The sequence below is a fragment of the Haplochromis burtoni genome, unplaced genomic scaffold (genome assembly GCF_018398535.1).
Source record: "Haplochromis burtoni strain Fernald_Lab_line unplaced genomic scaffold, NCSU_Asbu1 Contig_5, whole genome shotgun sequence".
NCBI lineage: Eukaryota > Metazoa > Chordata > Actinopteri > Cichliformes > Cichlidae > Haplochromis > Haplochromis burtoni.
The window spans coordinates 3,980,762-4,100,691 of record NW_024582366.1 but is presented as its reverse complement, the minus strand read 5'-3'; the positions used below and the strand labels follow the sequence as shown (position 1 = coordinate 4,100,691).

General features: G+C 42.7%; 1 protein-coding gene across 8 annotated transcripts; it reads right to left on the bottom strand.

The window, feature by feature from the left end:
* Window positions 1–20,149: 20,149 nt before the first annotated feature.
* LOC102290173 (ephrin type-B receptor 3) lies at window positions 20,150–77,834 on the bottom strand. 8 transcript variants are annotated; one of them, XM_014333182.2, is made up of 16 exons: window positions 77,095–77,834; window positions 49,391–49,455; window positions 44,198–44,870; window positions 40,860–41,015; window positions 39,604–39,939; window positions 36,674–36,798; window positions 36,022–36,184; window positions 35,543–35,651; window positions 33,940–33,992; window positions 33,578–33,784; window positions 31,143–31,390; window positions 30,342–30,557; window positions 29,194–29,379; window positions 28,691–28,890; window positions 25,586–25,741; window positions 20,150–23,252 (listed from the first exon to the last, which is right to left on the bottom strand). In XM_014333182.2, the coding sequence occupies exons 1-16, from the start codon at window positions 77,156–77,158 to the stop codon at window positions 23,144–23,146; spliced, it is 3,066 nt and encodes a 1,021-aa protein (XP_014188668.1). In that variant the 5' UTR covers window positions 77,159–77,834; the 3' UTR covers window positions 20,150–23,143. The 8 variants fall into 8 exon arrangements, with proteins under 8 accessions (XP_014188668.1, XP_014188667.1, XP_014188669.1 ...); XM_014333181.2 differs by having other exon boundaries at window positions 33,578–33,796; window positions 77,095–77,833; XM_014333183.2 differs by having other exon boundaries at window positions 29,194–29,343; window positions 33,578–33,796; window positions 77,095–77,833.
* Window positions 77,835–119,930: the final 42,096 nt, after the last annotated feature.

Here is a 119,930-nt window from a genome sequence, read left to right as displayed (position 1 = left end):
GAGGGGGAGTGGAGGGGAGGGGAGCATAAAAGCAAAAGAGAGGGTGGGAAGACCTTGGAATGTTCTGGGTTTCTTTCAAGGCTAGTTCATGCCCCAGCTAATTAACAATTATTCTCCATAGTTCTTGCATTCACTAATATGTAGGGATGATGGATATGGTGCTGACATTTGCAGCCTCCTCATGCTACTCCCAGAGCCTCCACCCTCTCCCTTTCCTCACATCATCTGTCACTCCAAGTTGACTGTGTCAATCTGGGGCCCAGTCTGCCTGATAGACACTCCAGAATTCCTTTCCCTATATGTGGTGGGAGGTGTCCGAGTGTGAAGAGCTGAACGTAAAAGTCTGCCAGACACACACTGGCTGCCTGTAACCTCTGCCGGTGCAGGAATGTCACAAAGCAGCCCAGCTAGGATCAGTGCATTGGGCCTGTGTGCTCACTCTGCCCTCTCTGCTAGTCTTTTTCACTTTTGTTTCCACACATATCAAAGCATTTTTCAGTTCTTTTTCTCAGCTTGCTAATATGACACACTGCCGTTTATACTGATTTGAATAAGTGGATAAGGGGCCCAAAGTCCCACAGAGAATAGGGAATGACTTGAAGCTCTTTCATCGCCCGCTGAAAAGGACATTGTTACTGTCCGAGCTCACCGCCGAGTTCCAGAGGCATTTCAACAGCGAGCAGAGATTACAGGCGATGAAGGAATCCACTTAACATGTTTTGTTTTGTATTTCTATCTTTTCTTCCCCTCCTATTTGCTCAGCGGTGGGGATATGAAAAGGAGGAATTATATACAAATGGGATTGCTTTCTATCTGTTGCACCTAGGCATTGGCACGCTATGACTTCAAAGGCGACTGGAGTGCTTTGAAGTGTAGCTTGAAGAGAGACACATGCTTCTTTCTTGTCGTAATAATTGCTCAGTACATGATACTTAACACCACACCGAATGACAAGCTTGGATTCTAAGAACATGACAACTGAGCTGGGTCACTGTCTCCTTTGACGCCCAGTGTTCTGACAGAATCAGGGTCGCAGGGCGTAGCATGAAGATTTTAAAGGTGCTTTTGCAGTTACTTGGCTCCGTTTGAGCTCAGAGTTCGCTACATTTGTCAAAGCGAAAGATACAGTATTCGTATGCATTTGGAAGAGGCTTATTGTAATTTTTTCCCAATCAGGCGTACTTGGGTATTCTACACATGGTGTGTACAGTATATGCTAAGCTGACCCGAGATGCGGAAATGTTCCAGTGATTAGTACAGGACATCGGCATCAAAAGTTGTTCTCTGTAGCCGTAGTCTACACACAAAGAATTTGACCTTTGTGTCCCTTTCTGTTGACTACAACTGAGTTTGCAAGCACGCAAAATTGTGCCAAATGTTGTCCTTGCCTGTACCCCTAAAGCAGAGCAACACCAGCTAATTACTGATGCATGTAGGCAGCATATTAGTTGTATTTGGCAGCTACATTTTTACTGTGTTACTAGCGCTGGATAGATTAAAATGTAGTTGAGGTCTGATGGCAATCCCAGTGGTTACGTTCTGTTATCAGGTACTACATTCCCTAAAAACCTTTAAAGGAGTTCAGGTAATTTGGGGAAAAAAACCTATCCAGAGCTAAGTTTATTGTTAAAGGGAATCTTTAGACCTTGGGCAAGACAGCCCCTTTTTGTCGTCTCTCTCCTCTCAATTGAAAGTGTCACATTCCTTCTACCGTCACATCGCTTCATCTTATCATACGCTGAATGCTTCATGCAGCAAATAGTTCACTATGTTTCAAACTTTTTAAACAAATTATTTATTTTTTTAAACTACAAAACCTAGATTTGTGACAACATTTTCCCATAAAATAGATAATCTATGAAATCGACCTTGGACGCTGTAACTCTGTAAAGTTTCTTTTTTTTCATGGCAAATGGGCAAAGCCAGCTTATTCTTGCTTTCACAGCCTGCAGATGAAAAGCAGAATTGCATACAATTGGTGTTTTGGTCACTCGATGTATTAATTTGAGAAGCATTCATTCCTGGTAGAATAAAAAATGTTTTTTGTGTCTATTTAGTCATCTTTTGCTTGTGTTGCTGCCATGTTAGGATTATCCCAAACATTTTCTCTTAAGGAGGATAACAACAATTAGTGTGTTAAATGAAAATAAAGAATAAGTGACAATGGATTAAATTCTCCTGAATATTTTGCTGTTCATTGTTCCTGCTAGAAGCAGAAACTTGGAATTATGTTGCTGCGCACAAGGCTGAAGGTTAAGAAGTCCATGTTCTTGCATTCAAGTAGTCACATCAATCACCCATCCTCACCTCTGTGATACATTTTCTTTAGCATTTATTCAGCTCAGACGGGGTACACCCTGAACCGATCGCCAGCACTGTGGCATGATACTTCAGTCTAAATATATTCCTAGTTCCCCACAATACAGTATGTATACATTTTATATTTTAAACAGTTTTTGTTGTTTATCATGAGACCAATCTGTCAAATCTCAGGTATCCCATGCTGAGACTGAAAAAGAAAAAAAAGAAAGAAAGAAAGACTGGCAGACCAGCAGCATCAGCAGTGTGATTCAACAATGTGGTTTCCATGCTGAGCAATGGGGAGCCTCCAGCACAAAGAGAAGTTCTGTTCCCCCTCTGATGAGCCAGCACAAACTGCCAGCCTCCTCACTGAATCACTCCCCTAGTAAATGTCCTTCACCATCAGCTTTTATGCAGCGCAGCTCTCTCACCCAGACTTCAGGCACTGTAAACGGCAAGCAGGGTCAGAGTAATTGAAATCATTAATCGTGTTTTATTCCACTTTGGGGCAAAGTAAGCTTGAATTGGAAAGAGGTTGGTAATGGCTTTGGATAATGTGCCAGTCTTTGAGGGGAAGCGAATGGAACAATATTGAGTTGCACATGGAATTGAGGTTTAAAGGTAGAATATTTGTAGATTATGTATTACGCTGTCGTTATGAAAATCATTGATTTATTCTTTTGAATTACTTTTGCATTGTATTGATTTATCACCTTAAATTGCAACCACAAAAGCATAAAAAGGAACAAACCCTCTCAGATTATCAAATAAACCTGTTCACATGTGAGAAACTAACTGAGATGAGGCCTTTGTGGCTTTGATATTTAACCTCGGGTCATTTCTTGGAGTAATGCAGTAAAGTACTATTATCTGGACCAGATAGGGCTACAGTTCCACATAGCAGAACACCCAAGGGTGAAAGGGCATAACCTGTCCCCCATTCAGTGCTGACTTCTAGCAGTATGTGAATTGCCTATGACGTTGGGATTTCACCACCACTACCCCCAGCCCTCACTGGTTCTGTCAAGACAACAATCTGAGATAGGATAATTATTATCCTATCTCATAATTTCTCACCTGCCACAACCTTGCAGGCACACTGGGTGAGGATTTCTAAATATGGTAGCCTGCTCCATCTAATATTGGGATTCAGCAGTTTAAAATGTTATCCATCACATCTGTAATCATCCATCCATCCATTTTCTACTGCTTATTGAGGGCAGCAGTCTAAGGAGAGAATTCTAGACTTCCTTCTCCTCTGCCTCCTTCTCCAGCTCTTTTGAAGGCCTTCCCAAGATAGTCGAAAGATGTAACTCTCCAACATATCCTGGGTCTTCCCTGGGGGCCTTCTCAGGGAAATACCTCAGCCAGGACGCATCCTAGTCAGATGCTCCAGCCAACTTAGCTGGCTACTTCCATTGTGGAGGAGTGTTGACTCTACTTAGTCCCTCTTAAATGGCCCAGCATCTCACCTTATCACTAAGGCAAAGCCCAGCAATTCTTTGAAAGAAGCTAATTTCAAACACTTGTATTCTTGATCTAATTCTTTCAGGTAAATGTCCCGCTTTGTTCATCTTTCACTCATGAACAACAAGACCATCTCTTCCTCTACATGTGTTCTGTTGACTTGGAGACAAACTTTGACTGCATCCCTCTGGGGATCTGGTGAAGGGTGCTTTGGGAACACCCTGTTTGTCTGTATTCCTGGTAATAAGTCTCACTCGGCTGTTAATGACTGTTATTTCTACATCTAAAGCGAAGCTGGTCAGCCTCCTTTTTTAAATTTTTTTTATGCACGGTGGCACGGTGGTTAGCACTGTTGCCGCACAGCAAGAAGGTCCTGAGTTCAATTCCACCATCAGGCCAGGGTCTTTCTGTGTGGAGTTTGCATGTTCTCCCCGTGTTTGCGTGGGTTCCCTCCGGGTACTCCGGCTTCCTCCCACCGTCCAAAGACATGCAGCTTGTGGGGATAGGTTAATTGGATAATACAAATTGTCACTAGGAGTGAATGTGAGTGCGAATGGTTGTCTGTCCCTGTGTGTTGGCCCTGCGACAGACTGGCGACCTGTCCAGGGTGTACCCCGCCTTTCGCCCTATGACAGCTGGGATAGGCTCCAGCGCCCCCCGCGACCCTGAAAAGGATAAGCGGAAGCGAATGGATGGATGGATGGATGGACAATACTAAATAATATTTACATCTTTTACATTAATTTATAATCTGTAATCACACAATGACTATGTATTTTAATATTTAATGCAATAAGGCTTTAAACAACTTGTGCTAAGTTTCACGCCACTACAGTCACTGACAGGAATTCAGGAGTACATAGAAAGCTTTTTTTTAACCTTTTCTTTTCTAATCACAAGTAGAAAGCACTACATTAACATTGCTGTACATCGTTATATCATATCCATGTAATGCCTGTAAACGCAAATTTTCAAACTTTAAGAAAAGCTTTAAATTTCTACGAAATGATAAAGTGTTAAGTAATACAGAAATCCTTTTGTCTAAGGGCAGGAAAAAGCATATCACAGTGCTGACTCTGTGTAGTATAGTTGGGCATGCATTAAGTGCTGGCTGCAGAAGGAGTGGGATTGCTTCCCTTGCAGTCCACCAGCAAGCATACCTGTCCTTGTCAGGATAACCGGCTTTGGACTGGTTTAACAGTGCTTCTTCCATAGCATGAAATGGACACTTACAGCAATAGCAAGAGCGTGACAGTGAATTCTGCCGTTTAGTTCCTCTTATCAAATCATGTGTTTGCTTTGATTTTTTTCGGTTTGTTTATTCTTGTATATTTTGGACTTTCTGGCTGTTTGACCGAATTAAATCAGCATCATACACATGAGTGACAATGTGGTGCAAGACCAAGAAAACACAAACACATTCTTGTCTATCTGGTTCACGTTGATCCAAACATAACTATGACCACATAGCTTTGTTTATATGCAAAAGACACTCAGAGACATCAGGAAACCTGACAGCTATTACAAGGGATGGGAATCGAGACTCAGGCTCCCAATTGGAGTTGTTAGCCTGCTTGTCAATTGATCCCAATTATTAGTTCCACTTGCACTTGCATTACAATCTGCTAATTTCAGTTTGTTTGCAGGAGGAAGTTGTGCAGTCTACAGCATGGATATGGACATAAATTTCATTTTTATAGGACAAAAAGATGAGAGATAGCAAAGCGGAAACTGCATCCAGGACAGAAACAGCTGCATTATTCTGCTAACACAACTCCAGCTCTTAGCAAGCATCTACATGCTAATGCTAAGCTAGCCAAGAACCTAGAGTGACTAAAGCTGAGTGAATGCTGACCCAGACGCCGACCCAGACCATGAACTTCATCAGGTAACAAACTGATAAGCAGTCAGGCTGCAGCCTCTGCTTCTACCTGTTCATATTTCTAAAGTACAATCACCGTGGCGATCACTTTGAAATCTCTTTGTGCTGGTTTTCATCTTTGCTTTGTGCTGTTGGCGAGTGACATACTGCAATACTTTTAAGGAAAACATTTTGTGTAATATGTGTTATAATTACTTTTTGAGTAACGACCCCAACACTGATCACAACAAAGAGTGGAAATACCTTCAACCATTTGACCCACAGCTTGCAAATAATTTGCATCAATTTAATGTCTTTGATATGTTGCTTAGCAATGCCAGTCACTTTCGGAGTCAATGAAAACCCAATAAGAACCGATAAGAGAATCAAACCACTAAGTGATGTCTGCGTGGCTTGTTACCAGAAATCACAATCGCTAAATTCTTATCCCTATCTTATTCTCACAGTTCCCATCCCTAGCTGTTACAGATGTGTAACCTGCTACACACGTTTTTAACTCGAGCAAAATGAAAATGATGAAAAGCTATAAGTTGTGTCACAGAGATACTTTGGAGATCTGTTGCTGTTACCTTCCTTTTTGTGGTACTTGGACATTATAGAGTGCAGTCACCCATAACAGTAAAAGATACAAATGACTGGTATGTGATTTAAAGCTAGTAAAACCATCAATGCATAATGTACCAGTAAACCACTAACGTTGATATCTTTCTAAACTGCTGCTTATTTAATCCACTGTTGTCTGGCTAGAAAATAACAATCAAGAGTAAATGCAGTGTGATGTAATAAAATAAATGCTGATATAACTGCTTGTGGGGATAGGTTAATTGATTAATCTAAATTGTCACTAGGTATGAATGTGCGAGTGAATGTGAGTGTGAATGGTTGTCTGTCCCTATGTGTTAGCCCTGCGACAGACTGGCGACCTGTCCAGGGTGTACCCTGCCTTTCGCCCTTCAGCTGGACTCCACCCCGGACTGAAAGGATAGGAGCAAGAGAGGTATACTCAGTCGACCACTTTTAAATTCTACAGATTGATGGCATTTCACCAAAGTGCTCATTCACCTCAACAACTTTCAAACACAAATGAAATTTAACTTTCATCTCAGGTGAATACAAATTACCTCAAAGACATATTTCAAGTGCCATTCCATCTCATCAGTTTGTAATGAATTTTACAATCCAAATACCCTTTCTTCTGAACAAGCCCTATCTGACTAAACTCTTTTCAACAGGTGTGCGAACCCATTTTTTTGTCTGATTGAAAGCCATACATCACAGCTGGCAGTCTCTTCACTGCCAGTGTGATATATATATATATATATATACATATACATATATATATATATATATATATATATACATATACATATATATATACATATACATATACATATATGTGTGTGTGTGTGTATGTGTGCCTCATCTCAGCCCTTCAAAAAAATATCCATGTAATACAGATACAGTAGTTGTATGCCTGTACTCACTACCTTAAGGATAATGTAAGGTCTTTTAGCTGGTATTTTCTTTGGTCGTTGGTCATTTATTGTTCACTGCAACTCAGATGGCAGACCTCATTGAACATATTTGATTAGGTATGTTAGATGGACTATGTTGAAATAACCTTCTGTTTTGTGCTTCAGCAAACCATCTAAACGCAAAGAGGGACATACAGGATATTACTTGGTAAATGTAGGAATCATGCTGTCATACTGCATTGAAGCGGTGGGTGGAACAAGAAGCACAGACAGCAGCGGGAGTAACGTGGCCAATGTGCTTCCCACGGGCTGAACTGTTCGCTCACATTGTATTAAACCTACAGTAGGTTCATACTTTCTCACTAGAACTGAACCTGATTTCATGAACATGACCTCTCTTTGACACTCGGAGCAGGCGGGCAGATGGTGACGAGGATTAAAAAGGAGCGCATCAGATGGATGATGGGAGCGAAGGCGTAGGAGATCAAAGACGACGCAACAAAAGGGAACAGTAGAGAGAAATTAACACCCCTCTTACAGTCTAGCTGTATTGTTTTTTCTTTCTTTCTTCTTTTCAGTATGCCATAACAAAGACATATAACCATAATCGCAGTTACTCCACCATCATCAAATTCGATTCATTTCTCCTCCAGTGTTCTCCAGGTGCTCTGGGAGAAACCTCAGTATTTGTGTTTAAGGTGAAGCGATGTGTAGAGTGAAGCTTGACCTGATGCATGTAACATTTGTCTGTGTGTGTGTGTGTGTGTGTGTGTGTGTGTGTGTGTGTGTGTGTGGGTGGGTGAGAGAGAGAGAGAGAGAGAGAGGAAGGAGAATATGGACAGTGCTTGTGTGTGTATGTGTGTATAGAGAGAAATGTTCTCTGGCAGAGGAAATTAAGTCTGGCAATAATCACTAGTCCAGTGAGAGCGTGTATGTCCGGAGGAAAAATCGTCTCAGTCAGTAACTACAGCCACATTATCTCAACCACACATGGCAGCAAGTTAACAGCGGGAGCTTTTGACCAGAGCTGGCAGTTCAAACCAATTTAGAAACTGTAACAAGAAGGTGTGCAACATGTCGTTTTGCCTCTAAAAGTCTGAATCGAGTTAGCATTTCATTACATTATCGTTACAGTAGCACAAAAATGGGGTTATCTTTCATCAGTTAATGGATTACAGATAAAATGACATCAGTGACCCAGGACCTCAGTCAGACTGGTCAATAACCTCCTGGCAGCTGTATTTTAGCTAGCAATGTTGTACTATCAGTGTCCATGCATTTTCTTTGGTCCCTAGCAGGTTGCCATAATTGCCAGTAGTGTGCTTGCAAGATGTTGACTGGTCTGTAAAAACCCGGCATCTACTCGCCAAGCAGTCGTGAAAGTGTGAGAAAAGCGACGCAAGCCAGAAACAAAGTAAAAGTTGCTTCGTTTGAAATTTGTCAGCTGCAGCCAGCAGGGCACAAATTGTACTTTCCAGTTTGCATCACGCATTTTCAAGTTTCACTACTTTGAAGGCGGATATTTACCAGGAGTCTACATATAAGTCATCATCTTCCATGCAAACTACAGGTGACTGTGACAATCTGCTGCTGACCAAAGCAGCCACAGGAGGTCTTTGCTACAGAACCTTCTTTGTGACAGATTTCACTCACAGACAGACAGCAATCTGCAGCAAACACACCAAACTGTAGGGGACTACACATTTTTCCCTAGCGACAGGAGGATGGCAGGGGTCATTGACCATTCTCAAGGCCTGTGTTTTGGAGTAAAAAAAGGTACTGTTGACACTTATGTTGATAATGTAGTGACAGGATTGTGTCTATGAGGTGGGAGTTCATTTTTCAAGTCGTAAAATACAGTAAAGAGAATATTTAGATCAAATTTTATTTTCTACCCATGTCTATGTGGGTTCTCTTTGGGTACTCCAGCTCCAAAGATGTGCGGTTAGTGGGTTTAGATTAATTTGTGATTCTAAATTGCCCATAGGTGTGAATGTGAGTGTGAATGGTTATGTTAGCACTGGGACAGACTGTTAACCTGTCCAGGGTCGACTTTGCCTGTCGCCCTATGGTAGCTAAGATAAGCATAAGAAAAGATGGCGTGCAAACATTAACATTAACATTTGCAACATGCAAAACAAGTCTTATTTTTTGCAATTGAAATTAACCAATTGCACCTGTTTTTAGAAAACAGCACAGCTTTTTAAAAAACTAACGACACCTTGGAGCGCTCACACACTATTCTGGCCCGTTTAGAAAATCTACCCTTTAACATCAAGAGAATTTTGTTATCAACTGATTTTCAATGCCCAAGAACAGAAAAACTGAGCCACTGATTCACTATCTAAAGTGGCACACTAAGAATATACAACAGTTTAAAAAAAGGAAACGGGTGCTACATGTAAGTAATGTTAGTGTGTAGAGTGGATGTTTATTTTTACGCACGGTACTACAAAGACAACTCTGTAAATATGATACAGTCAAATGTTGCATGTGAGTGTAAGGCAGAAAATCAAATCAAAGTAAGTCATTTAATGTTACACTTTCTTAGCCGCCTTCCTTGGAAATAAAACAGATCGAATAATGTGTCACGTTAAATTTGTGTTTGTCGCGTTGAAGCCATTTTGTAAGGTGCAGGTGCGGCCTCGTCTCAACTCAGTGGTGCATAGTGCGCCGAGACAAGTGATATCTATTGGATTGTGCTGTGTCTGTGCATGTCTCCCAACTGTCTGCCATGCCTCTCAGCCTATGTGATGGTTTTTATCACATCACACGGGACTAGTGGAGCATGTGTGGTAGGAGGTATGCTTGTATTGTTGTTGTCAAGCATGTCTAGATTTTTTTTTTTTAAACCTGCTGCTAATCCTTTTTTCTGCTCCCGTCAGGCAGGGATGGCGTTCATATGTCAACAACATAGCAAAGCCGCACATAGTCTTTCAGCTCAGTATGAAAACATGAAAGCAGTAATGAACAGCAGGCAACGGCGCTCAGTTTCAGTCACAGATTGATATGTACAGTAGTCACGAGTCAAGCACAGGTAGAACCATGTGAAAATACTCACATTACAGCTGATAGACTTCAGCTAAAATGCTCACAGAAGGAACCAATCATTTTCAAAATGCCAAATTTAACATTTACAGTAACAGTTTACCAACTGAACCCATTTATGCTATCACATGACGCCGCTGCGAAAGCTGTAAATCACTAGCTTTGTACTTAAAGCATGCTCTGTAATTGTACACCGATATATTGAGAGAATCGAGCGTAGGATTAAGGGGAGAAGGATTAAGGGTAGAACAGATGTGCAGAACAAACAGGATGTCACTGCTGTTAAAAGTGCATCTGAAAAATTCTTCCCCTTCTCAAACACTTGCAACACAGTGCTCTAAAATGCAGCTTCACAAATCAGTTCATTTTAATCTTATTATGGAAGCTGAGTTTATGGGATGTCTTTGATGTGTGGTGTATAGCTTTTATTTCACATTTTCCATGTGTTTAATATGACGGCTCTAATGATCTAGAATGTAATGAGAGGTAATTGCCAACGCTAACTACGCCGCTATCGAAAGCCTTTATTGTTCTTTATTGGGCACCATTTGCACCCTGATAGTGCACTCTGCTAAATTAGGCTTGATGCAAATCTTGGTTAATGAGCGATATGTGAGTACTGTGTGTTTAGGCTTGTCTCAATACGGCTATTAAACACAGCGCTCGCTGGTGTGGCACGACAGCAACAACTATCCTCAGAGCATTAATGTCTGATTAGTTTATTTAAATCTGTGTCTAGTTTAACAGAATGACGGCCTCTCTGTTTGCCAGCTGTCCTACATTTTTACTTCCACAACTGCTCCTCCTCCTTCGTGGAAAAAGAGGGCACGCTTTTACCCAACATGCATCACGATCTGGCCTTTCCGTGACCCCCCGTCCACCGCGGTGACAGCGTCTGGCTGCGGGCGGAATCGCATAACGTTCGTTTTTGACCAATCGGAATTCTCTGCTGCGACTGACTGGTGTGTGGAGCGGTGTCACCAAGCAACACCAATAAATATAGCAGGAAAAAAGCAGCAAGTCTCTTAATCTGTGAAATCTGTCAGTGTTTCACTTTTCGCAAGTCATATTATTTTACCGAACAGAGAAAACTTCGTCCCGCTGCGCTTGCCTTACATTTTCTAAACCCTCGCCTTTGTTCCGTGACAACTCATTGTAACTCGTACTGTTTACAGGTCACTGGCAGGCCAGAAAGATGAATCCAGGTTCCTAATGAGTTGACACTTTGTTCCTCATAGAAACAACTCGCAGCTGCGAGAATTATCCAACACCCCCCATTGGCTCACCTTTGTGTCCCTGCCACCTGACATTAGACTGGTTCACGCCGGCCTTGTTAGAGGTCATTAGTGAGGTCAAGGAGTAGGACCGGACACCTGATGGCAGACACAGTTTGTGTGTGAACGAGAAATTAATTTTATTCTGCATGTTTGTAGTTTATTCTACCAGGGACTTTTTTGACTGCTAAAATGCTTTATTTGAAAAAAAGCATTTCTGTCTTTTACCTTGCGCTGTCCCTTTATGTTGAAGCCACATGTTGCATGGGAGGACTCTTCTTCCATCCTCCTGTGATGCATCTGTTTGCCTCTGTCTCGGGTGAAATCTTTCCCCTAAAATTGCCAATTTGGTGACCTCCCCAGTACCCTTAATGTACATACACATGTATAAAATATGGTTTTTACATCATTAGATTAATTTCTGGGATTTTCCAAGGGTAGCTGCATGCGCAACCAGCCATTTTGTTCTATAAGCAGGCCTGAAACAAGACAGAAAGCAGGTGTTCAAGGGGTTAAAAAACACATGTGTGACCCGACAAAGTTATATATCTTGAATGAATAAAAAAGGATTACGTGAATTATAAAAGGCAGTGTCAACCCGAGGTTTTCAATTCACTCTGTTCTCTTATTTAATCATTTTCTGATTTATTAGTATTGCTGTTTTCAGGTAAGAACATTTTCCCAGCTCCACATCGGAAATCAGGATTAAATATTGGTTGTTTCTGCGCTCAAGTTTCATTTGAAAATGCGAGTGGATTCTATAGATAACGCAAGCCATGAAAAACAAAAAGGAAATATCACATACAAAATAAATGATCTGATGGGCAAAATGGTTGTTAAAGTTATTCTGAAAATACCTGTAAAAGATGGGCATGGTTATGTATTCAGCACACTGTGAGATGTGAAATCTTGGCTGTTCTATAAATCGTGGTTATTTATGTTGCAGACGCGCAAACAACAGGTTTTTTCCCCCCCGTGAAATTTTAAGAAAGAAAAACAAATAGTCTGTCATGGCTGCCAAGCCTGGATACTGATATATTCCATCTTGCGCGGTGTATTTGCAAATAGAAGCGATAAGGCAGGAGGTGGGAAATATGCTCTTTTTTTTCAACTGCATCTTCTCTTGACGTAGTCCTTTCAGACTTCCTCGACCATGCCGGGCTGTTTTTTCCCTCCATAAATCAAGGACAGTGGGGAGGACGAGGTGTGATTGCTTTCACACCCAGGAAGTAATCACACTGGACCTGCCACAGCTCTGATTAAGACTGATAAATATCCACGAGCAGTTAATGAGATGTCAGGCAGGAACAAGGCCCTTTCCTTCATGCCTATGGAGACACCAATGGAGAGGAAAAATGACCTCGACTTTGCAATGTCACGACCGTCTTTCATAAAAGCAGCGCAACGTATTAGTTGGTGCCAGATCATCAATAAAGCGGCTGCACTGTTTTGATTGTAAGAAGCGGCCGGCAGTTGTCGCATTTCTTGACTTTGTCAGCTAAAAAGATAACAATTAATATAATTTGTTTTTTTCAAAGGAGTAATTTTTTTTTAGATAATAAGTAGAGAGAGACAACAAAAGGCTCATTCAGGCAGGTTGCAATTAGCTGATGAAAAGGACGTCTTAAATGTTTGTCGCCGGCGCCCCGTCATAAAAGTTGACTCCAGTAACCGAGCATACAGTTCTTTACTTTAAAATTCAAATCAATAAAAACTGTTTTGAGGGTTTTGTAAACACTGCACACTGGAATCACTGGAATTAAGCTCCTCCAAAGGCACACGAGTGCAATGCTGCCTGATAAAACTGTGATGATGACACAATGTTAGCTGGATTCTAGTGTCCAGTCATCTCTCAGTCTAAGCTTGCACTGCGTGGGGCTAGTATCATGATCTGTTTACAGTAAATTCAGGCTTTGCAGCCATGAGGACATCTTATCTCCATGCAACGGCCTTTTCATGCGATTGCTCAGTGGCGCTGGTGTACCTGAAGGCTGCCTTACCTCTCACATGTGACACATTCCCACAACCGTCCAGTCCTGTGACTGTGAACTTCAGGTCACCCCCTGGTCCCTGGGCGCAGTCCTGTTGAATATTGTTTCCCTGGCAGACATACTCATCCCATCAGACAGAAAGCCCATGCAGCTGCACCCAAACACCCAACAATAGGATGCTTGTTCTAGGGGAGAAGAGGATGGGTCCCCCCTTTTTCTTTCTTTTGGGGAAGGGGGCGATGTGAACGGGTGGTCAGATATTTCAGGGGTTTTGCAATGGGATAATCCTTTGTGATGTCTCTTTGAAAGGAAGCAATGGTCTGAAGGTTTTGGGAGCATTAAATAAAGTGAGAAGCTTACGGTTTTCTTTGTACAGTCGAAACGATGCATTCCTACTTTTTATGCAAAACAGCATGACACAATTTTTCAGAAAATGATCTGTTTTTTCTTCCCCTTTTGTTTATGCACGGTAATATATCGATTCACTGTCAGGACACATGAAAGGAACAAAAATCTTACAATTCTGCATTTATTAAAATATCAGACTGGGTTAGCAGAAAACATGGAAGTGAGTGCTTTTGTTGGAATGTTAAGATGAACTGACCTAATCTAACCAAACAGCAACGCATGTAATTAGCACTGTCATAACAGACAACAAGATAATACAGCAGCAACAAGGCATGTAATGTATGACAAAACATAAGTGACACTTTAAGGATAATCGCTGCATGACTCTTCAGTGACGCATCATGCATACTGCTTTTTAGTTTTTTTGTGCAGTTGAGTTCTTTCTCATTTTATTCTGTTTCAAAGGCTCTTAATTCAAGAGAGGAAATGCCGGCTGCAGACAAACGCGTGCACAGAGGCATACACATATTCTTTTGTTGGGAGTATTTGCCAATTAGCAAGTTGTGGGACTGGAGTGGTAATTGGGCTTTCCAGTCGGCTGGTGTCTGTGTACAGCTTAGTTGAGACAGGTCTGAAGCTAAACGCCTCGCTATTTGTCCAGCAATTATGTCAGGTCCCCATGTCATAGTACAGACGTGACCAATTAGCTGTGCCAAGCTGAAGTGAAAGAGAAGGATTATGGGAGAGGATGAAAAAAGTAGACAGAGAATGGGCTGTGCGGGTGTTAGTGGGGAGCCCATGAGGGGGGGTGGGGGGTGATGGGAGGTAGTCTGCAGGGACTACGCAAGAATAAAGGGACAGACAGACTCTGAGGGGAAGAGGGAGCGGATTTCTCCTTTTTTCCCTGCCGCTGTATGATCCATGTTTTCCATTGATTCTCTTCCTGACCGACATGTGCCTAAGACATGTTAATGCATAGCAATATTTATGCTAATGCTGCCTTACTGACCGAGCTGGGATAAGAAATTAATCTTTATTGACGTCTTAATAATTCTCCCCTGCAAAATGTGTCCCCCGTGACACGTTTTGATGAAACTAGACTGCCGACAATCGATATTCTCCAGCTTGGAGTAACGTGACACAATGTCAATAGGCGTAGGAAAGTATACAGTGCTCTAGTTCATCTTGGCATTTGTCCATATTTACTTCAGACTGACAGATTATACTACAGATCGAGTACTGATAGAGCACTAGCTTCGAGGGCTAGCTCATAATCTATGCTAGCAGCTAGTCAGGTTTTTAGAGTTCTCTGCTAAGGTGGTTAAGTGTGTTAAGAAAACAAATAAAAAGGAGCAATAGAATGATATGTGTCTGATTAAAAATATCAAGAATTGTCCTGTGAATCTTTTACTTTATTTACAATAACTGAAATCAATCTGTAAAAAGGCTAAAAACATAATTTCGCTTCAAATATTTCAAATATTTCTATGTTCAAACTTCTCTGAGCACATCTACTACAGGTGGAGCATTTGGAAAATATCTGATTTACCCAGACACCGAGGAGGACTGATCCAAGGCTCTGCGTTTAATTGGAAGAGGAAACGAAGGAGAGGGGAGCCAAGGGACGAGGCGAGGGGCAAATGAGGTAGAATCTATGATCTGAGCGTCTTCGCCTTTCTGCTGGAAAACAAAATTGTTGCTCAGTGCCTGCAGAGAGGAGTTGAGCTCATATTAATTAGTGAGCTTGAAAGAAAATATGGGGAGCTTTAAAGTTGTCGGTTATTGACATAACTTTTTGATTTGATTGTGACCAAGCTTATTATGGTTCGTTACAACCGATCTAAAAGCTGAAACTGAAAAAAAAGAAATACCAACCCATCCTCTAAAAAGAAAACTTACATAAACAAAATAGTTTTTTTATACACCAGGGGCCTATTCTTCGTACCGCGCTAAGTGAGTTAGCTGGATTAGATTGTTGACGATTTCGCGTGATCCTGGATCGTTCGGTTCCCCGAAGCCCATCCGGGACTTGCTGTCATAGCAACAGAGCCGTAAGCGTAAACCTGCTGGGGAGCAGGTTTACTTCATGTAAACAGGATTAGATCGCGGCCACGCAGGTATGCCCGCGTCATTTATACGAAAACAACAGCGATATTCCACCACTGTTTCACCATAAATAAATAACATCAATGTAACTAAAGATAATGCAGCACCTGATCCATTTATTGATTTCACACAGATACATACAGGTCATTTCCTAAAAAAGGGAAATGTACTATTAACATACTATTACATGTATGTGATTATTACAGATGTAATTGATATTTCAGAGTAGCAATTGCAAATTACTTCGTGTAATCAAGATGAGAGACCACGGCTATAAAAGCGAAGGTGGATTTGGGAAGCCTGTCGCAGCCATGTCCTGCGGAAGGTGCAAGATTGATAAGGAGAGTTTTCAGAATTCAGCGTATATTGCGGGACAGACAGGATCCTTTAGCTCAGCGCGACAGTGTGCTCATAGAGAGATATCGATTTTCCCGTGAGGGTATTATTTACTTAACCAACTTGTTGACGAGGGGGTGCAGGACCACCACCTGTCTTTTTTTGCTCTGCCCTTTTCTTGGTTGCTGTTATAAACAAACAGATTATTTCAGGGTCTCTTTCCAAGAGACTAAAAGCAATATAAGTGATAAATATTACCATTCTGTAGAATATTCCTTATATTTCACTTTTACCTGTTCCCATGTTCTAGTGGGTCCTGTTGTGGCTCTAATGTGAAAGGGGATATAATATAACATATTATAATATAATGTAATATAATATTGGATAATATAGTGTAATATAATAAATCTACCCTACCGCCTACTGGTGTTGGCCAGAGGGGCCGATGGCGCGATATGGCAGCCTGGCTTCTGCGTTTTGATTAAACTCTGAAACTCCTGAAATCCCTCACTCAAGAGTTCTTGCTCTGCTGCCGAAAAATACCGAGCCGAGCGCGCTCCGTCGACATTTTCGCCGACCAATCAGAGGGTTGCCGATCAATGTTTCTACTATCGATGCGTAGCCCCTTTTACGACACCCAGTGATGTCACATTACTGCGTCCAGCTGTACTAATCGTCAACAGCAGGTGTGTTCGGGGAACCGGATTAGCGCGCTCACGGTTAGCGCGATGGTTTGGTCTTGGATGTTTCATTTGATCTTGGATGTAGTGAGCGACGTACGAAGCACAGGGCCCAGAAATGTCATTATTTTGTATATTTGGATAATCTATGCATTTGTAGAATTTTAAAAGAAAAGAAAAAATATCTTTAGAGGATATTTTACGGCTTACATCCAGTTATATGTTAGGTAAATAAAATCTAGATAAAAACATAACATCCTGTACACCCATGTTTTATAGAAAGGATTTTAAAATTGATCTAATAAGGATTCTAGCTGCTCAACAGTCCCAGGTCTCTGCTATATTTTTCTGTTCATGCACGGTCAGATGTTTTCAGTTGGTGAAAGGTCTGGACTCCAGGCAGACCAGTTTAACCGCCCTTCTACTGTGAAGCCATGCTACTGTAATAGATGCAGGATGTGGTTTAGCATTGTCTTGTTTAAATATGCAAGGCCCTCCCTGAGAAACACCGTCTAGATGGGAGCATATGTTGCTCCAAAACCTGCATTTACCTTTCAGTGTCTTTCCAGATGTGCAAGCTGCCAGTTCAACAGGTGCTGATGCACTCTCACACCATCAGCCCTCAGCTGAAACGTAGACTTTGAACTGAGGGCTGATAACAAGCCGGATGGTCTCTCTTCTCTTTAATCTGGTGGAAATGGCGTCCATGTTTTTGACAAAGAATTTCAAATTTCAACTCCGCTGACCACAGAACAGTTTTCCAATTTGTCTCAGTCCATTTTAAATGAGCTTTGGCCCTGAAAAGACAGCAGCATTTCTCGATCATGTTCACATATGGCTGCTTTGCATGATTGAGCTTTCAGCAAGCATTGTGGATAGCACAGTGAACTGTGTTCCCAGACAGTGATTTCTATGACAGAATCATTTGATTTGCTTTGATGCAGCTGTGTCTGAGGGAGTCGAGATTAAGGGCATTCAGTATTGATTTCCTGTGCACAGAGGTTTCTCCAGATTCTGTATTTTTAGAAACAATTTTATGAACTGTAGATGAGGAGATATTCCTTTTATTCATTGGGTAGGTGCAGTTTTTTGCAAGACTGGTGAACCTCTGCCCATCTTTATTTCTGGAATCTCTGCCTCTCTAAGATGTTCCTTTTTTATACTCAGGCACGTTACGGACCAACTGGCTTTGTAAATGCCATCATGGAACTACAGGTGCAGCAGAAACAGATGAACTCCAGGTAACGTCTTCCATAGATCAGTTTCTATTTATTAGTGTCTTAAAGATTTTGTTATCTTCAGGTTTGGTTTGTTTTTTTTTTCTGTGGGAAGAGCAGTAATGCAGCTTAAGCCTGTCTGAAACATTCTTAAGCCTTATTGCTTCAGTTGGAGTTAAGAAGGCAGCACGCGGTATGATGAGTTACCTTGTTGCCACACAGCGTGAAGGTCTTGAGTTCAATTCCACCACTTGGCCGAGGACTTTCTGTGCACGGTTTGCATACTCTCCTCATGTTTGCATGGGTTCTCTCTGAGCACTCTGGCTTGTCCCGCAGTCCCAAGACATGGAATTAGTGGGGTTAAGTTAACTGGTTATTCTAAATTGCCCACAGAGTGGGATCTTAGCTCAGGGGCAGCTCCAGGCCTCGAGTGCCAGTGTCCTGCAGGTTTTAGATATCACCCTGGGTCAGCACACCTGAATCAAATGATTAGTTCACTCCCAGGCCTTTGGAGAACCTCATGACATGTTGAGGAGGGAATTTAGCCATCTGAATCAGCTGCAAGGATCAAGGGCACATCTAAAACCTGCAGGACACCAGCACTCGAGGCCTGGAGTTGCCTACCCCTGGTTTAGCTAAACTTGATTTGTCTTTTATTTTTGTAATTTTTATTTATTAATATGTTTTTCTTTCTGTCCTGATGAAGGCTTTGATGTTGCTTTACCCAAGAAGACATGCTATTGTCATTACTTTAAAGCCCTGGGTTTGTCACAGTAACATTAAATGTTTGTAACGGGCAATAATTTGACTGCAAAACATGTGAGTGATTACGAACTGGCATGGCATAAAATAAGAACATGATACACGTCCAAGTCCACAGGCATAAATTATCAATTCAAAACACAACACAAAGGCTTCATTTCTTAAATAATTTAATGCAAAAGGGTCTTTTAAAAATATTTCTACAAGAATGCATCATCACCTTTTAGTAATTTCTTGTTTATGTCTGCATCATTAAATACATCTCAATCCTTTTCAAAGAGGAATCAACAATTGAGTCTATCAGTTCTTCATTCACCCCCACCTACCCCCATTTCACTAAACATGTACAGTACTCTCTGAAACATGTCGCTTACTTTTACGAGGGTGTTTAAAAGTGGCGAGAAGACATATGCGTAGTGAGAAGAGAAGACAGAAGAAAAGACAGTACTGTATATATTTATTTAAAACACAACTGAAGAAAAAAAAGCTAAAGATATATAAGTGAGGGGCGGGGGTAGGGGCGGGGTTGGGAGAGGGCAGGTGAATGTGCTGTGGTGGATGATGGAAAATGTAAAGAAAGGCAGGAATGTCTGGATAGTTTAAATCCATGTGGCACACAAGGAGATAGCGGACAAAGCCCGATCTCTGATGATGAAAACGGCAATACTTTTCTAACATATGGTCTCACACACAAACACACACACACATGCTCACACAGACTAAAAGTACCAGTTTATCTCAATTTCAGCATCATAAAGTCTGATAAATGAACAAAGAACACAGGAGAGAAAGCTATTTCCTCTCAGCGATGTTAAATACGAAACACTCTCCCAAATGTGTGAAAAATACACTTAAAGATTAATTGTTTGCGTTGATGTGGTGACGGTTTAATCTTTTAAATATGTGCAACGCTGCCATTTGAGCTCATCACTCATGGCCGGTTAACTTTGGTGAACCCAGCTCCAGGGTCCGGAACACCATGTGCACCTCATCAAGAGTTCATGCGAGCTCCAAAACTGTCATTTTTCATGATTAGGCATGTCTGCCTTCTGATTTCGTTGAGCCCCTTTATTCCCTGTTTTCCAGCTTTTTTTGCCCGTCAGCTGTGTCTCGTTTGGCACCGGATCCAAGTTGATAACAGTGGGGTTAAGCTGAGTGACTGAGCCCAGTGAAGGAAGTGTATGGTAAGAAACTTTGACAAATGAAAAAAGGGAGACTACGAGTCTGTTATTTCTGCTTCTGTCATATCTCAATGTCTATCGCTCTTTTCCAACAAAACAGTGTTTTGCATCATAAGAGGAAACAATATACTTGTGGAAAAAAATTAAAGCCTGCCAACAGATTCTACTCATGTTAGCAAATGTTGTCGCCGGGACTGACACGCCTGGTTGTGAGCCATCATGTCAAATATGCCTTGGCGACCTCAATGAAGTCTGACTTAACTGCAGAATTCCTATTTGAGTTTCTCCTACAACTGTTACATGTTAGTAAGCCCTTAATAGAGTGTACTAGCAGTAGTGACAACACATGTATGTGGAATGAGAACACGCAAAGGTGGGAACGCATTGTGTGCTTTGCATAACGTCCTCTTCATTTGAAAGAACTTATGAGGGTTTGGCACGCTCCACGGTCACTAACATCATGCTGTCCTTACATATCTACGGAATAATATTGTCATAATGTGCTGATCACCTCTGGAAGGTGACACCGGTGATGTACCTTGCGGATCCCTATTCAGCTAACTTGAAATCCCTCTCTGTGAGGAGTCCAGATGGTGCAGACTCAGAATTGTGGCTTTCAGTTACGATGAAAGGAGCTGCAGATTTTGACTGCGTGTCTGGGCTGTTGATCCTGCACTGTACTAATCGTGCACTAGCGGCATGAGCTGAAACAGGATGATTACAGGCCACAGAGGGAATGAAGAGCTCTAATGATGGGTCATCTTGCCCTGGATGTCTGTGTCAGCCGCATGCTTATATCCTTGTGAGACCTGATGGGCCACCTGCATTATTTTAACCAACAGTGACCAGCAGGGTTCTCCTCTGATGTCTCTCACGTGAGTATCGTTTTGTAGGAAAGTGCAGGTCACATGATGGAGTTCCACCTCTTGGGGTGGAAATGACTAGTCTGACACAACAATGCCTCTGGACCTGCTCCCTAATAATAACAGTCCTTGGTAAGATGTGTTGGTCTGCATTTAAGTGACTTTCAGGAGTGAAAATAATGTGCCTGGAAGACGATTAAGTACAGCTTCACAAACGCTCTTCATGTTGCGAATGAGAATGGATTCAGGGAAGCTTAATATCGAGTTTAAATGGCACACAAAAACTTTAACACACCTACAGTGAGTTGACCATTCAGAGGAAACCCAGACAAATGGTGTTCAACTCTTCTACCCTACTTCCTGACTTTCCCTCTTCTTCCTTTGTCCTTTTCTTCGCTCAAAATCAAACATTTCACAACAGCACGTCCGTTTTGTCAAAACACCATTTTTTTCTCTTGTTATTTATCTTATTTTTCGTTACAAAACATGTACAGGCTGTTTAGAACAACAACAAAAATACAATATCCAATTATTATGCAATTTCTCTTGTTTTAATAATCATCAATTCAATAGGTGAATCCTCTTGGGAGTTTCTCTTCCTTCTGATTGTTCCAAGTCCCCAAACGGCCTAAAGTCCTTCTGGGTGTTGGGGAGGGGTGTGTGGGTTGGTGGGTGAGGTACAAATAAATACATAGGGCAGGACGCCAAGAAATTAAAACAAGGATTCTGATTATTTCTAAAACCCACACAATAGAAAGTAGAAATTAAAGTGTCCATCATGGTTTGTCTTCAGTTTCTGCATGATGCATATATATATATATATATATATAATTTCATATATATATATGTTTACGTCCAAAGTCCATTTTTTTGGATTCAATAAAAAAAAGAATGTTTTTAACAGTTGTCCACAGAATATAGCATAAGTGTTTCAGATATATTTGCTCCTTATCACAGTTCAGTTCATGCGTAAATTCTCCATGGTGGCAAATAGCGGAAGCCGTATTGTACAGTATATTTGTGTGCAACTCGCCACACCCGCACATCCAGTCGCACTTGATCACACATACAAACCCACATGCACGCACGCTCACATACAAAAATGCACACAAAAGGCCAAAAGGGTCTTTCTATTTTGTTGCCACAGTCCTCGTCTCCCCCCCAGTCGTCACCGCGTATCCAGCGGGGGTACTTCAGTCTGACCAGTCGTTTTGAAACCACAAATCTCCCAAAATATGATCAAGAAAGAAAAACATTAAAATAAAAAAATCTGACAAACAGAAAATATGGTGCAGACAAAGGAAAGTAGAAAAGCAAAATACCAGGTGTAAAATGCAGTTGATGAGCAGGTGTTCCCACACTGGGAAACTATCCTGAGTCACTTCAGGTCAGAGTGAAGAGGTCGTCTCTGAGCTACCGAGGATCCAGCAACCAAAACAGGTGTCCAGAAATATGGCCGCCTCCCTTTGACCTTTATTGACCTCCGTCACTTCTTCGACCTTTAGACCGCAGCCCATCGTATTGCCATCCTCCACCACCCCACCCTTTTCCAGCAAGTGCCCTTTTAGATAACACACCTTCAATATGAAGATGGAGAACAACACACGTGCACAATAAAACAACTTCTAGCAAGGAAAAAACAAAACAAGGAAACTGTCCTCTCGCTCTCTCGTGGTCTGAAACACTTTTTTTTTTTGCGTTGATTTTTGTTATATGTAAAAACGTTTTCACTTTTTTTTTATACAAGGGTCTTCCTTCTTTCCTACATAGATCATCCAGCAGAGCTGGGAACAGGAATCAAGGGGAGGGGCTCTTGTGTGAGGATAAGAGTGTGACATTTAAGTGACAGGACTAAGGCCAACTCCACTACAATGCACATGCATGCAAACATCAACTCACTCCAGAGCTGGTGAGGCACGCGTAAGGATATACGGGGGTTTACTATTTCTCCTCTTTCAAAAAGCACAAGCTCCGATTGGATGGGGGGAGAAAAAACAGAAAACTAACAAAAAATGCAGAAACAGGAAATGTAAGTGGTAATGAAATAAAGAAAGAAAAAATATTCAGAGGCACTGCAAGCCAGTTTCGTAGTGTCTAATTGGCAGAGATGGGTCAGGCAGCTAGGGTTTTCCAGTGGCAATCTCTGGCACAGTTTCTCCCCCTTTTTCCGTCTGGCTGTCCTTCGACTGCATCGGTTTGCGTGTCTTCTCACTCACACCTGGACAGGAAGTGTTTGGTTCATCTGTAGTCTCATGTCCTGAATGCTACCAAGAATTTTCTTCTGATGGCCAGCCAATGTAACCCCTATCCGCAGCAGGTCCCTGTGAGCGAAGAACAAAAAGGAAACAAAAAAAAAAAAGGAAAAATGAGAACAGGTGGCTCAGTCGTGAAAAGAAAAGAAAAGAAAAGAAAAGAAATAAAAGAAGGAAAACATCACATGAAGCTGAAGTGCAAATTTCACTGTTCACCACAAGTGAACACATACTCGACCAGGTGGGAACGCAACATAGGCCTCACCTTGGCGATGGACCATAAAATGGATTCTGAGAGTGAGGTAACAAAATGGGAGCACTCATCTGAGTGTTAGTTTTAATGCATGATACCTTTGTTACCCAGCAGGTGGGCATGAGGATGTGAGTCGAGCAGCAGTAATGACAGTTAATGATTAAAGTGCAAACTTCGCTACTGTCTGGCAGGTGGCAGACTTCACAGAGTCTATACCCGTCTGTCACTTGGCGAGAAAAAAAACACGGGAACACGGAAGCAAAAGGTTTTCTTCATCAACAACAGCCTTTCTCTGTATAACTACATGCTACTTTCAGCAGGTAGGTCCATCTTTCAACCACCCAATCACGTGGCAGCAACTCAATGCATTTAGACGTGTGCATATGGTCGAGTCAACCTGCTGCAGTTCAAACAGAGCGTCTCCATTGCAAAGCTTGGTTGTCAAGTGACTTTGAACGTGGCAAAGTCAGACGGGCTGGAAACTGCTGATCTGCTGAGATTTTCCCCGTACAGCCATCTTTAGGGTTTACAGAGGATGGTTTAAAAAAGAGAATTTTTCCAGCGAGTAGCTGTTCTCTGAGTTAAAAATGCCTCCTGCGAGTGCATCGAGCTGATGGGAAGGCATCAGTTACTCAAATACCTACTTGTTACAACAAAGGTATGCAGAAGAGCATCTCAAAATGCACAACAAGTTGAACCTTGAAACAGAAGACCACACTGGGTGTCACCCCTAAGAACAGGAAACAGGGGCTACAGTACGCAGAGGTTAAGTAAAACTGGACCATAGCAGGTGCCTGGGTAATGAGTGTCAGTTTCTGCTGCGACATTTCGAAGGGTCAGAACTTAAAACAACATGAAAACATGGATCCATCTGGCCTTATGTCGATGATTCAGACTGGTTGTGGTGTAATGGTGTGAAGGATATTTTCTTGTCAGGCTTTGGGCCTCGAGCATAATTTAAACACAGTCTGCCTGAGTATAGCTGACTGATCACAGTGGGATGGACTACTTCATGCATAAGGTAATCATGTCACAAACCTCAAGTCATCTCAAACTAGTTTCTTGAACATGATGTGTTTACTGCTCTCAAATATCCTCTCAAATCTGCATCAGCTGTGTGATGCTATCATTTCAATGTCAGTAATTTCATACTAGTATAAATATGTCTATACATACACTTGCTTGACTTCTCCAGATAATAGCTGAGGAGAGAGCAGACCATCAGCTGACCAGCTGACCACGAGTGCTCTGCCTCTGTACGCGTCCTGTCCCTTCTGATCTAATATAACCTACAGACAACATGCTTTCTCACTTTATGAGTTTCTCTGCTTCAAAAACAAAGGTATACAGTGAAGTCTATCACTTAACCAGATATGTACATAATCGCAGGTACACAATTTCGCAGCGCACATCTGTCCTCTCGTCACATTCGAGTCGCCACAACTTCACACAAACAAATTCTCCCCCACCCCCCATATTTTGCCAACCCCATCAGCACAGTGACGGAGGATGAAATGATAATAAATGGGCACCATTAGAGGAATTACTGGCCATTAAGGGCAACAGAGAGCCACAGTACACCACACCTGTCAGCCTAGCCAAATTGAAACAAATTACTCCCACCTCCACTGTCTATTATGCACCTAATGAGAATGATTTATTTATCATTATAATCCTAATTCATTTATTTAATCATCACTGGCCTGCAATTTCCATGGTTTCCATTGCATCATTTCCTGTTTGTAAACATGATCAAAGCTGAACCAAATTGCAGTAAAGGAAACAGCCGCAGGAGTTAGCTTAAAAATTGTAGGCTGCGGTGCTGTGCAATCGTGTAACGGTGATTTGTTTGCTTCTAAAACGGGCGACAAAGTATCAGTTTCTGAGCAAGCAACTTCTGATCAACCAAATATAATCACTTTGTTATCTCTGACATCTTCAATTATTAAACTAGTGTTCAGCATATATCAAAGTATGTGAGCATACCTACTGGAAAACAAGTATAAATGTATTCTTTTTCTTATTCTGTGATATCTGAGTTGGTTCAGAGACCTGTTTTCCGCATCTCATCATCATATTTAAGTGTTTTTAATTTGACTCTGAATCTCAGTCCCGCTCAGGCGTTGTAGACCTGAGTAGCTCCACTCACTCTGCTGTCATCTGGGCCACCAGGTCAAAGGAAGCAAATCCTGCGTTGACAAAGTTGTCACGGTAGCGGCTCATCTTGATGGCATCCAGCCAGTCCCCCACAGTGGTGAAAGTGGTATAGTCTGGCACACAGCGGTCAAGCAAGGGCTGAGAAACCCTACATTAGGGGACAGGGGGGAAGGGAGGGAGGAGAGAGAAAGAGAAACAGAGAGAGAGAGAGAGAGAGGGTTAAGGTCGTCACTCTGTGTGCCTCTACCGGCCAACCTCACCCCCAAACGCCCCCCGCTGAGTGCCACCTCTCCATTTCTCTCCTCCTCTGTTCTCCCCCCCCCCTCCTCCTCTCCTCTCCTCTGTACTGAGTTGTGTGCAGGGGCGAGTGGAGGGGCGGGGCGAGGACCCAGGGAATGTACAGGGTGGGTGAGGAGCAAGTTGTGACTGTGGAGAGACTGGCTGGAGGCTTGGGTGGTGGATGTTGGCGCAACAGCTGGTGAGGGGAGGTCACGTGTATTCACACACAGAGCTTCAAATCTAGCTTAAACCAGCAACAAGTGTTAAAGAAACCAAGTGGAGATCGTTTTAGTCAGGAATGCATCTGCCTGGCAGCATCGGTGATGGTGATAATGTTAATAACAATGCAGAAAAGTGCCTTCTTTATGAAAACCTCAAGAAATGAAAACCTGGAAATATCTGAAAAGCTCTGTCTTTGTGTTTTGCGTCTCGTTCTTTTTGTTGCAAAGAGATGTCGGGTGTATTGTTTGGGGACTGATGAAAGGAGGAAAAAAACAAAAGATCAACAACAACTTGAAATTCAATCTGTGTGGTTGTACTGAGTCGCACTATTAAACCATCTACAAACGTGCTTTAAATCTGATCTGGAAAGATTGGACTCTTTGCGGTTTTGCAGGTCAGTTCAAATCAAATTTCGTCCGGCTGTGAGAACACGAGCTTAAACGACGGGCTGGGAGCCATATGCCTTTCAGTGCATAATTACCAATGCATAAAATGATACACTGTGTGCAACACGAGTCCGCAAAGGTGGAAATATTTTTTAAAAATTGCTTTCAGGAAAAGAGGAAAAAACACTGAAATGTAAACACAGATGTCACTCACATGTGTGCGCGGTTTCGCATTAGCGCCGACTTGCAATGTTGGGGACTCTGGAAGAAATGACTCACAAACTCATAGTTCATGTGTGTTTGACAGCGCATGAATGTGATTAGTTGCGCAACGCTTCCCTCAAACGTCTTGAAAACGTGTCGGAGGGCGCTCTGCGTGTTGCTGCGCACCTGTTGACAGCCCCAAAAGGGCTTTTTAGGGGGAAAAAAAGAACCTAACCTCCTGCGCTGATCAACGCTGCAGATAGAGAGGCCACCTTGGGAGTTTTAATAAAACGGCGCAACAACTCAGAGCGAAGCGCAGCAGATGAACGACAGAGGAGGTGGAGGTGGAGAGAATGTCCTGGGATGTGAAGGGAAAAAACAAGAAAGAGCACCACTGTCTCCACTCCTTTCTGCTCCGTTGATCCCTGTCATCCTTTTTGATGGCATTAGATTCATTAACAATTAAAAGGAATGGAGAGAGAACGAGAGGGGAAGGAGAAAGCACACGGAGGAGGAGGAGGGGAGTTAATAACAGTGATACAGAGGCTCCATTGAGTGGTGTAGATGGAGTGATTTTTAATAAGGCCTGTGCTTGGGCATCCAAGCCCTCGGGCTGTCGTTAACGCACGACTCTGGCTTCTCTTAATGGAGTATTGTTGGTCCTCCCATAAAATTGGCTTCAAAAGGGATCCAGACTTATGCTGGCCACATGTTAGCCACAAGCACAACGCAGCAGGAAGGCTGGATAATGCTGTGAGCTAGCTAGTGAGTCCACTACGAGCCGAACTTCATGTCATAAAAAAATGGCTGCTGCATTAGTCAGTGGTTTGGCCTTTTATGCAGTCATTGTTTTAAAAAGTTTGATGTTTCTTTCTTTGCTTGTTCTGACCGATTCAGCTGCAGCAAAGGATAGAAATCACCGAAGCTCACGCGGGCAAATATTCAGTCAGGTCAGGCATGTGCAACTCCCGCAGTCAAAGTCTTTAATGTCAGACAGCGTTAGCTAACCTCCAGCCACCCTTCAGTGCCGACCAGGACGACTGTAACATCTTTTACTCCTCCCTTGTTAGGTCTATCGGCAGGAGGCCACCTCTCTGCTGGCCCATTTAAAATCTCGTTAGTGGCTAATTAAAAGGCACTCTCATCTCTTTTTTGCATCGCCTTAATCGGGCTAATTAACCGCAAGCTTAATCTTCTAAGAGCGTCGCTCCTGTGGCCAACCGAGACCCTGGTTTCCCCCTTGAGCACAACCCAGGATTGTCTCTGTCCCTCCCTCAAGACAGAAAGACCCCGATGCAGAGACAGATAGGTAGGTCAGCCCCATCAGCTTTGCGCCAACTCGTTCCTCCAAATTCTTTCCAAGAAACCAATTGGACGGAAAGATAGTTCAGCTAAATGTAGATGTGACACGTCGAGCTCCCAGCTGGCGATAAAGCTGCTTTAAGGCTCGAATTGAGCAATGGTAATTTGGATTTGTATAACAGCTTACCCTGAGCTTGTGCAAACTAAAGAGTTGAATGAGATGATATCGGAACAATAAAAAAGAAGCCTGTTGCAGATGATTCAGGAACATTCATATCCACTATTTAAACTTAGCAATACTTGCAGAGTTCTCTTCCCTTGGTGCTAATGAAATTGCCTGACCAGCTCTCTCTTTACTGACTGAGTTTCTTAAATCAATAAACTTAACTGACTGAAGGTTCTTGTTATTATATTACACCGCAAAAGCCAAGCAAGCCTAATCCGCCATATGACTCAGGAAAGGTAGTCATTACTAATATCCATTTATGCTATGACCATAATTATGCATTATTAATACACAGAGCATTACACTTAACAAGAGCCCTCAGGGGCATTTAGAAAAACACCCTCACATTTAAAGTCCCCTTCTATGATAACACGTTCCTCAGCATAAACAAGCATTTACTGCAAATCTCCACTTGACATGGCCTTCATACTAATTTTGACTTTAACGTGACCAATGTGCTTTTTATATTAAGGCTTACCCCGAGGACTGTGTGCTGTTGGTGACTACTTTGAGACTGGCAGCATTGCGAATAAGCTTATCCAACGTGGCCACGATCTGGGTGAATTTAGGTCGTAGGTTCCTTTCTTTCACCCAGCAGTCCAACATGAGCTGGTGCAGAGCCGTCGGGCAGTCCATGGGTGGGGGCAGTCGATAGTCCTGCTCCACGGCATTTATCACCTGGGGAAGGACAACAGAGAAATCCCAATCACTTCTAATCACAGAGTGTAGCGCAGAGGGAGGGTGGACAATGCAAGAGAGGCGGTCGATGGAAAACAGCACGGCAGAAGAGAGTGAATGGTGGGAATTATAAAAACCGGGGATAAAGAAGGAAAAAATGGCTTTGGTTATTCACAGAAACAAGGGCAAGCAAAAGTTGGAGCTGTGGGTGGATGTGTGGTGAGAAAAAGAATGGCTCTTCCACATAAATGGAAGAAGAAGGTGGTTTCTTATATATAAGCATAAATTCTCTTGTGATCTTACATCTTGATTGCTCATGTCCCAGTACGGCCGCTCGCCATACGACATAACTTCCCACATGACGATGCCGTAGCTCCAGACGTCGCTGGCAGAGGTGAACTTCCTGTAGGCGATTGCCTCTGGAGCGGTCCAGCGAATGGGGATCTTCCCTCCCTGTGGATATGCGAATGAGTAGGTGAGCATGAAATACTGGAGAGATGGAGCGCAAACACAGAGTCACACACATACAAGAGGGAAAGAGAGGGTGAGAAAAAAACTATCCAAGGGAAACGTTGATGCACAACAGATGGGTGCATGCCATAGAACCCAAACACCGCATTCACACAAGGTTAGTCAGACGTTTACAGACAAATGACACGTGCAGAGAGGTGAAACTTTAAGGATATGAAATGTGCAGCACAGTGCATTTTTCAGTGTCATTGTTAATCCTTTTCATTCAACTATGTACCCGATAGACAGTTGCTGACTCATACTAGGAGTGTCTCTTGGAGTAAAGAGCACAAAAATGAACACAACTGCTTCCTGCCATAAGGAGAATTGACCTTCTGCACGCCTCCTGACATTGTTCTGTGCTTTTTCTCCTTCTTTGCTTTACTATACATGGATGTAAAAAAATGGTCAGCGTCTTTCATATCGGGCCGAATCAGAGCTGAGAAGAAAAAAACAAAGCTGTCTTTATACCATCGTTCATATTCATAAGTCTATTATCCTCAGTATACCCTTTCAGACATAAATCCCAAACTGCTTTGCCAGTTGAAGAATATTAGAGACTCCAGCAATTTGTCAGCAACCGATTTTGTAACGTTTCTGGGAATCTAAAACAAATCATGTGTAACACCTGCGTGCGATTGGAGGTACTCTTGTGATCTTTAAATTTCACGTATTCATTAATGTCATTAACTGGATCATTCCACACCCTTTAATATAGACTTCTATACCCTTAACTGTTCTTAATTTGTCCACGTGTCTGTGCCACAGTGACAAGAAAAACCTCTGATCTTGTGGGAACAGACCGGGCATTTATTGGACACGATGATTAAAAGAAAACAACAATAATGGGTTGATGTTGGAACAACATATGTAGCCTTTTTAAACACAGGAATACAGACAAACACAAAAAGCAGTCAAGTGTAATATATCCACTAACTCACCAGTGAGCTGGTGTAGGTTGGATCTGTGGGGTCATCCTCAAGGAAACGAGACAGGCCGAAGTCAGATACCTTACACACCAGATTACTGTTAACCAAGATGTTACGGGCAGCCAAGTCTCTGTGCACGTAGTTCATGTCTGACAGGTACTTCATGCCTGCTGCGATCCCACGGAGCATGCCTACCAGCTGGATCACTGTGAACTGCCCATCATTGAGCTAGCAAAGGAGGAGAGAGTGACACGTATGAACTGCATTGCAGATCAAGGATCCATTTTCAAAGGAGAAAACAGCCTGTGTGCCTCTTCTTTCATGGTTTAGCTCATGGTTATTTCATGGTTTAGCTCTCTATATTCAGTGTCTTCTACACTTTTTTATGTCCTCTTACCTATATCTTTAATCTCTCATCATCTCACGCTGTAATGTCCTTCTCTTTTCTACCTGCCCATTCTATATTCTTCCATTCTCCATTATCTCTGTATCAGCCCCCCCTCTTTTCTCTGGCAGACAGTGTATGATGTGACTTTGAGGCAGAGATTCATTGGAGACTGAGCTCTGTAAATGTCACCAACTGCCAGAATACAGGATTTGTAAGATATCCATAGTGAGCTCTGCAGCTGCACTTAAGAAGACCTTTTAAGGTTGCAAAGACAGTGAGATAACTGCAAACAAAAATCCAGCGGCTTTGGATGGGCTTATTTACCCAGTAGTGTTGCATCACTCATAAAATCACATTTTATACAGAGTAACTAATTTTAAGGCTATTCTGGTGTGTGCTTGTTTTTTTAATTAGTTTTTTCTCACCCTCAGAAAAGAGTCCAGTGCTCCATTCTCCATAAACTCGGTCACAATCATCACCGGACGACTTTTGGTGACCACACCTTCCAGGCGGATAATGTTGGGGTGGTCGAACTGGCCCATGATGGAAGCTTCAGATAGGAAGTCTCGCCTCTGCCTGTCGGTGTAGCCCACCTTGAGAGTCTTGATGGCTACGATGATCTCCCGGCGCCCGGGCAGCTTTAGGCGACCGCGACACACCTCCCCAAACTCTCCTGCGAGAGCCCAGGTGAAACAGCCAGAAAAACAGCAAAAGAGGAGAGATGGAAAGACAGACAGAGAGAGAGAGAGGGAGGGAAGAGAGGCATGACGGAAGAGTGGAGGAGAGTGGGGGGAAAGAGGGAAGAGGGGACAGTTAACTGGTTAGAACCAAGGAGCCAGGGAAGGGTAGCTGGGGGCAGAGTGGGACAAGGGGGGTGTGGGACTGCAAGAGAAGCCAAGACTCTAGGCCAGTCTTAAGGGATTGTGATATAAGGGGAGGCATACAGTGACTTTATACTGTTAACTTACATACTAAAAGAAAAACAAATGGTGAGTGAAAGGCATAATGGCACAATGTGAAATGACACAGGACTGGGAAAAAAAAAGCATAACATTTTTAGGGTAAAGTTGGGTGACATTATAGGCCAGACTTAGGGTGATTACGGGGAAAAGGGGGTCAAGGGTTTGTGGGGGGTGGGGGGGTGCTAAGCTTCAGAGGGGCCGGAGAAGTGAGCACAGGAGGAAGAGATGGGTGGAGACAGAAGCTTGGGGGTTGTGGACGCTTTATGTTTACACTCTACACCAAGCGTGTGCAAGAAGCCAAGAAAAATCAGGTGATGAAAGTGATGCGTGTCAACACAGGTGCAAAGGTAACAAAGTGGGGGAGGTCAGGGAAGGCGGGGGCAACAGGTTGAGGGGCATGGAGGGATGGATTGAGGAAGGGGGAGAGGAGAGGAAGGGGACAGGGAAGACAGGGGTTGAGGGTTTGTCACTTTAAAGGCGAATGCTGGGGAGCGAGGGTTTCAAGAAGTTGCCTCAGCAGTAGAAGAGCTGTCGTAGTAGTAGTAGTAGTAGTAGTAGTAGTAGTAATGGTAGTAGCAGAAGCAGTGGCAAGCGATTCCCATCTCTGCCATCACAACGTCTTCCTTTTTTGGCTCAGAAACATATGCTAAAATATCTGAACCTCACATGGCACAGTCCTGTAGCTTTTAGGCAGAGATATAACTGTCAAATATATCAAAGACATAAAATATTTCACTGTCTACAACATCATGTGAGGGAGGGTTTCTAAAACAAGGGGGTTACAACCACATAGTGGATAGGGTGTGAGTACCAGGGAAAAAAAGGTCAAACATAACGATCCAGTAAAAATCCTCTTTTTAATTAAGAGGTTCTCCGGATATAAAAAAGTGGGCAGGGTTACAGGCAGCCAATCCTGGACTTGGAGCAATTTAATATATTTTACACCCCAACCAGACAGATTTAAACCTCTAAAAGAGTACAACAGATAAATATTAGCCATGGCTCTTAGAGACAGGAATTCCCCAAGCTTACACACACAAAACCAGACACAGAGCCAAAGAGCTGGACTTTAAGTCCTCTAAAGTACATATCCATTACAATCACGCCCTCGCAGGTTCACACAGTGCTCATTAAGGCAATCGCTGGCCAGTAAATCTCTCGATATTTCACAACATACACAAGTTTGTGAGCTACAGCAACTACAGCACATTTTCACATTACCTTCAGTCTTCCTTCTTTTAAAATTTCAATTTCCTTTGCATCAGTTTTGAAGTGCAGAGTAGTGCAATGAGGTATGAAAGAAGTAGAAAACAAGCCCACTTTAAGAGGTAGATAAGGTATCCTACAGCATTCCTGCCAGTAGCCAGATATAATTACCACTAGAATTACAACATCCTGCATTATTTCAATGATGGCAGCTGCTGAAACTCAAAACCTTAACGCTCAGTGTTTATCTGTGCACACGAAAGTTCAATAAGTGTGCAAAAAAACAGGTTTGTAGCTTATACTGGAAAATACATGCAATCAGATGGGATTAAACTCTCCCCTAGAGAAATAAATCCTGTCTGTATGGGGTTGTGCTTTTACAAAAATTTAATCAGTTATCAATAACTCTTGTGCCATATTTATTGCATTGCTCCCATTGCAGGATTGGGGTAATTTTTGCCTTTTAGGACATGGGTGAAATAATAATCTACCATACAATGGGTATTAAAACTAGTTTAAACGCACACGGCGTGGTAAACGTGGGGGGTGCTAGAACTGTGAGGCACACTAACACAGTGCTGGACATCTGGAAGGCTAAAAAAACAAAAAACACAAAAACGTTCCTAAGAGGTGACGGTATGCGGTAGGGAGGCGAGCAAGAAGAGGGCTAGCGATGAATTGAGTGAAAGTACCGCTTGGTGTGAAGTCCTCTAATGGTATGGCCTGGAGGTGACTAGCAGTCTTCCCCCTGTAGCTCAGGAGCTTTGGTGGGTTACCTGCGCCAATGACCTCCTCGATCTTCACGCAGGACACATCGATCTCCTTGGCAAACTCGCGCACTGCCTCATTGGGGTCCTCGTAGGTGAAGGGGTCAATGTAGACCTTCATTCCCGGCGTTACTATTGGGGATTCAGTGGCAAGAACAGGAAAGTGAATCTCCGTTGCCAAGCAATAAATATTCAATGTGATATCTGTCTGATCACTTCTGACGACAGCGAGAAGCACAGACATGCTGCCGTTGGAACAGGCAAGCGAGCTTAGCGGAGAGACTTACTGTACTGCTGCAGTTTCTCTGTGTACTCTGACTCTGAACCGTTTCTCTGCTTTCTGTTGAGAAAGATGAAAACACAAACTGAGTCACGTGGTCCCTGCACAGTGGGACACAAACACTGCTGAGGAACAAAGGCACGGGGAGAAAACAGATCCCTAATAACGCCTAGTTGTAGCGTGAGATGCAGTCGCACTGTGATGTGGCATGGTAAATATGTGTAGTCTTTTTGTGCGCTGGAAGCAAGGGATACGCTGATAAAGATTGTATCAATGCCTAGTGGTAAAAATGATTCATACTCGGGGACTGTAGCGCAAGTGTAAACAAAAGGATATCATACTATTGTCTGAAACGGCAAGTGAAAGCCATTCACTCTCGGTACCCCCGCCCCCCCCCCCCCCCCCCCAACCCCTCCAAAAATGAGCAGCCGTGACAAAAGCGGACTCAAACAGCAAGCTCAGCTGTCTCGCTTTCCTCGCCCCGCAGACATCACACTGCACATTTCAATTCAATCTCAATCATATTTTTCTCCTCATGGATCTTGCTCTCTGGTTGTCAGTCTCCCTTTTCTGTTTTTATGAATTTATTTACTCTTGTCCTCTTATAGCCACTCAGTTCCTCCAGCTTCACCTCCATGCATCTGTCCCTTTCGCACCCAGCGGGGATGGGGTGTGGGCTCGGATACGGAGCTGGGTTGTTGAAATCACATGTTAATGTGCTTCCTTTGTTGTCTAACCAGTAACCGGGGCAAAAAATACCCGATGGTAATTTGCATTTTATTTTAAATTCTAATTTTCTTCTGGTATATGCCGAAGCTGTGTATTTTGTATCATTTCTATTTTTCTCCCTTCTTCTGTAGCAGTCAGAGCAGTGGCTAAGCCAAGACCCTGAGAGAGAGAGAGACACAATGTAGCGGTGTGAAAATTAGGGAGAGCGAAGAGGCAGGAGGGAGAAAGAAAAGGAGGGGGATCCAGGGAGATTATTATTCAGTCTAGCATGACCGATGCCCACGCTTGTCAGCAGCTGCCTGAACTGGCTTGCAGAGAGAACCCAAGTGGGCACCAGTCAGCAGTGGGTGCCAGCCTCTTGCACATATAGACACCCTCGCACGGCATTTTCTGCTTGACAAATGAATGGTATAAAGGATAAACGAGTGCGGTTAGACCCAGCTGATGTAGTGTCAGACTTTCTGAAAGGTAAGAGCAGCCACTTGCAGCTTCCCAGTCAATTGAGCTCAGCAGACAGGGGCGCATCTGGGTTCTTTGTGGTCGGGCAAACGCACAGTTGATTCTGAGTGCTGGGCCGTGAGGGCAGGCCTATCAGGCCCAACAGCTGCTCCACCATGCTGTTTCCACTGAGCAAAGTAGCATTTTGGCCAAAGCTGTTTACTATTCACAGATTCAGAAGGCTAATCTGGCATTCAGTGGGCTCACAGGTGGCAAAGCAATCCGCTGAGACTGTTCCGGGGCAGTTTGGAGGACAAGCAAACAAAGCTGACATTTGAAGCTATCTCGGTGTTTTGTTTTGTTTTTTTCAAATTGACGGGAAAAACAACAGTTTGGCACCAATGCTTCTGTAAGCCTTGCTGTTTTAATAGCGGGATTCTCACCTCAGGCAGACAATAGCGATGACCACAACTGCAATGATGAAGACTAAGGTGGCGGTGGCTGATCCAACGATGAGCGGCAGCTGTTCCTGCAGCGACTTTGGGGGGTCAGCTTTACAAGATTAAAGAGAGAAGGTGATCAGTTAGTTAGTCAGTTGCCGCAAGCATCGACCAAACTAGCTGCAATCCAGCTCACTACAAAAGTACAAGGTTTATTAATCTGTATGCAGAAGAATCTGCACATCCTTTATAAAGTAGAGGAAGGGTATGGCTGATACACAGACTGGCTGACCATAGGTACATTTTCATCAAATCATAAGTCCGTTACAAGAATTTCAGTTTTTTTCGTTTCTCGCATATTGGCTTCTTACACTATAAACGCTTGAAAAAATCCAACACATCTATAAGCTTTGCATTGCACTATTTGTACAGACATATCCCAGTACATCCCCGGGTAGTAACGCAGGCGGGGTGTAACGTACTTTGGAGGTTGGTGCTGAAGTCGGCTGGGCTGCTGTAGCGACCGTAACCAGCGACTGTTCGGGCGCGGACCTGCACCACGTAAGGCGTACCAGCCTTAAGACCTTCAATGCGGGCGTTGCTCCGTTGGGCAGTCATGGTATGGGCAATGGCCTCACCCTGATCCTGCACATACAAATACAGGGATTAAACAACGCACCCCTGCTCCTCATTGTTCCTTCTCTAAAAGTTTTGATGTAGGTTGACAAAAAATATATAAAAAAGACAAGACCAAGAGAGAGAGAGAGAGAAAAGGAGTGCCATATCATAGCTGGTATGTTAATCTGACAGCAGAAGACAGCATATAGTGAGTGACTGCGCTCTTTCCCCAAGGAAAACTCTAAACTTTCTGGGGTTTTAGAAACTTTTTAAGGCATGGATTGACAGAGGATGGGAGGGAAAAGAAGAAAAGGGAAGAGTACAACAGGGAAGGGATTGGAAGGATAGAAAGAGATGGAAAGAGTGGAATAAGAAGAAAAGGAAGCCTCACGGCCAACATGTGTTTATCAGCAGAGCCATTGTTTTCCACATTTACAGAAACACAGATGATACAGAAACCATGCGAGTCACTGAAATTGGATTGAATTACAGGCGTTCTCTAACATCGGCGCTTACCTTCTCATGGTACTTAATCTCATAATCCAGAATGATTCCGTTGGGCTTCTCTGGAGGCAGCCAGGACAGGCTCATGGTGCTCGCTGTGGCCGCCATCAGGTGAACTGTGGGCACTGCAGAGGGAGCTTCACAGGGGGAAAATAAATAAAGGGAAATCCGCTTTATTTATTGTTTTTCGTGTTATGTCTTTTGAAGTTCTGTGCCCTTTGTCTGTCCACAGAAGCCCAAATACAAAGTCTTAGCTGTGAGCTTTGTGAAAAGCTTTGGCCACTAGTTAGTATGCAGAGCCATTCCCGACTAATGCTCAAATTCTCCCTCCCAGAGTCCTAGGGGAACGAGAGGTTATGTCTAATTCTCCTGTAGCAAGAGAATCAAACTTTAGAAACTGATGGATAAGGCCCATGCAGTTCCCTCTGTCATATATTAACGGCGGGCGAGCTAAGTAACAGCCGCACATACAGAGTTTTGCACGTATGTGTCTGTGCACTTGCTTCACTGCTGCTGAGCTGTTACTCCGCAATCTCGTTGAAATGTTTGAGAGGAGCTGTGCTTTCCTTTTTTTTCTCGGCTGTAGAAAAAGATCTTGTTCTTTAAGTGCTGTGCATGAATATAATATACAAATACAAAAATGTGCACACACCATACAATCTAATTATTTTATGAAACATGTAATCACTGGAGTTTCCCATGCTTAGTTTACACGTGCCGCATTAACAGTAAGCCCATGCCGCTCTTTCCTTTACTCCCTCCTCGGTCTACCCTTTTAACTTTACTTCATACCTTCCACTGTCTACCTTTACTTGAATATAAATAATACACTTCCTGCTTTTTCAGTGGACTTTTCAACTCTTTTGCTTGTCTTTCACTGCTACAGCCCTCCATCCACTCCCCCTTCCTCCAGAGTTTTATGACTTCTTCACAAGATGTCCCGTCTAACCAAGACAGATGTGCTGATAATCACTTTTGGTCAATAAGGAAAGTGAAGTGAAGGAAGTCAAGTGTTGCACAATAATATTATTCGATACTGTACCGCACTCATTTTAGGAAAATCCCTGGATCAGTGTTTCTCATTCCCCCATACCACACACCAGTTTTCGCTGGCTTTGTTAAAAACTTTTACATCCCATTTTTACATTCTTTCATCGTCCCCATTCCATTTCCTTTCTAACCTCCCTGCTTGTCTTGGAGACCAGACAACCTTCTGTTGCTCTGTCTTTCTTTCTGGTGTCTGCACCTCCCCTTTCCTGAGTTTTCCCCTTCCTTGTAAGTCCCATCTATTCCATTTCTCCTTGTCTCTCTTATTCCCCCTGAAGACAATGCTTCCTAGGCAGATCCCCTGGTTACTCTAGCCAAGGGATTAGGGGCCCTCCTCCAGGAGGAGACGTTGGGAGTAACCATGGAGGTGGCCCCAGGGGCTTATCACCAACCCAGTATTTATTTTGATTCTTAAAAGGTGACTGCACATGCAGGGATGGTCTTGGGACTACACAAATGGATAATCTGATCACAGATGATGCACTCTTGCCCTGTTCTTTCTCTTCACTGCTCCCTCCGCACCCACCTGACCCCAAGCACCCAAGGGTGGACACTTGTCCCTGTCAGCCCAGCACCAAACCTCCCCATGAAACAATGAGGCCCTCATGTGGGGCTGGTGGGGCCTTTGGGTTCCAGACCCACAAAAAGAAGGCATTCCTAAAGAATCTTTTAGGAGTAGGCACACAAGGTCAAAGGTGAGGAGGACAAGGCCATGGAGAGAAGGAAAAAGGGTGGGGGAGGAGGAGCCAAGGAATAATCCTTGGTGTTTACTAGGCTAGCCGAAAGAGCAAACTTAACACAGCAGCAAAGAGTTCAATTTACAAGTAAAAAGAAAAACTGGGGTGAGTAAAAGTACATCAGTGAGAATAGTGAGATTTCCTAGGTAACTGAAAAAATGATCATAATAGTCCCCCAGCTGTAGTGTCAAACAAGGCTCAGTGGCCAAAGACTCCAATCTAAGGAGGGCGTACATTCTGGACTTTAAATGTATTTGGAGTTTTTCCTTCTGATAAAGACCGTTCATATTGCACCAAAGTAGTTAAGTGATAGACAAACCATTTAAAAAAAGAAGAGTTCTTGTTTTTTACAGTATGTCCACAAAAAATGTCAATTAATGGAAACTTTCTAAACCTTTCGGATTTTTTTCTGTGATTTAAAACATTTATTTCTTATCATTTTAGCCCAAAGAATAATGCTGAAAGCTTTCTTTCATTTACTACAGCAGCTTTTCTTTATCATGTGGAAAAACTGAGACATACTGTTGAAACTGCACTTCTTTTTCTTATATTAAGGTATCTTAGGATACTTATCCTTTTTCACTGACAGGTGGAGTGTTACTGGTTCAATGCACGATATACAATTATTCTGACGTCCCTGGTCTACAGTCTCCCTCCATTTATTGATTTATTTTCATCACTTGGCTTATCAATAGCGGGTTCTATTACTCTGTATCTATATATACCAGATGGGTTTAAAAAAAATCATCTCAGCTTTGATTGCTACATTGGCCTAGTTACTGTTTTTGCTGAGAGCTGAAGGATCGGTGGGTTGGAACCAGTGGGCAGCCAGAATACTAAAGGTTCCACACTTTGAATATACACTGCCTCGCTATTGCTATTTGCAGTGGTGTTAGCACAGAGCATGCTGTGGGCGTGTGAAAAAAAGGTCGCTTTCTAAGCTCATTCAGAAGAATGTCTTCCTTCTCAATCCCTGTTCAAAGGAAAAATATGTAGCACACTCCTACATACATACAAGAAATTGATCTCTGCTTTTTAGGCGCAGAGCGTATTCTCTGACATCCTTTTGTGTCTTTTCCCAGCCTTTGAAAGTTGGCATCGCCCGAAACATCAATGCTGATCTTTGCCAGGTAGCCACAGTGCTGAAGCTGCACCTACCGGCCTGATTTGTGGTGATGTTCACGGCGGAGAACTGGGGCGTATAGGGGCTCTTGTTGGAAACGCCGTTGACCGCCTGGATCTCGAAGCTGTACTGTGTGTGGGCTTGCAGGTTCCGGACCGCCACACGCCGCTGGGTCAATCCCAGGTGGCGCGGTGAGATGTCCACGTTGTCGTCGCAGCGCGAACACATTCCCCGGTCGGGGAGGCACTTCTTACAGATGACATTGTAGAGGACATCATCACGGCCGCCCAGGTCACGAGGCTCGCTCCACTCCAGCACGAGCGAGGTTTCGTTGACGCTGGAGATGACGCTGCGTGGGGCAGACGGAACGGCTGCAAAAGGAAGGATGGGATGAAGAAAATAGGTCGCAATGAGAATGCATTCAATCTCCGTGCACAATGGGTGTAAAGAAATTTGTCCTGGTGACAGCACAGAGACATCAGGACAATAGACAAAAGATTTATACTGGAAAGCACATTTTATATATCATTACACACACATGCATTCATTATTCCATAACTGCGCCGCGGTATTAGTACATTTCTTATGCATTAACTAGACCATTTTCTTTTCTTTCACTGTAACAAGAGACTGTTCCAGCAGTTCTTCATTAAAAAAAAGAAAAAAAGAGGACAGGAGTTCAAATTTGAATTGCATGCTTATTTCCACTGTGTGTCTGTGTGTACAGAGTGCTTGGGGGCAACGAGCAAGACAAACTATTGGCAGAGTCTTGGCAATTCTTATCCAATTACCGGAGCCTTATCTCTCACTGCACTGTGGGAGAATCAGCCCCACACCCCAGCAACAGAAAAAAGGATCTTCTTTCTTCACTTCTGAATAAATTCACCCCTCTGTGTCTGTTTGCTTTTAATAGAGCCAACAGTAAAAAAAAAAAAAAAAAAAGATAAAGCTCACAAAAAAACAAGTGGGTTTCACTTTCCGGCCGTAGTGGGGCAGAGACGTTGTGAGTGCAGGTTGGTGGGAAGGGGAGGGGTTGGATGATAAAGTTGAGGATAACGCTGGGAAAGCAAGCAGACTTGTTTGCTGTCTGTGTGGCGTGGCAGGAGCATTGTGCTAGGAGCTTTTATCAGCAGTTGATGGAAATATCCAAAGACGTTTAATACACAATAACTTTAACTTTATGATTACAACACATTTGGCCCAGTTCTGATGGGAAAAATAGACTAGATGTAAGGTTGTCAGCATTAAAACATACTGAGTTATACAGATGGCTGAAGGAAGCATTACTTACTAGTGCAGGGGGAGTCGGGAGAATCTGTGTCTGCGCGGTAATAACCGTTTCGACAGGAGCAAACACTGGCTGCTCCCGAGCTGGCACGGCTGTTGGCTGGGCAGGGCAAGCACAAACTGTCCCCCTGTTTGGACTTGAAGGTGCCAGGGCTGCAAGCTGATGGCAAAAGAGGGAATGATGAAGAAAGCATGACCAACAGCTTAAAAAACAACAACAAACAAACTGATTTTACCACTATCATATTAGAAATTGTCTTACTCTGGAATGAAAACACAAAATTTACTTTTGCCAATCCATGCCAATAGCCTGTAATTCTACTCATTTTTAGTGGAAAAGTAGTATTTGTAGTAGTCTCGGATCAATACTAGCACAATAGGATTGATACTTTGTTTCTAATTTCAGTATGTAGCCCACTGAATTGTGTTACATAAATTATGTTTTTGGAAGTGAAGAAAAAACTATACATCAAACATGTCGGTTTGTGTTGACTGCCATGTTCATTTTATTTATAGCCTACAGCACACTTAAACAACAGAAGCAACAGAAGTGCTTTAGAGGTAACATTGGCATCCCAGGTCTCCTAAAAACGCAGTGTCAAAAACATGAAAATCTGACTAGTGTGCTTATGTTATATTGATTAATTATTTTTGAATGTACAAATAACATTTACTTAGTGGACGATGTATTCAGAATTTGCAAAGTGAGGGAATCAGGAAATGCAAACGTGCAAACATAAATCTTTGTATACAGACAGAGACCATGTCAAAGTTTCTTTTTTTAAAAAATTGTTTTTTCTCTGTATTTCTACTGAGACTACTTCTATACAGGAAACTACTTTCAGCATGACTTTACCTAAACTGGTTCTTGAAGGCAAGTCAGTCACATGAAAACACTGCTAGGATTTGAAAATGCCATATCTCCATTTATAGCTGCTGTTTGGACGTTTATAACTCGTGTGATAAGTTACAGACGTGCAGGGAAACTGTAACGGCAACATTGTGATTCAGGACGCTTGGGTAGGCTCCATATCTTTCATAAACTGTCTTGTTAAAAGATGAATGAGTTTGCCGCCATGCCTAATAAAAAAAGAGAGGCAGGAGCAGGTAAGAGAGGCAAAGTTTACAAGGGCCAGTTGATTAGCTGACCCACTAGCGCATTAGCTCGTCAACGTCAAGGACAAACTGCAATGTTTGTCCCCCCCGAATGATAATTATCGTCACAGATTCCATGTTGGATTTATGCTCCCCTTTGAAAACGACTGAGGTCAGAGGTCAAATTTACAGCAGACCACTTACTGCTCCTGCTGTTTTCCTGCTTCTGAAAGTTCAATATTAGCTCAAAACCACCAGCTGGCTTCACCGTGTACATTAGCACTGAGTATATTTGTTCTCCCACCAATTTGTCAGAGTTATCCACACTGCTGGCTAACAGGAAGTATGGTTTGATAAACAGATAAAGAACTGACCTTGAATTTAGGTGTCAGAACAGTTTCTTTAAACAAATTTGTTCATATTTTTTCACCTAACACAGAACAAATTGCAAGCTAATTCTGAGCTCACAGGGCAAGAAAAAAAATATTTTTAACTGTTAGCAAAGATGTTGAAGAAGCATTCCCGTTAAAGGAAGCCTCTTTTTTTACACCAAAAGGTTGAAAGTGCTGATCAATCACTTCCAGCGAGTAAAGGGGTCATCCTGTTCCTTTTATCTATTTTCCCTTAGAGGAACCATTAAAGAATGAGGAAGAAAGACAGACAAGGGGGTAGAGCGAAAAGGGAGGGAGAGGTGGAAGAGGTGGAGGCATAGAAAATGCTAATCCTGTAGGACCCCCACCTCCCCTCTTCCTCGCTCCCCTGTGTCTTATCCTCTCATGCAGAACATAGAGCTTAAGGAACTGATTAAAATGTATGCTGAAATTGGAAAGTCTGAGGCATGAAAAAGTAAAGAATATTGGGGGTAAAAAATGTGCAGCTAATGAGTGGGAAGGCAAAAAAGGCTCATCGATTAATATTAATACTGACATCCTTACTGTAACTCTAGTGGCTTATTAATGAGCACAACGGCCTTCAGATTAGGAAGGAATTGGAGAAGTAAAGACTGGCGCAGAGAGAAATGAAGAGCTGCAAGAGATACTGTATGCTAGGAGGACAGAAAAAGCACGGAAAAAGGGTGATGAGAAATGAGCATGGAATAATATAGAAGGAGAGGAAGGAAAAGGAGAGAGGACCTAACGAGAACAAGAAAGCGAGATTTATCCCTTGTGGTTTCTAGTGATTAGAGAGCATTTTATCAGCGGCCAGTCACCAGAGCTTCAACCTTGAGGTGCCAGAAACAAACAAATGAGTTTTTAACCACGTTCACTTTAGATATACTACACTCTCCCCTTTGTCTCGTGCAAACACTCTCCTTCTAAAGGTGAGCGCATATTCAGTATCCACCCACTCCTGGAGTGGAGTGGATACAAAATATAAGGCCTGTGCAGCGTCATCGCTTTCTTCTATTATAGGAAGAAGGACCCAGACAAGCAGGGATCACCCCCGAAGTCAAAGCCCAGCGAACACGCACGGGGCACCTTGCATTCACGTGATCAATAACCTCACCAGATCGCTCTTTCACTCTTCACACACTTTCTGCACGCCCAGGCCTAATTTTACGCCCACGTACACACAAGCACAAATTTTTCCATTTATCCTTCATTATTCTCATGCTGTCACCTGCACTCCATTTCAGTCGGGACCTTGCTGTTTAAATTTACCTTTCTCTTTCACCTCTGTGAACCTGTCATGTTTTCCATCAGACCTGAAGCCATTAGCCACTCGCTTTCATAAAGAGACAACACACTGCGCATTCATTTTGCAACCAACCTCAAGGCAAAGCTGAGGTCACGGGAGTGCGTAGCCCTGCTAGTCTGTATTATTATAGCTTGTAATCACTGGATTAACATGTCAAAAGAAAACAAGATAAAATAAATTATTCATTACGATGTGTTGAGTGAACAATCCAGCATAAAACAGTGTATCCTGTAGCCAAAATAATGTCCAATTAATCTCTCTGTATGCAATCAGTGTGTTTTTTTCCACAGCAGTCAAGTCTTTGTGAAGACTAGGACCACTAGTCTAATACCATTCCATGTTCCCAAAATGTAAACGTAAACGTCTTCTCATATGATCTTCGTAAGAAGGCTCCATCCTGAAATCTGAGGACTGTAACATAAGATGAAGTAGCACACTATTCTGTTGTGGGTTTGAACCTTGAGCAACCTGTTGAAGAATGTCTAATCCACTTAATCCGCCACAACACGTCATAAACTGACCTAAATTATATATTGTGAAAACACTCACCTTGACACTGGGTGTCCTTCATGGCCGGTTCAAAACCAGCCATGCAGGTACAGGCTCCTACAGGAACCATCCACTCCCCATCTCCGTTGCAATAAAGCTTCAGCGGCACAGACACCTCCAAGGCATTGGGGACACAAGTTCCTGGGGCTATCACCAGCGATGTCGCTTCAGCCCCCGTTGCCGTTTCGGGAAATACGGCAAAGTTGGCGATTGTGGTGGAGCACTTCTTATAAAACACTCTGACTGAGATGAGCGACATGCAAGCACCGAGATCCTGGAAGGCCAAGTAGAAGCCAGCTTTGGACAGCGGGCCAAAACTTCTGACTTTCGTGTTTACCCGTCCAGACTCGAGCATGGAAAAACTCTCATCTGGGGCGATGGTGTCAACCTTCACATAAGGGTTCTCCATCCAGAAAGGGCTGGTAGCCGTAGCTGAATCCGAGTCAGACTCATAGTAGAAGAGGTTAAATGTTTCTTTGCAGGAACCAGGGATGTTGGGAATGCTGTTGCAGTCACGCACTGTGAATTTCATCTCCACATATACGCGCAGTACATCTTTTCGCGGGATGAAGTCGCTACGTAGCCAGTTATTTTGGTTGAGCTCACGTACATTGCAGACTTGATACGTCCGGATGGGGTTCATAGCATCGTCGTATCCACTGACCTCTTCCCACTGAAAAGAAATCAGATGAAGAACATGAAAAATTAGCAGCTGTAAATGTCTGATAGATATTGAGTTGCTGCGGGGCATCTTCCATCGAACCTAGATGAGCTACATTAAATCAAGTGGCATAAAAAGCAAGTGATTAAAGTACCAGGACACAAGTCATGAGGGAGCGAGAATTGGACTTTTTCAGTTTAGCTGTATTTCTTTTACTTCCATTCCCTTGCTTTTGCCATGATGCACCTTTCATTCCTGATTAGTGTGGCGAAAAGCCAGGCACAAGGACTGCAAATTCATCACAATTACAGGAACCTGTCACCTCCTCGCCACAGAGCCACCAAAGCATGTTTACCTCATATCTGTTTGGAAGAACCAGCCACACTGCTTCACAACCAATTACGCTTCAATTACCGAGCAATGACTGCAACGTCCTCTAATAAAAGCGGGGAAAAGGCGGCAGTTAACCTTCATGCTTTTCTGTTTTTACACTCTACATCTTTCAATGCTACTACAGTACCCAGGGGGTGAATTACTCGGGATAAAATGGGATTAAATTTTCTAAACTTTGATTACCAGCTTCATTAAATGAGTGCAAGCAAACCAGACTGTAAAAGCTTTGCTGTGAGACGCGTTAATGTTATGTCTTTTTTTCTTCTTCTTCTTTTTTTCAATCTCGAATGAGGACACCGCGATTAAATCATTTCACTTCAAACAGCAATTCCTGTGTGTATAATATATCTAAGTGTGTGCGTGTGTGTTTGCGTGCGTGTGTGCGCACGCTGAGGGATCTGCTCCCCTTTCTTTTATCAGACAAACATTTGAGTCAAAGTATTTTTAGACACGTTTAAATACAACAGTAGTTAACAGTGCTATGCAAAAGACGTGCCAGTGCTTTAGAGCATTAAATGTAGAGGGAACAGGGGAGGAAAATAATACTAGAGAAGGGAATAATGGGTGGCTGTAGCTTACAAGGTAGAGCGGGTCACCTACTAATCAGAAGGTTGGTGGTTTGATTGCCGGCTGCACCAGTCTGCATACCAAAGTATCCTTGGGCAAGATCCTGAATCCTAAGTTGCTCTGATGCATTCACTGGAGTGTGAATGTGTGAGAATGTGAGACATTGAAAAAAGTGATGTATAGATGGGGCAAGTTCTATAAAGTGCTTTGAGTGACTATATATAAACGAGTCCATTTACCAATAAGGCACAGGGCAGTCAAAAGCTAGCACACCACTTTGCATTTAGGTATTGATCATTATTAATCTCTGCTTCTACCAGACGTTTTTTCCTGCCAAAAGCTAGTTTTTCCTTCCTACTGTTGCCAAGTGCTTGCTCAGAATTTGTTTGATTTTGGGGGTTTTCTCTGTATTACTGTAGGGTCGTTACCTTGCAATATCCTCAAGCGCCTTGAGATGAGTGCTAAAACTATACACCAAATGCATAGTGCATATTTAGCGTAACTGGTGAACTCGCTACCTGAACCTGTGACATTGCTATGAGATATCTATAGTAAAATTAAATCTCTACAGTTATGTTCTTGGGGCTGGATTGTTCCTCAAAGCATTTGCCTTCCTCAACACTCGGGTAAATAGATACCGCTTTTCCTCTTCCTTCTGAGCTTGAAGCATCTTAATTAAGGCTGTGATATGGATGTGGTGGAGACAAGGCTATTCATCCAAGACCGTGGAGGCCATAAGGGACACAGGGGGAAGAATGGGTGTAGTTTGGCTGTGGCATTAAAATGATGGCCCCACAAGAGCGGGAGAGAAGGAGGAAGCGACCAGAGGGAATCGATAATCACCAGCCAGGTCAATGGAATGGCTAAAAGCATGAAGTGTCAATGGGTATTTAGTTTAGTGTAATAAATCACCCTGCGCAAAAGAGCAATGCGGCCAAGTGTTTTGTGGCTGTGCGTTTGTATAAATTTGCTCATGCGAGCTTGTCTGGCCAAGTTTGTGCTCACTCTGTGTGTTTGTTTGAGAGTATATATATATGTATAGGTGTGGGTCTGTTTGTGTATGCGTGCAGTTAGAAAGGGGTCAACCAACCCCCCGTCAGACATGCACCAGTGGGCAAACAATCTGAGAGCCTGCTTACCAAGCCTGAATGAATTAAGCATGTTGTGCAAAAAAGGGTCAAGTTTCTTGGCGTCGATTTTCAACAAGATGAATTGTTATGCAAGATTGGCGAGCCTCTCTGTTTTCTCTTTGTCCTTTCCAATCAAAGCTTTAACTTTCACCTCCAGACGGCAACGCACGGGCCTTACACATTGCACATTTTGGTGCAACAATAATTCTCAAAATCATCATTTAAAGCAGTTTTTTTTGCCAGTTTTATCATGTTTTTTCATCCTTCGACCTTGGATGAATTAAAAGAGAACATTTACTCTAAGAAACCTTCATGGCAACATGGATAAACTATTATTATTAGCTTTAGGCATTGCCTGAAATGCTGAAAGTTCCAACAAGCTCAATGCAACCAATTAGTGTGTTTTTATTTTGTTGTTTGTTTAGCCGGTTCAATAATCCCACTAAGGCTAATTTAATACTGTTCCAGCTTGTTTATGACACGTTTTGTGCAGGGAAGGTGGTCTTGTGAAGGAGACAGTCATATACCGACAATACTTATTATCTCTGTAGGCTCGCTAACTTCATATATTGTTGTCAACGTATGCTTAGGGAAAGCCCTGTGGGTATCATTCCGGGTCTGAGGAGAGCTACTCAGCGGAATTCCCCCTTCTTCTTCGCCCATCTGGTTTGGAACATAAACGGCATGATTTATAGACAAATATTCACACGTCACACATGGAGGCATAATGAATGCTGGAAATCCAAACGCATCAACCAAACTGGTGCTGAGCTGCATGCATGCATGCCTCATACAGAGATGCTACAGGCTATAAAGACAGATGCAGCCAGACTGAGAAATGCACATACCATAGCAAACAGAGACGTGAAAGAATATAAAAGAATGTGTGTAAAACACAACAACCTAGTGTTGGAGCATGTAAAGACACTTCCTTACGATTATCAGCGCTTACAAACACAGCTTCTGTGTAGCTTTATGTTTGTAGCTTCATTTGCATGTGTTTTGCAATGTTATTTAAAAAGATGGAGACGATATGATTTGTGTTTGGCATGAATGAGAGAATGTGTAGTGTTAGATTTGCTTTTTGAGGAACTGATTTTCTTGTCTCATACACTCTTTCCTTCTTGACGCACGGACATTGCTCTGGATTTTCCTGAAACCCTGTCTCTCTCTCTCTCTCTCTCTCTCTCTCTCTCTCTCTCTCTCTCTCTCTCTCTTTCTCTCTCGTCCCTTTCCCCGCAGGCTGCTTTGTTTGTCCTCTTATCCACGGCATCGGTTTCTCTTAAACACTCGTCACACACAACAAAAACAGGTTGGGTCGTTCCCACCGCAAGACTGCGAGAGCAAACAAACACGTATACAATAAAAGTCTGCGTGAAGAAAGGAACAAGGCAACACGGACGATTGATTTTGCGAGAGCGAGGGACTGAGAGTGAAAGTGAGGGAGGGAGGGAAAAAATAAAAGGAGGGAAAACGCGCACACAAACACACAAAGGGTGGAAAAATAACTCAGGGACAACAAATGCTGTCTGTGGCACATTCTGCTGCAAACACACACCCACCCAAAAAAAAAAGGGCCAAGGGGACAAATTCATCTCCACCCTTTTGGCAGGTAATGTGGGAAATCTGGATTGCAAAAGGGCAGCTACTGTATGTACATCTACTGAGAAGGAGCATCTGTTGCAGGATTGTTGGAACAGAAACAGAGAGGCATGTTTTTTAGGTTCCTAAACCATGTCTGCCTGGACCTCGTGGGAGCATCACCGCTGCATTGTAGCGTAACAGGATGAAGAGGTGTGTGTGTGTTTGGAGGGAAGGGGGAACAGAATGGGACATGCCAGGCTGTGAGAGGGTTTGTCCTCCTGATTGTTTACAGCTGAGGTGGCTAGTGTGTGTCTGGCACAGTTAATGTTTAATGGCTAGGCGAAAAGGAGCATAAGGAGGGTGGGTGACTTTGAACAGCTGGGGAAGAATCCTCTGACAAGTGTGTTGTGGTAAGAGCAAAAATATACTAAAAAAAAGGGGGCCCATCGTTCAAAACACAAGGGCCAAGTCAGAGGACCACACAAAGGCAAGGGAGGAGTGCTGGCAGTCTTTGAAGTATATCCGAGGAGGGGTCGAGGCTCTTTTTGCCTCATTGTGGAGACCACATGGGAAAGCCATGTGAGGCTGTCATGGACACTTTGTGTGAGGTAGATTTGGGTGCTGAGACATTTATCAGTGTTTAAAAGGGAACTTCATGACAACACCAATGCTTTTTTTTTTTGCATTTTTCAAGAGGAGGCAAGAGGGAGTCAATCAGGTCAGTCAGGTGAATTAGATGTCAGTGCATCATTTGTTTTGCTGCCTAAAATATTTTAATTGCATCAAATGGTAAAACATAGCGTGGAGTATTGCTCATCATTAACACAACACAATGCACACTATGCCCAGTAAACTCACCCCAGTCTCAGGATGTGCAGTCCAAGCCAGTTCTGTCGTGGCCCACTTTGTGTCCATCAACGTCTCTGAAAAACGGAAGCAGAAAGAAAACAACACAATCAAACAAGGAAGAAAAAAAGAGATCAGTAGAACTTTCAGTTGTTTTACAACAATCTCATAAAACTTGCAAAATGATCCAAGGAGCAGATACGAGGCTCTGACCAAAGCTGCTTTCAGAAAACTGTGTGAATAAAGGACACACAAGCTCACAACTAACTGAATTGATTTAGACAAAGGAGTACTTTATGTGCAAGTGAGTATGTGTGGGTGTGTGTGAGTGAATGTATTATAGATGAAACACGAGACAGACAAAGGTCCCGATAGGTGATCAGTGAGGTATTGTGTGATATTTTACTGTTGCTCCTCATTAAGCTAATTAGTCCCAATTAGGTGTTTCCCTTAAACAAAGCTCTCACTGCAAAACAGTTCCGCTTCCCACAGAACACGTGACACACAGACACACACTTGATAAGATATAGACACAGTTGTAAAACTCAAGATATACAACCCAACAGAATACTTGAATGGAGAGCAGGGGCAATAAATTTCGGTGTCACAAAAGAGGAGCTCTCGAGTGGAACAGAGGTCGGTAAACTTCAATAGGATTCGTTTTGCGTCAATACTTGAAGGCACTTCAGTTTAGAGCATTCTTAGACGTATCTATATGCCACACACGGGGGATTTCACACACAAAAACATCAACAAATGGCTTGCGCAAGTTGAGGTGGACAGAGATCTCCCCTGCAAAACCGTTTTTGCTCTCCACTTTCCACTTTCTTGTTTCTGCTGGCAGAGATGGGAGCTTTGCGAGAGCGTGGAAGGAAGACTATAAATGTCGAGTCTTTTACTACCTGGCGCTCAAGGCATGATGTGCAGCCACCGTTATTATCTCAACCGCTGTGCTGTTCTACAAGATAGTGAAAGATGATGAAACGGTGCAGCCAGCGAGTGCTTGGTCATCAAATGAAGTTTGAGATTTTCCAAGTCTTTGCAGACTTTTTTTTTTTGGCTTGCTAACTAATTGTAAATAGGTCCTAGGTATAAGTACAATACTATAACTCAAGGATTTTTACCACACATCAAGCAACTGCTACATTCAGGCAAACAAAAAGAACTTCAAGCCCCTGGTGAATTATATCTAACTTTGTCCAAGTGTTATGCTCTTACAACGGGGAAGTCCCACTCATTTTCACCCCCGCAGACTTTGACTGAAAAAGGTCTAAAACTGTCACCATGAGCCAAATCAAAGCCTTTATCATAAGTGATTCCTTTTGCTTAGCGGGTTTGCAATACTCTCAATGTGTTTCCAGTGTTAAAGCAGGGAACTCATGAACGTGGTGTTTACTAAGAGCTCCCTTTGTAACCAGATGTAGCCACATGTGAGCAACTGAGGGTCTGCTTGTGTTTTCTCAGAGAATGGGCCAGCACTCACTAGCTGCAGGACTTCCTGTGACTCATACTGTGACAGTGTGTGATTTGGGACCTGTTACTGACAGCCGTGCAGGTAGGTAAGCCGGTGAGGTGAAAATTATATATGTTTGCCGCCTGGTACTTATTATTACAAGTCGGCCTTGTGTTTGATGCGCTCGCTTGTCATTAGAGCTGGCCTCGCTGAAAATGACAGCACGGCAAAACGCAAAGATGAACGGGGAGGGAAGGAATGGGATGCGGGGATGAAGCAGAAGGGACGTGACGTGAAAGAGAGATAGATATGCAAAGTGCAAACAGACACACCTGTCCAGCCTGACTCAGTGGTAGAGACAGCAGATGATTCGAGACCGCACACTCATCGCTGAAACCCTCCTTTCTCGCTGCATCTGCATTGTTTGATCTGGCCGGGGGTTGTGTTTTGTGTGCGTGCATAACTGTGTGCTTGCAAGTCTGTGGCAGAGGACAATTGTATGTGTGTGTATTTGGTGCAAAGTCCTGCATTGTGCCCAAAGTGGAGCACCAATCCTGAGTCAATGGGCCAGAGCAAAAGTGGTGAATGACCCTGACCTAACCCGGCCGCTCCCTCTCTGTCAGTGTATGTGTGTCAGGATGTGTGTGTGTGTGTGTGTATGGGTGCCTGCCATGCTCTGTCCACTATATTGCTGTGATTTTAAATAACACACCTGGCATTACAAGCACATTGTAAGAATAAAGCCTGGACTGAAAGTCCAAGCATCTTAAAATCATCTAATACACGGACAAAAAAAATCTAATAAAGTGTGCAAAGCAGACTCGTACAGATAATAAAGGACAAGAAGGAGGCAGAAGGAACTAGATTATAGAGCGAAAGGTATTCTGTAAAGGAAACAAGCCCTGAAAGCTTAGAAGACTATAATGGCAGCACGACTTAAGGGCCCGAGTGAGACAAAAGAAAAATAAATGGAAAGAAAACCAGAAGGACAAGTCGGTTAAGAAAAAAAACAAATCTCAATTAGACTCTGAGATGATTTCTAAACACACTGAGTGCACTGGTTTGCCTGCCCTCTATGCATTTCATTTTACTCTTTCAAATCTTGTAAATTGAGATAGGGGAAAATTGAAGGGAGCAAACAAAGGAAATCAGGCAAACGAACATGCAAATTGGCTGCTGTAAATCACACACGTGGTGAGAGCGAGGCATCGATGGGTCACAAACAGAGAGGCACAGGGCTTCACTTTTCTCACACTTTCTCCTTTTTTCAATCTCTTTCTCAACCAACTCTCCCAGTTTGTTATGTTTCTTCTATTTGTCCCACTTTTCTCTCCTACTTCAACTAAAAAAATTGTTTTTTTTAAATCTCCTTCTCTTTTCTCTGCCTTCGACGCCAATATCTGCAGCCGTGCTCCTGTGTTCTTGCTGCACAGTGATGAATGTGACGTGCGCTGTTCAGGGGGGTGTTTTTCAACCCCCTGTTGCTCACAAAGACTTTTCAATTAGCGAGTCACTGTTTGAGTAACCTAAGGATTGCTTTAGTAAAGTGTTATTTATGGTAGAGGTCAAATGCACCGGGGATTATCATAAAAACCATGGGGGGAAAAAAACGGCTGTGACATTTGTTTTCTCTGTGTCCTCTGACTGTGTGAGAAAAATTGTAGGAATACAAACAGGCTTGGAGAGATCGCACTCTGGCAAATAAATGCACACACACACACACACACACGCGCACACACATGCATACAGACACGCATGCAAAGCCAAACCCCTACACTCTAATCCTGTAATGACAGGGCAGGCCTAATAACAGGGGAGGGCACTGAAGCGTTCGTCCTTATGGCCGCATCCAACGTACGAGCACGCACACGCGCACACGCATACACAGAGTTACAAGCCTCTTAAAATATTTCTTTGTTCAAACAAGCAGACTTCTTAAAAGAAAGAAAAAAGAGAAGGAGAAGAGCAGGAAAAGAGAAGAAAGGCTATTATTGAGAGGGAGGAATGCGCAGTCGTTTTCAGGGTGAAGGCTGCAGGTCACAGGGAGCACACAGGTGAGTGATTTAGCTCAGGTCTTGCTTTGAGCTTCTGAGTGTGGATGTCTTTGGTATGTGTGATTCTTCAAAATTCAGACAGCAGTCACCAAACTAATATTTTTAATGAAATGTTCTTTTCCCACCTTGACAATCAAGTCGACTAAGTTCTCTGCTATTAGTGCAAAACAAAACGGCTTCACCTCAGAAATTACCACTAACTTGTGTGTTAATGAAACGTGACAAAAGCAAGATTTTGCGTCCGGGAAAACCCATAATAACAGAAAAATAAACTCAACTCCAAACCCTAATGACTCCCTTCCCATAATCCTTTGCTCGGGGCTTCTTCAGTAGTTAATTATCTTCTCCCCACCTCTCCTCTGAGTTGCTTTTGTTGTTGTTTTTTTGTATCTTTTTTTTTGCAGTCGAAGAGACCAAGCACATGGCAACCTGGCATGGGGTAGCCACTCCATTAAAATACTATGCCGTCTGGTTGCCAAACACTTGAGCCTCTGTTTAGCCACTGAAACAGTGGAAAGTGTCAACACTGAGAGCGAGGACCCCACACTCAACTTATTAGCGCTATTAGCCTGATTGCTTTGTGCGCTATCTTTGTTGGCTCCACTTTTGTCATCCAGTGCGAGGCTGAGGCAGAGAAAGAGGAAGCGGGGCAGGAAAAAAAGGAAAGCGGGAGGAGAGATGCTATTCAAATTCAAATCGTCCGAGCAGTCTTTTTTGCCTTTGTGCGAGGCCAGAGGGCGATGATTAGGAGAAGTCCCCTCCATTTTATAGACAGACCTCCCCTTCAGCATCCCCACACCCCCACTCCCCCTGTGTGCACGCACACACACACAACACATAGACACACGCACGCACACACACACACACAGTCACGGTAATTGGTTGCTGCAACATGGACAAGCCAAGGAGTTGATTCCTCTGTGGAATTCCTGAAGGGACTCGCCTCCCATGACAACAACCCCCCCACCTCCCATTAGCACAAATACACACACAGACACACACACATACTTCATCCTACTACTGCAGTCAGTCATCACACAATGGCTGTCACAAAAGAGGTGTGTCCTGCCTGTATGCTAACAGGGAATGCTGCTGAAGCTTCATGAGTAAGTTGTCTTTACCTCTCTGTCGTTTTCTCTTATTTATTTATTAAATATAGTTTTTTCATCACTGGAAATGTTAAATCAAATTAAATCTTTGCTCTATGAATACGTGGCTGCGACCTTGCCCTCGGTTACCTTCCCTTCATCAAGGGATATCTCAAGGCTGAATACCTTTTTTGTGCATTGGGAGGGGGGGGTTGAACGTCTGTCTGCTTATCCCACCTTGTCTCCGGAGGCAATGTCTGTCAAGCATCTCTTACCTGTCGACACTTTTGTGAAAAATAAACAAAAAACAAACAGCTTTTTTTTCTTTTTGCTGTGAGATGCTTTTAGAGAGCAGAGCTGAGCAAAGTGGTTGAAATGGAAAAAGAAAGGGCTTTGATCGCAGCAAGGAGGATGCAAGCTAGCGAAGCTGAGCCAATACATAGGCCTATATGTGTGTGTGTGTGTGTGTGTGTTTTTGTGTGTGTGTGTGTGTGTGTGTGTGTGTGTGTGTGCCTGCTTCAAACTGAGGAGGGGTATAGCCTCATTCAGAAGTCTCATCTAGTTCCTGTCCTGTCAGTGGAACCGGCTTCTTTGTCTTAACCCACCCCCACCCCTCCTTCGCTGTCTTTCTCTCTCTCACTCACTCATTCCTTCTGTCCTTCTCTCATCTGTCTCCTTCCCTCTCTTCACCCCTCCCTCCCCCCTTTTACTTCTAATTACTAACCGCAGAGGATCTGACGAACAGGTAGCCCTCAGGGCAGCTGTCTACAAAACCAGGTGTGCCTTTACGGGTGGGAACACATGTTTGTCAGTACGTGTGCGTGTCTGAGTGAATAAGTGCATGTGTGTACGTCGGGCCTTAGTTTGACTCACAGAATTTCTGTTTAGCTTACTGCATAGTTGTGTGGCATTCTGACTGAGTTAATTACTACACAACCCAGTTAACTGTTAATATAACTGGTTTTCTGGGAATGCTTGAAATCCCCCTCTCCTCACCTTAACCAACCCGAGCCTGAGACCCAGCACTCGCAGGAGCTGACACTGTGCCGTGGTTTTATTGGACGGCTCTGTGTTTTGCCTGCTTTTGAATAAGTCGCAGCACCTTCATCAGCAGTACTGACAACATAATACGTACCCACTCAAACACGCACATTCACAGTTGGGGGTGAGTCATTAGCGCTTGTTTTATTGGCTGACACAAGCACTTCGGATTGCCTTCAAAATCCAATGCTGCTAAGATTTAATGGAGGTCCTTCATAGTGAGTGTATCAGCATTTCATTAGGAGAGCGACCTTGGCTTTGTTACGGCGCCTCGACCTGATCAATTATTCTTTTTATTGTTCTGAAAATATGAGTAGTCACAATAAGATCACATATCACATTACTTGGCTTTGTAGCTTATGCTTACAACTTCCATTTCCCATACTGCTTTTGTTTCATAACATCCGCTTATTGCTTTCTTCCTCTCGCTCTGCCTTACCACTGAATATAAACACTGCCTAGTCATATTCATATACTAGTGTATGGAGCAGTATATGAGCAGATACAAGCTTCCACAACACTGCAGAGGCAATAGCGCAGTTTTCAGGGTGTTTTTTATAGTGTTTTCACAGTGATGCATCCTGTGTGACACAAAACTTACTCGAATTCATCCCCTACTGAAATATTCCCGCGGAGGAGTCATTCCAGCCACTGTGGATTTACCACACGGAGATGTCTGGCCTTGTCTTTTGAAATCTGAATATAGCTCTCTGTGATTTTTCTTACTCATTATTGAAAAACAAGCATTACATCATGTACCATGCTCAGATCAGCTGAAACAGAACAGCACTTTTTACATTTACAGTTAAACTATCACGTACTTTGGCAAAAATGTCAAGAGGCAAATAGATAATTAAGGCTTCAGTAATGTTTTGTTGTAATCATCATTTTTAAGGTTTGGTGTAATATTTATCATTTACAACCTGCTCTGGAAAGGCGTGTGCTTTGTTTGCAAATGATTACTTTAAGGGCATCAGGTCTGGCTTTGTTTAAAAACCAGCAGGAAATGGGCGCAAAACCAGATTTCTGTAGAAATGATTGGTGTTTACATCACCCAACATGGAAACTATTGCCTCAAACTTTACCATAGATGAAGTAATTTTTTTGCTTACAGCCCTTCCTGGAAATTAAGCGCCCCACTCTCCTTCTAGATTTTACAACATTTTGTATTTAACTCTAAAACTTTAAAAAAAAAAACTCAAATACGATTAAAAATCAAATGCTGACAATTAACAGTGTTTAAGCAGAGCCCTCTAGTCCTGAATTAGATGGCTGAATGAATGCGAGCACTGGGTGAACTGCGCAGCGTGTGCCTCTGCGTGAGACGCTTAGATGCCATCATCAGATTTCCTGGCAAATGACTCAGCCGGCTGCAACTTAAAAATACAAGTAAGCGAGTAGCAGGTTTGCTTTTACCTTAAAGGCGTGCATATGGAAATGTGGCTCTCCTGATCAAACTCTGTGGGCATTTGGATGTGCGCTTTTCGTTGTGTTTATGCGAGTGAGGCCGCTGGAGCGGAGTAATTTGTCTTTTTGCATGTATGATGGAGTGTGCGTGCGTCGCTACAGCTGTTGATTTCATTTAGTGTTTACCCCACACTCCCTCTAAGGGGGCAGCAATACCTGGTATACGATTTGTATTCAAAACGCTATATAGCACAACTGCAACCCGAATTAGATTGATTTACTAGACTGTAAAACAAATACACTGCATACTCGTGTGCATGAACACGAGTAGCAACGCATGTCAAACTTCTATAAAAAGACTTCTTTTGATACAGATACAGATCTTCTAGCATGTGCACCTCAATTATCTTTCACTTATTTTTAAACTTTTACAGTGTAATACACAGATTTTTTTCACCAAGGCTTCCTGTTTGCAAAAGGGTTCAAAGTCTTGCTCAAGGGCACCTTGGCAGCTGTTGTGCAGTTCTGCAAACAGTACAGCATAAAATCATTATTTTACAAATAATTTAACACAATATTTTGAATTGTATTATACATATATATATATATGTATATATATATATATGTAGATATTGGGTGCAACGATACACAAAATTCACGGTTCGGTTCGATACTTTGGTGTCACGGTTCGATATTTTTTCGATACAAAAAATTTCATGCCTTTTTAATTTGTCATTTATTAAAATTATAAATATATATTTTAACTCAAAAGTACAGTTTTTAAATTTAATGTTGCTGAAACAACAAAGTAATAAAAAAAATAAATCTATCTGATCGAGAAATCACTCATCTTTGGAAAAGAGAGTTTATTACAGAGAAATGGCTCTTTCCAAAATAAAAGCTATACTATACGCTTCTTCTGGGCTATATTCTCAGCAGCATATTAAACATATCAGGTCCCCATAAGGAGAATCATGTGCTAACGGCTGTCTAAATGACTCGGGTAAAGTTTGTAGCATGCGTGCTTGTTGTTTTTGTCTGCTTCCACTTGTCTTTGCACTAGGATGATGTCGGCAGTAAATGTGCAGTCATATTCGTTGTGTTCCCACTAGTGCTGTCAGCGTTAATCTGTTAAAATGACATTAACGCCATAACACGGCAAATCTCCGTTAACGAGTTACCGCGGATCGCCCCGTGTGTGGGGCTGGACTGGCGTCAACACGTTAACAAGCTAACTGGCTAACGCACTAGTTCCCACCGAATTGAGCATTGCGTGGCACATCCGACATACTGTTTTACTTTTGTCCATGACGCGCTTACCATCAGGGTCATACGTCACATGAAAACCAAGATAGTTCCAAACGCCAGATCTGAATGAGGGTGGGGGAGGTTCAATTTCAGGTAGCATGAGGCTTAGACTTCTGTCTTGCTAGCTTGCGCTGCGCTCAGTGGATCGACAGTGCAGCCTAGGCGGAGTAGTCGAACGCAGATCCACTGAGCGCTCAACACAGACAGCATCGTCAGAAGAAAAGTTGATAAAATAAATTAAAAAAATTGTATTGTTCGATACATATGCGTACCGAACCGAAAGCACTGTATCGAACGGTTCAATATCGATACGAGTATCGTTGCACCCCTAATATATATAATATATTATAGTAAAGTGTTATTATATGGTCTAATTATATATATAAATATATGATATATACATTAAATAAAAACTTCTTTTTTTTGGTTTAGGTATAAAAATCTGACAATCATCTTTTTGCACTACCTGCCTATGAGTGTCTATCTGTGAGCTGAAGCTCTGGGGGATTTTGGGCATTAGTGGTCTAGGCTAACTGTGACAGGCGAGAGTCAGGGCTCTCTGCTACTTCCACTTAGCATAGCATATCTGGGGCTTTCTCAGCCATCAGTTCAGTCTTATATTTGATCTTAATCAATCCCTCAGCACCACAACATTTGTTCAAAAACTGTAATTCACCCCGGATCAAAGCAAAAAGTAGTAGTTTTTGCAGCAATACTGAAATGGTGGAACATATATGCCAGATACAAAAGGGAGCAAAGGAGGGATGATCAGTGGAAAATTAAAGAGAAAAAAAAGAAGATGTGTATTGAATTCTTAGCACCTCCCAGTCCTCCACACAAAGTACAAAGAAAAGAACTACTGAACACTGTTTTATGTGAGATATGCAAAGGAGAATTAGGTGGAGTGAGGAAACAGAATCGGAGGGAGCAGCTTTGGGTGTGGCCGTTTTTGATTACAAAAAAATAACTCAATGCACATTCATTCATACTGGCATTGCTTAAAAGTCTTAATAGAATTCAGCAAAAATCAGACAGAGACAATGGGGAAAGGAGAGAGGCAGGAGTCAGGGAAAACTGGGGGAGGGAAGGAGGAGGGAGAGAGGGATGGGAATGCAGAGAAAGGAAGAGATATTCAAAGTACAGACAAAGCGAGGGGGTGCAAAGAGGAAAAAGATGGGAATGAAAGGCAAAGAGGGGCCAGTAAGGTAACAAAGGGGGTGGGGGGCGGACGGAGAGGAGAGGATGGAGAGCTGCTGCACGCTCTCTTGTATTCCCCACAGCCCCGGCACGTCTTTCTTTGCCACTGTGTCGCTGGCATGCTAACACGCTGTCGCCTTCAGAGACAGTATGTGACTGTGTGCATGTACACAACTGCAGTGTCTTCTGTATGTTTGTGTGCCTGCCTTGAGTGTCTGTGTTTAACATGCAGCCTGATGGGCTCATTGCCCTACTGCTGCCCAGGGAGCCATTGTCTAGTACTTTGCTGCTGTACTTCTCTGTTCTGCTCTCTCCTCCCTGGCCTTCCTCTGCTCCACTGCCCTTTGCTAACCAAGGCATCCATTCATAACAGCTTGATAGCTGCCCTGGTATCAGTCTGTACAGATGATAGCAGCCCGGTTTCCGAAGCCAAATACCAAACAGTGATAGCAGCAACGTGCCCTTGGGGAATCTATGTGTGGATTTGAGGGGAAGCATTTCATTGGTGCAGAGCAGAGTGTTTGAAATACACCTGTATGAATGAATGTGCATTTGCTTGTATAGGTGGAAGCTGTTGATTATCTAACTGTCACGGGGGTGCTGGAAGCATAAACATACACAAGAGCGTGCACACATGCACACACCTTTTGTTCAATAGGAGATGGGCTATTGTGCTGCCTGTGCAGTCGGATTGTGTGCGAGCAGTTCCCTCACAGCTCTTAATAGCAGTTTTCAGGCAATTTTGTGTGTCAGCAGTGGCTGACTCAACAAACTCAAACACAGGGGAACACAAACCATACACTTACATAATACTAATGCATACACATTATCGGCAACACATACAAACAGAAAATGAGACATGTTATTAAGACTTATACACATGCACACAAATGCACACATACACACACACAAATCCTGTTTGTTCACTGGGGGTGTAGCCTAGAAAGAGCTGGAACCGGGCTTTGAATAAAAGCCGTGGCTTTTTGAATGGCTGAGCACCACAAGAAAAGGGCTTAGCAGCCAGCTTTGCCATTCTGTATCAACAGCCACTGAGTCTCTCTCACAAATACATGGCCTCTCTCTCTCTCTCTCTCTCTCTCTCACTAACTCTCTGACAGACACACAAGCACACACACACTGTGTCCCTCTATCGTTGTTTCTGTTAATACAGTCATTGCTAATGCAGTCATCTGCCAACGTATCAGGTCACCTTACACTGCACTTGCCTGCGCAGCATGTAGTGATTGTGTTGAATCTAATTAAAGATGGCTACTTCCTGTTACACCCGGAACAGCTGCCTGTGTGTCTGCAGTAAGGGGCAAAGCCCCAAAGCGGTTCGCATTTTCCACATGCCAGTGGCTTCCAATTACTTTAAAACAGTTTAAAAAACACTGCGGCGGTCGAAACCAACCGGCTTTTGAGGTTTGCTTGTTTCTTTTCTGCTTCTCCTCGGAAACTTTCGCAGACAGGATAAACAAAATAACAAAACCAAAATAGAGCCGGGGACTACCCTATTAGCAGGGATTTCCAGCTAGTCTACCCAAAGGCTGTCTTTCGGCTCATCGAGCACTCGCTGATGATTTATGAAGATGTTGCTAGATAATTATCAAGTCAGTTATCACCGCCAGTCATGTTAATTTGCCAGGTATGCCCTCATTTACCTGTGAATAAAAATGAAAATGGAAAAGATGAATAATGGCGAATGGGGAATTTTAAGAGATGAGTAATTATACCCTATCATCCCTCACCACAACTTTTTTTTTGAAGGATGACGGAACCAGGTGACATGAAGACACTGGCTTGTGGGAGACTCTGTCATCAGTATGCGTACGTTTTGTTAAAGTTTACCAGGTAGCCCAGTCATTAGCCATTCAGGTCGAAGATACCAGAAACAAAAGAGAGGTTAGGGCAGTTAATGCCAGGAATGCAACCTGCCGGGTAAGGTCTCTGGAGACCAGTGACTGGCACAATCTCACACACACACACACCCTTTCTGTAACAACCACACAAATTCATAAACACAAAGATCGCACAAAAGTATGCGCTTTCTCTTCTCTCTTTTTCTTTGTACCCTCAAACACTAGCTCGGGAGTGGTTCCTTACGACAAAAAAAAAAAAAAAAAATCAGGAAGCTCTAATGTATCACGCAGCACTGGAAATAAAAACAGAAACAATGACCCACATGCACTCACGCAAAGGATATACAACACTGGGCAAGGTAAACTGGGTAGGTCAGCTGCATTGTTTTGTCCCTTTTCTCCCCCTCACAAATCCTTTCTCTTCTTCCAGCTTTGTCTTTTTTTCCCATCACCATTCCCTCGTCTTTACACGTATCGCTGCCACTCTCTTTCTTTCTCATTCTTCCCTCCTGTTCCACCTGGTCTTGCAAAAATACACACAAGTGGCCAAAAACACCTCGAAATCTCTTATGTTACAGTCAGTAGATATTACAATCAAATAAAATGCTGGTAGCACAGAAGGCAGCGACTTCTTTGTAATTTGACCATTTTTTCAAGATAAGGCGGGCAGTCATTTTACGCACTTCTGCGAGACAGGCTTGGTTTGATAGATATCACAAACTAGCCAGTGTGAGAGCAATTCATGCTTCACCTTTGCAAAGCCGGGACGACGGCATTGCTCTCCTGCGTGAGACAACTGCATTCTGGACAATCTTTATCATATCACAACTGTTACTGATCTCTGATGGCAAACAACAGCAGACTTTTTGCTGAAAAGGCTTTACACATTTATTTCAGAATCCAGACTTTATGTCACTTTGGGAAGCTTGTGATAGTGGATATACATGTGTTTGTTTGTTTCTTAGCACCTATAACTTAGCATAAAAGGTAAAGGAGAGGGCGATTGTTATTATTTAAGGACATTCTTACAAATAGCTATCTGTGAGATTAGTCACATTCATATGTTTTGGGGTGGAAAGCTCTCTCTCTGTCTCTGTCTCCGTCTCACTCCCACCCGCCTTGCTGCCACTGAGATTCTTTCTGGCCCCTTATTCTTAATCGCCACTAAGTTAATTAATCTCACACTTGGCCACTGTAATAACTTGACTTGTTAGACCTCTTCCGCGCAAATGGACTTTGCCTCTTTAGCAGCTAAAAGCACCAGTAATGAGCCATCTGAAAAAACACGGCCGTGTCAGTGTTAATATCCGCTCAACCTTTCATAATGTTACAATTACATATTAGCCAAGCGTCCTCCTGTAAATATAGCAACAGAAAAAAAAGTTATATAACTGTAACTAACTAACTATATATCAAAGTCTGATGCCATGGAAATTAGCAGAAGGCTCAGAGTAGGAGAGCTGGTTTGACTCATACATAAAATACAATGACTTTTAATAATTTTATTTCATGTATGAGTCAAAGTATAAACAAAAATCAAAGTATAAGAAAATCTGTGACTTTAACCTTAAAACTACTACAGACAAAGAACCTTAACATTTATATTGCAAGTAGTGCAAAATGTTGTTCTACTTCCACCATGACGTATTTGATTCAGATTCATATGCTTACTACTAGCAGCATTGTTTTATGACAAATCATAAAAGCGTATGTCCGATTATCTATAATACTAATAATCAAAAAGGATAGCTTAAGTTGAGTTAATAGGGTAGGAAAAGTTAAAGCCAGACTAAAACTTTTAGTATTTGCACTCCTTGTCCTCAGCCCCGCTCAGCATTATCTGGTCAATCTCATGGTCTGGGATTGTCGAGGTCCCAAACCTTATTACATATTAATGTATTTAACCTATTGAGGAACCACTCAATAGACAGTCACAGCACAGAATCCTGGCGCTGGGCAATTAAAAGAAATTGAGGGATGGACAGACAGACTGCCATCCAAGGCTGTTGGGGTCCATATGGCGGGGGGCTTTCAGAGGCGCTCTTCAATTACATAAAGACCTCTGTGCATTGGCATGACACACAGAGGAGCCCAGACAGCAACACCAGAGAAAGAAGGAATAAATCATATTGCACTTAGTAACACACACACACACACACACACACATTTATATGCATATACACTAGCGCAGAAAGAGACAGAATGGCAAATACAGAAGTCCCAAATTGCAGACACACAGAGCAGGTCAACAAAGGCACAACAAGATTTTGGATTCACTGTAACATGACAACAGAACCACTTGCATCAACACTCAAGCACCGTGACACACTACAAGCAAGCCCGACTGATCCCAAGCTTGCTTACGGCTCGTCTCCTCTTTCTTCTGAAAGCAGCTCCAATGCAAAAGAAAAAGACTGACTGTACATCAGGACAAGGAAGGTAAGGACACTAGCTAAAATAGGTATGATCAAGGCAAGCTGAGCTTAAATGGTCTGGCTGAAGATGTGTAGATGACAAATGAGATATGTCAGGGGATGGAGAGCTTAGGGTTAAATACCTTTTCTAGCTTTTTTTCACCCCAATTTAAGATATTTTTCATTTTGTCATCTGCCTACCTTGCCCCCACCCCCTCTTCTCTTGGGATGTGTAGGAGGGACATGCACTACCCTAGCTAATGTATTATTCACCCTTCATTGATGTGTAACTAAGCCTGGCAGTTTGGAGGGAGCACGGTGTCACCAATTACCCCACACTACCACCACCTACACATACACACAGAAGCTCTAGTCACAAGGCCACCAGGAACCCATTTATTAATGTGCTGACACACAGCACACAGAGCTAGCACACACTGTTTTTCCTGTATCGAAAACATGGGTTTCAGTGTAACGTGCGTGTGCGTCACTGTGGTTTACTCATATTTTGGGAATGTGTCGCTGTTATGCGGCCTAAAATCAAAGTCGTTATAACTGACGTTGTTAACATAGAGGTGAGGACGTCTTTTGAGGTTAGGGTAAAGTTAGGGTAGCGGTATGGGTTATTGTTAAGGTTATTGTTAATTACCACATAATAAGGAGCAACAGATTAAATGAAATTATTACTTTTCCCTGTGCTTCTTTAAACACACAAATTTGCGAATGTAATTGCTTTCAGATGCACACAAACAACAGAAAGCTTGTTTCTCACCTGGGCTGTTCAAGTCAAGCAACAGTTAACTTTTTTCATAACTAACCCAAAAGTTTCCCTCACATTCCCACCTGCATTATTGTTATACTTATAACACAGCCTGTGGCAAAGTTAGCTAGTTAAAAAAATAACAATCCCACTGTTTATGCCTAAGCTCACCCATTAGCGCATGTGTTCGGCTGGGTTCAGTTCTGTTGTGGCCTTTGGCGATAAAATCTGAAGGGAATAAACAAGAACGAGGTAAAAGTTTGTTTTTCTCCACAACTGGAGACATGGGAAATGAGATGCACCAAAAATATCAGCTCGTTTCCATCCAGCTTGTGTGTGTTCCCTCTACCTTCAGCACAAATACACTTGGTGGTCCAAGTGAGCTAGGTGGGGTTGGTAGTGCTCCGACCGCAGGGTGTGGATCAGTCCTGACCTGATTAGTCATCATGCCTGACCCTGAACCAGCCAAAGAGGGAAGAATACAAATGAATCTCCAGGACTGCTCGCCAGTAAATTTGACTTGGGACCAGTGTTTATGTGATGCAAACCACACCACACAAGGCCACAGTGGATGAGCCTGCTGACCCTGAACAGTGACTGTGCCATTAAAACCAAAGGGAAAAATGCTCGGGTGTTCGCCGAGTTAAAAGTAAGTAGTTAAAGTAATTGGACGATGGTGTTTAGAGAAGTGATGTCATGCCGTTGGCTTACTTTGATCAATAAAGCGATATAAAGTCAGCAGCGTGCTGTTTGGAACAACCCAAGACAATAATAATTAATAATGACAATTAATCATGCCAGAGTTAAGCCCCTCTTTCCCTGAGCGTACTGGGAAAGTGTTACTATTTCACCAGCATGAAGCTTCTTGTTTTCTTTCGTCGGGTTCTCTTCTTGTCAAGGCTCAACACATCCAGAGTACTCTATTCTTGGGTTAATGAACAGGTGAGGAATTACTTAGACAGATGGAGAAGGAAATTGATTTTTTTAAGTGTCGCCTCATTATCCCATGTGGGGCACTTTATTCAGCACCACAGAAACACAACACCAGAAAACATGGGTTGTGTAACGTCAAGGTCGTATGGTTTGGTGTGTGCATAAACAAAATGGGGGTCAGCGGTTTGAAATTGTCTGGAAGCCTGGCCATTAGTGAGAGACTAATTAGGGGAGACCAAGTGGTTTCCAGTACCGGTCGAAGCCAAGATTCATAAATAAGTAAGTGCAGGGGCAGCTTGGGCGCTTAATTAACAAAGCGTGAAAAAAGGGCGTGAATCCCAAGAGGCACAAACCCAATCTGGTTGCAAGGACGGGCTATCGGCAGCAATCCTGTCTATCTTGGTGGCATTGATTGATAGCAAGCCAAATTGAATCCCCAATCATCACCACCCTTTTAGTTCCTGCACCCTGGGGGATTTACAGAGGCCAAATTTGGCACACAGGGTCATGCTTTTGAGTCCCCTTTTCTGACATCGGTGCCATAAACAGCGCAACCCCCTACCCGACAACCTTTCTCCTGTGTTCACTTGACCATACCCATCTGGCCAGAGGTTATCTGACCCCTGTGTGTGTGTTCTTGCTCACACTTTCATGTCTTTGCCAATTGTTTTCACACTCTTAAGCTGTTTGCCTTGGTATTTAAACCCCAGACACCTCCTGCAACTCACACTTAGAAACCCTCTGCCACCTAAAGCAACATATTAAGTTACAGCCAAGTGAGATGCCATTGTCTTTCTTTTTTCCTTTTTTTTTGCAGTCGTTCTTTCTGTCCTAATCTTTTATATTGTTAAAGCTGACAGGCGAAGAACGTGTTTTGTGGAAGAAGGGAAAAAAGCAGTGTGTCACGAAAAGCGACAAGCTGTCATGTAAGCGTTAGGCTTTGAACCTTTTTTTTGTTTCTATTTTCTGTATATGGAACACCATTTGGTTTTTGTGACATACAGGACTGTTTCAGTCGGTGGAACGAGCAGAGGTGGTGTACATTCACCACACCTTTCCACTGTATCTTTCTCTCCCTACAGACAATGGGGGAAGTCATCTTGACAATCAAGACCTTATCACACAGTAGGCAACAACAATGGGTCTCCGAGTAGTAAATAGCAACTGTCTCCCAGCTGCTTACTGTCGCTGTTGGGATTTTGATATCACAAGGCCGTGAGATAACAGGCGGAGGAAAATAATACTGTAATTAGGGCCTATTGCAAGTGTGATAAGCTGCAGTCACAGAAGAGGTAACTGAAAAGGGGCAGAGGGAAGAACCACAGAAAAAAAAGCATGAAATAAAGAAAAAAGGGCTAAATAACAGTGTAACTCAGAGATCATGCCTTTAAGCTGAAAGGCCTTAAAACTTATGGTTTTATTCTCTAAATTGCTTAGAAGAAAGAAGACAAGCTGTATGGTAGGATAACAATGAACATGGAACAATCTAGAATATAAGTAAGGCTAAATAAAGTGTACAGGCCATCAATGCCAGTTTCAACCACATTTTTAGAAACCTTCTGATGGATTAACAACCCATCTACGGAGTTGTCGCCTTTTGCCCAGTGACAGCTGGGATAGGCACAAGCTCAACTGTGACCCTGAACTGGATAAGGGGAAGAAAATGGATGGATGGATGGATGGATGGATGGATGGATGGATGGATGGATGGATGGATGGATGGATGGATGGATGGATGGATGGATGGATGGGTGGATGGATGGATGGATGGATGGGTGGATGGAGCTTCTTCCCTTACATATTATTGACCTAATTTTTTTCATGTGTTTTTGACCCCCATTCTGATAATTTCAGTGAATGCATTTCGAAATTGTCGTACAATGCTTCGGTTGATTACTACTGGTCGTTTGCAACATTCATTAAAAAAATCACGAGCACGCCTGTTAAAGGCTGGTTCCTTCAAGTGGGACTATGTGCATGTGTTCAAGGTGCAGAGTTATTGAAAGGCACTAATGGGAAGCAGTGGATCTTCCCTGGTGTAATCTTCTACCTGAGAGGAAATACCATCGTGTAGTGAAAGCTTTGATGATAGGTTAGTGGCAGAATTCCAAATGATGGGATGATCTTTGTTGTGCTCAAATGGATCTCTCAGATACTACTCCTCCTCTGAAGCTCAGCTCGTCACACTCCTTCCTCCCGGTCTTCTGCTACCTACCTGTCCACTACCATCCTCGGCCATCCTCCCCCTCCCCAAACTCAGTTGAGGCGACCTTGGCTCCCAACAACCTCTGGTCTGCATAGTTGCTTCGCTCAACACCTTTTGAAATGAACTGGCAGCCCAATAAACAGAACTAAGTGGGTTTTGAAAAAGAAAACCCTCTGAACCCTCTCTTCTGGCCTGCCTCTCCTTTCTCTGCATGGCCTTGTACACACACACACAAACTGCTTAAACTTTGAGGGGCTTGGAAAAAAAATTATAACCTTTCTGACTTTGACTCAGTGGGGGAGTGGAGCGTGGCGAGAGTTGGACTCATCAAACACATTGCTCCCCTAGCCAAGTTAGAGGCTCAAACTCCAGAGGAGTGTGGGCTAGTTTATGCATCATTGCTACCTTCTATCTGCTATTCCATTTCAGCATCAACAGAATCCACTGTGCTAAACTGTGATTCCCGCTAACGGTAAGATGAACGCTGAATATCGTGTATAATTTTTAGCTTAATTCTTTTTAATCCCTTCTCTTTAATTTAGTTCACATACATAAAGTACATACACAGCTGAACGCTCTGAAACTACATTTCTAGGAAACGAAAAAGAAATGAGGAGTCTTTGAACTGTCTGGATGTTTCAAGCAGACCCTTTTTTTTACTCCCCTCAATCTCTGAGGTCCCCCGCTGCTCTGTTAGGACAGGAAGAAAGAGGCTGATCGATTGGGTCTGACAGAAATGAAATGAATGGAGCCACTCGATTGATTCATTAGCACAGGAGTGAATGAATGTAGATGTGGGCTCTGACCCTAAGAAGCGGGCGTAAGGATCAAGGTTTTGTGGGGTTTATGTGCACATGTGTGTCCAGCCGCGTGATTAAGAAACTGTCACCGCTCGTGTTTTCAATGTGTGTGTGTGTGTGTGAGAGAGAGAGAGAAAGGTCACAAGGGATTTCCATAAGGTGTAAGAGGGGAAGGGGAAGCTGTTTATGGCCTGACTTGGCACAGAGGGAGGGGGTCAGCCTATATTGTGTGGTGCTTTCATCTGGCTCATTGCAATTAGTGTTTCACAGCACTTGTCAAATCCCTTTTAAAGTCACAGTCGGCAAGCACCATGACAAACAGGCACGGTGGTACAAAGACACAGAAAAGTGTTTAAAATTGTCCCAAATTAGCAAACTTAGAAATAAACTTTCTTCTAACAGTGAAACACCAGCTTTGTGAGATGAGTGAAGCTGATATCAAAGCCACAGGGTGGCCTCTGTTTCCTTCTTATGCCACATCCACAGCAACAAGCATCGTTTATAGCTCTATGTCATCTACACTTCTACCAAGTGCAGAGGTGTTAGGACAATCTCAGTAACAACCTGGCAGCAGCGACACCTCCACATTTGCAAGATTGCCCTGAAATGTTTATTTTTATAACAGTCACTGAGGCTTTTTTGTTCGTTTGATTCTTTTATTTATTTATTTATTTTACATTTGCTTCAGCATCCTCTATATGTTGTACTCATTGTATGGCATATTTCAACTTTCATCCCCATTTGATTTTGCAGTGATATCAGTTTGCAGGACTTACTCACAGATAATACGTGGATGCAATGAAATCAGTTCCTGTGTGCAATACAAGAAAAACCAATTAAGCTCGTCTTGCTGTGAGAAAAAAAGAAACCGGAATAAACAAGTTTCTTTAACAGTGAAACACCAACTTTGTGAGATGACTGAAGCTGATATCAAAACCACAGGGTGGCCTCTGCTTCAGCAACAAACATCACTTTATAGCCATATGTGATCTACACTTCTACCAAATGGGCAGGTGTTAGGGCAATCTGAGTAACAACACGCCAAAAGTGACGCCTCTACATTTGTAAGATTGCCCTCATGAAACGTTTACTTTTATAACAGTCGTTGTGGCTTTTTTTTACCTTTTCTTCCGCGTCCTCTAAATATTGCACTCACTTGGAACATAAAAGTCACGGTGTCACTGAAACTCTGTTTCACTGTGAGCCGAGGTTAAGTAAATGCTCCCCACAGCCGGCAGTGTCTGAAGGGAAGCTGCAGTGTGGAACTGTGGAGATTATGTAAAAATATGGACATCGGGTCACATGTTATTGCTGCTTCTGTCACCCAAATGTGTTGGTTTCACCCACCCTGTGCGAGCCGTGCTGGAGAGCGTGTTTAAGATGTTCAGAGTGAATTGGATGAGCTGTTGATAAGAGAGCAGGGATCTAGTTAAACCCGCCGCCATTCTCCAGAAGACGAGAGAAAAAAAGGGGAGAAATATTTAATAGAGGTGGGGAGTCTTCCTGGGTCTTCTGAAGTGTAGATGAAGTGTGGGCGGTTAGTGTTTTTGACACCCAGGATGAGAAGTGGGGCACAATAAGTTGTAATAGAGTTCTACTGCAACACTGTACTCAGTGTGAGCAGGAGCACTCCTGCACAGACCTCTTACCAAGTAAAATATACACTCCTGTTCTCACACATGCATTATGGTTAATTACAGTGGACATTTGAGCCCATCACATCAGTTCTGACTACCGCTGTTCCTTTGAAGCAGTGCCTATCATCACACATAGGCTTGCTCAGGATGGCTATTTGAAAATTAGCAAAAGCTGTTTCCCTGCTCTTGAAAAGGAATAAGGGCCTGGAGCTAGGCTGTCTGCCACAAAATGTCTTACCATTAACCACCCAGCTATGGTTAAACTCAACAAAGAAATCTCCCTCCCCGCTTCCTGCATCTCTGTTTCCTTCTTACATTTAACAAGGCCAGCAAAGGCTGAAACCAGGTAATGTGGCCTTTATTCCCCCTGAAGGCACGCTGTTTTACAGCTGTGTCCACTCTCCCGACAGATGTAACTAGCCATTTTCAAAGACAAATATCAAAGATCTCTTTTCTGCTCCATTGGCAAAAATTTGTTACAAGAGCCTGTAGCTCGTAAAGAAATGGTAGGAGGATGCCCTGAGGTGGATCAAACTGCTACGAGGAGAAGTCCGGTCCTTTAAACTCCACCTTTCAAACCTCCCGCTGACCCGGTCTTTTTCGACTCTCTGAGAGGCAAGAGGCACGTTAGCTTTTCATGTTTACTATTTGTCGTCTCTCATAAGCAGACTGAGTCTTAAATGCAAACACCACTCATCTACAGATTAGCCATATGGGACAAAATGGAGTCATGCAAACATCAGCCACCCACTGTGCCCTAAATCTGCTCTGCTTGTGAGTTTTTACATGTGAGCCTTAGAAAAGTTGCCAAAGTTTCTTTATAAATATGCACATCCTCTTTTATGATATACTTTGTTTTCCCCACTGGAATAGGACAAGCTCTGGGCTTTGATTGTTCAGCTACTGAACAAGACTAGCCTTAGGCAGAGAGCCCCACATCAAAATCATACAAAAAGACCCCCTCATGACCTCTCGATAGGGATCACACGACGTGGGCTGAGTGTGGGTGGAAAGCACAGCAGATACTAACTCACCTATAATATGAACATTCTGACACATGGTCATTGAGTAGCAGACAGAGCCTATAAAATGTCATCTCAGAAAGCCATTATTATTATTAAGTTAACGTTTTTCTAACAGTATTCAAGTCATTATCATAAGTCAGTTAAACACAGCGGGGGGAATATCCCACTCATGTGCTTCCTCATCTGATTTATAGGGTTTTCTCTGTACTGCTGCAGAGTCAAAGCACCTTGAGAAAACTGTTGTTGTGATTTGGTGCTTTAGTTTTATATATTTAAAACTGAATCAATGAATCAACCATCAGCTTACACATTAAAGGGTTAATATGCAGGGAGTTTGCAGGACAAAAGTCATCAGGTTATATAAAAGTTTGAAATAATATAAATATAGTAGAGATCTTATTTTTAATGTTTGACAGTTGTTTTTAAAAACTAGGTTCTCATTCAAAAAAATATCAGCATTGCTGGACGTTGAGCTTGAGTGCCTCCATCTCTCAATGCAGTCAAAACATTTCTTAAAAAACAAAAAAGTTAGTTGAGACTGCACACATGGACAAACTGTACCTCCAGCAGTGCACACACAGACCCTCCCCAACCCCTGTAATCTCCCAAATACACTCCTCTCGCGTAGATCAACAGCCCATCTTGCCCCTCGCCCATAAGTGAAAAATCTCTCCTTGCTCTCCTTTTCGTTCCCTGTGTCTGTGTGTGTCTCTTTTCCTTTCTCTCGTGTTCTGCTTGGCTAAATATAGACAGCAGCAGTGTGTCTGTGTGGTGGGCTGGCCCAGACACATTCACCCTCCCCTGCTTGCTCTCCACACTGAGTGTCAAAGACCTGCCATCCCACAAGGCCACTCTGTTGGAGACCAGGAAAGACTGCGCGCACAGTGCCATATGCAAGGAAATCCATACACAAAAACTGTGCGCACACATTTTGTTTGGCATAAAAAAAAGATCTGGAACAACCTCTTGTAAAACTACCATCAATTCTGAATACTTACAAGTGCTTGTTTACATTAACGTAACAACAAGTCCTCACGGCAGTAATGTGAGAAGGATAAACCCAGTTAAACATCATACACGCCGTTTATTCGTGTGATTATATTCGTCATGGTTTCTGTGCGGTAAAATATTTTACGTGCTTTACTTCACTTAATAGTGCATGTGTCTATATAACATTCTTGTAATCACAAGAATGTTATATAAACTCGACTAATGGCACTGTCATTCATTAACAGTGCCGTGTACATGTCCAATATAAATATTTGGTGAATCTGAGGTGGATATAAACATAGTCGCTGATATGATAAACACTGCTTAGTGGGATTATTGTAACTATATTTTAAGGCAAAGTAGTCACAACCTAGAGAAACTATTATATTTCTGTAATTGTTTTACTTACATGTCTGAAATGGTAAAGTTTTGTTGAAGCTGAAGCTAAGCTGCTGCCTGCCTCCATGTTCTAAAGCCCTAAGCAAACATAGGAAAATTTATTTGGTCACACTCTGATGTGTCACATTGAGGTTTATATTCATTAATTGTTCTTCACTGTAGTTCCTCAGAAAAAAATATCCTGTTTTGACTATATCCCTATTTGCATCCTTGCTGCCTTATTTTGACTAGTAATCCTCGTTCATTCACTTCCTGGTGTATGAAGGCTCATGCAGGCCTGACATGGCTGCCGCTTGTCTGCATGTGAAATTCCAGCTCGGTGAATCTTTCCATGCCGCCGTCAGAGCCATGAACCGTCCTTCGGTGTGCATGAGTGCTCCTGCAGGCCCGCTGCATCTGTAAAGTCTGTCAGCTCTGTTGCCCTCTGGGTTGCTGATCCAAATCCAACCCCACACCCTGAAAACCACCAGACTGCTCCCCTGTACCATCATATCCCAACTCCCTACATGTCGTCATCCACGCGCCATTTCTTCCCAAGCGCCTGAACCTATGTCAGAATGCATCTGTTCAATGCAGCTCCAGCCTAGCATACGACCTGCAGACGGTCTGGGATCCCTGTTGGCTGATTGACTGGCACAACTGCCTCTTATGACTTTATCATTTCTTTTGTTTGTTGTTCAAAACATTGAAAAATGTAAATAGGATGAGATCATCATGCCGTGCAGCATGCAATTCTGAAGAGAACATTACCAATGAGAGACAGAGCCCCAAAATAATAGATAGATAGATAGATAGATAGATAGATAGATAGATAGATAGATAGATAGATAGATAGATAGATAGATAGATAGATTACAATAATAATAAATTATATATTTAATGTATACTTATATATAATAAATTATAATTATTATTATTAGTACTAATAGTAGTAGCAATAGCACTGCTACTATTTGAATTGCATTTTGGAGTATATTTCACAACATACAGTCTTTCCTTCATCGGGCCAATTGATTCAGGACATATCGACAATTATCCTTATGCGTTGTTTATTACCTTTAGCCAGTGTTCCGAATCAAATCTGAATCTGTGGTTTTGAAAGGCTGAGCAAGGGCGAATGGCTAGATCAATAAGACCGCATTAATGGAGACTTTACGCATTCCCTGTGTTGAGGGTGTCCATCTGTGCGTCTGTGTTTTTTTCATCTTATATATCTTTCATAATCGCATTAAGATAGATAGATCTTGTCCCCTTGTAGAATGATTGATTAGCAGAACTGACGCTTTTATTTTGCAAATTCACTTTCACGCCTCTTTAGCGCCACATCCACTTAGCCCTTCAATGGTCTCTGTGATAGGCACCATAGGGTCACTAATATGTCCTTTTGTTACTTCAATAGTGACCTTAAACAGATTTGTTCAGTAAATTTGCTTTTGAATGTTATGTAGACGAGCTCCGGAGGAAAAGTTTGACTTAGCTGCTTCACTGGGAGTCCCGCTCAGGCCACACAGACTGACCCTGCGCCTTTAAATAAAGCCCGGTGTATGTAGGCCTTGGGACAGCTGGTCCCGGCCAGAATGGCCCAATTACTCTCTTTATTACGAAGGTTAGTTGCGTTTCAGCAAGATGTGGTCACCTGAAATCTGTACACGGGTAAAGTGAGAAATATCAATCAAGCAGTCACATGACCAAAGGAGGAGAAAGAAATCAAGTTCGATAAGACTCGAGCGTTTACAGTATGGACAGAGTTTACGCATATTTTTTATGCATGCGTTGTTAATATATTAATCACCACCTGGAAATGATAATTAAATATATATACATAAAAAATGTTTATGAGGACTAGGGGGACTCCCCTGCTGGAAAAAAAGAGCGAGAATAAATCACGGGAGAGAGTTTGATGAGAAATGTGCCAACTGCAAACAGGCACAGGAAAGCTCCCGTGGAGGTGTGATCTCACCCACATAAAAACATAAACATGTGCGCTACAAAGCCCTTGCTTGTGCGTAATCAGTCGTCGAAACACACAGCCATAAATAGAAAAAAAAGACTGGGGAACTCTCTGTCGCTGTTTATGTGGCTTCGGCTAACAATAAAAAAACGGTTTAAATTGAGTAAAAATTTAGTTCCAGTGGGTCCAGTGTTTGAGTTTAGAGAAAAATATAATAAGAAAGAATAAGAAAAAATCTGGCCTGCTCTTAAGACACTTGTACAGTATTAGCGGGGTGTTTTGCCTGTCCCGTATATCACCAGGAAGCCCGTTCATACTTTTTTGTGCCTTCGTTCTCCCAAAACATCTGCGCACTAAATAGCACAATTATCGACGCAATTTGTCTCCTCAGCACACTGCTAAGCACACCAAAGTTCAAGGCCACGGTAGCATCCGCCGAGGACGACCCAAAACGCCAGGGCATCAATCAACCCTGACATAAACACAGGTTAATGGTTTCATCTCTTATTTAACTGAGATACAATTAAGACACTTAACCCATCTGAGTAGTCCAACCCATAACAAAGATTACATAAAATTCAATAGCATAAACAACTCTTATGTTAAGGTTTCGTGTACAGCCACATTAAGAAAATTACCAAAAGTATCAAATCCAGCAAGAAAACAACCGTCATGCTTTTACGTGCCTGATGTGCGCCACATCAAACACCCAATCAGTTAAATGAGGTATGCTGAATGAGGAGTCAAATTAATGTTTTGCGCTGATGTTGCCACGGAGAACTCAGAAACCCTGGGTTTAACTGTCCCATAATTACACGATTACAAATAAACTGAATTTACACTGTTGAAGACCTTGGGAGTGACTTTTATCCTACATGACTTTTTAAAATATCAAATGTAAAACCAAAGGGTCAAAAAGAAAACATGAAATAATTAACAGCCTTTTCCGCGGGCAGTGTGACCCCGGGACCGGAGAGGCGCACAGTGAGCCTGGGCAAACGTCCCCCCGCCGGGCCGCTTGTTGCTCCCTAACTCGCCATAAACCCATATATCCCAGAAAGAAGTCCTAGCAGCAGCCATAAATCATCCGGCTGTATTACAAGCTTAGGTAAACCCCCAGCCAGGTCAGTAGAGCAGAGTTTATGGCATCACTTAGGTAGGGAATAGATTGTTCTAACAAAATACATCAACTTCAAGCAGTGCGAAGGAAAACTTTCTGCTTTTGTTAAGGCCAAGCCCTCTCTCGCTCTGTCTCCCTTTCCCGGCTCACTCCCGGTGTCTACTTCTTTACCCCACAACTTTTGCACGACAGGAATCCACCCATCCATTCAAAGCCATATGTTTTAAGTCAGTGGTTCCTCACTGGGGTCCGGTGAGGTACAGGGCCACTAAGTGGCATTCAAGGTTCCTTAGAAGAAGAAAAAAATAGATATTTGGGACTTTTTTAAAGATTTGGAAATAGATATTAGAATTTGATTATTCTAATAAAAGATTTTCATTGAAAATATTTCTTTTTTTTTTTTAAATCACAGCCTACTTTGGTCTTCTTTTGTGTAGAATTAATTAAATAAATGAATAAAACCAAACAAAATACATCTTAACCGGTAACCATAGTGTTACTAAAGTCACTCTTATTAACTGAGTTTTGACTCTAGGTCCTGACCGAGCAAATATTACTACGTGGAAATCAGAATAATTGGTTGTGAAGAGTTTAAGAAAGTGTGGGATATAAGAATTTCTTAAATTGCGGACAACATGGATTGAGAGCCATTTCAGAGGCTGTAAAACAATCTTCATTTAGAGTAATTTGTGTTTGTATTAGCTTAGCAGACAAAGCGACTTTCCACTGCAGTTAAATAAATAAATAAATAAAATTAAACTCTTTTTTCCGTGCAGCCTGCTGTCAGTTTTTTTTTAAATCAAAGGCCCTGTGTATCTACAGCAGGCTAGTTTATTCATAGTGTAAATCTGGTGCGCCACTTGTATTTCAAACAATCGGTGACAAATCGGCAGAAAGTAAAATGTACCTTGGGGAAAAAATATCCATCAGCAACAACCTTTTCTCAGTTTCTGAGAGTGAAAAAACAAAAACTTCAGACGTTATGTGGACAGGTGGAGAAATAAGCTGAGATCGAGACGCGTTTGCTGAGCCAGTGGCCCACTGTCCTACTTTCCTACTGGCATCACAAGCCAACCGGGAGCCTCGCCTGGGCTCCGACATTCATACTCTCAAGCTTTAGGCCTCTTTCAACCTTATTTCGACTAGTCCATTTTTTAAATTCCCAAACATCGCAGAGTGAAACAAAGTACGGGGAAGACGTAATAGAAGAGCGGGACAGTCGTTTACATCGCTGGGAAAAACGACAGATGGAATTTCTCATTGATTTTACGCACTGCAAACATCCACACAGAGCTAAGACAGATGAGCTGTCAGAGGAAACTGATAAAAATAACTGAGGATTACCAAATTCATATCACGTTAATAAAAGACAATAAATAAAATAAAAACATCTGATAAAACTAAAATAATAATTACTGTAAAGATGAGAGAAGAGACAACTCATCAGTTATAAAAATGACTTTACCAAATCACACGTCGCGTTTCAGATATTTCAGATTAATAAAAAAAATATTCAAAATGTGGGTTATGATTCAATCCCCTCGCCTTCTTTTGAAGGGCACATAAATATACGCATAGTCCAGATGTCAGAAGGCCACACACCGAAGCAATCCCTTAAAATGCACGCAGTTGACCTGGGGAAAGTGCTGGGTGTGTGTGCGTGGGGGGAAAGCCGCGACTCCCCAGTGAGATACAGTGTGGAGCTAATGTCCTTAAATGACAAAGAAAGCACTGGCAGCCCTCACAATCCTGTGCTCCAAAAAAGAATACACAACGATCATTGAAATGGATGAGCTTTCGTGGACGCACAACAATTGAATCCTGTAAAGTCAGTAATTTCATTAGAGATGCTTAAAAAAGAAAGAACGAAATCAGCCACGGCTGGTCACTTCCAAAATGAAATTAATTCGGGGGGTAGAAATGGAATCATGATTTTTTGGGTACGGCTACATGAGCTTTAGGGTGCAGTGCCCAGCCTTTAAGAGGCACGGGTGCGGACTCGCTTGGTGTGGAGAAATATTAGGCTTCAGGAAAGCTGCAACATGAAACCTCTAGAACAGTTAAAATTTCTTACCTTCCACGGCAGACACCACAGGCAGCAAGAGGCTGCATAAAAGCAGAAAGTAATCCATTGTCATAAAGCGGTCAGGTCGGACATGTAAATAGACCCACGGCAGAGAGAGTGAGGAAGGAATACAATCCTGGGTGATCCGACGCTCCACGCACCCAGTCCCGTCCCGGTCCCCGCTGTGTCAAACCTCCAGGACCAGAGTTACCTCCATTCACCAAAACACATAGAGGTGAGAGTTCAGATCAAATATCGCCTTTGATATAAAATATTTCAACCCTTCTCCCCTTTTCAGTGATTTCCAAAGTGCCTTATTAAACCAGGGAAAAGACAACAGGCGCAAGTCTCACGGTCCCTTCCCCTCGCATTGAGCGAATGCACTGAAAACAGGTAGTCCAGCCCGTGGTCACCATCCGGAGAATATTTCCAGCAGCGTTTGGATGATACTCGGTAACAAAAAAGAAAGAAAAAATGGAAATGCCAACCTTCTCCGAGAGATCCAAGCACTTTCTCTATAGTCAGAGCAGAGGCAGAGATAGCGGCAGTGCTGTCAGGATCATGCTGTATAGTCCCATACGTGCACGCTCACGTGCGTCAAGTGGTATTCCTATAAGGAGAGAGCCGCGGTTTATAGATATTTATTCCCTGAGCGAATTTATCGGCTTTGGCTGCCGCGTAAACCGTCTTGTTTCGCTCGGCTTGTGCACTGGAATGAAGCACAAGGCGGTGGATGAATAAGGAGAGGAGAGAGAGGGAGAGAGCGAGCGAGCGAGCAAGCGAGAGACCTAGGGGGGGACCAAGAGGAGGGGTTACGGCTGAAGCAGCTGCACTGAAAAACTGTACCATGACAATCATTTACTTTCCACATTTATTCTAAAATAAAAACCTGTGTCTGCTCCAAATAAGAATGCATCGCTACATTTTTCTGCACTTATCTCCGGAGCAGCCTTTGTTTGTGCCACATCCACAATAAAGCAAACACAGGAGACGGTTTCTCTGCTTCTCTGCCAGATGTTTAACTGTGTAGTGACTACCTATAAGAAGCTTCAACAGTCCTATACAATGGCAGCTTTGTTAACTTGATGTTTTTTTTTTAATTCTAGTTTACTTTTTTCTGCAGCGGGTCACTGACTTGGCTTAGAGCGCATGTAAAAGCATGGACACACAGCGCCCCCTTGCGGGTCGCTTCCGTTTCGATGAATAGGGTCTGATTAAAACTTCTTTCTCCTCAATTATTTGACTCCAGAGCACTTAAGCATTCCGGGGAATTTCCGTCGGACTTTAACTGTTTTTTTCTCAGATATATTAAAAAGGACCTCGCCTGTTTTCAAATTCGGTGCCTTGGACATTACATCTTGGTTTTTATTTGAAAGAGTACACACATAAATAAAAAGCGATTTAGTGATTATATTCAAGTCGGAAAGGTGATAAAAGTTTTTCTCCAATTTTCGATTTAGGAAACGTCGGACTTTTCTTTGAGATTTAAAATAATAACAAAAATGGAAAAACTTATAAAGAAACGGAGCCATTAACTTGAGCTGAACATTGAACAGCCCCCGTATGTAAATCGCTTCTCTGTGTTTATAATTCAATGAGACATTTAAGTCAATTGGTCGGGCAAAATGTTGCCAGCAGCGGTTTTTGTTTCCTTCGGGACCGCGGAGCTACTATTTACTTTTCCTCTCCCCTGGATAAGTTAAGCAGAGGGCATCTGTCACGAGCGGGCTTTTCCAGCCTTTCTCCTCAACCTCCCCGAATCTACAGCCGTTCTGTCATGCTGCTACCATGTTGTTTTATTCTCAAAACACCAGTAAACAGAGGGGTTTGAAATAAGTTTACCTTCCACTCGGAAGTGAGGTCGCTTTTTATCTCACAGGGAAATTATTTCCTTTATGCACCATTTGTCAGTTTTAGGGGTCATTACAGCACTTTGAATTAACGGAAATAGCCATTTGGTCATTTGCACAAAAACTGTGATTTATTGATTAATTATAGGAAACTGGTACTTACTTTAGAGGTGAGTAAAACTGTGTCTTGTTTGTTATTTTATGCTTAGTAATAATTATATGATGCCAGAGATGTTAGAGAATGTTCTCCACTGAACAGTTATGTAGTGGGCGATTAAATAGCGTAACTACAGTGTTGTTACCACGCTGTTTTCTCTCGTGTCTTTGGAGATAAGAGAGTGATCTTGCTTACACTGGTTTATTCTACTCGGAACTAATAGCGCTTTTGCTGCTACACAATGAAGCCAAAGTGAAGCTAAATGAGGGGTTTGTCATCATTAGTGTAGAGTTGTAAAGCGATTGTGTGCCATATCCTGAGAACTGCAGTTAGACAGATGAGACAATGTTTTCCTGCGTGTGTTAGGTCGCCAGCGTCGATGGGATTGTTGCTATTTATTTGTATATTTATTTATTTAAAGACTTAATTTTCCACATATTTTGGAATTTGTGGAATTTAAGTTTGCTGTTGTCATCAACAAGCAGTTGAATACATTAAAAGCTAATGCATTTTATTTTAATTATTTGGTAATTAAGCATTTATCATTATGCAATATTCTGTGAAATTAGAAGTTAGACATTTTCTCAAAATTTAGACTTTAGCTTGTAAACCTAAACAACAGCAGTTTACACCACTGTTAGCATAGCACTCTTTTACTTTTGTTGTTTAATGTAATTTTGTTTTTAATGTATAATTTATTCAATGAATTGTTCTAACATGTAAAACTGAATTAAAGTTTAACTTTTTTAATTTTGATTTTCAGTTTTTCAGTTTTTTTTTTTCAGGAATTATGAGAAAAACGTTGTTTATAGAATACAAAAAGTTCACAAAGGGGTTGGATTTATGTATGAATACTCTCTTACTCGCTTACATTTACTCTGTGTAAGACAGTAATAAAACTCTATATGAGACTTTTGCAATATTTCCTCCAGATAGTTATTAATAATTTTTTGTTTCTCCTCTTTTGGTAACACAGCAACTCAGCATATAGGGATCCACACATCCACACAACACAAAATAAATGCTCTTCATGCTCTCTATATGAAAGTTAATTTTAAACCAGCATGTACTGTCAGACTTACTTTTGCAAGAAAATATTCCATATTTCTGTGCAGTAAAATTTCTTTGGCATTTAAAGTTCCCTATGTTATGGGTTAGGGCTCACTGACACAAAATTTGTCCATTTCCAATAAGAATTCCTGTATACCTCACAATGACATAGTCCATTTGAAAGGAAAATCATTTTACAAGTTTAGCAACGTGGGTAGAAGGATCTGTGGTGGCTTCAAAGAAGACTTTTCATTACCAAAAGCCACTGAAGCCCAGACTCTCCTGCCTGCTCGCTATTAATGGGCAACTTGAAGCACACAAGTTCATGACTACCACCTTTGTTACTTTTATGTGCTTCTAACTTCTCTTTGCAGGAAATGAGGATCAACTTTGTAAAGGAAAGAAAAACATAACTATAACTTCAAAATTATGAATGTTTAGCTGCATTTATTTTTAAAGAATTTTACAAGTACTACTTTTCACTGTTGATTTTCTCTCTTTCTGAAGATCACAGAGCACAAATCGTGGTCTACGATAAGCAAAAGAGTGCCAGGGCAAGTATTAGAGAACCCTCGTGTTTGGCAATGTAAAAAGATAAAGATAAATGTGTCAAACCATAAATATAGTCTTGATATAAACCAACAGACTTTGGAGGAGGGGGTGTTTTTTTCCACAATAATATATGTATATATATACACTTCACCCGTTGCCTACTGGTGGTGGTCAGAGGGCCCGGTGGCGCCAGTGTCCGGCAGCCTCGCCTCTGTCAGTGCACCCCAGGGCAGCTGTGGCTACAATGTAGCTTGCCATCACCAGTGTGTGAATGGGTGGATGACTCAATGTAGTGTAAAGCGCTTTGGGGTCCATAGGGACTAAGTAAAGCGCTATATAAATACTGGCCATTTACCATATATTATTATTATGATATGTATATATATATATATATGTATATATATACTGAGGACAGGATAATAGCAGGATACTTAGCAGTTTTTCAATGTTGCCTCTTTGAAATGAAATTGTTAAGATAAGATAAGATAAGATAAGATACCTTTATTAGTCCCACGAGTGGGAAATTTCATGTCCATTATCTTCCCAAATATAACCTCAAACAAATACATACTCTCCACAAACAAAGAAGGAAACAGTCCACTAAGTCCTGAGAGCGTCACAACAGCACCTGGCACACATTAGAAACTCAGTAAGTAAAGTGGCAGACATTTTACTGCCATATGGAAATTTCTCAAGCTTACACCTACTGAGCCCTCGCCAGACCCTCACTAACCTCATCCATCCTTCCTCCCACTCATCTTGTGCCAGGGTAACAGTGTCTCTACTTTCTGTTTTAAAGCAGCTCTGCACAGATGCACATACGCATTGCAAAAAAGACCTTTTATTATACACAATGAACTTCCTTCACAAATCACACGCATGGGTGCAAGCACAAACACGCACGGTCACCCCTCTAGCATGTATAAAACTAATGCAGACACACACTACACACACACACACACACACTGTAGCTCTTATGTCTGGGTCTGGTCTAATAGCAGCACTAATGCGATGTGAGTGTGAGAGGATCGCTTTACTCCGGCAATATTAGGGGAATGGTGAGCTGTTGGTTATGTTAGAGTGTCTTTTGATGTATGTGTGTGTGTGTGTGTGAACAGCCAAAGTGTACTGGTAGTACTGGTGGAGGAGGAGGACTTGGTAGTGTTGGTGGCTCTGGAGAATCTCACAAAAGCTCAAAGCTGGAATCCAGGAAGAGAGGAGTTGTGTGTGTGTGTGTGTGTGTGTGTGTGTGTGTGTGTGTGTGTGTGTGTGTGTGTGTGTGTGTAGGAGACTGGAGGGCTGTTCACAAGAGTTTTGAGGGTGGGGGTCTAATCCTCCAGGCCTTCACCACTGACCCAGCACTTAACACAGGATCACAAACATAGTCCCAACTGAACTCCCCGAAGACCACCATCATCCACACTCTTCTCCACACACCAGGACAAACACACATTCGATACCAGTTCCAGATCCTTGTGTCTGTAAATCGGCACCATTTTGCTACCTTCTTCCTCTTTCCTTACCATGACTGAGAGCCCAATCTCAGCCACAATCAGCTACTGTCTGTCTCTGGTGATCTATCGCCTTTCGGCACTTTCTTTACCTAACTGAGAAAAGATATGCTTCACTGTCTCAGCTGACTGCAGATTTATGACTCAAACTGCCGTCATCCTGATTTTGCTGTTTGTACGCTGACAGAGACACTGACAGGAAGGCATTTAGATAGAGGGAGAGTCTCTTTAGATGGGCACAGTCAAATACACGTATGGGGATCATGACGCCATGCAGGCGCACGCATACACGGCTGACAAACTGCCTGAGCATGCTAATTATACGCTGTGCAGAGAAAAAGCAAAAGAAATAACCCTTCAGCACTATGGCAGCAATGCACAGTGAACACAAACTTGTTTGACATGGTTCGAAAAATTGATAATAAAATTTAACTGTTAATCAAGACACTCTGCCCTAAAAACACCTATTCCAATCTCAGCTGTAAAAGCAGCTAATAAAGCGTAGTTGTGTTTACAATCACAAAAACTGTGTGTGAGTTTGTATATATGAAGCCTGTGACATGACTACCTTAATCGTCTGCTGTAGCTTAAAAAACTTTATTATTGCTTAACATTACTTCATGTGGGTCAGGGATCTGTTTTTGGCTTTTTTAAAAATGGAAATTGTGTTTATATAGCACATTTTATTACATGCAAACTTCATGTTCACCCAGAGAAAACCTATGTGTACATATGGAGAGTAAGCGAACTGCACTTAGAAAGACCCCAATGACCAGCAGATTCAAATCCCCAAACAATAAAATAAATGTAGAAAACTGGGTAACCAAGACAACACACAGCAATAAACATAATAGGGGTGAATTCGAGAAGTGTGCCTTTGATTAGCTGAACACATTACTCTAAAACTATTCTTTTTTTTAAATTCATACTCCCACACGTGTGTTTTCTCTGTGTTACAGTATTTTCTCTAGCCAGAGTATCCAGAGCAGGTGGAGGAGGTCAAGGCAGGTACACTGGCCAGGAGAAACAGCTTCAAAGCTTTTCCATTAAGACAGTGGAACAATTCCAACACATGTCTTCTGGATGTTGCTACTATCACTGACAATGTAAATGCTTATTCTTCTCAAAGTGCGTTCTATTCCCTCTCTGCTTCCGAGGCATGTCTGTCTGTGTATTACAGATTAATATGCTGTCTTCTTACATCCTTGGCTGAGCTTGAACTGTCTTGAGTGGAACTTGTGCCAACACAATCATTTTAGATGAATAAATATTCTGGACCTTTCCAACGTAGCTGTGGATTACGCTCACGTTGGGCTGAAAATGAACACTCGATTCACTTTAATACCTAAATGTTCTGAGGAAATACAGCCGTGACAAATTCCCAAGGACAAAGTCCAGACAGTGAGCGAGTAAAGGAAGCTCGTGAAGGATCAGTTTGACATCGACTGATATCAAAGGTCCAGGATGAATAATCACCAGAGCCGGTCCAATAACAGAATGATTGATTGGCCCGTAGTCCCGCACTGTCTGAGATAACAATGTTCAAAGTGTCCAAACACAATGTCAACACAGCGTCTCCCCCAGCGGGCTCCATTTTTCCTCCATACCCACAGTCCTCGCTTTGACCCTTGACACTTTAGCATGTCCAGCTGCAAAACGCAATCATCCATCGTGCCCATGACCTGAAAGGTTGGCAACAGTGGCACATGCTGTGTGATGTTCTCTTACTGTATGTCATCGGAGGCCACAATCAAAATTCCTCTGAAATAAAGCCTGAAAATGAAGTCATTAAACGGGCCTGGAGGAAATTTCCGCTATTTGAAAGCGCATCAAAGCCCGTGATAGCATAGGAACTGCTGCAGCCCTCTCTTTTAGCGAATAGTTTAGCTTGTTGACTGAAGCAGAGGTCAGTAGCTTTTGGTGTCAACTTTTTACGAGCATCAAATCACAATAAATCGTCCCTGTCTAGTTACCGTCAGTCATGTGAAAAAGGTTTTTTTTTTCCCCTCTGTGTCCAGCTTTGTGTCTGCTCTCCCAGAGGTAGTTAGTCATGACAAAACTTCTAACCACAAAAGCACATGGTTTCAGTTTAGCTCTCGCTACCATTCAATGTGGCTCCCATCCGGTTGCACTCGCTCTCTCTGCATGATCACACCACTTGTATATGACATACCATAACCCAAAGGATGCATAATGGGAAGCAGAGAGCCTTAACCGCCACTGCTAAATGTGGGCACCCGATAGGAAATGTCAGCCGTATCCCTGAGTAAATTGCGAAGACTTTGCTCGTATGTGTAAGAGAGCTCTGGTGAATCATCTGAAAGCAGGGTAAAGATGTCTAAATGAGAGCGAATTGCTTTGTAAGGGTGGTAGTGCGAGCCTAAAGGGAGTCAGATGGTCAACTGGCTTGGTCTGCTGGCTCTTAGGCATGTAGTAAAAGAGCACCTGGCGAGATGGTGGAATACTGTAGCGTCTGTGTGAATGTTTGTAAGTCAAGCCCTCATTACGTCAGTTTGGGAGGGTGTGTGGTGGTCTGTGCATTCATGCTCAGACCTTAATACCTTTGCATATACACTGACATGGCATTAAGTGTCTAATGTTTATAGTGTATGTGTGTATTTGCTTCTTCCTCCTCACTAGATGATACACCTTGGCCACTACCGAGCACGCACAGAAAGCACAGCGGTAACTCTTTCATGACCGCCATAAACACTGGGAACAAGGAAAAATTGCAGGTTAATAGCCTTAATTATTATCGTCACATGGAAGCAAACAGCTGTATATGGAAATGGCTTCATTTAGTGGGAGGAAATACTCAGTCCCAGTGCATTTGGGAGCTGTGAAATTTATTCAGTGCCTTCACAACACGGAAAATTTGTATTTAGCATATTGAACTGTAGTCTTTTCATTAAAAAGAAGTAGTTATGCAAAGCCAGAGTAAAATTTAAGAGGAAAAAAAAGCTGAGGGGGAGGCAGAATTGTTTAGAAATGTAAAAAAATTCCCAAAAGGGTTCTAAAGTCGTTCATAGCTTGGCTGGTCCCAAAAAAGGCATCATTTTCAGCATGTAGTGGATGTGAATATCAGGTTGTCTCTGTTAAACATTACACATATTATCCACAACAGCTCTCTGTATTTTAAAGATAAAAACCCCCACTGATTCAGAGCTCAGAGATGCACAGGTAACTCGAGTTTTTTTTTCTCTCTCTCTGCAAAGACAATAAAGTTACATGTTCTTCGAACTAAGCTACAGCTTTTGCGTAAATACCGCCTCAAAGAGGATGTTATGACACGTAAAAACCCAACCAGTTGTTTTGCAGTTGTCCCGGCCTCCATCGGCTCCATCGTTGGCCTCAGGGTAAAGGCTTGTCCGTGCACTTACATTTGATTACATCATTAATATTTGGGAAAACTAGCATTACTCAGCTGGAGTTCATAACATCTCACCTATGAGTCACAACACGTTTTGCTGTTATAGAAACAGATGGATCGGTTTCACTCTATAGTATTTTGTCTGGTATCACTATAATAACCCCTAATTTTAGAGTGACTGGTGATGACTCTGACTGAATGTTCTTATATTTTAAAAGGTATACACCACAAACTCCCAAGAATCTAAAGTCAGCTCTAAAGCTCTATGCTCTTAGTTGCTTTGCTTCTGCAAGATAAATGGGACATAAATCCAAAGCTAAAAGCTGAATGCAAACTGCTGTGAATATGATGCTTGGAATAATGCTGTAGCGTCTTACTCTCACGTTCTGTATTCATGCTGTGGCAACCAATGGGGCAGACCGAGGAGTAAAGCAAGATGCCTGGCAGAGAAAGTAATTTGGTAATGCGGATATGTAATTCAAGAACATGCACCCATGTACAAGCAAGCCTGCGCAGTATGCACATGGCACATGGCAATAGGGATGAATGCATGCAGTTGTGCCTGCAGACACACACACACACACACACCTACACACACACATGACTGTACCCAGCAAGCATTTGACAGACAGCAACACACAGGAGGTGGCCAAGTTCAACCACTTTCCAATCCCCAGTGACATTTACATGACACACAGGTTGACATTAACCCAAACAAGCACACTTTCTTTCTCCACAATATGATAGTATGACTCTCCAAGAAAACATTTTACCAGGTATGGAAAATGTTTGAAGCTGACTGCATAAAGGTATTTAGTTTCACATTGCACAGAGTAATTAATTTAGAAGGAATATAATTGATGTAATATATCATAACTTCCGCTTCTTTTATGTGTGGAAATACACATGCGTGCAGACAGAGCCTTTCTTTCTCCACATTTCCAATCCCACCAGTCTTTATAGCCCAGATACATGTATGAAAAACCAGTCACTGGCAGCACTTACCCGCACAACAACCACCATTCAGCGGCCTTATGCCTGCCATTGATACAAACAGACAACACAAAATGCTCTGCCAAGAAGCAATCAGTCAGAAGGAGAGCCTCGGTGATTTGTTATGAGCAGGTGCTGTGAAGAAAATTGACAGGCAATGTTTTATCAAGACAGAGTAAATTTACTGCCAGTAAATTGATAGTAGGCATAATGAAACAATAAAAGTGTGTGCAGCACCAGCCAGGGCAAGACGGTCTGTAGCCGGATGTTTGTGTGCGCACATATTTGCACGTGCACGTGCTGCGCGTGGCGGACGAGATTCATTGCCTTGCAATTCACCGGATCCCAGCATTACATGCTCGCTTTTTGATGTCCCATTGTTTCCTTTTTAACTGATAAGGAAGTACTTGAGCTATTTGCAAACAGTGCTTCAACAGCGACAGAGGACAATAGAGCCATTCAAGAGCCAGAGAGAATAAAAGCAGGGTAACAGGAGGGGAAAAAGAAACAGTCCGAAGAACAGCCACGTGTGTAGGGGATGTGGATGTGCACGTGTTTTGCAAGGCCAGTGAATGGGTGTTCAAACAAACAAACTTCTCCAGAGCGGCCAATTTTCAGCATTGTTGCATTATTTTATGTCTCTCTGCTGCAGGTCGTCATATGGTGCTTAATGACTTTGCACATTGCTCTCTCTATACCCTTTCTCCTTCCGTGACTCACACACACACACGCAGAGGTCTGTCACCCACGGTGAGGTGAGTGATGCCTCTATGGACGCTGCTGCTGAGCTGCTCAAGGGGGGCATCTGGTCTTTTTCCCCTCTCAGTCGCTGAAATGTAAACACCCCAGTTGCCTGGATTTGCCAAATGAGCACCTGGTATTTCAAAGTGGCCTCCTGGCTGTGACTTTTTTTTTGTTTCAAGTTGGAGTGGGAGGCAAGGCTGTTCTGCATTATGTTCTGCGAGCAGGCTCTCACACACATCCAATGTTGTTCACCACAAACGTGTAGTGTTGGAGACACAGGCTGAGCTGGCCAAGCAGGCCCACACATGCACATGTGGATGTACACACACTGACATCACACACACGAACACAAGAAAGAACACTCTGGCACACAAACACGCATGCTATGAACTCACATGCACACACCACTCTGTCATTCTCTCACCTGGTTTTGTGTTTAGTCTATGTGCAGTGTAATGGTATACGGTAGGATTACTGCATCCCTCAGAGGTGCTGCGGTACAGCGGTGTGGTGTGTGTCAAGTAGTCGTCCCGTTAGGCTGCGAGGACTTGTCATCTGAACAGTTCGCCACACGGAGCTAAGCCAGATCACAGAGCTTCACTGTTAATCTGAGGAAAAATTGGGGTCATCACACTGAATATCCATTGTAAAAATAAAGAGTAGTAAAAAACCCAAAGGATTTGAAGTGTTTCATCTTCTCATTTGAAAGAAAAAAAGTTTTATTTTACACAGACAAAGTAAAGATGACTTTTTTTTCATCCAATTTAAGTTTTCTCGCTAAGAAGCCCAAAGAAAAGAATGCAGGCCGGGCTTTCAAGCAGATAACTGCTCACTGGAGGATAAGGACGCCTATCCAAACATTCACACCCAAAGCAAAATAGGAAGGACCAAAGTGAGATAAAGATGTGTAAAAAAGAGAAACCTTTATTTTCCTTGTTAATTTAAAGAATAAAAACCAAACTAATATTGTTTACAAGAAACTGTACCGAATGTATTTTCATCTTCATCATCATTAGCGTGTAAGAGAGGAAACCAAAGCTACAGCAGCTAAAGTGGAAATTCAAACACCAGCTAATTATCACATAAGCTTGAGATGATAGAGAAGAAGAAGAAAGAGAAAAGTCAGAATAAGCATTTCTTCATCCATGATTATGATGCTTCAGTTTTTGGACATTTCCAATAAAAGTTTGATTTTTTTTCCCTACATATTGCTAACAAGCTTACACCCCTCCCACTCCTCCTGCTTTCTTCCCTCGTCAAAAGGAGTGGAGAGAAGAAAAAAAGAGAAGTTGCTCCTTTTTTATTTTTAGGTTTTTTTTGGGTGTACTTCGTTCCCAGCAACACAAAGGAGAGTGTAGTCGTCTGTGTAGTGGCACTTGCCAAGCTGGATTTAAATTTGAAATAAAGAGCATGTTTCAAAACACGTTGTTGTGGTCTTTTTGCCAAAACCAACTGAAGAAGAAGAGTCCCGTGATAATAGCTTAAAACACTGTTTAAAAACAAGAATAATGAAAAGCCATGATATCATTTTGCATAAACTACAGTCGCTCTCATGACAAACCTTCAGCCTGTCACAAAAAAATAGATATACAGACAAAATCTCCATTTGGCCCTGGGGGCCTTTTACTCATCCCGCTGCCCTCCTCCTGAAATGAAAAATGTTGCCTTGTTGATTTGTAGTCTGTTGCTTTTGGGGCTGATTCACATTCATGTGATAACAGACTATATCGTGCTGCTGCATGCCTCATCTTTGACACCAGTCAGTGTTGATAGCCAACACTGTCTGGCGCACAATGACACATCCAGGCCTACACCTACTCAGACCAGAATGAAGCATCAAGGATACAACCTCATCTGCCTCTTTTTCCACTTCCCAAACACATTCCAACACACTAAATCACCAAAACAACAGTCTGGAGCATGAGTTGTGCATATTGATCATGTGTATACACAAATACGGTGACAGTAGTACAGTATGGGATTACATGACTGTATAAATTAGAGGGAAAAAAGTGGTTTGTGGGAGGAGTGTAATAATAAAAGCATGCTTTAAAGTATGTTTGCATGTGTCGGGGTATATGTGAGCATTCTTACATGTGCCAGTGAACAAATCAAGCACACATCTCCTCTCATGCTTTCAGGAAAAAAAACTTTTCACATGGGACCGTGATACCCTCTTTTACCCACTCCAGCAAAAAAGTGATGCTCTGTCTTTGTAGCAAATCCCTGTTTTCTCAGCTGACTGTGTCCACCGGGGAAACAGAACACATTCTACAGACAAGCATGAGAAACACCCTGACAAAACAGACTACAAACACTGTGCGCCGATACAGAAATGCTGATAACGTCAGTCTTTTCTGTTCTCCCGTCTCAGTCTTCTACTATCTGTCATTATTTGTCATTTTGTCTTGGGCATTATCTGCTGTTCTATTTGAATGTTCAAATGTTTCCCATGGGTGGTGACGGGGAAAGAAAAATCCTGTCAACATTTCTTGTAGACTCTCTCCAAGGTTACAGGACCTTGAGTCTTCCTCCCTCCATAACACAGGCCCACCTTTGCCTTTCATTGTCACTTTTTGACTTCCTCTATTTCTCCTTTTGCCCTTCTTCTTCCTTTCATCAAAACTTTACCAAACGGGAGCTTTGTGGTCTCCTATGCGCTGGGGGCAAAGGTGCTCTAGATTAAAAAGAACGTTGCAAATTGAATTCACACTTGATGAAACAAACAGATTTGCATGTGTCTATCCGCCTGAGACGAGGTGGCCAGCTCCAGGCAAAGAACTGTCCCACCTCTGAACAGTGTAATGTGCTCAACTAATTAATGGGCTGTTATTGGAGAATTGTGTCACTGAGTCTGAGGTGAGACGATGTAGAGTGGTGTGACCCCAGTCCAATAAAGGTCGAGGTCCCTGATAATAGGATGTAACCGTGTCATTTCTTCTGCTAATGAAAGTTTCAAGGTGTTCCGCGATAAGTTTTGTATCAGCCTGTTATATACACGTCTCACAGAGCAAAAAAAAAAAAAAAAAACCTGATTCCTTGGTCTCTCTTGTTAAAAGGCCCAGATTGTCACATCTTTGTAATATGGTGACAATATGCAATGTATTCAGGCTGCTTTGAAGCCATATTGTGGTGACAGCTGTGGATTTGTGTTGACAGCTGAGTCTATTATGCCCAACTTTTTTTTCTATTTTTTTTTTCATCAAAAGACATATTTCTTCACATTACATCATCTCTGAAATAACACTGATGTGCTGAGGCAAAAACACTCCTGGAATTCTTTGCGCTGTAATGCTCATTCACACAATGCATTTTTTTCTTCATTTGTTGCCCTTTGGTCCCAGGCAGCGATATTACTGTTTCTGTAAGACCACACACCTTTACAGCAGGACCTCCTCAGCTAGAGCTTTATTGGCCTTTATGGCAGTTTCCCTGCCGGCTGCCAACAGAGGTCAGTGGGGAGATAGGTTGGGCATCAGTGACCACAGATAAACCGTCCTCTCTCTGTGGGCATGATGGGAAGGATCAGGGGAACAGTGTGGGCAGACAGGCTGACGCGTTTCCTCCCCTCTTTGTCCCCGCAGCTATGTACCAGACGGAGGTCCCATCTAAGCAGGAATTTCACACCCTATTGACAATGTGGCTTCTCTCAGCTGCCGCTCCAGCACTCATCAACAGGAGCTCATCCTTCCATCTCTTCCTTGTTTCCTTCTCTGTCACTTCCTGCCTTTCCTAACCCTTTGAGTTCTGCTTTCTAGGGTGTGTAAAGAAAAGACAGGATCTGGACTTTGTAATCACGGATTGATGCCTGGTGAGAGATGTGTGGCTCCAGGGTGTGGCTTTGCTTTTAAGGCGCTGTGCTGGAGGAAGTTTGTTCAGAGTCGGTGTTAAAGAAAGAGGGATGTGTGACCAGCCTAGCACCCACTTTCTAATTCATCTTAGTTAAACTGCCAGAACCCACTCACGGCTTGCAGTCATGTGGAGGCGTGAAGCTTCGTCTTTATTCTTGTCAAGATGTTTTGATCTCCTAGAAGCACCTCAGAAGGAACCAGCAGAATTTTCTTATGTAGCAAGAGAGGTAAAAAGAGGTCAGACTGTTCATAATGTTGAACCATTCAGTCAGATCCATTTAGGTTAAAACATAAAAACAGAAACATAAAATAATGCAAGAAAAATGGCAGAGGGAAAGCCGATTTGCTGGGGTTGGATGGCAAAATAGATTTGACTAGCATTAAGTCGACTTGCTAATCTCAACCTTTTCACTTTGCATTAACTCCATTATGTTCTCCTTGTGGTTGTTTATATGATATCTTGTTTGCAGTGTGGCCGGGCCCTACCTGAGCACAGTATTATTAAAGAAATTAGTGTGAAATGTTGCTCTGGTATGGACAGGTTTTCAAAGGCTGATAAAATATGATTTTCAGTACAAATACCAGCACGCTCTCAGTGAATGTAGGTTGCCCATTACCACCTGCGGTGAAATCCAGGCAGCATGAAAAATTTCAGCCACGTTAAAGCCAATCATTTGTAAGGAGCACCATTCGCTAGAAGTTTATTTCTTTACAAATTGCTGGCTTTCTTGACTGAAGGCTGGCAATGTGAAAACAACAACAACAACAAAAAGATATGTTATTCTGAAGGAAGGTGCTCTGGGTTCCCTTGACTAGCACTGTCATAAAATGTTTCTCATCACACTAAAGTGTTCCTTCCTGAAAGCAAAAGGTCGCATCCTTTCCTACAGAGAGGTGTGTGCTTCGAGGAAGGGGAATTTTGGTTGCCGGTCTCTGTTTATGTGTTGGTGTAAACATCACGACCGAGAAGATTAAAGTTGGACCACATATGTTTATTATAAATTTCACTTCGGAGCCCACGGTATGTGTTGTGATTGATAGACTTGTCAAAGTAAGCCTAATTCAAGATGTTTATGATTTATTTATGGTGGAAATATGATAACGCTTCAAACAGCCAAGTAGAAGGGTAGTAATAATTTGGCTTGGATAAAATACACAGAGAGCAGCACATTTCAAGATGAATATTCTTCTCTAAGATCTACATGTGTAGTTTGTAAATTTTATTGATACAGCATCTGACTGGAAAGAGTGCATTATTTCAGTTCTGAACTGGCATACCTGTACGAATTAAACCAGTTATCACAGGAAATATTTAAAACCACTTGTGTGAAAAAAATAACTAAATCAAATTTAAGCAACAAATAATTTTGTTACCATTTGTATGGGTAACAAATATATTGTTTAAAAAGTACTTGTTGTTTGGTGCTTCTGTTAAATCTAGAAGTAATTTTGTTGGCCCATGTTTTATTTTTTGCACTAAAACAATGCATCATTACAGCTGAAATATTCACACATATTAACATGATCAGCCAACTACAAGTTAACAGTTGAGAAATAGAAATTTGAGGGGAAAAAAAAATAAATAAATGGATTTTGTATAAAAAAATGTTCAGCCTGTAGTACCTGCTGCTAGTTTCCTTGCTTGAGGAAAAGTCCAGCCTAAGACACTCATATGGTATGCTACTTGAAGCTTGACTAAGTCCATATTGCCATGGAAACTGAATATTTTTGGTCTCCTTTTCAGGAGATACAGTTTGAACAAACACATTCTTAATAGCAAGCTCTTCTCTGTCACTCACATGATGCCTGAGAGCAAGCAAGCCTGGTAGAGGTGCATTAAATTTACCTTAAACGTGATTAAAGATGGGGTCGGGGGTGGCAGAAGAAACTAAATGAGATGGAATAATATTGGTGGAGGGGGAAAGAGTTAATTAGTTTAATAAGATTGGGGAGACGGGGGGTTGGTCGGAGCAACGGAGGTGAGAAGTGGGGGTAGCACTGGTGTTTTTCAAGGGCTGTGCCGTTGCTTGTCTCTGGGACATGCCAGAGGTACAACAGTGGTGCTAATCTGGCAAATTGAAAGGTGCTCTTGGGGAGGGGTGTGTGTACGGGAGAGGGGCTTGGGATCCCATCCCTGGAATAGCAAAAACAAATTAAATTTTTGTAGCCTAAGAATAGTCCCCCCCCTTCACTTCACACTTGGTTTCTTGATTGAATTTGTGCCTGGTGCATGAGCCTGGATACAATTTTACAAAGGAGAGAGGGCTGTAAAGGGGAAGTGTGTCCATAATTTTGCAAAGGTGACTTTATGCCCACTTTGGTCGCTGACATTTTATTGAAATAACAATGTTGTTTTTGTCTGGTGTTGCTAATGAAATATCATATTTGGTTTGACTTGCAGCTGAGTGACTTTGTGTTGTCACAAACAAACCTCAAAGCCAACAATGAAGACACAAAAAAACTGCAGATCCTCAAATAGTTTGCAAGGTAAAGACTGAACATGTATGTTTACAGCTCTCTACTTCAAATCATTGGGTTTCTATAGCAAATGCCTTCTTTGTGTGTCTGTGTTTATTCAATTTAATGTAATTTGTAACAAGGTTAAACATGTACAGACTGAGAAACAGGTAATTTTGTATTAGCATAGATTTTATTTAGTTACTTCTTTGCAGATTGCTGACCAAGCTAGCTAGCACTACTATCAGCGTACAACTCTACAGGCCTATTTTCTCATATAAGTAATCTTGAGAACTCGAGAGAGGATCTGGTATTCAAATGTCTTTGTCGATGGTTGAACAGCACCATTGAAGCTGCAAAACAACTATACTGACAATTATCTATAACAATTAAAATAATAATAATATAATGTATATTTTATTGATCCCTGTGGGGAAATTCCTCTCTGCATTTAACCCATTCACTCAGTGAAGCGCCCGGGGAGCAAATCAACAGTCTATATTTAAAATATCTATTTTTCATCCCTGGAAATTTGATTCAGTAAATGCAGTTTATCCAACTGAAACCAGTCTGAACAGTTTCACCATTTGTTAGCATGAATCAGAATGTTTTCCCCTTATTAGAGAGACGAGTAAGAGGCCTGTAATTTCACTGGGTAATAGGTCGGTTGTTCTTTATATTTTAAGAATGTTTTGTTTCTTATTTTTGTAATGATCACCATGATACCCTGATGACACTTACACAAAAACATTGGGTACAAATTTGGTTTGGACTAACTGCTAACTGTGACTAATCCTTTCATTGGATAGTGCATTTTGACAAATACAAATTAAAATATGTCCTGTCAACCAGGAAACTGTCTATCTAATGTGTTAATGGTAAATGTCTAACATTAATTAACTGCTTGGTAAAAATGACAAGACATGTTTCAGAATAATGAGTCAGAAAAATGGCAGAGGTTACAAATCATTTTCTTTGGTTATCTTTAGTCTAGGAGCCCAGATTCCCAATAACGAGACTGAATGTCACCACTTCATGTAAACTTCAGTCAATCAGAACTAGGGGGGAGTCCTACAGTTAAAAAAAAAAACATAATAAACTCAAGTCTGCTGGTTGGAAGTCAATTTTAACACACTTTGAATCATGAATTTGTCGTGCAGTGTTGAGCGGTTGTGCTCTTTTCTTGGACTTCTATGAGCTCAGACCTTCTAATAAACAGTAATATAATACTTAAGACAGGTATGTATTTTTTCTTAGTCTTTGGCATTATTAAAATAATTTTAGTTAGACACAGTGTACCTTAAGTGACAATTTATATGAGTATTTAACATTGATGGCCTATATCTATAACTTTTTACAGTTATAAAGATAGATAGATATATTGTATGAACATGGACAGATTGTCACTACCCAAAATTTTAGAAAAATAAACTATTTCAGGAATTCTTTTCCTCTTCTGAGACTGTTCTTATTAGCCTGACTGCATCTTCCTATCTCACATTCTCTGTCTACATCAGCGACTCTACAGTATGTTGCCCTAGAAAAATGCAGATAAATAATGCATGGATGATTAAATTACAATTTCCATTGTAAATGCACTGATGTAAATGCAAAAAGTAACTTCCTAGCAAAGAATTTAGAAACGGTTCATCTCATTATGTAAAGAAGTGCTCTCTGGAGTCAAGAAAAAGAAGTTGGCAGTGACCTGTTATTGGAAGCATGGACCTGGCTCATTACACTGTGTTTTACTGAGCCTCCTGTCCCAACATATTGATGAAGTCTTATGGGAAAAAGCAATGTATCATACAATATAGGTTTTCTCTATATTTTCTTTATGCATCAGTTAAAGTTAAACATTACAACAATGATGTTGTCTCTAAACATATCTTTATTGTAACCATCATTTGGCCCTGGTCTTAGATTCACTCATGCTCTTTTCTCAGCAGCAGCGTTTTACACTGGTCTGCGTGTCTTTCTAATGGCTTTTTTTGCTACAATGCCATGTTGAAAATAAACAGCTTTCACTTCCATTATGTGGTTGTCAGGGAAATCCACATTTATCCCACTAAATGGAACACAGACACTAAGACTGGGTGTCAATCAGAGAGTAAGATGCCGGCAAGATGGGGGAGATGAAGGAACCTGAAATGAAAATTTTCTAATTGAAATTCCAACTTTGGATTTAAATGTCTGAGTGGAGGTTCAGTGTGGATTTGGTCATTGAAATGCAAACCATTTCGCTTGCAGTCTTGTATACTGAGGGATGAAAAATTTACATATTTTGATTTTCAACACATAAACCTGCTACTTTTTAGTCAAAATGTGAGGATTGGAAATGCATTTATTCAGCAAGCAGGCATTCATTATTCGTGTTTATATATGTTCATAGGCTTGATTGGGTTGGTGTTGTTTTGATATAGGGGCTTTCGGTGGTTTACGCCTCAGCTTACTGAAATTGAGCAGTTTTGGTGTCTTTTCAATGGACACACGCTCACCAAGTCTAAAGAAGCTTAGTCACCACCTTTGAAAACAAGTCACACAGGACATCCTGGTGGCCAAGTGGCTCGAACTTCCTGCTGAATGTGTCAAATCGTGTTTTAGGGTGGCTGTTAGTCTATTAAGACTGTCTGGTTCAAAGCACAAAGCTGTCTGGTATTATAAAACCACTAACCCCTCAACATTTGTTCCTAGTAGTGTCCCCAAAACCAAACATACCAGACACATTTTGTATGGTCAGAAATAAGGTCTTTTGTACCATGGCAATTGCCATTTTTGCTTTAACCAGGCTGTCAAAAGTGACCTGGTTCACATGTAATTAAAGAAAAAAAATGATTCAAGCTTAAGTGGGCTGAAGGATTATTCCACTCGATCCCCCTGTGTTCTTTATTCGTTCTTTTTTTCTGGATGACTACATTCCTTTAATATGATGAATGGGAATGCAACAGCCCAGTAATTTCATTCTCCAACTATGGCTGTTTCATAATTTCTTGGGGCAGAAAAAAAGAGAAAAGACTGGAACAAAACCACTTCAAAGTCACAGCAGACCTCAGGGTTATCGAGACTGTGAGCAAACAGTCTCCAAAATTGAAATGACACAGAGCGAGCATGAATTTAATCCTTGATAAAATTCTGACCAACATTCTCCTGGTGAAAAAAGAGGGCAACATCACAGTTATCAAGTCCCGTTTATGTTCACTTTGCATTTCAAAGGTGTGGTCTCCCCTCATTGTAATACCCTAGTTAAACGTTTACAACACACCAGCCGGACAGCCCGTGAGGAGCAATGGCACCATCAGCTTGACCAGTGATAATATGGATCCCAGAATTCCTCCTTAACTCTCATGCTCGACACAACCACCCCAGGAAATTGGTGCACACAAAACACTTTCCTTCTGATAAGTTTACCAGGAAAGGACTGCTCTGTCAAAATGATGACGTATAATCCGATACCTTTAGCCATAGCAGACCTTAAAAAAGTCTTCTGATAGCAGTTAAATAAGAGGGGAAGGTAAATGGAGATGTGCTACATGGTGCTTTATCTGCCAGAAGCCACACTAAGTGATTGGCATCAGTAAGCCAAAGAGATTAGTGAGTGGGTGTTAAGTGGGTGGACAGGGGGACTAAAGTAAAACATCAGAGACTGCTGGAAGTCAGGAGGTGAGAAAAGAATGTGTGAACATGTATGTGTGGCTGCATTTTTAAATAAGTCTTGCTTAGAATATGCATTCAACTCTGTTGTGCATAGCCAAGTTTTAATTTCTTATCATCAATTCATTTCCCACAAATGATAAAGTGTAACATAACAACACTGAGTAATGTTTGTTCGTACCAGCACTGCCCTTCTGGCAAAGTAAGTGGTTCCATCATCTTATGAGAATGCAGTGATTTTCACTATATTCCAACAGAAAACAAGTATACGTATTATCCTGATGATGCTTAAAAGGAAACCCATTGTTAACACATCCAAGAGGTCGTGGAGGTCTATGTGTTGTAAATTACACCATTTACCCATTTCACCATATCAGCAAAACTTTGTGACCGATTTCACTGTGAAGAAACAACAAAGTGGAACAATTGTTTTGGGAGAAATCAGTCTCCTTGCAGCCCCTGAAAATTCCTGGTTTTCACAGAATAAGCAACAACAAAAAGTCTGGGGGGGAATGCATTCATTGGTTTTAGTTATTATGAGTTAAACAGTTAATGTGTAAAATGAAGACATTAATCATGACCTGTTACCTGCATTCTACACACTTTAGATGTTTTCCAGCTAAACCTCTAACCCAACCATTACAGAGCATGCAGGGTTATCCTTGTAACCGAAAATGAAGATGGTGGTCCATTTGAGGGGATACAGTTTATTCTTATGTAAGTAAACAGACATGCAATCTTGCTTTGGCTGTTATTGTTGTTTTAAGGGCAGAGACAAAATGGCTAGAGACAGCCAAATCCTTATTTGAAAAGAATTCAAACTGATACACAAATATTTGCACTCTAGCTTTTGTTAAGTGGCACAAAAAAAGGTAGCTTCAAAGTAAAACCATACCCTTTCAGTTCTGATGGAAAAAAATCTGAATGCCTGCTGTCAGGGATGTTGCAACTGCAATGACTGTAATACTTTAATCGCATCAAAGTAAAGTGTGCTCTCAAACTTTAAATCCATCAGCTCACTTCGTAGTTTTTAGTCTCCAAAGTATCTATGAAATTCAGGATGAGTGAGCAGGAAATGTATAACTAATTAAATAGCAGACATCAGGAAATAAAGTCACGTGGCATGTTGTGCGAGTGACGAGAGGAAGTGAGACTGATTGTGTATCTGGGTTTGTTGTGTCTGCGAAATAGGTGGAGGAAAAAGTGATTTGGAAAAAACCAGAGGACTGAGAAGTTGATCAAAGAAGAAAAGAGACAGAAAAATTCATGTGTGCCTATTGACACACTTACAAAGGTTCTTGTGTGAGTTTATGTGCATGCTTGCCAGTAATTGTCTTTGAAGTCAGAGGAAAAGAGACTTGAATTTCAGAGGCTATGCTTTATTAAGCAGGGCACACACGTGCACGGGCCTAAACATATTCATAATGAACCATGACTCCAATGCTGGGGTAAAAGAAAGGAGACACATTTTATTTAAGAGTCTACTTTTAAAAGTAGCACTGAACAAACTTATGCTCCCTGTTTGTGAAGCAACACAAAAGCTTGACTATAACCGGCACCTCCTCGCCCCTATCCTCTGCCCTCTCTGGAAGTGGACTTGATCTTCTGACCTCTCTCCAAGACCTTTCCCGGTCACATGGTTAGCTTTGCTTTGACCCATCATGACCTCACTGGTTAAGGGGGACCCAGCTGTGTTAAGGAGGTCAGAAGGAGCAACTGCTAATAACACTTTACTCACCTTTAAGATGAGGAGCTGCTGGCTGAAGCCACTTAAACACTTCCAATGTGGAGAGACTGTCAATGTTGACATCTGCCGTAGGTAAAGCTCGATGTGTACGAGGGATAAGATACAGTGAAAACTATCCGAGCTATGTTGGGTCCCAGTGTGTCATCTCATGCAGACTCAGAATTCACTGGAAATGCAGAGGGGGGGGGGAGGGTTGGTTTTAGACTACAGTCACACAAACCAACACAAATCCCTATCCTAATGAGGCCACACATAGTTTTTTTCTTCATATTTACGTATGAACACAAAACCGACAACACGAAGCAAAGAAACTTCAAAGTGGTCGCCATGGCGATAGTTTATAACATAAACAGGTAGAAACGGAGGATGCCTGACTGCTGTTGACCTGTTGAAGATCAGGCTCTGGCTGCTGAACTGGGGTCAGCATACACTCTGCTTTACCATCGTTCTGGGTTCTTAGCTAGCCAACTTTGATTTGTTTTCTTTCTATTCAGAACAGATAACTGAAGAACCATTGTATTGCAAGTAACAATATAATTGCAGTAAAATGTGACATACTTTCTGTGCGAAGACTCCCTCCAGGTACTTCCTCTGCAGTCAGAGTACCCAGAGAGAGTAATAGTGGGGTTAAATTAACTGGTTTTTATATTTGAATGTGAGTGTGAATGGTAGTCTCTCTGTGTTAGCCTTGTGACAAACTAAGCTCACTGTCCAGGGTGAACTGTGCTTGTCACCTCATGGCAGCTGGGAAAGGCTCCAGCGCCCCCGTGACCCTGAATTGGTAAAAATGATGGAGCGCGTAACATTACTGTGTTACCAAAAAATGTAATGTGATTACAGTGGGTAATAACCATGACATCGTCCAATATATTTGAAATGTTCAAGGTATTTGAAAACAAAGCACAAACCTGTTTGTTGAAACAGTGATGACTCTGATCTTATCTTTGATCTCCCAGTCAAACTGCTATATACTGTATACAGTATGTCTTTGTAGCGTGAGCTGACATGACAGTTCCTCACTCTGGCGATTTCCAAGAAAAAAAGGTCTAAAATGGTTTTGGCTGTAATTATAAACCACATGTTTGAGAGTGTGAGCATTTTTTCCTTCAATGCACTTTTTCAGATTCATATTAATGCTTTCGAGGTCAGAGAATTTTTGAACTCTGCACTGATCTGCAAACCTAAATAAATCCCAAGCATGAAGTGTTTTAAGAAGTAAACTTGACATTTATTGAATCAAAGTGAAATTTAAAAAGAAAAAATGGTGAACTATAAGCCAACCCTCCGTAACCTACTGTTGGCCTCATTTCAAAGATTTAAGCTGTTAGAGGGCTATTCCTTTTTTTTCCCACAGACATCTCCCCACTCCCCCCCACACACACACATGCTAAAACTGATACACTCTAGCACAATGTGCTGCACTGTACAAATAGTTACATATTGGCACAGTTACTAGCTACAGCAAAAAGGGATTTCACAGAGCACTTACAGAAAATCCTTTCTTATTCCCCATAATCTCCGATAGACCTGATGTTAAAGGGTCTTCGTGGCGTTTTCTTCCTGGGCAAGTTCACTTCCATCCAGCTTATGTGCAGGCCGGGACTTTAACCACTTTATATGGCCGTTTTTGTCTTTAGAGCTGAGCTGGCCTAGTTTCACCTGTGTCTAATCATAGGGACAGTCCATTCTTTAAAGAATACAGAACTGTTTGTTTCAGCTCATTAGTTTGGCTTGGCAAAACTTAAAAACAGCAGTGCGATACATACAAACTCTAGTGGCATAAAATCAGCGCCGTGGTGCTGGTTTCTGTCAGAAGAATAAATACGGTGTGATATTGGGGTCAATGCCACTGGCTGTGTGCTTCAGTCCAACGTTCCAAAAAACAAGACTCCTTTAGTTTCTCAGTGTACGTTTTCTGAGCTATGTAATTAGCCTTGTCATCTCTATTGCACAGCCACTGCAGCAGTGCCAACACAAATGTACAAAAGCAATTTGGAATCGGGTTAAAAAAATGAAATATCTTGGCTCATAAAATTCTGCTAGGAGGGGTTTCCAGTCTGCTGTCTTTGTTCAAAGTGTTTGCTGCAGAAAACTGTGGATTGCCCCAAGGGTTTAATTCTTCCTTTGCTGTCAGTGGAAGAGATGGGTGGGTGGCCCAGGGAATGCTGCACAAATAACATGCTTGTTTACACTGCTTGGATGCAAATGATAGACTGAGGTCACAAACTTGGAGAGTTTATGAGACAAAAGGCGTCTTACATGCGGCCACGCTTTGTGGAAGAGATTTGAGGTTTCGCTCGGAGATTCAGCGTCGCTCCCCGAGGTGCGCGTTTGATCTGGCCCCTCGTCGCCTCGGTCTGATGTGCGCTGCTCTGTTACGGCTGCATCTTCTCTGCTTCATATCGTTACAAATTCTGATTCTAAAAGTTCAAACAAGAAGTCCCCGAGGAGGACGGCTGGTTCTACTGCAGAGCAGAGAATGTGAGCACCCCGCTGATACTCACTTTTTTGAAAAACTGGGAAAGATGAGGTCGGAATGGGTGGGGAGGGGGACTAGAGAAGGAGAAATGGTTTGAGAAGCTGGCCATCTTCTCAGCAGCTGTGCAGCAGGATGGGCCGGAGTTTACAAGCTCCGAGTGTCAAACACATGGAGAATATGGTTGCGAAGAATGTGGAGTGACAACACATCACAGAACTTGAAAGCTAAGTTGAGTCTTGTACTGGGGTTTTGTTTTCATTTTTCAGTCACAGAGTGGCACACATACTAACAAACCGGGCACTCTAATCTATATTAGGGAGGGGGGAACACATGGAACTATTGAAGGTAACAAAAATAGCAGAGGACGGAGTTTAGTGGAGAGTCCACCTCGGTCTTCTGTGATCATTGCTAAGGTCAGACTGAAAATGCCACATTGCAAACAGACCAGACACGCATGTCAAGTGCATCAGTTTAAATAGGTGAAAGGATGATAGGAGACAGACAGGAGGACCGGAGGCAGACAGATACAGGGGAGGGGAGAGCAGACCACTGTGTCAAGTACAGAGCACAGGCAGAAGGAAGAGAGGCAGAGATAGTGATGGGGTACAAAGAGAAAAGAAGAAAAAGACCCAGAGAGAGAGACAAGCCTCCAAGTAATCAGCGTCAGCTGGGGCAGAGAAGTTTTGATGACAGGAGCGGCTAGTGCCAGACAAACGCATGTGTGTAGATGGATTTCACTCCCCGGTACCTTATTGCAAAGTTTCTATGCTTTTAACTCGGAGGGTGAGCATTAGATTGATTTTCCCTGCAGAAATATCTGGGTGCCTGCAAGACAAATTCCAACCTAATTGTGACTTTAAAATGACAGCCAGCTGCATGTTTACGTTCTCCAACATGTCAGCCTGAGCGATACGAAGTCCTCTAGGAGGGAATAATGAGCACATCGATAGTGGCTCCTGCATTCGTCTTCAAAGCGATTCCCCTGAAAATAGCAAAATACCGACAATTTAGCAACTAAACAAAATAATTATCTGTATGACATTTAGAGCGATTCTGCTGTTAAATCTTTGGTTTGCAAGGGACAACCCATTGTTGGCTGAGAGAGGGTGATGAGAAGGGAGGAGGAAGGAGGTGGAAGAAAAAATCGGTAAGGAAGAGAGAAATGTTAGGGGGGGGGGGGTCCCAGTCCCCTGGAGAGCCTGGCCAGGCATTAATCTTCTCCCTTGACAGCTCTCTGAAAGTTTCTCAAGAAGGGCCATTTCCTTGAGCTATTATAATGCTTCACTCAAGCACAACCCCAATGCTGAGCATTTCAGGCAAGGAGGGAGGGCCGGATGGATGGATGGGGAGAAGAGCGGATAAGTTTGTCGAACCTCAGGAGCACAATATATAGGATCATTTGATGGATCAGCAGCCATCTGTCAGGAGGCAATAAAACTATTGCTAATTTTGCATTTCATTATGAAGCCCCAATAAAAACCCCAATAAACCCCCCAAAACTCAGACTAGGGTACACCCTGAAGAGGTATCCAGACCAAATTAAACAATTTACAAACAGACAAATGCTGATTGGAAGATTATACACTTACAGGCATCAGAATCAGGTTTTCATAAGTTAACAAAACAACACTATCTATCCAAAGATCTAACTTTAAAGATTAAATTTGACGAGCTCCCCCAGTACCCTTAATGACCAGTTTCAACACCTCAGTATTCATTAAATAATGACGTGGTTTTATGACCATTAGTATAGTTTCAGCTTTTTTCCAACGGTAGCTGCATAGGCAGCTAAATTCTAAAAGCACACCCCGCCTATTTGTTCAATAAGCAGGCCTGAAATATGACAGTTAAAAAATGAGCTTCATGGGTCTCAGTAGGAGTTAAGGTGTTTTGGAAAAAGTGCACTTAAAATCAGAATATGACATTTGTCTTTTTTTTCTGCTATAAAACACTTTTCAAATTCAGTGTAACACAATACTGATAAACACAAATTCATCAACAGGTGAGTTAGACTGTTAGTGATGCTGACAGCAGATTCTAACAGAGAGGGACGTAAGAAAGACCATGTGTTATTCTGCAGGACTGATTTTTATATTTTCATTAAATAACATCTATAATGATTTCAGTACTGTTGTAGAAGTTAAATACTAAATGGACAAAACAGCCTAATAAGTGGGATGAGCACAGTGTGATAAGAACATTTAACTGAGCCAAGTTCTTTTTTCAGATTTCCGACTCCCAATTTTGAGAAACGCACATTGATTCCCAAACGCTGCTTAGGAAATATCCATGGTTCTGCAAACATGGGCTATCACACACTAATATCTATTAATCAGTACATGAAGTGACACAGACAGTCTATCATCAATGTCAGTTTGCACCATATTGCGCATCATGCCATGTGACTATCAGCTGAAGCTACTAACAGATGCATTAGAATCCAACTCACCACACCCAAGCATGATTATTTGTTGCAGCCAGGACTGGCAGTGCAGGCAGCGAGGCTATCGCAGATTACTCTTCAGGTAAGGTGCAAACGGGGACTAATAACCAACTATACCTTCACCTGTGATTAAAATTCACCAAGAATCTAATAGGGTCGGAGCCACAGACTGGGCTGGGAGGCTTCTAAATCATACAACAAATTAGTTTCTTGACCCTTCTCCTGCTCAAGGACAGCAGTGGCCTCCATCGGAAGACCTGGGACTTTAAAAAAGTGGAGAGAATGGAGATGGCACAAAGCAAGAGGGTGGCCTTACAGAAAATCAGGAACAAAAGGAGGTAATGAAAACGGACGAAATGTGGAAGATGACAAGAGACCTTAATTTTCTTAGTTTGAGTGCTGAATCTCCGAGCGAAACCTCCAATCTCATCCACAAAGCGTGGACGCATGTAAGACGCCTTTTGTCTCATAAACTCTCCAAGTTTGTGACCTCTGTCTATCATTTTGCATCCAAGCAGTGTAAACAAGCGAGGAAAAGTTAGATTGTAAAAACAAAGAGGACTGGAAAAATGCAAAAGAAGAGTTAATGTATAACTGTTGAGAGATCCCGAGTCTGTGCCTCTGCTTGCCAAAAAACCTGAAAAGCAGACAAGGCACATTGTTGGCATAATCAAATGAGTGAATGTGGGGAAGTGTGATGAATCACCTTGGAACAGGTGAAAATTAGATGCTCTGTTGAATTACAATGCAGCAGGGAACTAAATTATTCAACCAGTGACAGAACAGACATTTACATGGTGCTCTGTAGCTTTCAGGATGGTAGTGAACTGAAGTTTAACATTTAGATTGTAATTAGATTTAACCCACTGCATGCTTAATTTTCTGTAGTTATGAAAACTTTTCCAAGCCAGGAATGCTAATGTTTTCCGGCTGTCTTGTAAGCAGTTTGTTGTTTACAATCAATTCATTGTGTTAAACATACATATAATAAGTTTACGCTACTTTTTCAAATGCCAAATACGCTTCTCAGTCCATGAGTCACGTGCCATCCACGGCCATGATTCCCTTAATATGATTTTATTGGTTTTTCACTCAATATTTTCACTCTTTTATGTATTCAGTGATTTGTTCAGTAGGACATTCTGCGGTTACTGTTAAAATACTGCTTCGAGGTTACTCATTCAGTCTTTCACGCACATCTTTTGTGGATCCTGATCAACAGGAACGTGTCCTAAGAATGTCCTTGAAGAGCGGATTTTTTCAGCAGTGGGGAAAGCATTTCCTTTCTTTTTGCCTTTAGTGATGGTATGTCTGTGTAAACTAGTGCTTGATTTCCAGTTCTAAAAAACATCAAAGGTTTTTATGTGTACAAGGGAAATTACTGTACTTTTTACACTCATAGCTACATGGTGGAGGAAAAAAAATCACTTAAAAACAAGACAAATTCACAGTACTAAGCAAGAGTCTCATTTCTTTATATTCTGCTTGGAAAATTTGAAGTAGATATAGAAATTTATTGACACATGTAGAAACATACATGGAAATACAGTACATAAGACAAAGAAAGAGTTTGTACAATTCTAACGAGCTTGAAAGTCAGTATTTGGTGCGACTTCCTTCTATTCTTCATCACAAGCTAAACTCTCTTAAACTGTGTTGTAATTTCTTCAAGTTGTTGTCGGGAACAGGTCTGCAGGCTTCTTGAAGGATATTCAAAGCTCTTCTGTGGATGTTGGCTGCCTTTTGTTCTGTACTCTGTCAGGATGATCCAACACTGCTTCAGTAATTTTGAGGTCAATTTTGTGTTTTTCCACCTATTCTGTCCTTTTACTGCGTTGGTGCTATATTTGGGATCATATTCATGATGAAAAATGACACAGCAATCAAGACACTTTGCAGATAGTATTTGATGATGGATCAAAATCTGACAGTACTTTCCTGCGTTCATGAGGCCATCAATTTTGACAAGATCCCCAACACCACTGACTGAAAAGCCACCTGAACCATGACAGAGCCTCTACGGTATTTTACAGAAGGCTGTAGACCCTCACTGTCGTACGTGTCTCCTGACCTAATTTGCACATGTTGATGATGAGAAAGACCCTGTTGCCGCTGACTGTTACTCCAGATCTTGTGCAATTTGGAACAACTTCGAGTTTTCTCTGTTTCTCTTTCATAAAAATGGCTCTTCCAACGATTTCTGATGAAGGGCCAGAGAGAGCTTTAGGTCCTGTGTCAGGTCTTTGCTTTTACTAGGGCAGAGACCATCAAGATTTCTGTTATGTGTAGACATAACATGGCTTCATCTCTTCAGGTAAGTGCCTTTTTATGCTTGAAAGAAAATGGTCAGTTACAAAAACTCAACTGAAAAGGACAATAAAAAGGTGTGGCTCAAGACTTTTGCACAATAGTGTGGGCATATCTAAACCTTTTCAGAAGACTCATGTCTTGTGTCTTGTCATCATGCGTAAAAGTGTGCGTTTTGAGTCACATACGAGCATGTTAGTGCTTATATAGTGACGTTTTTTAATAGATAAACTAGAAGAGGCAGCAGTGTGACCTACAAAGAAATTCAAAGCAAAATTTCACAGTGGAATAACACAGTGAGACAGATAACCTGCAGCTGATGCATGACCGGCTGGGAAATTGATATTTAAGTATCAGACCTCACATTGCATGGTATGCGATGGCATTCCCGTACCATCGATCAACACGTGGAGTAAAAGCAAGACAGATTTTTGTCTTAAGATCAAAACACAAGTTTTCCATGGTGGAGTGGTAAAGAAGGCATCTCAAATGACCTTGTGGTGCTCTGCTCACCAATCATCTGTAGGTCATCAAATAGACAAGGACAGTGAAGAGCAAGACAATTGGATTCACTAGTTGTGATGGATCCAATCTTGGTGGCTAGATAGGCGTTTTTTCTGGAAGGTGATGGGAACAGTGGGATAGAGAACATGTTTGGTTTCAGTAGTTATGGAAGCAGAGGTATGTGGTTATGTGGCTTTAGTAAAAAAGAAATAAATGTGTTTCTGTTTTACATTATATAACAAACACATGCATACTCTCAAAGAGGCCAAACTGTGTGAGTGTGCACACACTCACACAGTTTAGCCTTTAAACAAGGTCATGACTGTAGCTAGGTAACAATCGTAACTCATTAACATCCGGGAAGATCCACCGCCCTTGATATTGGGCTGGACAGTCCCTCTGAAGCAGACTGTCTTTGGACATTTCAAGCCTGTCAGTTCTGTCTCATACAGCCCGTAGCAGAGGGACATCTGCAGCCCAGAAAATCTGTCTTTTCTACTTTCACTATTCCAATATTTCCACTCCTCACAGTGCTACGATTAAAGACCAAGCAGTTAAAGCTCCTGTTATAGGCACTTACACTGGCAATTATGCAGAGGCTTTCCCCACTGACTGGTGCACCACAAAAGGCAGAATTGTGACTGAACTTTCAAAGCATTTGCTATGATGTTAAGATTTTTTATGTTGTGGTGCAAACCAGTAACAATGGCAGTAATGAGTAGGCTTGCAATAGGTGAAAAAGAGATCATCAGTTAAGAATTACCAAGAAAGAGGCAGTTTTACTCATTGCACACACTTCAGTGCCATCACTGTCTATTAACATTTACTAATGGAAGCAAAGTGGCACTAAGGTACTTAAGTGCAACATTAAATAATCTAGCCTTATTAAATTACTTCTTCCATATTTTGAAGCAATATAGCTCCATAACGTTTGTAGTAACTGGTTATCGCTGTCAGGGTTCCTGGGTCGGTGACCCAGTGTTTTCAGTTCACATTCACTGTTTATCTACTGCCTGTTCCACTTCCTGTTTTATTGTGTTAGCCTTGGTCTGTGTGTATTATGTTCAGTCCTCTTCCCATTATCATTAGTTCATTATGTTCAGCTGTGTACTCACTGGTCTCTCATTATCACCAGTCTGTGTATTTAAGCCCTCGGTTCTACCCATTCAGTGTCGGGTCATTGATGATGTCATTCAGTTCAGTTCAGTCAAGTCAGCCAGCCAGCCATTGTCTACCTCTGTTCTGTTCATCCACTCCTTATAATAAACCTTCACCAGTCTTCACCTACCTGCGAGTCCTGCGTTTGGGTTCCTTCCTCCTCACCTCCACACAACGCCTGACAGAATGACCCGACCCGTGCCACGAAGACACGATAGGAACCCAGCGGACTCGGACCTCTATGAGCGGCAGGAGGTAGCGCTCTCCTTGTGGGCAGAAAAACTCAAGGAGAGACAGCGGCTCTTCGCGGAGCGAGAGCACGTCTTCGAGGGCACTCGCTTGGCTCTGGGCGGGCCTCGGAGACGCCGCGTTCCCCCACCTGCCGCCTCACCTGCACCGGAGCATCTGCCGCGGAGAGTGGACGTCTCACGCCGCGCTTCGGCCGCTCCCTCTCTCGCCACTCCGCTCCACGCTCACACATCACCTGCCTCATTCACCGGACCTTCAACCTCGCCACGGCACAGCGGCTCCGTCTTCCACCTCGGCTCAACAGAGGCTCCCCTGCCAGAGGCTCGGACGGGTACCCCGCCCGCTTCCTCCTCCCGGAGAAATCGGCGCACACGCCGCCATAAAACGGACTACTTTCAGCCACTCCCGATGGTGAGCTCCAGTGACTGTTTTTCGCACTCACCATCTGATTATTCACTCAAAACGCACAATAACCCCATCTCTGATTCGTGGGATGTTTCCCTCCTGGAGGATTCTGTGGACTGAGAAGATTTGTTCTGCTCTGCTCTCCCAAAGACTGTAAATAGTGGTGGCAGGAAAACCAGAACAATCCCCAATAAACCTGCTAACATCACACACCCAGTCATTATCTCCACTCCCGTCAGTCAGTCTACCCCCACACCAGTCCCAGCTCCCAGGAGGAGGGCAGCTGCGACCCAGTCTACCGCCACACCCGCTTCGGTTTCTCGAGTTGGGGTGACCGGTGTCCATCCACCTCCCGTGCCTGTCCCAGCGCCTAGGCTGAGGACGGCCAGGATCCAGCCTGACCCCCCTAGAGACTCAGCTGAGGCTCTCCAGCCAGTGCCCTCACGCTCTAGAGGCACGAAAGAGCTAACCGGTCCACCTACTACTTCATCCCTTCATCCACCTCCTGATCCAGCTTTTCACGCCCTCGCAGTATCACTGGTTAGGCTAGCTGAGGTGTCCCCTGCTCAGGCACCAGCTTTATTAGCCCAGGCTGCACTGTTGTCCCCTTCACTAGCTCACTCTTTAGCTCAGCCATTAGCCACACCAACCTCAGCTCCGTCGTCACCCTCACCTGCTGTTCAGCTTCCACTCCTGTTAGTTCCCTCACCTGCTCGCCAGTCCGCTCCTGTCCCGTCCCCCATAGCTCAGTCTCCTGTCCAGTCTCCCGAGTCTGCTCCTGTCCAGTCACCCGAGTCTGCTCCTGTCCAGTCACCCGAGTCTGCTCCTGTCCAGTCACCCCAGTCGCCTCCTGTCCAGTCACCCCAGTCGCCTCCTGTCCAGTCGCCTCCTGTCCAGTCACCCGAGTCGCCTCCTGTCCAGTCACCCGAGTCGCCTCCTGTCCAGTCAGTAGTCCAGTCGCCCGTCCACCAACCTGTTCAGTACCCAGAGCCTGCTGTGAGCTACTGTCAGCCTAGCTCCCGGCCGCTCCTCAGCCAGGGGTTTCCGCACCCGCTGGCCCGGCCGCTCCTCAGCCAGGGGTTTCCGCACCCGCTGGCCCGGCCGCTCCTCAGCCAGGGGTTTCCGCACCCGCTGGCCCGGCCGCTCCTCAGCCAGGGGTTTCCGCACCCGCTGGCCCTGTCCTGTGTGTGCCAGGGGCTCCAGTGCCCACTGGTTCTGAGACCGTTTTCGCTGGAGGGCCCGAGGAGCCCGTCCGGCAACCTTCCTCGTCAGCTGGGGGTTCAGGAGAACCGCACCAGCCTCATGCCTCGTCAGCTGGAGGGCCCGAGGAGCCCGTCCGGCAACCTTCTCGTCAGCGGGGGCGAGGAGCCCGTCCAGCACCACCGCGGCTGCCTCGCTGTCGCCAGCCGCTCTGCCTCGCCTGGTCCGGCCCAGACTCACCTCTAGCCTCGTGGCAGCTAGCCGGGGTTCATGGCTTAGCAGTCAGCTCGCAGGGGTTCCAGGCCTAGCATAGCCTGCACGTCTACGTCGCTGGAGGGCCCGAGGAGCCCGTCCGGCAACCTTCCTCGTCAGCTGGGGGTTCAGGAGAACCGCACCAGCCTCATGCCTCGTCAGCTGGAGGGCCCGAGGAGCCCGTCCGGCAACCTTCCTCGTCAGCAGGAGGGCCCGAGGAGCCCGTCCAGCCACCACCTGCGGCTGCCTCGCTGTCGCCTAGCTCTGCTCTGCCTCGCCTGGTCCGGCCTCAGACTCTGCCTCTGCCTCGCCTGGTCCGGCCTCAGACCCTGCCTCTGCCTCGCCTGGTCCGGCCTCAGACCTCTGCCTCTGCCTCGCCTGGTCCGGCCTCAGACTCTGCCTCTGCCTCGCCTGGTCCGGCCTCAGACTCTGCCTCTGCCTCGCCTGGTCCGGCCTCAGACTCAGCCTCGTCCTCGTCTGGCCGCCTCAGAGCCTTTGTCCTCGCTGGCCGCCTCAGAGCCTTTGCCTCGCTGGCCAGCCTCAGAGCCTTCTCCTCGTCTGGCCGCCTCAGAGCCTCTCCTCGTCTGGCCGCCTCAGAGCCTTCGCCGTCGCCTGGTCCAGCCTCAGCCTCTGCGCGACGCCTGGTCCGGCCCCCGCATCGCCATCGTCTGGTCCTGCCTCGCTGGTCCTGCCTCGTCTGGTCCTGCGCCCCGCCTGGCCGCACGCTCCCGAGCCGCCGCTGCCTTCCCGGCCGGCCCCTGACGCCTGTCTCCTGCCGCCTGCCTTCGCCGGCCGTCCCCGACCGCCTTGCCTGAGTGGCCGCCGTTGCCTTCCGCACGGCCGGCCCCCGGACCGCCTTCGCCTGAGTGGCCGCCGTTGCCTTCCGCACGGCCGGCCCCCGAACTGTGTCCACGTGGCCGCCCACCTGAACTGTCTCGGCCTCGCCGCGTGGCCACCCCCTGAACTGTCTCTGTGTGGACTCCGTCCCTCCGTCCTGGGCCCCCTCCGCCCGCCCTGTTCTGGTTCTTTTTCTTTTGGCCGTCGGGTGCCGGCCTTTGGGGGGGGGGTACTGTCAGGGTTCCTGGGTCGGTGACCCAGTGTTTTCAGTTCACATTCACTGTTTATCTACTGCCTGTTCCACTTCCTGTTTTATTGTGTTAGCCTTGGTCTGTGTGTATTATGTTCAGTCCTCTTCCTCATTAGTTCATTATGTTCAGCTGTGTACTCACCGGTCTCTCATTTCATCATTATCACCAGTCTGTGTATTTAAGCCCTCGTGTTCTACCCATTCATGTCGGGTCATTGATGATGTCGTTCAGTTCAGTTAAGTCAGCCAGCCATTCAGTCGTCCAGCCAGCCAGCCATTTTCTACCTCTGTTCTGTTCATCCACTCCTTATAATAAACCTTCACCAGTCTTCACCTACCTGCGAGTCCTGCGTTTGGGTTCCTTCCTCCTCGCCTCCACACAACGCCTGACAATCGCTGCATATATTTGAGCGCAGAGCTGCCTAAAAATACAGTTCTTCAAGTTATGCTGACTTATCATGACCCCAGTTTATGGCGTGCATTTTGCACATGTGCCGGCTGCATTAAAAAGGACACAGCTACTGAACCACCCAAAAAAAGATCAGCTGATAACCTTCTACATAGCCAGCTGGTGAATCTTATTGAGGACACATCATTTAACTTCCTTCAGCCTGCCAACAACTGTCGCCCATTTGAAAGCTGTGATTCAATCCACGTCCACCTGTCACAAACTGGCTCAAAGTAGGTGACAAGGAGGCAGGTCACACAAGAAGTTTACTTAAATATTAAATCATTTATTAAACATACCCTATCCAAGACAGCACCAAAGCTCCTGCTTTCAACAAAAACTCAATTTTACAGTTTTTTAAAGGTATTTTTTTATAGCAGATTCTTCATATTCCAAATGTAAAAATAAAATAAAATAAAACTAACGAGAAAAAGACAGCATTGTTTAAAAAAAGAAGAAGAAAGGGGCACATAAGTGCAAGTAAAAATTAAAAATCCAGATGACAAAATTCTCCATCAAATGAAAGAATATTCCACTTTGACTTTGCCGGGGTTTGTGTGTGTGTTCACCTGCACACGCTGGGCTGTGCTGCATTCGCTGCTATTTGAGATCAGAGCGAGGCAGCAGTTCAGGTGGTCGGCAGATTGGCTTAACGCTGGAAGACTGTGGCTGCTGGCAAAGTCAGCTTTTCAGTTCCCACAATTACCAGGGACAACGCTGTGCTCGGCTTTTCGAGACATTTTAATGATTTGGATTTGATTTTTTGGTCACATCGGTCTGCACATTCATGTGGGCAAGCAATTTTGCTGATTACTGCAAGGGTATTGGAAATTGTTGTGAATACGAGGATGGTTGTTTTGTACAGCTGGATTCCTAACCTGACTTAACTGATTAATTCTCAAGCTTTGACCCAATGGCATGCCAGTTATGCGAGTTAGTGCACAAATATGAATCATGGTTAGGACGTTTCTAAAAAGCGCATCTTTAGTCCTTGGTTTGTATATTACATCCCTTCAAGCAGGAATTATGGAATCAGGAAATTTAGGACTAAACTGTTGATTAGCAGGAAGGTTTAAAAGGGTCATAAGAAATGAACATCGTAAAATCATGTTGACATGCTGTCAAAGTCAGCTATGGGAAGAGGTTATGTGTGAACGTGCTGTGGTGGCGGAGATGACTGCTGTGAGTAATGGCTCCTGTGTGACAGGGCCTTGGGAAATGGAGTCGAAGCGATCAATATGTTATAATGTTAACAACGATCCCTCCTTCCATTGTGCTGCCAGAGACAACCTATTACAGATCCATCCCATCCCATCATCACCGTCCGCTGCTGACACAATGTGAAGACAAGAAAGGAAAAAAAGCGTAGAGGGAAAGTACGAGGGTTTGAATGCCAAAGCACAAAGCAAGACTTTTTAAATTTTAGGTTTTCATGCACTTGTTGGTTGTTTGCTTTGTTCGATTTGCAGCTCAATGGAAGGCGCCTTGCAGTGAAGCGATCTCCTTGCCACTGGATTGATTACCTATTAATGAAAAAATATTGACAAAAGCATTTGACATCTCTGAAATAATTCCTGAAAAGACTGCATCTCACAAATATCAAAGAAGTGTTTGTGAATGCAAAGCCTTAGGATGTAAAACACTTTTATTTCAGAATGAGCACATGATAGCAATATAAACAATTTTTTGGTGACTTTTAGTTATTGAAAGTGAGTTGTACCATGAAAAACTACCGTTGTCTTAAAGTGGTTTGAAACCGCCGGCTTAATCGAGTTCGTCCTGTCACTATATCACTATATCCATCCATTTGTTGTGTTTTTCCTCCAGGGGATTTGTGTATGTCTGTACTGGTGAATGTGCGCCTGTCAGACCAGGATGAGCAGTGAGCAGTGAAGACAGATAACATCAAGCATGTCTTATGTGCTACATGTGGAATTTTCATTACATAGGAAAGTCAAATAGTCACACATGCCTGCAATGCCATCCGCATGACAAGGATGAATGGGGGGACATGGTCAGCTGACACTGGGCAAAGTCTCAGCTTCTGACCTCCTGTCTACACCGCCACACATACACCGCCACACATACCCACACACATCTCTCTCTCTATATATAACTATTTTTCTAAATTTGCCATTATCTGGGCTGCTAACGCTTATGCAGCAATACTTTGTACCAGAAACATGTGACGCAAACATGCACACAAATATGTTGACACAGCATTGGATACAAACAGTTCTCGTCTCCACCGGGGGGCCTCGACCTGGGGGCCCTGCAACCCCTCCAACTGTACATTCTAAAGTTTTATGATCTTGACCTCATATGCAAGTGCCACAGGGGCACGTAGGGGGGATCAGCTTAAGTGAAAAGGCCATTACTCGTTCTTCCTGCTGTGACCCCCCAAGCTGTGGACACAGATCAAGTTGCCCTCCCTCCAGATGTGAGACATGCGGGCATCTTCAGGCTCCAGCAATGTGTGTGTGTGGGCACACTCTAGTGTCGGTATTGTCACACTACCTGGCACTTGATGCCGGTGACCTGTCAGAGAGATGGATAGGTTTGGGATGCTAATGTAACGTCAGGGTGGATCCTTTTGCACTTTTTGATGCCTTGCTTTGTCATAACAAGCACCTCGTGCGTAGCTTGCCCTGCAAAATCGAGTCTGGAGACAGGACTCCTGCGTTGACTGCTCACTTTCAACTCAACCTTGGTGATCTATCACCTCTGATGTCTTTATTAACAGCTTTATTTTAAGCCCTGCGACCAGACAGGGTTGTTTGTGTCAGCATCCCTGTGCATTTACAAAAGTCACCGCGAGTCATGAATCTCCCCGCCTGTTCCTAAATAGACAGGCAGTGCGTGCAGATCAAAAGAAATCTGGATTTTATGACAGCATGACTGTGCCGTTTATAACTTAATCAACATCTGTTTTCTTTATCGATCCCCCAGCTCAAATTTTTTATGGTGGTCAAATGCAGAGAAGAGATTGCATTTCTTGTTCTGAGTGGCCAGCTTATCAGATTTTCCCTTCACACTAACGTTGTCAAACACCAGGCATAGATTTGAGCATTAAGCAGGCAATAAGTCAATATGAAGACCAAAGCGGTAACACTTAAAAACCTTTCATCCCACTGCTGCCACTTGAAAATTTAATACATTGCCGTCTGGTGTTATGAATCGCAAGATGGCTGCTGAGGACCTGTCATTACTTAGGATGTGCCAAGTCCCTCCTAATGCAGAGCACAGGTTTGCACGTCAGCAGGTGTTAATTTATGTTCAAGCCACAGAGTCGCGGTCAAATTCCAATCAATGAAGTATCACCAGGAGGTTGGGGGACTGACCTGGCCCTGGAATCAATTTCCTTATCCATAACCAACTGAGACGCTCTTTTTTTTCCACAGTTCCCTCAACTGCTTCAAGTATTTGCAATTTGAATTTCAGATTAACCTGATGTGTTACTTATTTATTTATTCTGCAAATGTGGAGAAGTAGCCTGAAATGTTATTAAATGTTTGCCACAATGGTTTAACCCTGAACCACGACAAATGGAGTGTTTACTTTACTTTATGGCTATTAAAAAAAACAATATATATGAATATCCATGTTTCTACATCCAGTATTTTTGTGCAATTTATTACTTTAAAATTTATTGTGCAATTTTTTCTTTGGGTTCTTCGAGGAGGGTGGGGGGATCACAGTGATGATATAGAAGTCTAAAAAAAACACATGTATCAAATATGATACAGTAGGTGTTAAGGGGTTAAGCAGCATGATTTGTATTCATTCTATTATTCCTTGTAGCATGTCAGTTGACATGAATGGATACTGAGTCTGTGCTGTGGTCTTTGACACTCAGTATGGAAAAATTGCCTGTTAATCTTTTTTTTCTTCCATAAAACAAATTATTCCGACGAGTTTAGGGTGCATTCCTCGCTGCACTGAGGCAAAACCCTCCCTTCACCAGGAAGGCGAGACATCCCACAAGTTGCTTCTTCACTCACGCATGTTTCCACACATGCAAGGAGATACTCAGACAGACAAATGCTCTCAGACAGATAGATTTGCACAAGCTGAGCCAAGAACATTTTCAGCCAACTCCAACACACAGACAGCCACACTCACACACCCTCTCAGTGGATATAACCTAACCCCTATCCTTTTACATTGCTCCTCAGATGGCAGCGCAGGACTAATGAGTGTGTATACACACTGTATACCATGTACATATTAATGTTGCTGGGGTTTGTGGGAAGCATTGTTACGCTTGGGAATCTACACGAATGCTCGCCCATTCACCCAAATCATTTCCAACAGCAAGAAGACACGCGCTAACGCAAACAAATGTGCCCATGGACAGACAAATATACCCACTCACTGCACATTCCTATAGATGCACTAATTCCCATGGGATAAGTTTTCTCCTGGGATGATTTTGCTGAAAGAGATATACAAATATCAGAGACACTATTCACATGATGATTCTGACATATTTCTAAGTAACATGGCACGCTGAGAAATGTGGTCACGTAGGCTCCTAACACGACAGGCGTGGCTGTTCCACAGATGTTTTCTTTCTCACAGTGGGGTGGAATATCAGAGCTTAGATTCAAAGTAAGGGCTTACAATTATCTCCTAATTTACTGTGTTCAGTTTGTGTCAGTTTCTCAAGACACGAGGGCGGATAGGAGGATGTTAGCAAAACTAGCAAAACAGATTTTTGACCAAAACTTTTAAAAAAAAAAGTGCAATTCTGTGTACAGTGGTCCCTTGCAATAACGTGGTTCACCTTTTGCGGTCTCAGTGTTTTGCGACCTCAGTCTTTTTCTTTTCCTCTTTTTTTTTTTTACAGTGCATTGTGTTCTATGTCCTGATTGGCTGTAGATCATTGTCAATCAATCTCGTGCCGTGTTTCCTGTACAGTACAGAATGTGCTCAGCTTGTCAAATTTACGTAAATCTTCGATTGCTAGCAGTGTGACTCTGAAGTGCTGTACTGTATGTTTGTAAGTTTTCTCCCCAACAAACACAACAATGTTGACAAAACGTTTTGCACCATCAAAGGCACCTGTGGTAGCACCCAAAAGGCAGATGAAGATGCTAACCATCGCACAAAAAAGTTGGACTTCTGGACATGCTAAAGGAAGGTAGGAGTTAGCGTATTTTTTGGACCATAAGGCGCACCGGATTATAAGGCACATTAAGTGAAACAAAACAGTCAGATAAGCCAAACTTTACTCAACTCATTCTTCTTGCTTCCTCCATTTCCGTACCACTGATTCATTAATGTTGAATTCTCTCGCAGCTGCTCTATTCCCTTGTTCTGGACCTGAAAACAGGGTTTGATCTTTGGTTTCATTCTATAATACTTGACTTGTTTTTCTATGAAGGTTTGAACTTTGAGAGTGTTTAAACAAGAGAAAAAAGTGTGAAAATTTTCATGCCTGTAGTGTGTAGTGTGTAGTGAGGGGTTTTACAGCCTTAAAACATCTATATTAATTGTAAAAAATAAAGCTGTGTACTTCGCGGGTTTCACTTATCGCAGGTTATTTTTAGAACATAACTCCCGCGATAAACAAGGGACCACTGTACACACAAACACACATGCATACACAAAGCGGAGTCTTTAAAATGCATCTTTGCACCCATGGTAAACAAGGACACATGCACTCAAGCAGATATTGTGACACGCATATCGAAATTAAATTAGCCAATGCTATCGTCTTTCTCCCATGAGTGGCAGAGCCCGTCTGAAACATCAGACAAACTCTCTACAAAGAACCCGTAGGATGTCATTGTTTGTAGCCAGTTCCAGCCTCCCAAACCCCAACTCAATAAGCATTCCTGTGTTTATGCTGAACGTATTTTCATTAGCTGTAACAAATTACATTTTAATCCATGAAATGCATTTCACAGAAGAAACTGTCTGACTGGTTCGAGTTTGGCACGAGTTACCGCAGTGGAAAAACAAAAGTGAGAGATGATGAAAGCAGTTGTTTGTTTTTGTTTTTCCTCTGTCATGTTGGTGGAAATTAGCTGCGATACAGGAATCTCAGTGGTGGCTCTGAGCTGTAAAATTCTGTCGACTGGATTCCGTTCAACCTTTCTTTCTTTCTTTCTTTCTTTCTTTCTTTCTTTCTTTCTTTCTCTTTTTAACATCTCATCTTTAACAAGTTGAAAGACCAACTTGTGAATTTCCATTTGTTGTAGAAGTTTGTCTACATCCCGACAACTTTGCTTTGATGCTTAGACAGCATCTAGCCCATTTTAAAAACAATGCTCTTTTTGTTTCACTTGGAAATTACGAAGAAATTACAGAGAACAAAATGCATGAACCAATGCGTTTTCATTGTTCTGATTCCTATTAACCCAGACTATAGCTGCTTTATCAAACTGCTTAGCCTTCAAGAGTGGCTTTTGCTCCAGTACCTTGCTTTGATCTCTCTGATGTTTCAGTGCTTTAATTGCCTCTTAATTTGTGTGACCAGCAGACCCTGATGATGCAGGCTGATAAAGGGGCAAAGTGGAGCTGGGTAAAAACATTGACCCATTACGTGTTGACTATGTGACATAGTCAACATGCTCCATTGCCCAACATAGTTCTTAGGTGCACCCCTGATGGTCAGAGAGCCTGGGGGCCCTGTGGTAGAGCGGAGAAGCACTAGCGCTGGAGCTGGGATCACAGCTTTCTTGCACTTAATTAGCATTGTTAGTTGGGTAACTGGAAGTTGGATCAGTTCACCAGAACAGAAATCCTCTCCCTCTGGCGTGTTCTGCTTGGAGTACTTATAATGAAGGAGCACTCTTTCCGAAGTCAGCAAACACATAACTAACACAGTTCTTCAATCTCACAAAAACACTTGGAAGCACAGCACTAAAATTCACATCTCTGCACTGAAGCATTAACACTAGCTATATGTGTAGACAATGTAGACACAGAAGGTCTGGTCCGCTGCAGAAAAGGAAATAGTTCATGACTGTAATCCATATATCTTAGCTTTGTGACAAAAATAAATAACATTCAACAAGAATGAATGGAATCTTGCTCCTGTGATCTGGGAGATTTTCCCAATGCAAAGCAGTGCACTCCCTTTCCTCAACAAATCATGTCTTCATATCTGTGTGTGAAGCAGTCAACCACAGTTGCTGCACTGGCTTTCCGTGTCCAATGTGAATATTTACTGTCCGACATGCGCTGCAGTTTTTTGTGCTTAATGAATAAAGGCTTAACAATAACAGGCTGCAAAACAAAAAATTGCCACAGTTAATAATTTAAATATAAGCAATATTTCTGCTGTATTTGCTGTAGTTCAAACCTACTGAAGTTATTCTTATACCAATTATTTTATTGTTAATATGCTGATTGGACTAGCAGCACAATGATGCACTGAGGGTTCTGGGCAGCATGGTTTCTGCCTATGTTTTAGGTTTCCTTCCACAGTCCAAACACAGCATTTTAGCTTAACTATTGATTCTAAATGCCACATAGATAAGGATGTGAATGAGTCCATTCCTCTATGTTAGCCATAGGATAGATTTTCAGCCTGTATAGGAAGTACCCTGTCTCCTGCTTTGGTACTTGGGATAAGCTTAAGCTTCCCCATTAGACTAGTTTGTTAAACAGTAATAAAATGCATACAGGATGAGGCTGTCGTATAATTGATCTGGTAAAACATTAATTGTAACTTTGGGTCACTTTATATACCTGTAAAAAATGGCCCTGGTGGTATATTTTCCGGCATAGTCAAAGTGCTAACTAACAACAGCTAAACTTTTCTGTCTCACAAACAGAAAAGTTCAGTGTTAGTATCGCTGTCATTGGTCAGGAGTGAGCTTCTCTGACTCAGTGAGACTCCTTTCACAAAGTTTTCAGCCTCTTCTAGTGTAAATAAAGGTGGACACTTCTCATTCAGCATTAACAGCTGGATCTGACAGCTTTCCACAGGTAGGGAAACACTCTTGGGCCAATCTAGGTCCAGTCCAAAATAGTAGTAGACATATGCCAGCAGGCCGCAGCCATTATGGGATACACTTTAAATGTAATGTCTCTTGGCCGACTAAAACATGTTTGTCCTACAGCGCTCTCCATAGTTAGTTGAATTGATGAAAGCAGAACTGAAATCTACTGACATTGTCAAGTCAAACCGGGTAGGAGGTGGAGAGCCCTGAGGAAAAAAAGTAAACGTGACAGACTGGAGGGCGGAACTAATCTTGTGTCTGGGTTTCTGTCGGGAAGGAAAAGAAAGGCGAACTGGGAAGAAATAGGAAGTTGCCACTTTCGGGAAAAGCCCAGCAAAATTCTTTCAATAAGTTGTCGCCAACATGAATATTGTGTGGAACTGAAGTATCTACAAAGCCAGGGAGGCAGCCGGTAAGGGAATGGTTGC

Coding starts and splice junctions, on each gene's coding strand:
- LOC102290173 (XM_014333181.2), bottom strand. CDS start 77,158: ATGACAATGGATTACTTTCTGCTTTTATGCAGCCTCTTGCTGCCTGTG. Junction 39,940..40,859: donor TCCCGACTCCCCCTGCACTA/GTAAGTAATGCT, acceptor TTCCTTTTGCAG/CCGTTCCGTCTGCCCCACGC. Junction 23,253..25,585: donor GTGGCCCAGATGACAGCAGA/GTGAGTGGAGCT, acceptor CTTCGCTCACAG/GGACCTGCTGCGGATAGGGG.